This window comes from Somniosus microcephalus, chromosome 20 (assembly GCF_052327205.1).
Source record: "Somniosus microcephalus isolate GS21.2 chromosome 20, FLI_Smic_1.0, whole genome shotgun sequence".
NCBI classification, from domain to species: Eukaryota; Metazoa; Chordata; class Chondrichthyes; order Squaliformes; family Somniosidae; genus Somniosus; species Somniosus microcephalus.
The window spans coordinates 22253858-22398036 of record NC_141006.1 but is presented as its reverse complement, the minus strand read 5'-3'; the positions used below and the strand labels follow the sequence as shown (position 1 = coordinate 22398036).

General features: G+C 48.1%; 1 protein-coding gene across 6 annotated transcripts; it reads left to right on the top strand.

The window, feature by feature from the left end:
* The first annotated feature begins 44638 nt into the window (after positions 1-44638).
* Positions 44639-143534, top strand: eva1ba (eva-1 homolog Ba (C. elegans)). Of its 6 annotated transcripts, XM_085962390.1 has the most exons (5): positions 44647-44907; positions 72010-72136; positions 127076-127262; positions 134766-134898; positions 139515-143534. In XM_085962390.1, exons 4-5 carry the CDS (start codon positions 134832-134834, stop codon positions 139970-139972), a joined length of 525 nt encoding a protein of 174 aa, XP_085818516.1. In that variant the 5' UTR covers positions 44647-44907; positions 72010-72136; positions 127076-127262; positions 134766-134831; the 3' UTR covers positions 139973-143534. The 6 variants fall into 6 exon arrangements, with proteins under 6 accessions (XP_085818514.1, XP_085818516.1, XP_085818515.1 ...); XM_085962392.1 differs by lacking the exons at positions 44647-44907; positions 72010-72136 and adding an exon at positions 72212-72510; XM_085962391.1 differs by lacking the exons at positions 44647-44907; positions 72010-72136 and adding an exon at positions 72212-72514.
* Positions 143535-144179: the final 645 nt, after the last annotated feature.

Genomic DNA, 144179 nt, shown 5'->3' with positions numbered 1-144179 from the left:
GTGAGCTCAGTATTGGTGAGCTCAGTATTGGTGAGCTCAGTATTGGTGAGCTCAGTAATGGAGTTCAGTAATGGTGAGCTCAGTAATGGTGAGCTCGGTATTGGTGAGCTCAGTAATGGTGAGCTCAGTAATGGTGAGATCAATATTGGTGAGCTCAGTATTGGTGAGCTCAGTCATGGTGAGGTCAGTATTGGTGAGTTCAGTATTGGTGAGTTCAGTAATGGTGAGCTCAGTAATGGTGAGCTCAGTATTGGTGAGTTCAGTATTGGTGAGCTCAGTAATGGTGAGTTCAGTATTGGTGAGCTCAGTAACGGTGAGCTCAGTAATGGTGAGCTCAGTATTGGTGAGTTCAGTAATGGTGAGCTCAGTAATGGTGAGCTCAGTAATGGTGAGCTCAGTATTGGTGAGTTCAGTATTGGTGAGCTCAGTATTGGTGAGCTCAGTATTGGTGAGCTCAGTAATGGAGTTCAGTAATGGTGAGCTCAGTAATGGTGAGCTCGGTATTGGTGAGCTCAGTAATGGTGAGCTCAGTAATGGTGAGTTCAGTATTGGTGAGTTCAGTATTGGTGAGCTCAGTAATGGTGAGTTCAGTATTGGTGAGCTCAGTAATGGTGAGCTCAGTAATGGTGAGCTCAGTATTGGTGAGCTCAGTAATGGTGAGTTCAATATTGGTGAGTTCAGTATTGGTGAGCTCGGTAATGGTGAGTTCAGTATTGGTGAGCTCAGTAATGGTGAGCTCAGTAATGGTGAGCTCAGTATTGGTGAGCTCAGTAATGGTGAGTTCAATATTGGTGAGCTCAGTATTGGTGAGTTCAGTATTGGTGAGCTCGGTAATGGTGAGTTCAGTATTGGTGAGCTCGGTAATGGTGAGTTCAGTAATGGTGAGCTCAGTAATGGTGAGTTCTATTTTGGTGAGCTCAGTAATGGTGAGTTCAGTAATGGTGAGCTCAGTAATGGTGAGCTCAGTATTGGTGAGTTCAGTATTGGTGAGCTCAGTAATGGTGAGCTCAATAATGGTGAGTTCAGTAATGGTGAGCTCAGTATTGGTGAGCTCAGTATTGGTGAGCTCAGTAATGGTGAGTTCAATATTGGTGAGCTCAGTAATGGTGAGTTCAGTAATGGTGAGTTCAGTAATGGTGAGCACAGTATTGGTGAGCTCAGTATTGGTGAGCTCAGGAATGGTGAGCTCAGTATTGGTGAGATCAGTAATGGTGAGTTCAGTAATGGTGAGCTCAGTAATGGTGAGTTCTATTTTGGTGAGCTCAGTAATGGTGAGCTCAGTATTGATGAGCTCAGTAATGGTGAGTTCAGTATTGGTGAGCTCAGTAATGGTGAGCTCAGTAATGGTGAGTTCAGTATTTGTGAGCTCAGTAATGGTGAGCTCAGCATTGGTAGTGTTAGGCTCGGTAATGGTAAACACAGTCAGGGCGGGATTACTAATTGTGAGCTCAATAATAGTGGACAGTAATTATGGCCGGTATCAAAAATGGATTAAAAATAGTTTGCAGCTCTGAATATGATGTCTGGTTCTGACATGTCTTTCCTCAACTTGCCTTTTCTCATTTTCCTTTCCCTGCTGAAGACGGTCACACTTCCAGGGATGTAGTTCCATGGGAATTGACAGCTCTTCCTGTCCCTTGCCCAAGTAACCATTCTTTGTAGGCCTTTGCAAGTAGTACCAACAAGCCTGAGCCAGCACACTGCCTCTTAGCCTCCCCAGTGGCTTTTTAAAACTCCACCTGTTAAACTCCAACACGGCCAAGTTACTGGGCTTCCTCCTTGTAGAAGCTCAATGAGGTAGTGGTGGTGGAGGGGGTGGTGGGTGAAGAGGGGGACCCCACCTAGCCACTGGGGAGTGCCAGGGGAAATAGCTCAGTCCAGGAAAATCATAACTCGCTCAAGTTATGTCTCTGATGAGCCCCAAATATTCTCTCCTACACATTCTCCCAGCATCATCATTGTGTTGAGACCAAGGAACCTCCTTGCCCTCCACCCATAGTCTTCCCTTCCTTTCACAAGCAACAGGCCTTTAGAACCCAAGCTTGACATCACCTTATCACTAATTCTTCATTCATCTCATTGTATCTCATAGGCTTTCCAACCTTGCTGCTGACATGCACTATGAACCTTGACCTTTCACCCAGGTATCCAAATTTTAAAAAGAAATGAATCAGGAGATATTGCTCAAGACCTGGTTTCCGTTTCTGTTCCTGTCACATTGCCCACAGGTGGACATATCTCCCATATATGTATAAAGGAAGGCACATAGCAGCTGGCCTTACTGAATGGAATCATTTACGAGATCAGCAAAAAGAGATAGCCAATCCACACAGTAATGTTCATCAACATTTTCCCTCCCCCAGCGCTGATACACGCTACCTGGACCATCAATAAACCACCCATGAACCTGTCTCTCAGACTTGTCTCCGAGTGTAGAGGCCATAAGCTGCATCAAGTGACACTTACAAATGAGTTAATTGGTGCTCCAGTTTTCAGCCCCAGTGTTAGGGTCTGTGGCCCATGTTCTCTCAGAAGGCTAGCAGAGAGTGAAGGTGAGGAGCTTCACATAGAGAGTGGAGGTGAGGAGCTTCACAACAAGGAACTAGGGACAATTGTCGACAGCGAGTCACGTCAGGACCACTCTCAGAGGCACGACAACAACACATGCACACACCTTTTTCTGGAAATGTTTTAGGTAAAATAATTTACCCGGTCCAGCAACGGCTCAATTTAAAAATTCTCATCCTTGTTTTCAAATCACTCCATGGCCTCAACCCCCACCCCTATCTTTGTAATCTCCTACAACCCTCCGAGATATCTATGCTCCTCCAATTCTAGCCTCTTGAGCATCCTCCATTGGCGGCCATGCCTTCAGCTGTCCAGGCCCTAAGCTCTGGAATTCCCTCCCTAAACCTCTTCGCCTCTCTACTTCTCTCTCCTCCTTTAAGACGCTCCTAAAAATCTGCCTCTTTGGCCAAGCTTTTGGTCACCTGTCCTAATATCTCCTTATGTGGCTCGATGTCAAATCTGGTCTGATTACGTTCCTGTGATGTACCTTGGGATGTTTTATTACATTAAAGGTGCTAGATAAATGCAAGTTGTTGTTGTTGCTGTACTGATTTTCATTCTGTCTGTAAAGTGTTTTTAACAGGAAGACCAGGAAAGAATAGAAGGATATGCTGATAGGGTGAGATGAAGAGGGTTGGAGGAGGCTCGTGTGGAGCATAAACACCGGCACAGACCAGTTGGGCCAAATGGCCCATTTCTGCGTTGAAGCGTCTACGTAATTCTAAAGTTGTAAAAACACATACAAGTAAAGGTTGCTCCCTAATCCAAGAGATTAACTGAAAGCAAAGGACTCAGACGGTTAAAGTGTTAAAGATGGGATTGCTCAGTACTGTACTGTATTATCTGAATGTTTATACTGTACAGATCCTGAAACCTAGACTGACTCAATGGTAATTAGGATAAGTGCCAACCTGGCTTCATGCCTGATCTTATCTGTAACAGGGTGGATCCACAGACTGGAGGCAAAACAGAGCTGTGTTTGGTGCCAGGCTCGTGTACACTCTAATTCATCAGACTAATTGTGGCAAGTCTGAAATTGTACTGGTCTGAGAGTGCCACGTCTATTGTGTAACTGATTTCTAATAAATATGTAACTGCTTCAAGGATAGTATCCCATTGGAGGAGACTCCTTCCCATTCACTCACAATATATAGTGTTTCAATGGCTAGTTCCCTTTCCATTGTACAGCATTTCCTATTCACCTCCATCCTGTAGAATTCGTGCTTTGAGAAAAGCATTTTAAGGGGTTCGCGCCTCTTGGGTGTAGGAAATACTTGCCTGAGCTGTGCCCTGGTTACTTATTTCTACAAATATCCAAATATTCAATCGTAACTTTCAAAAGGGAATTGGATATATCATTGAAAAGGAGAATTCTGCAGGGCTGTGGGGAGAGAGCAGGGAGAGTTGGACTAATTGGTTGGCACTATCAAAGAGCTGGCACAGACATGATAGGCTGAATGGCCTTCTTCTGTGCTGTAATGATTCTATGAAATATCCATTGTTACCAAAGAAGGTCTACCAAGAGGCACATGATGATGCCCTTTGGTATTCTGTATGGAGTGCAACGTGCTGTACACAAGAACAGTCAGAGATGAGAAAAAGCCCTTCAGCCCATTGACACCCAGCCCTGTACATCAACAACAACTTGTATTTATATAGCGCCTTTAATGTAGCAAAACGTCCCAAGGCGCTTCACAGGAGCGTTATCAAACAAAATTTGACACTGAGCCGCTTAAAAAGATATTGGCCCAGTAATTCCTTTCCAAACGCGTGAGTACGGTCGGGGTACTCACGCGTCTGGCTGGAGGAAATGCCGGTTTTCAGCATGCACAGCGCATGCGGGGAAAACCGGCGTTTCCTGGCCTCTGAACGAAGGGGTTCAGAGGCAGAACGCGCACGACTGCACAGGCAGCGCGTGCGCAGTAAAATTCCTTTTTTTTTCAGAGTTGCGCGCGTGTAAAGGCCTCCGGTCTTTACGCGTGGAAAAACAAGACGTAAGTATTTAGTTTTTCAGGTACGTGGGCTTTTAGTACAATGTAGAATTTTTTTTCCACAGGTTTGTTATTTTTAAAGAATTTACAGGATGGTAAGTTTAGTTTTAGACCCTATTTTTTTAAAATTTATTTTTTTCAAAAAATTGATTAATTGTTTAAAACATTTTTTAAAACGTATTTATAGTTATTATAATCAGTGGGATGTTTTTTTAAATTTTATTTAAAGTTTAACTAGTGTTTTGGGCCCCCGTAGTTTTCATGAGTTTGACAGTCTTTACTATCAAACTCATGAATGAGTTTCCCCTCCCCTGATTGGCTGCAGAGTGCTCACCTGATCCCAGCCGGCACATCGCACTAAGTACGCCGCTGGATCAGGTAAGCACTGTGCGCCGACATCTGAACCGGGCCAGTGACAGGAAATCCACTGCGGGCCAGGTTTCAGATGTCGGCGCGCCGGGTAAGTGCACATCGGGGGCTTGCACGCGCGGCAAGCCCCCGACACCAAGTTCTGGGCCATTAGGTCAGATGACCAAAAGCTTGGTCAAAGAGGTAGGTTTTAAGGAGCACCTTAAAGGAGGAAAGAGAGGTAGAGGGGCGGAGAGGTTTAGGCAGGGAATTCCAGAGCTTAGGGCCTAGGCAACAGAAGGCACGGCCATCAATGGTGGAGCGATTATAATCGGGGATGCCCAAGAGGCCAAAATTGCAGGAGTGCAGATATCTCGGAGGGTTGTAGGGCTGGAGGAGTTTACAGAGCTAGGGAGGGACGAGGCCATGGAGGGATTTGAAAACAAGGACGTAGGACATTAAATCTGCCATCAAGGCAGCTGGTTTTACTTGGAACAATTCCAATATTTTTGCCTCTATTATCACAGTAGCTGGACCATTCCAAACATTTCTCACTCTTCGAATGTAGAGGTTCTTCCTGATAGCTGCCCTAAGTTTACTTTTCACTAATTTCTGCTTATGTCCCCCAGTCTTATTCCCTTGGCTTATGTTGAAGTAATAATCGAGGTTGTAATATTTTATATATAGAAGTGACTGTCCTGGGATGTTCCTTACTCATGGTTAAGTTGGGTGATATGCTGTTTTATAACAATGGGAGTCTTAGACCTTGTAACCCACAGCGTATTATTCTGCTGCTACTAAGAAGAACGTTGTGGAGGCAGGATTACTCCAGCATTCAAAGCAATTGTCAAACTCCTCTATTTAGACTACAGGCCTATAGCTTTAATAGATGACTATCACTGCTGCTAATGAAGCTGTACTAACATAGCCTCCATAGGATTCTCCTGTTGCCTCTCACCCTCCGTTGAGACATGGCAAGAGAGTGTTCCGCAGCCAGACTGACTACGAAGAGAGAAAGGGAAATAACGGGAAAAGAAGAAGCAGGTCAAGGAAGAAGGGAGATGGAAGAAAACAGTGATCCACTCAGCCGGCTATGCCCTGTAGTCCAAATGACAAAAGCCTGCCTGGCATTTTTTAATCAGGTTGTTCTTTATAAAATGAGTGGACATTCCCTGCTGACATATTGCGTGTACTGCCCAAGATCAGCTTCCAAGAATGGATGTATTCAGTCCGTGGGCTTACTGTCAGGATGCCCCAGGGTCCTCCTGGCGACCTAATGCTGTTATTTTGCAGTTTGTGTGATCTTGATAAATAAATATCAGATTCTTGTTTCAGCTTGTGTCCGTCCTCCACAGTTATTGCACCCAGTGTGTCAGCACCAGGGCCACCTCCTAATCACTTGGTCTAATCTGAGAGCCACATCTCGGCTTTATTTCTCTGTGCAGCCTCAACTACATTCTTTGACTTACCACTTGAAGTGAATAGAGTGCTTAACCTTGTGACTCCGAGGAATTTCAGGAATTCCCATTACTTTTAATTGGAATTGTTTGCCTGGCTAGCTCCGGCTTGACCCACAAGGCCAGGCGGGGAGGCTCACAAAACCCGATGCATTCCTCCATCGACAGCGAAGCTGGAATTCCTGGGCCATACTGGGATTTCTGAGTATGTATCCGTTTATCATTCCTTTTGGGATATTTTTCTTAGGATTCTTGCAGAATGGTTTTGTTTGTGGGATATGGCGGATCAGGAAACAATTTTGAGCAATTTCATTAATTATTGGTTTGGTTACTGTGACAAGGTTCCCAGAACCAGATGGCACTATATTTCAGTTCTAAAAATGCTTTGAATGAATTAAAGAAAATGTCTCCAAAACATTTGTTTTGAGTTGAGGAGAAGTGACACAGGGAGATCAAGTTACATAAAGTACTGTTGCTATGGCATCTCACTAGGCCACAACAAATGACAATGAATTGAATGGATGATGCCGAGGGAATATGGGGCTCTTTTTAAAACCACTTCTAATCAAGGTTCATCTCATCGTTTCTATCCGAATGTATTTTTTCTCAGAACCTCACAACTGGAACTCCTTATCTCCCTCAGTCTTTTCTACAATCTTAAAGCTTTGAAAAGCCGAGCTCGGCGTGACCTAATCACTACTCCCTGATTTACCTCACCTTCCCTTTTATTCTTTTCATCCCTGGAGGAGGCCTGCATGTGGGCCTTAACCCTCCATCGGAACATAGGAAGAACGTAGGAAAATAGGAACAGGATTAGGCCATTCAGCCCCTTGAGCCTGTTACATAGGAACAGGATTAGGCCATTCAGCCCCTCAAGCCTGTTACATAGGACCAGGAGTAAGCCATTCAGCCCCCTTGAGCCTGTTACACAGGAACAGGAGTAGGCCATTCAGCCCCTTGAGCCTGCTACATAGGAACAGGAGAAGGCCATTCAGCCCCTTGAGCCTGCTACATAGGACCAGGAGTAGGCCATTCAGCCCCTTGAGCCTGCTACATAGGACCAGGGGTAGGCCATTCAGCCCCTTGAGCCTGCTACATAGGACCAGGAGTAGGCCATTCAGCCCCTCAAGCCTGTTACATAGGACCAGGAGTAGGCCATTCAGCCCCTTGAGCCTGCTACATAGCAACAGGAGTAGGCCATTCAGCCCCTTGAGCCTGTTACACAGGAACAGGAGTAGGCCATTCAGCCCCTTGGGCCTGCTACATAGGAACAGGATTAGGCCATTCAGCACCTCGGGCCTGCTACATATAAACAGGATTGGGCTATTCAGCCCCTTGAGCCTGCTACATAGGAACAGGAGTAGGCCATTCAGCCCCTCAGGCCTTTTACATAGAAACATAGAAGATAGGAGCAGGAGTAGGTCATTCGGCCCCTCGAGCCTCATCCGCCATTCAATGCGATCATGGCTGATCATCCAAATTCAGTACCCAGTCCCTGCTTTCTCCCCATACCCCTTGATCCCTTTAGCCTTAAGAAATATATCCAACTCCTTCTTGAATATATTTAATGAATTGGCCTCTACTGCCTTCTGTGGTAGAGAATTCCACGGGTTCACCACTCTCTGGGTGAAGAAATTCCTCCTCATTTCTGCCCTAAATGGCCTACCCCTTATCCTTAGACTGTGACCCCTGGTTCTGGACTCCCCGACCATCGGGAACATCCTCCCTGCATCTAGTTTGTCCAATCCTGTCAGAATTTTATAAGTTTCAATGAGATCCCCTCTCATTCTTCTAAACTCCAGCGAGTACAAGCCCAATCGACCCAATCTCTCCTCATACGTCATTCCTGCCATCCCAGGTATCAGCCTGGTGAATCTTCGCTGAACTCCTTCCATGGCAAAAACAGCCTTCCTCAGATAAGGCGGCCAAAACTGCACACAATACTCAAGATGTGGTCTCACCAAGACCCTGTACAACTGGAGCAAGACATCCTTGTTCCTGTACTCAAACCCTCTCGCTACGAAGGCCAACATACCATTTGCCTTCTTAACCGCCTGCTGCACCTGCATGCATACCTTCAGCGACTGGTGCAAAAGGACACCCAGGTCTCGTTGCACTTCCCCTTCTCCCAATCTATTGCCATTCAGATAATAATCTGCCTTCCTGTTTTTGCCACCAAAGTGGATAACCTCACAGTTATCCACGTTATATTGCATCTGCCATGCTTCTGCCCAATCACCCAACCTGTCCAAATCATCCTGGAGTTTCTCGGCATCCTCCTCACAGCTTTGTGTCGTCTGCAAATTTGGAGATATTACATCTAGTTCCCTTGTCTAGATCATTAATATATATTGTGAATAGCTGGGGTCCAAGGACTGATCCCTGCAGTACCCCACTAGTCACTGCCTGCCACTTGGAAAAAGTCCCGTTTATTCCAACTCTTTGCTTTCTGTCTGCCAACCAGTTCTCTATCCAAGTCAATACCTTGCCCCCAATCCCACGTGCCTTAACTTTACATGCTACTCTCTTATGCGGGACCTTATCGAAAGCCTTCTGAAATCCAAATACACCACATCCACTGGTTCTCCCTTATCTATTTTACCAGTTACATCCTCAAAAAATTCCAGTAGATTAGTCAAACACGATTTACCTTTTGTAAATCCATGTTGACTTTGTCCGATCCTGTCACTGTTTTCCAAGTGCTCTGCTATTACATCTTTCATAATGGACTCTAGCATTTTCCCCACTACCGATGTCAGGCTTACCGGTCTGTAATTCCCCGTTTTCTCTCTACCACCTTTTTTGAATAGTGGGGTAACATTAGCTACCCTCTAATCCATGGGTGCTGTTCCAGATTCCATCGAATGTTGGAAGATGATCAGCAATGCATCTACTATTTCTAGGGCCACTTCCTTAAGTACCCTAGGATGTAGATTATCAGGCCCTGGGGATTTATCGGCCTTCAATCCCATCAATTTCCCTAACGCCATTTCCCTACAAATACTGATTTCTTTCAGTTCCTCCCTTTCATCAGACCCTATGTTCCCCAGCATCTCTGGGAGGTTATTTGTGTGCTCCTTTGTGAAGACAGAACCAAAATATGTATTTAATTGGTTTGGCATTTCTTTGTTCCCCATTATAAATTCCCCTGATTCTGACTGCAAGGGACCTACGCTTGACTTCACCAATCTTTTTCTCTTCACATATATATAAAAGCTTTTACAGTCAGTTTTTATGTTCCCTGCAAGCTTACTCTCATATTCTATTTTCCCCTTCTTAATTAATCCCTTTGTCCTCCTTTGTTGAATCCTAAACTGCTCCCAATCCTCAGGTTTACTGCTTTTTCTGGCCAATTTATATGTCCTCTCCTTGGATCTTATGCTATCCCTAATTTCCCTTGTTAGCCATGGTTGAGTCACCTTTTTTGTTTTATTTTTATGCCAAACTGGGATGAACAAATTCTGTAGTTCATCCATGCGGTCTTTGAATGTTTGCCATTGCCTATCCACCGTCAACCCTTTGAGTGACATTCCCCAATCTATCCTACCCAACTCGTGCCTCAGGCCATCGTAGTTTCCTTTATTTAAATTCAGGACCCTAGTCTCTGAGTCAAATACTTCATTCTCCATCTTAATGAAGAATTCGATCATATTATGATCGCTCCGACCCAAGGGGCCTTGTACAACAAGATTGCTAATTAATCCTTTCTCGTTTCATAATACGCAGTCTAAGATGGCCTGATCTCTGGTTGGTTCCTCGACATATTGGTCCAGGAAACCATCCCGTAAACACTCCAGGAATTCCTCCTCCACAGTATTGTTACTAATTTGGTTAGCCCAATCTATATGTAGATTAAAGTCACCCATGATGACTGCTGTGCCCTTATTGCACGCTTCTCTAATTTCCCTTTTAATGTAATCCCCAACCTCCGCATTACTGTTTGGAGGTCTATATACCACTCCCACTAATGTTTTCTGCCCCTTGGTATTTCTCAGTTCTACCCATACAGATTCCACATCATCAGAGCTAATATCCTTCTTTACAATTGTGTTAATCCCTTCTTTAACCAGTAATGCTACCCACCTCCCTTTCCTTTTTGCTATCTTTCCTAAATATTGAATACCCCTGGATGTTGAATTCCCAGCCTTGGCCACCCTGGAGCCATGTTTCCGTAATCCCAATCAAATCATATTCGTTTACCTCTATTTGCGCAGCTAATTCATCCACCTTATTACGAATGCTCCTCGCATTAAGACACAAAGCCTTCAGGCTTGTTTTTTTAACGCTCTTAGACCTATTAGAATTATTATTTACTGTGGCCATGTTTGATTTAAACTGTTGATTTCTCTGACTGCCACTTTTGTTTTTCTCCTTCCTATCTTTTGCTTTTATCCTTCTTTCCCTTTCCTCTGTCCCCCTGCTCAGGTTCCCAACCCCCTGCCATTTTAGTTTAAACCCTCCTGTTACACAGGACCAGGAGTAAGCCATTAAGCCCTCAAGACTGCTACATAGGAACAGGAGTAGGCCATTCAACCCCTTGAGCCTGCTACATACGAACAGGAGTAGGCCATTCAGCCCCTCAAGCCTGCTACACAGGAACAGGAGTAGGCCATTCAACCCCTTGGGCCTGTTACACAGGAACAAGAGTAGGCCATTCAGCCCCTTGAGCCTGCTACATAGGAACAGGAGTAGGCCATTCAGCCCCTTGAGCCTGCTACATAGGAACGGGAGTAGGCCATTCAGCCCCTCAAGCCTGCTACATAGGAATAGGAGTAGGCTATTCAGCCCCTTGAGCCTGCTACATAGGAACAGGAGTAGGCCATTCAGCCCCCCAAGCCTGTAACACAGGAACAGGAGTAGGCCATTCAACCCCTCGGGCCTGCTACATAGGAACAGGAGTAGGCCATTCAGCCCCTCAAGCCTGTTACACAGGAACAGGAGTAGGCCATTCAGCCCCTCGGGCCTGCTACATAGGAACAGGAGTAGGCCATTCAGCCCCTTGAGCCTGTTACACAGGAACAGGAGTAGGCCATTCAGCCCCTCGAGCCTGCTACATAGGAACAAGATTAGGCCATTCAGCCCCTCAAGCCTGCTACACAGGAACAGGAGTAGGCCATTCAGCCCCTCGGGCCTGCTACATAGGAACAGGAGTAGGCCATTCAGCCCCTTGAGCCTGTTACACAGGAACAGGAGTAGGCCATTCAGCCCCTCAGGCCTGTTACACAGGAACAGGAGTAGGCCATTCAGCCCCTCGGGCCTGCTACACAGGAACAGGAGTAGGCCATTCAGCCCCTCGGGCCTGTTACACAGGAACAGGAGTAGGCCATTCAGCCCCTCGGACCTGCTACATAGGAACAGGAATAGGCCATTCAGCCCCTCGGGCCTGTTACACAGGAACAGGAGTAGGCCATTCAGCCCCTCGGGCCTGCTACATAGGAACAGGAGTAGGCCATTCAGCCCCTCGGGCCTGTTACACAGGAACAGCAGTAGGCCATTCAGCCCCTCGGGCCTGTTACACAGGATCAGGAGCAGGCCATTCAGCCCCTCGGGCCTGCTACACAGGAGCAGGAGTAGGCCATTTGGCCCCTCGGGCCTGTTACACAGGAGCAGGAGTAGGCCATTCAGCCCCTCGGGCCTGCTACACAGGAGCATGAGTAGGCCATTCAGCCCCTCGGGCCTGCATGACCATTCTATTAGATCATGGCTGATCTGTATCTCAGCTCCATTTTTCTGCCTTTGCTCCATATTCCTTGATACCCTTACCCAACAGAAATCTATTGATCTCAATCATAACAATTGCAAGTGATCCAGCAGCCACAGCCTTTAGGGGGGGAGAGTTCCAGGTTTCCACTACCCGTGTGTGATAAGTGCTTCCTGGTTTCACTCCTGAACAGTCTAGCTCTAATTTTAAATTATGCCCCCTTATTCTGGATTCGCCCACCGGAGAAAATAGACTCTCTTTATCTACACTATCGAATCCCTTTATCATTTTAAGCACATCAGTTAGATCAGCCCCCAACCTTCTAAACTCAAAGGAATTACAAGCCAAGTTTATGCAACCTGTCCTCAGAATTTAACCCTTTAAGCTCTGGTATCATTCTGGTGATTTTTCGTTGTATCCCCTCCTTCACCTTGGTTTCTCAATTTAAAAAAAACCCTGTAGTATAGACACCAGTTAGTCATAATCAGGCTGACCAATGCTGAAACAAAGTTTTTCCATTGTAGTCACTCTTGGGCAATTCTACCATCTCATTTTTATCTTTCACATGGGCCCAGAAATTCGGGTCCCCACGGGTGAGTACGCGCTGGGTACTTACACGTAGGCCCAACGAAAGTGCTGGTTTTGTGCGTGCACTGTGCATGCGTGGGAAACTGGAACTTCCGTTCCCTTAAAGAAAGGGGTTCACAGGTGGAACGCGTGCGCCGGAGAGGCAGCGCGTGCACCTGGAATTTTAAGCACATCAGTTAGATCAGCCCCCAACCTTCTAAACTCAAAGGAATTACAAGCCAAGTTTATGCAACCTGTCCTCAGAATTTAACCCTTTAAGCTCTGGTATCATTCTGGTGATTTTTCGTTGTATCCCCTCCTTCACCTTGGTTTCTCAATTTAAAAAAAACCCTGTAGTATAGACACCAGTTAGTCATAATCAGGCTGACCAATGCTGAAACAAAGTTTTTCCATTGTAGTCACTCTTGGGCAATTCTACCATCTCATTTTTATCTTTCACATGGGCCCAGAAATTCGGGTCCCCACGGGTGAGTACGCGCTGGGTACTTACACGTAGGCCCAACGAAAGTGCTGGTTTTGTGCGTGCACTGTGCATGCGTGGGAAACTGGAACTTCCGTTCCCTTAAAGAAAGGGGTTCACAGGTGGAACGCGTGCGCCGGAGAGGCAGCGCGTGCACCTGGAACTTACGTTTTTTTTTGCCGGTTTCTCCGGAAGGGTAAGTCTCCAGGAGTTACACTTTTAAAAAGCAGGTGCAAGGCCTGCTTTTAACAAGGTAAGTGGTGAATTAAGTAAAATTAAAACATTTTTTCCACAGGTTTATTATTTTTAAGTACTTTAGTGGTTAGCACTGTTGCCTCACAGCGCCAGAGACCCGGGTTCGAATCCGGCCTCGGGTGACTGTCTGTGTGGAGTTTGCACATTCTCCCCGTGTTTGCGTGGGTTTTCTCCGGGTGCTCCGGTTTCCTCCCACAGTCCAAAGATGTGCGGGTTAGGTTGATTGGCTATGATAAATTGACCCTTAGTGTTAGGGGGATTAAATACGTGGGGTTACGGGGATAGGGTGGGATATGTGTTGGTGTAGGGGTTACGGGGATCGGGTGGGATATGTGTCGGTGCAGGCTCGATGGGCCGAAATGGCCTCTATCTGCACTGTGGGGATTCTGTGATTCTGTGAAAGGTAAGCTTATTTTTAGCCCCGTTAGAAACTGTAATTAATTTTTTCAAAAATTTAAATTATTGTTTAAAAGTTATTTTATGTAATTTATAGTTATTTTAAAAATGTGATGTTTTTAAAAAAATGTATTTGAAGTTTTAGTTATGTTTTGGGCTTATAGTATTTATAGTTTTGACAGCTCTTCCTGTCAATTTTATGAATGAAGCATTCCCTGCTACCATTGGCTCTCCATGGCCCACGTGATCCCAGGGGACGCATCGAACTAACTGCGCCCCTGGGATACGCAAGCACTGCGCGCCGGCAGTTGGAGGAGGCCCAGGATCGGAATCCCACGCAGGCCCACAGCTCAACGGCCGGCGCGCTAGGTAAGTGCAGGTCGGAGGCTTGCACCGGCGGGAAGCCTCCGACCCGAATTTCTGGGCCATAGTCTTTTTCCCATTGTAATCTCCATGGAGATAGTACCAGTCTATAACCAATTAGCACACATGCCCTGTCATTTGCAATCTTCTCACTATATTGCAGACAATCAGTAAAGGCAAGGGGTATCAAAGGGCGAGTAGTTATTCCGCTCACAATAATTAGAGAAATCGCCCAATATACCATGTTCCCTCACTATAACGCCTGGTATTGTGAGATGTGTGTTATGTTAAGGTCTGATAATGCACAGCTAGAATGCACATTGCTTATAAATATCTATCTAACATAGAAACCATGTAAAGCAGCTACTCCATAACAGAGCCAACTATGCAACACTGTCTGTGGAATCTAAGCAGTTTCATTACAAAAGTAACAGATGTTGTAAAGATGATGAAGGGTCTCTTCCAGTGCAATAAAGAGACAGCCTCAGGACATCCCAAAGCACTTTACAGCCAATGAAGTACTTTTGAAGTGTAGGAAATGCAGCAGCGAATTTGCGCACAGCAAGGTCCCACAAACAGTAATGAGATAAATGACCAGATGATGTTTTTTAGTGATGTTGGTTGAGTGCAAAACATTGGTCAAGATACTGGGGAGAACACATAGAATCCTAGAACTTTACAGCACAGAAGGAGGCCATTCAGCCCATCGTGTCTGTGCTGACTGAAGAAGAGCTATCCAGCCTAGTCCCACTTTCCAGCTCTTGGTCCGTAGCCTTGTAGGTTTCGGCATTTCAAGTGCATATCCAAGTACCTTTTAAATGTGATGAGCATTTCTGCCTCTACCAGCCTTTCAGGCAGTGAGTCCCAGACCCCCACCACCCTCTGGGTGAAAAAAGTTCTCCTCAACTCCCCTCCAATTTCAACCAATTACTTTAATCTGTGCCCCCTGGTTGTTGACCTCCCTGCTGAAATCCTTCCTATCCACTTTATCTAGGCCCCTCATAATTTTATACACCTCAATCAAGTCTCCCCTCAGCCTCCTCCGTTCCAATGAAAACAACCCCAGCCGATCCTGTTGTGTATGTACCTTTAAGAGAATAACTGGTCTCAGACTGCAGTACCGGCAGTGACCACCCCTGTATAAAAGGCACTAGTGAGCCTCTGTTGTTCCAGTTTCACTATTGACTTCCATCAGTAAAGACTTGTTTTGTTCAACTCCTGCTGTCCGTGTCTCAATCATTCACGGACGTAATACTGGCGACGAGCAGATACGAACCTACCGACAGTCTGCACCACCTCCTGGGATCCATTCCTACAGCGAAGTGAGCAGAGGTCGAGGCCAGAAAGAAAAGAAAGTAAGAGGCAGTAGAAACGGGCGTCGACCGTGGGCATCCGCCCTGTGTTGTGGAGTTGAAGATTGCTGGAGAAGCTGTCGGAAGCGGGGCCTGGTTCCTGTCGACGGTGCTTCAGCTAATCGGGCTGGTGGCAGGTAGTGCACTGATCCTTCCTGGGCTGCGGTGGTCGCGAACTCGAGCGGGTGGTTTGCAATGGGGCCGAGCAGCGTTGTCGGGAAGAAGAGAGAGAGAGGGTGGAGCACACAGGGCGCGGCCGGTGCTACGAAGCCGGGCTGCGTATAGACCCGAGAAGAGGGAGGCAAGAGTCCCACAGGGTTGTTCCACGACGGGAAAATAATAAAAAAAGAAATATTAAACGCGCAAGAAACCGCGAGGAGCTGCAGGTTGCAACGGGAACCGCGGAAAGCAGCGCTAGCAACAGCGGGGAAGAAGGCAAAGCGCGGGAGGCGCCATCTTAATCAGCGGGGAAGAAGGCAAAGCACGGGAGGCGCCATTTTGTTAAATCGGGGAAGAAGGCAAAGTGCGGGAGGCGCCATTTTAGATTTGCAAGATGCCGAAGACTGGCTGTATCACTGCTTTTGATAATACAATAGAGGACTGGACCACGTATGTGGAAAGAGTCGAGGTATATTTCGAGGTATACGAAATAGCTGAGGAGAAAAAGGCATCGATATTGCTAAACTTAATGGGCGCTAGAACGTACAGCCTATTGCGGGACCTGATTACTCCTGCCAAACCGAAGGCGAAGAGTTTTAACGAAATTGTTGCTGTCCTACAGGAACACCTAAACCCTGCACCGCTGTTGATAGCAGAAAGATTTAAATTCCACAGGAGAACTCAGCATAAAGATGAGAGCAATGCTGAGTACCTTATGGAACTACGAAAGCTATCAAAGCACTGCCAGTTCGGAGCAGGACTGGCAGATACCCTACGGGACAAATTTGTCTGTGGACTCCTGAGTGAAGGAACACACAAGAAGTTACTCTCAGAGAAAGAGCTGACGCTAGATAAGGCTTTCAGCGTGGCAGTATCGTATGAAGCAGCAGCCAGGGGAGCTGCAGAAATTCAACAAAAACCACAGGAATACGGCACCCACGAAATGACACGGGGATTTGCAAAATGTTATCGCTGCGGCAGAACTAACCATGACCAGAAGGGCTGCTGGTCCAAAGACAAAATATGCAGGCAATGCGGGAAGATGGGACACATTGCACGAGTTTGCAGGTCTGGGAAGAAGACCAGCGACAACAAAAAGGCTACGAAGGAACCGTACAAGAAAGTACAAAAGATGACGGACAGTAGTTCCGAAGACCAGATGAGCGATAGTGAATCCGGGAACAGGAGACTAAGCTGTCTCAAACTTCACAATGTAATCGCAAAAGAGGATCACCGAACCATTTGGGTCACCCTCACGATAGCAGGGTCCCAAGTTAAAATGGAATTGGATACAGGATCAGCGCTAACCGTCATGAATCAACGAGACTACGAGCGGCTATTTTCACACATACCCTTGAGAGAGACATCCATCATCTTGACGATGTATACGAGGCAAAAAGTATACCCCAGAGGAAAAATAAGGGTGCCTGTCGAATACAACGGCAAGAAAATACGGAAATTGTATCTCTACATACTGCCAAATGGTGGACCACCGTTATTGGGACGGGAATGGATCAGGAAGATAAACTTAGATTGGCACTCCATTCATGCAATGACGATGGACGGTAAAAAAGATGAAGACGTCACTCCTGGACGATTGTCAACAATCTTAGCTAACGCCAAAGAGGCATTTCAACAAGAACTGGGCACGCTTAAAGGCGTAACTGCCTCGATAAAAATAGAAGAGAATGCAATTCCCAAGTTTTTCAAAGCAAGACCGGTACCATATGCAATTCGCCCAGCCGTCGAGGCAGAGCTGGAGAATCTGGAGAAGGCAGGCGTGTTGTCTAAGGTTGACTGGAGCGAGTGGGCGACACCCATCGTTCCTGTCATGAAGAAAACGTTAACCAATAAGTCTGAGGAGCCAAGGAAGGTTCGCATCTGTGGGGATTTCAAGGTGACGGTGAACCCAGTCCTTCACACAGTACAATATCCTCTTCCAAGGATAGAAGACATCTTCGCCTCGCTGTCTGGAGGGAAGCGTTTTACAAAAATTGACCGAGCACAAGCATATTTGCAGATGGAGGTTGAAGAGTCCTCTAGGAAGTATCTCACGATAAACACTCACAAAGGTCTTTACCAGTATCATCGATTGGTATTCGGAGTAGCATCGGCTCCGGCGATATGGCAAAGAGCGATGGAACAAGTCCTGCAAGGGATTCCGGGGACTCAGTGTTACTTGGACGACATCCTTGTAACAGGTGAAGATGACAGTGAACACCTTAACAACCTAGAGCAGGTGCTCACTAGACTACGGAAACATGGGCTGCGAGCCAACCGCCCCAAGTGCGAGTTTTTTAAGAAACAGCTATCATATTGTGGCCACGTGATTGATGAAGAGGTGCTACATAAGTCCCCTGACAAAATTGAAGCGGTTGTTAAGGCCCCAGCGCCTGAAAATGTGTCGCAACTGAGGTCATTCCTCGGATTGGTGAAATACTACCATAAGTTTTTGCCGAATTTGTCGACAATTCTGCACCCACTGAACGCCCTGCTACGAACGGGAGTAGCATGGGAATGGAGCAATGATTGTAAGCGGGCTTTTCAGAAGAGTACGGACTTAATCACTTCAAGGGAAGTATTGGCTCACTACAACCCAGCACTGCCGATCAGACTGGCGTGTGATGCATCTCCCTACGGCATTGGGGCGGTACTGTCACATAAATTCCTTGATGGTTTAGAGAGGCCGATAGCTTTTGCGTCACGCTCGTTAACTTCAGCCGAGCGTAACTACGCCCAGAGTGACAGAGAGGCCCTCAGCCTAGTGTGGGGGGTGAAGAAGTTCAATCACTACCTGCACGGTCAAAAATTTACTCTACTAACCGATCATCAACCTCTTGTCTCCATTTTCAACCCTCAGAAGGGCGTACCGATAATGACAGCACAACGGCTGCAGAGGTGGTCCCTTTTCCTAGAGGCACACCAATATGACATTGAGTACAAAGGAACTAAACAGCATAGGAATGCTGATGGATTGTCACGCCTACCATTGCCGACGGTGGAAGAAGAAGACCTTGCAGTGGATCCAATGGAGTTATTCCACTCGACCATAGTCGAATGTCTCCCTGTGACGAATGCAAACATAGAAAAGGAAACACGTAATGGCCCGACACTATCACGGGTCTATGATTTAACGGTGAAGGGATGGCCAGCACATGGCGAACCACTGCTGCCAGCATTCTCGCCGAGAAGAGAACAGCTGTCAGTGTGCAGAGGAACCTTGATGTGTGGATCCAGAGTAGTAATTCCACCTAAGTTGACGGATAGAGTAATCAGTGAGCTTCATGAGGGTCATCTGGGTGGGGTAAAAATGAAGAACTTAGCCAGAGCGTTTGTGTGGTGGCTGGGAATCGATAGAGAAATCAAAGAGATGACCAAGAGCTGTGCAGGATGCCAGAAGGTCCAAAACGCCCCACCACAAGCTCCTCTGCATCCATGGGAGTGGCCCTCATCTCCATGGCAAAGGGTGCACATTGATTTTGCTGGTCCCTTCATGGACTCGATGTTTTTAATTGCGGTGGATGCACATTCAAAGTGGCCAGAGGTAATAAAAATGTCCTCAACCACCACGGAAAAAACTATCACAGTTTTACGAACCATATTCGCCAGGAATGGGCTGCCTGAACAGATTTGCTCTGACAATGGACCACAGTTTGTGTCTGAAGAGTTCCGGAGGTTCTTAAAAAACAATGGTGTTAAGCATTACACATCTGCCCCATATCATCCAGCCACTAATGGATTGGCTGAGAGGTTTGTCCAAACATGCAAGAAGGCTATCAAGGCAATGTGTAATGAAGATATACCCCTACAACACAAGGTGGACAACTTCTTGTTTGCCTACCGGAATGCGACACATGCGGTTACCAACCAAACTCCAGCCATGATGTTCTTCAATCGAAGACTACGATGCCGCTTGGATTTGGTTAAGCCAAACGTCCGAAGAGATGTGGAGAACAGGCAGTTTCAGAATATGAATGAAAGGCCGACCAGGAGTTTCAAGATAGGTCAACCAGTTTTGGCCCGGGACTACCGCACTGAGAAATGGCAGCCAGGAACGATTTGTACGCGGCAAGGACCTCTCATGTATACCGTGGACGTTGGAGAGAGCATTGTAAGATGCCATGCTGACCAGATTCTAGAGTCACTGGAAAACGTCAACTCCACACCACGATCTGATACACCTGGTAATGAAATCGACGTACCAATTGCAGCTACCGCAGAACCGGTAATATTGGAAGCAGATGAACCAAACAACGACATTGATCCCGACTCAACATTGCCAGAAGAACCTGATACCCCAAAGAGGCGTTATCCAGACAGAATCACAGAATCACAGAAACCCCACAGTGCAGATAGAGGCCATTTCGGCCCATCGAGCCTGCACCGACACATATCCCACCCGATCCCCGTAACCCCTGCACCAACACATATCCCACCCTATCCCCGTAACCCCACGTATTTAATCCCCCTAACACTAAGGGTCAATTTATCATAGCCAATCAACCTAACCTGCACATCTTTGGACTGTGGGAGGAAACCGGAGCACCCGGAGAAAACCCACGCAAACACAGGGAGAATGTGCAAACTCCACACAGACAGTCACCCGAGGCCGGATTCGAACCCGGGTCCCGGGCGCTGTGAGGCAACAGTGCTAACCACTATGCCACCGTGCCGCCCAATCAGGAAGCCTCCTCAAAGACTGAACTTATAATTGCTTAAACTTAACCAATGTATCTAGCAACCGTAATTGTGATTGTAATTCGTTATCATTTAGTTGTTAAATGAATGTTATGTACTGTTTATCTAAAAGGGGAGGAATTGTTGTGTATGTACCTTTAAGAGAATAACTGGTCTCAGACTGCAGTACCGGCAGTGACCACCCCTGTATAAAAGGCGCTAGTGAGCCTCTGTTGTACCAGTTTCACTATTGACTTTCATCAGTAAAGACTTGTTTTGTTCAACTCCTGCTGTCCGTGTCTCAATCATTCACGGACGTAATAGATCCAATCTTTCCTCATAGCTAAAATTCTTCAGTCCTGGCAACATCCTCGTAAATCTCCTCTGTACCCTCTCTAATGCAATCACATCTTTCCTGTAATGTGGTGACGAGAAATGTACACAGTACTCTAGCTGTGGCCTAACTAGTGTTTTATACAGTTCAAGTATAACCTCCCTGCTCTTATATTCTGTGCCTCAGCTAATAAAGGAAAGTATCCGATATGCCTTCTTAACCATCTTATCTACCTCTCCTGCTACATTCAGGGATCTGTGGACATACACTCCAATGTCCCTCTGTTCCTCTACACTTCTCAGTATTCTACCATTTATTGTGTATTCCCTTGCTTTGTTAGCCCTCCCCAAATGCATTACCTCACACTTCGCCAGATTGAATTCCATTTGCCACTTTTCTGCCCACCTGACCAGTCCATTGATATCTTCCTGCAGTCTGCAGCTTTCTTCCTCACTATCAACCACACGGTCAATTTTTGTATCATCTGCAAACTTCTTAATCATGCCCCCTACATTAAAATCTAAATCATTGATGTATACCACAAAAAGCAAGGGACCTAGAACAGAGCCCTGCGGAACCCCACTGGAAACAGCTTTCCAGTCACAAAAACACCCATCGACCATTGTCCTTTGCTTCCTGCCACTGAGCCAATTTTGGATCCAACTTATCACTTTCCCTTGGATCCCATGGGCTTTTACTTTTCTGACCAGTCTGCCATAAAATTCTAACAGGACTAGACAGACTAGATGCAGGAAGGATGTTCCCGATGGTCGGGGAGTCCAGAACCAGGGGTCACAGTCTAAGGATAAGGACAGAGATGAGGAGGAATTTCTTCACCCAGAGAGTGGTGAACCTGTGGAATTCTCTATCACAGAAGGCGGTAGAGGCCAATTCATTAAATATATTCAAGAAGGAGTTAGATATATTTCTTAAGGCTAAAGGGATCAAGGGATATGGAGAGAAGGCAGGAACAGGGTACTGAATTTGGATGATCAGCCATGATCGCATTGAATGGCGGAGCAGGCTCGAGGCGTCGAATGGCCTACTCCTGCTCGTATCTTCTATGTTTCTATGTTTCTATGCCATGTGGGACCTTGTCAAAAGCCTTGCTAAATCCATGTAGGCTACATCAAATGCACTACCCTCGTCAACCCTCCTTGTTACCTCCTCAAAAAATTCAATCAAGTTAGTCAAACACGACTTTCCCTTAACAAATCCATGCTGACTGTCCTTGATTAATCCGTGTCTTTCTAAATGACGATTAATACTGTCCCTCACCGAGGTTAGGCTGACTGGCCTGTAATTGCTCGGTCTATCCCTTTCTCCCTTTTTAAACAACAGTACAACGTTAGCAGTCCTCCAGTCCTCCGGCACCACACCTGTAGCTGGAGAAGTTTGAAAAACTATGGTCAGAGCCTCCGCTATTGCCTCCCTTGCTTCTCTTAACAGCCTGGGATACACTTACATAGAAACATAGAAGATAGGAGTAGGAGTAGGCCATTCGGCCCTTCGAGCCTGCTCCGCCATTCAATGAGATCATGGCTGATCATCCAAATTCAGTACCCAGTCCCTGCCTTCTCCCCATATCCCTTGATCCCTTTAGCCTTAAGAAATATATCCAACTCTTTCTTGAATATATTTAATGAACTGGCCTCCACCGCCCTCTGTGGCAGAGAATTCCACAGGTTCACCACTCTCTGGGTGAAGAAATTCCTCCTCATTTCAGTCCTAAATGGCTTACCCCTAATCCTTAGACTATGACCCCTGGTTCTGGACTCCCCGGCCATCAGAAACATCCTTCCTGCATCTAGTCTGTCCAGGCCTGACAGAATTTTATAGGTTTCGATGAGATCCCCTCTCAATCTTCTAAACTCCAGTGAGTATAAGCCCAATCGACACAATCTCTCCTCATACGTCATTCCTGCCATCCCAGGTATCAGCCTGGTGAATCTTCGCTGCACTCCTTCCATTGCAAGAACGTCCTTCCTCAGGTAAGGCAACCAAAACTGCACACAATACTCAAGGTGCGGTCTCACCAAGGCCCTGTACAACTGTAGCAAGACATCCTTTTTCCTGTACTCGAACCCTCTTGCTACGAAGGCCAACATACCATTTGCCTTCTTAACCGCCTGCTGCACCTCCATGCTTACCTTCAGCGAATGCTGCACAAGAACACCCAGGTCTCTTTGCACTTCCCCTTCTCCCAATCTATTGCCATTCAAATAATAATCTGCCTTCCTGTTTTTGCCACCAAAGTGGATAATCTCACATTTATCCACATTATAGTGCATTTGCCATGCTTCTGCCCAATCACCCAACCTGTCCAAATCGTACTGGAGTTTCACGACATCCTCCTCACAGCATACCCTCCCACCCAGCTTTGTGTCATCTGCAAATTTGGAGATATTACATCCAATTCCCTCGTCCAGATCATTAATATATATTGTGAACAGCTGGGGTCCTAGGACCGATCCTTGCGGGAGCCCACTAGTCACTGCCTGCCACTCGGAAAACCTGCCACTCGGAAAACGACCCGTTTATTCCAACTCTTTGCTTTCTGTCTGCCAACCAGTTCTCTATCCAAGTCAATACCTTGCCCCCAATCCCATGTGCCTTAATTTTGCACACTAATCTCTTATGCAGGACCTTATCAAAAGCCTTTTGAAAGTCCAAATACACCACATCCACTGGTTCTCCCTTATCTATTTTACCAGTTACATCCTCAAAAAATTCCAGTAGATTAGTCAAGCATGATTTACCTTTTGTAAATCCATGTTGACTTTGTCCGATCCTGTCACTGCTTTCCAAGTGCTCTGCTATTACATCTTTTATAATAGACTCTAGCATTTTCCCCACTACCGATGTCAGGCTTACCGGACTATAATTCCCTGCTTTTTCTCTACCACCTTTTTTGAATAGTGGGGTAACATTACCTACCCTCCAATCCATGGGTACTGTTCCAGAGTCTATCCACTTCCTTAAGTACCCTGGGATGTAGATTATCAGGCCCTGGGGATTTATCGGCCTTCAGTCCCATCAATTTTCCGAACACCATTTCCCTACAAATACTGAAGATAAACCCCTTAATACTTCCTCTCTCACTATGTTTATTTCATCTAATATTTCACACAACTTCTCCTTAACTACAATATCTGCATGTCCCTCTCTTTTGTGAAGACAGACGCAAAGTATTCATTAAGAACTATACCCACATCTTCCGCCTGCACACACAAGCTTCTTTTTTGGTCTCTAATAGGCATTACTCTTTCTTTAGTTATCCTCTTACTCTTTCTGTATTTATAAAACATCTTTGCGTTTTCCTTGATTTTACTTGCCAATATTTTTTCATGCCCTCTCTTTGCTTTCCTAATTTCCTTTTTAATTTCACCCCTGCACTTTCTATACTCTTCTAAGCTTTCTGCAGTATTTAGCTCTCGGTATCTGACATAAGCTTCCCTTTTTTGCCTTATCCTACCCTGTATGCCCCTTGACATCCAGGAGGCTCTTGATTTGGGAGTCCCACCTTTTTTCTTTGTGGGAATATATTTGCTCTGAACCCTCACTATCTCCTCCTTGAATGCCTCCCACTGCTCTGACACTGATTTACCTTCAAGTAGCTGTTTCCAGTCTACTTTTGCTAAATCACATCTCAGTTTAGTAAAATTGGCCTTTCCCCAATCGAGAACTTTTACTCCTAATCTAACTTTGTCCTTTTCCATAACTACACTAAATCTAACTGAATTATGATCACTACCACCAAAATTCTCTCCCACTGATACCCCTTCCACCTGCCCAGCTTCATTCCCTAAAACTAAGTCCAGAACCACCCCCTCTCTTGTTGGGCTGGTTACGTACTGGCTAAAAAGGTTCTCCTGAATGCATTTTAAGAATTCTGTGCCCTCTATACCTTTAAGACTGATTCTATCCCAGTTAATTTTAGGGTAGCTGAAATCCCCTACTATTACTGCCCTATTGTTTTTGCACTTCTCAGAAATCTGCATACATATTTGCTCTTCTATCTCCCTCTGACTATTTGGGGGTCTACAGTACACTCCCAGCATGTTGTGATTGCCCCTTTTTTGTTCTTCAGTTCAACCCATATGGCCTCATTTGATGTTCCATCCAACATATCATCCCTCCTCGCAGCTGTAATTGTTGCTTTAACCAATATTACGACCTCCCTCCTTTTTTATCCTCTTCTCTATCTCATCTGAAAACCCTGTAACCAGGAATGTTGAGGTGCCATTGCTGCCCTTCTTTGAGCCATGTTTCAGTAATAGCTATAATATCATACTTCCACTTACCTATCTGTGCCCTCAGCTCATCTGCCTTATTCACTAGACTTCTTGCATTGAAGTATATACCATTAAGCACTGCCAAACCCCTTTGTTGTCTATATTCTAGCCTTTGTTTCTGCTGCGTTCCAAACTCATTTGCTAATTTACTGCCTTCCTTTTCCAGCTTTGCTTCTCTCCCTTCTGAATCCACTCTCAGGTTCCCATCCTCCTGCCAAGCTAATTTAAACCCTCCCCAACAACACTAGCAAACCTCCCTGTGAGGATATTGGTCCCACCCCTGTTGAGGTTCAACCCATCTGGCTTGTACAGGTCCCACCTCCCCTAGAATCGGTTCCAATGCCTCAGGAATCTAAAGCCCTTCCTCCTGCATGCATCTGCTCTATCCTCCTATTTCTCTACTCACTCGCGCGTGGCACCGGGAGTAATCCTTTGAGGTCCTGCTTATTAATCTCTTTCCTAGTTCCCTAAAATCTGCCTGCAGGACCTCATCCCTCTTTCTGCCTATGTCATTGATCCCGATATGGACCACGACCTCTGGCTGTTCACCTTCCCCCCCTCAGAATGTCCTGCAGACGTTCAGTGACATCCTTGACCCTGGCACAAGGGGGACGCCCTCCGCCACTTTAACAGTTTCCAGTTTCCTGGCCCCAACCATCTCCTTTTCTCTATGGCCATACAATCCCTCTACACCTCCATCCCCCACCAGGATGGCCTGAGGGCATTCCTCTTCTTCCTTGAGCAGAGCCCCAAACAATCCCCATCCTCCTCCGCCTGGCTGAACTTGTTCTCGCATTGAACAACTTCTCCTTTGACTCCGTTCACTTCCTCCAAATTAAAGGTGTTGCTATGGGAACCTGCATGGGTCCCAACTATGCCTGCCTTTTCGTGGGATATGTGGAACATTCTTTGTTCCAGTCCTACTCAGGTCCCCTCCCTCACCTCTTTTTCCGGTACATTGATGACTGTATTGGTGACATTTCCTGCTCTCGCCCTGAACTAGAAAAATTTATTCACTTTGCTTCCAATTTCCACCCTTCCCTCACCTTCACATGGTCCATCTCCGACTCTTCCCTTCCCTTCCTCGACTTCTCTGTCTCCATCTCTGGGGATAGGCTCTTGACAAACATTCACTATAAGCCCACTAACTCCCACGGTTACCTGGACTACGCTTCCTCCCACCCTGCTTCCTGCAAGGACTCTATTCCATTCTCCCATTTTCTCCGTCTCCGCTGCATCTGCTCTGATGATGCCACCTTTCATACTAGTGCTTCCGACATGTCTTCCTTTTTCCTCAACCGAGGATTCCCCTCTACCATGGTTGACATGGTCCTTGACTGTGTCCATTCTATTTCCCGCACTTCAGCTCTCACCCCTTCCCCTCCCTCCCGGAACCATGATAGGGTTCCCCTTGACCTCGCCTTACACCCCATCAGCCTCTACATTCAATGGATCATCCTCAGCCATTTCCGCCACTTCCAGCGCGATCCCACCACCAAACACATCTTCCCCTCATCTCCCCTTTCAGCATTCCGAAGGGACCGCTCCCTCAGCGACACCCTGGTCCACTCCTCTATCACCCCCAATACCTGTTCCCCTTCGCCCAGCACCTTCCCGTGCAAGTGCAGGAGATGCAACACCTGCCCTTTTACCTCCTCCCTCCCCACTGTCTAGGGCCCCAAACACCCCTTCCAGGTGAAACAGCGATTTACTTGTACTTCTTGCAATTTAGTATACTGTATTCGCTGCTCACGATGTGGTCTCCTCTACATTGGGGAAACCAAACGCAGATTGGGTGACCGCTTTGCGGAACACCTCCATTCAGTCCGTAAGGGGGACCCCGAGCTTCTGGTCGCCTATCACTTTAATTCTCCGCTCCACTCCCATTCTGACCTCTCTGTCCTCGGCCTCTTACGCTGTTCCAATGAAGCTCAATGTGAGCTCGAGGAACAGCACCTCATCTTTCGATGAGGCACTTTACAGCCTTCTGGACTCAACATCGAGTTCAACAATTTCAGACCATAACCTCTGACCTCTGCCCCTATCATTTTTTTCTCTCTCTCACATGGCAGCTGTCGATCATTCTGCCATTGCCATTTACACTTCATCTAGACTCATCTTTTGTTTCTTAACTTGTCCCATTACCACCTCCTTTTGCCTCATCTCTTTTGTCTCTTAATCTCTCCTGCCTTCCATCCTATCACAGACCTTCCCTTTTGTTCTTTCCTCCCCTCCCCCCTTTCCCTGCCCCTACACTTGCTTAAAAATCTGTTACATCTCCAACTTTTTCCAGTTCTGACGAAGGGTCATCGACCTGAAACTTTAATTCTGTTTCTCTCTCTACAGATGCTGCCTGACCTGCTGAGTATTTCCAGCATTTTCTGTTTTTATTAGGCAACATACCATCATGGAGTCACATTTGCGGCCGCAGAAACGCCTGTCTGTTCCCATAACTACTGAATCCCCAGTCACGATTGTTTTCTGAAATTCTTCTTCCACCCCCCCCCCCGCACCCCCCTCCTGTACAGCTGAGCCACCCGTGGTGCTGTGGACTTGGCTCAGACTGTACTCCCCAGAGGAACCATCGCCCTCACCAGTATTCAAAACAGAATCCAGGTTGGAGAGCGAGATGCACTCAGGAGACTCCTGCACTACCTGCCTGGTTCTCCTTGTCTGCCTGGCAGTCGCCCATTCCCTCTCTGCCTGCAAACTCTTAAGCTGCGGGGTGACCACCTCCTGAAACGTGCTACCCACGAAGCTCTCGGCCTCGCGGATCTACTGCAGTGACACTCGCCGCTGCTCAAGCTCCGAAACCCGGAATGTGAGCTCCTCCAGCTGACTTCCCAGATGGCACAGGATGTGCATTCGACTGGACTGAGGTGCCCGCCCCTCCTTTTTCCTCAAAATAGTGCCATAGAATCTTTTACGTCCACCTGAGAGGGCAGACAGGGCCTCAGTTTAACATCTCAACCGAAAGGCAGCACCTCCGACAGTGCCGCACTCCCTCAGTATTGCACTGAAATGTCAGCGTAGATTATGTGTTCAACTCTCTGAAGTGGACTCTGAACCTACAACCTTCCAACTGAGAGGTGAGAGCGTTACCACTGAGCCAAGACTAACACACAAATTGGCAGTGCGATTGGTCTCAGCACCTCTAGGCTAGGGAGGGCAGAAATCAGACAGAATTCACACTTCTGACGACTGTCTGGTGACCCTGGAAAGTGTGTGTGTGTCTGTGAGTGTGAATGTGCACACACTGCAGCCACGGTGTACCGGTGGTGGAGGGAGTGAATGTTTAAGGTGGTGGACGGGGTGCCAATCAAGCGAGCTGCTTTGTCCTGGATGGTGTTGAGCTTCTTGAGTGTTTTTGGAGCTGCACTCATCCAGGCAAGTGGAGAGTATTCCATCACACTCCTTACTTGTGCCTTGTAGATGGCGGAAAGTATTTGAGGAGTCAGGAGGTGAGACACTTGCCGCAGAATACCCAGCCTCTGACCTGCTCTTGTAACCACAGTATTTATGTGGCTGATCCAGTTAAGTTTCTGGTCAGTGGTAACCCCCAGGATGTTAATGGTGGGGGATTCGGTGATGGTAATGCCATTGAATGTCAAGGGGCGGTGGTTAGACTCTCGCTTGTTGGAGATAGTCATTGCCTGGCACTTGTGTGGCGCAAATGTTACCTGCCACTTATCAGCCCAAGTCTGAATGTCGTCCAGGTCTTGCTGTATTCGGGCATGGACTGCTTCATTATCTGAGGAGTTGCGAATGGAACTGAACACTGTGCGGTCATCAGCGAACAGCCCCACTTCTGACCTTATGTTGGAGGGAAGTTCATTGATGAAGCAGCTGAAGATGGTTGGGCCCAGGACACTGCCCTGAGGAACTCCTGCAGCGATGTCCTGGGGCTGTAATGATTGACCTGCAACCACCACAACCACCTTCCTTTGTGCTAGGTATGACTCCAGCCAATGGAGCGTTTTCCCCCTGATTCCCATTGACTTCAGTTTTACTAGGGCTCCTTGATGCCACACTCGGTGCAATGCTGCCTTGATGTCAAGGGCAGTCACTCTCACCTCACCTTTGGAATTCAGCTCCTTTGTCCATGTTTGGACCAAGGCTGTAATGAGGTCTGGAGCCGAGTGGTACTAGCGGAACCCAAACTGAGCATCGGTGAGCAGGTTATTGGTGAGTGAGTGCCGCTTGATAGCACTGTCGACGACACCTTCCATCACTTTGCTGATGATTGAGAGTAGACTGATGGGACCGTAATTGGCCGATTGGATTTGTCCTGCTTTTTGTGGACAGGACATACCTGGGCAGTTTTCCACATTGTCGGGTAGATGCCAGTGTTGTAGCTGTACTGGAACAACTTTGCTAGAGGGGCGGCTAGTTCTGGAGCACAAGTCTTCAGCATGACAGCTGGGATGTTGTCGGGGCCCATAGCCTTTGCTGCATCGAGTGAGCTCAGCCGTTTCTTGATATCACGTGGAGTGAATCGAATTGGCTGAAGACTGGCTTCTGTAATGGTAGGGACCTCAGGAGGAGGCCGATATGGATCATCCGCTCGGCACTTCTGGCTGAAGATGGTTGCAAACGCTTCAGCTTTGTCTTTTGCACTCTCGTGCTGGGCTCCACCATCATTGAGGATGGGGATATTCATGGAGCCTCCTCCTCCCATTAGTTGTTTAATTGTCCACCCCCATTCACGACTGGATGTGGCAGGACTGCAGAGTGTGAGTGGGTCTGTGAGTGTGAGTGTGTGTGTGTGCGCACACACGTGTGGCTGTTAAGTGAAGACAGGTTCATGCCTGGGTTTGTCTGTGACTACTCCAATGATTGAACAGACTGTCAATACTCACACATGAAGGTTGGTCGCTTGGGTAAGGATGCCCGTTGTTGTCTGTGGAACTGAATAAGGAGCAACACATTTGGAGAAGAGGGCAGAACAAGTAATAAAAATAGAAAATGAAAAAAATCAGGTAATACAGAGACACTCTGTAAAAGATATTAACCCTCAAATGATTGAACATTAACAGGGTTTATAAAGAGGCCTCCTGTCTTGACTTTTTAATGAATTCGTTAGGGCTCTATAGTTAAATATGAACCAGTAAGGAATTTTGATGTAAAATACATGCAGAACTGGAACATAAACCTTGCAGTCCCTTAACTCTATGTGAAAGCTACTTATTAGTAGTGAAAGAGTTTCTACGGCAGTAGTCAAATCAAATGTTGGTAGACAATCAGATAATGATTATGTTACAGACTATCTGATAAACCACTGATTCCTGTGAATGGATGTTTTGAGAATGATCAGTTGTGATTCGCCAGGTATTCCAGCTCTGAGATAGATAGATATTCAGCAGACAGGACGGTGTTCAGTTCTGTGTCATTCACTGGACACAGTCATTTTGTGTTTTGCCGGGTTGGGCGTCTTGGTATATAGGGGGGTCATTTTGCATGGCAAGGTTCTCATTGTCGCTCTGAATTTCCAACCCGTGCTTGCCACTAGCGAGCCTGCACGTCAGGAGCAGAGCTTGTTAAATGACCACCCCCCGTATTGTGCATGTGTGAAGACCAATTCTTCGGGTCGATTCTAACTTGCCAGCCTTAAGGGGGCAGGAGTGCTCCTCCGGACACCACCAAATGCAATCTGGCCACTACCACCCTGGAATCTCTCCCCCACCGTGATCGCGACACTCCTTCCTCACATCCCCCCCACCCCCCAGACTTACCTTGCTATCGGCTGGGCAATTTTGCGCTGGCCAGAATTAGGCGCATTCGGCTCCCACAGCTCGCCGGCTCCAATTAAATAAGGCCCAGGCCTCCAAATGGCACTGGCACTTTCCCTGCCAGAATGGGCATGCTGCTGCCAGTTGCCCGCTAAAACATTAAAGTTGACTCACTTGTCTTTACTTGAGAACTCACGGTGAAGGGCTGGGACTCATTGGGCAGGATACCACCAAGGCTAAAAAGAGTTGGCGTGAAAACAATATGAGGTCCTTGCCATTGACGAGGTGCCTTCTCCACCACCAGAGCTGACAGAAAACTGTGGCAATGTTGCCTGCCGTTCTCCGCCAGGAAATCCCAGGCAGCGCACCTACAGTTCACTTGCTTGCAATGGTGACAGCTGTGGCTCAGTCGGCAGCACACTTGCCTCTGAGTCAGAAGGTTGTAGGTTCATAGTCCCCCTTGAAGAGACTTGAGCACATAATCTCAGCTGACACTTCAGTGGAGTACTACATTGTCAGAGATGCAATATTTCAGATGAAATGTTAAACCGAGACCCCGTCTGCCCTCTCAGGTGGGTGTAAAAGATCCCATGGCACTATTTGAAGACGAGAAGGGGAGTTCTCCTTGGTATCCTGGCCGACATTTATCCCTCAACCATCATCACTAAAACAGGTTATCTGGTCGTTTGTTTAATTGCTGTTTGTGGGAGCTTGCTGTGCGCAAATTGGCTGCTGCATTTCCTACATTACAACAGTGAATGCACTTCATTGGCTGTAAAGCACTTTGGGACATCCTGAGGTTGTGAAAGGGGCTATATAAATGCAAGTTCTTTCTTTATTGTAGAAGGATGGGAAGATCAAGGGAGGGAGGGATTTTTTGAAGTTCTGCAAAATGTTGAATCAGAGTGGCAGACACTTCTGATTTCAACGGAACGAGGATCTAAGGAGGAGGAAGAGTGCATAGGACAGTATATTTGGAGCTTAGGATGGACAAAAGAGAAATGTAGCTCCCTGCTGTATGTACCGTGCTGGGAGTGCTGTTGACTCAGTCACAACATCAGGTAAGCCAATCGCCCACTTTAATGCCAGCTACCAATGTTTGGAGGACATGTGTGTCTGTGATTGTGAATGAAAATCACGGTGGATCGAGTCCCTCATCCCTTTCAGTGCTTCCCCTACCCGAGTCCTGCTGCTGCTGTAAGTGATTCCAGCCACTTCCAGCACACTGTTGGCATGTATCCTTCGGAGACTAGGAGCTCCCGCCTGTAGAGTATGCAGTGGTTGGAACCGCTTAAAGGAGCGGGGGGACTCTGGTGGGAACAATGCTGGGGTAGAGGGGAAGGTACGAGGGCAAGAAGCCAGGAATGTCACTCTGAGGTGTGGGGAATGTTGCCACCACCGGGAGATTACAAGGCTGCTGGTGGGTGGGTCTTATATCCTAGTTACAACATGGCTGAATGGGACAGACTCGATGGTATTTTTCTGTCGGCCTTTTTCGTATGGTTGTAAGAGGGTGGAAGGCGGGCGTGGCACTTTCGGGGGTGGGGTGGGGCGAAGTGGGTAATGGCAATTTGGTGGAAGGAGCCGGCGATGATATTTAGGGGACTGAAGGAAGAGGAGACACTGGGAGTTGAACTTTGGAGGAATATGGGGAGAGCGGGGATGCTGGGAACGGTTCTTTGGGTGGAGGTGGAAAGTGAGTGCCATTGTTACATAGAATAACATCGAATTTACAGCACAGAAACAGGCCATTCGGCCCAACTGTTCTATGCCAGTGTTTATTCTCCACACGAGCCTCCTCCCAGCCTCCTTCATCTAACCCTATCAGCATATCCTTCTATTCCTTTCTCCCTCATGTACTTATCTAGCCTCCCCTGGAATGCATCTATGCTATTCACCTCAATGACTCCTTGTGGTAGCAAGTTCCACATTCTCACCACTCTCTGGGTAAAGAAGTTTCTCCTGAATTCCTTATTGGATTTATTAATGACTTTCTTATATTGATGACCCCTAGTTTTGGACTACCCCACAGGTGGAAACTCTTCTCTACGTCTACCCTATCAAACCTTTCCCAGCTGGGTAGAGAAATGAAATGATACAGACCCAGAACAGCTTTAGAAATTGTGCTAAAATAGTCACAAAACAGGCTCCCTGACGGCTCAATAGGCATCTGGACTGCCCAATGTGAAACTGAGCCTTTCAGATTCAAGAAGGTCCCAGGATCAATTCCCAGTCTGTACTGAGTTCGCTGATTTCAGCCTGAGCAGCAACAGCGCTACATTTGAACTTTGTACCCCTGGGTTAGGGAATGAGAAGAAAAATCAGCCCAGGGGTGTAGTGATCAATAACATGTCATTCTATAGTGGACACTAGGTGGAGCCGTAGAGCTGTATATAGCTGTATGTATATAAGACTACACTACCCAGCTGTATAGATATTAAGACTACATTACCCACGAGGCACTAGGCTACGCACAAGGCAACAGTCAAGATGGCAGCCTGCACACAGGAGCACACATGCTGCATCTCTACAGATACTGTACCTAGAGAACGTGTACTGAATAAATGACTAGCTAGAAGCTAGCTGTGTTCATAATAAGAATGTCTAGTTATTAATGAACATAACATGGTACCAGGGTGGTGAAGATCTGCTGAAAATTGTGAAAAGCGACATGGAGAATTTGAAGCCACCAGAGCGTTTGAATCTCGAGGGAAATGTCGACTACAATTGGCGGATTTTTAAACAACAATTCAAACTCTACATTGCAGCCATCGGATTCGGTACGAAGCCAGACGCAAGGAAGATAGCGTTGCTGCTTATGGTTGCAGGCCCACAGGTGATAGAGGTATTTAATACATTTGTATTTAATCCAGCGGAGAACAGAGAAAAATTAGAAGATGCGCTAAAAAAATTTGATGCACATTGCTCTCCCAAAAAGAATGAGACGTATGAAAGATACATCTTCCGTTCTCGGACACAGCAACAAAATGAGAAAATAGATAGCTTAGGTGTATGCAGACTTAAAGTGACAGTCAAAGACAAAGTGCATCACCTCATGTTTCTGTTGTGGCTGAAAGACTTGATTCACTGCTAGGTGACAAAGCTTGTGAAGACTTAGAACTGGTCAAGAGAGTCTACCGTATAAACTGTGCCATAAGCAGACCAGATGACTCAGGTGATGAAGCAGAGAGCCCATCAAGGATGAAAAGGCCAAAGGGTATCCATGTCTTCAAAAAGCCTAGTTTCTCCAAGAAGAAAGAAAAAGACTTTAAGCACAAAGAGAAAAAACACAAGGAGAAAAAGTCCAAAGATATAACCGCAGCAGATGTTGTTAAGCAGTGGAAAGAGAAAAAGAAAAAGAAGAAGCCTGCACCAGAGCAGAAAGCAGTTCCGGTGGATACTCCTTCTTCCCTCAGGCCAATCTTTGGTGTTCCATTAGCCGAGGCTGCTGAGAGGACTGTGCTGTATGATGGGATCCAGCTGCCAGCAGTTTTTCGAGAGTGCATTGACCACATTGAGAGTTATGGCATGAAGAGTGAAGGAAACACTGAAACCCTCTCCAAGCAAAGATCGCAAGGAGACCTCGATCTATACAAGAGCAGATTGATGACAATGCCGCAACTGCATCTTGTCATTCACCGTCAGAACAATCTCATGAAGACACATCAGACTTACCCGTGTTGAGAAGATCCACACGTGAAGTAAAAAAGCCCGATAGACTTAATCTTTGAGTACAATGTAAAGCTTTGAAAATGTGTTGACTGTTTTGAAAATGTTTATGTTTATAGAGCACTAACAAAAGTGTTACTGATATTATCTTTATTGTTTTCTTGAAAGTTGATTGATATTGATTTTGTTAAACCTCAAAGAAAGGGGGATGTAGTGATCAATAGCATGTCATTCTATAGTGGACACTAGGTGGAGCCGTAGAGCTGTACATAGCTGTATGTATATAAGACTACACTACCCAGCTGTATAGATATTAAGACTACATTACCCACGAGGCACTAGGCTACCCACAAGGCAACAGTCAAGATGGCAGCCTGCACACAGGAGCACACATGCGGCATCTCTACAGATACTGTACCTAGAGAACGTGTACTGAATAAATGACTAGCTAGAAGCTAGCTGTGTTCATAATAAGAATGTCTAGTTATTAATGAACATAACAAGGGGTAGTACTCCTGATTATTATCCCCTGATCCTTGCTGGAATGTTCGTCTGCGTTTCCTAGCTAGCATGGTCAGGGGAACACCAGAATCAAAAACATTTACTGTGTACAATTCTGGTCACCATCTTATAAAAAGGATATAGAGGCACTAGAGAGGGTGCAAAAAAGATTTACAAGGTTGATACCAGAAATGCGAGGTTATACCTATCAGGAAAGAATGAACAGGCTGCGTGTCTTCTCTTGAAAAAAGAAGACAGAGGGGTGGCCTAATAGAGGTCTTTAAAATATGAAAGGTTTTGATAGAGTGGATACAGAGAGTGTTTCCACTTGTGGGGAAGAGCAAAACTAGAGACAATCAATATAGGATAGTCATCAAGAAATCAAATAGGGAATTCAGAAGAAACTTCTTTACCCAAAGAGTGGTGAGAATGTGGAACTCGCTACCACAGGGAGTGGTTGAAGCGAATAGTATAGATGCATTTAAGGGGAGGCTGGACAAGTATATGAGGGAGAAGGGAATAGAGGGTTATGCTGATAGTTAGATGAGGAAAGACGGGAGGAGGCTCGAGTGGAGCATAAACGCCGGCATGGACTGGTTGGGCCGAATGGCCTGTTTCTGTGCCGTGTATCCGATGTAATCCTACGTAACATCATGAAGGAATGGTTAGATCAAGAAGTCGCTATTCTAACATTTGCAAATCACTCGGATCCTTGAAATACTAATTCTTCATATCCACAAATTGCGGGAGCTTTTGTGGATATGGTAGTCAGGTTGTTCTGTTGAAAATCCAAATGTCACACTATTTTTCCTCTCTTTTTTTCAGATTAAAAACTTATTAACTGTGAACTATTAATGTGCTTAAAAAATAACCAGAGTTTTCCTGTAAAAATCCAAGAAAGCATGTCCTTAAACCCACCTCGAACTACACAGGATTCAAATCATCTGTTTAATATTAGATTTTTTTTTTAAAAAGAGAAACATTTTTTCTCACAGTAATAAATTACCTGCTGCTGGGAGAACATAAGAACATAAGAAATAAGAGCAGGAGTCAGCCATATGGCCCCTCGAGCCTGCTCCACCATTCAATGAGATCATGTCTGATCATCGACCTCAACTCCACTTTCCCGCCTGATCTCCATATCCCTTGATTCCTCTAGAGTCCAAAAATCTATCTATCTCAGCCTTGAATATACTCAAAGGGCTGGATTTTGTCAATGGGGACGTGATTGTTGTGTATGTACCTTTAAGAGAAGAACTGATTCTATACTGCAGTACCGGCAGTGACCACCCCTGTATATAAAGCCATAGCAGGCTTCTGTATTTCAGTCTTGAATTAGTCTCTGTTCAGTAAATACCTGTTTTATTGTTCTCCTGCAGTCCGAGTATTATTGATCCTCGGACACTACACTGGCGACGGGCAGGTTTGAACTCACCTGCAGAACTGCATCACCTCACGGGGATCTTTTCCCTGAAGAGAAGCTTCTTGGAGGTCGAAGTCAGAATGGCGGGCGTCGACCGCGGGCAACCGCCCAGGGATCCATCGGAGAGTTGCAGGGGAGGCTGTGGAGAGCTGGGCCTGGCTGCCCAGTCGAGGTGTTCCAGCAAGTTGTGCTGGTAGCAGGTAGTGCGCTGACCCTTCCGGACGGCGGCGGGCTCGGGCTCGATCGAGCAGCTCTGCAAAGGGGCCGTGCAGCAGCGTCGGAAGGAAGAGAGAGAGAGAGGGTGGAGCGCACAGGGCGCGGTCGGTGCTCAAGAACAGGGCAGCGTGGAGAGGATAGAACGCGGGGAAGGAAAGGTGAGACGCGCCGAAGCCGCGGGTCGCCGCCATTACCCTGTAGAACGCTAGGAGCAGCGTGGCAGCAAGGGGAAGGAAAAGCGCGGGAGGCGCCATTTTATTCCATTGGGGAAGAAGGAAAAGCGCGGGAGGCACCATTTTATTAGATTGGGGAAGAAGAAAAAGCGCGGGAGGCGCCATTTTAAATCACCCACGATGCCGAAGAGTGGCAGTATCACTGCTTTCGACAACGAGGTAGAAGACTGGACCACGTATGTGGAAAGAATTGAAGTGTACTGCAATGCCAATGAGGTGGCCAATGGAAAGAAGGCGTCGGTATTAAATTTAATTACCCCAGCTAAACCAATGGAGAAAAGCTTTGAAGAGATTGTTAATATCTTACAGGAACACCTAAACCCTACACCGCTGCTGATAGCAGAAAGATTCAAGTTCCATAAAAGAAACCAGCACAAAGATGAGAACAATGCTGACTATCTTACGGAACTATGCAAGTTATCGAAGCACTGCCAGTTCGGAGCAGGACTGGCAGACACCTTACGGGATAAGTTTGTCTGCGGGCTCCAGAGTGAAGGAACCCAGAAACGACTACTTTCGGAAAAGGACCTGACACTAGAACAGGCTTTCAGCGTGGCAGTATCCTACGAAGCAGCAGCACGGGGCGCTGCGGAGATACAACAGAAACCATAAGAATACAGCGCTAACGAAATGGCGTATGGAGCAGAAAAGTGCTATCGCTGCGGCAGAACAACCCATGATCAGAAGGACTGCTGGTTTAAGGACAAAGTATGCAGGCAATGCGGGAAAATGGGACATATAGCAAGAGTCTGCAGGTCGGGAAAGAAAACCATCACTACAAGAACTACTAAGGAAAAGTACAAGAAAGTAAAAAAAATGACAGACAGTAGTTCGGAAGATCAGGAGAGTGATAACGACTCCGGGAGCAGGAGACTAAGTTGTCTAAAGTTACACAACGTGATCGCAAAGGAGGATCACCGAACCATTTGGGTCACCCTCATGATAGCAGGGTCCCAAGTAAAGATGGAATTGGATACAGGATCAGCCCTAACTGTCATGAATTGACGAGACTATGAGCGGCTATTCCCACACATACCCTTGAACGATACGTCCATTGTATTGAAGACATACACGGGGCAAAAAGTCTACCCCAGAGGAAAAATAAGGGTGCCAGTTGAATACAACGGCAAGGAAACACAGAAACTGTATCTATATATACTACCAGATGGAGGACCACCATTATTGGGACGTGAATGGATCCGAAAAATACAATTGGATTGGCATTCCATTCAGGCGCTAACTGTGACTGATAAAAAGGATGATGACGTCACACCTGGTCGACTGTCAAAGATTCTAACTGATGCGACAGAGGTGTTCCAACAAGGACTTGGGACTCTAAAAGGAGTAACGGCAACGATAAAAATCGAAGATAACGCAAACCCAAATTTTTTTAAGGACCTTACGCGGTCCGCCCAGCCGTTGAAGCAGAGCTGGAGAGTCTGGAGCATTCGGGTGTGCTGTCCAAGGTGGACTGGAGCGAGTGGGCCACACCCATCATTCCTGTAATGAAGAAATCATTGAGCAGCATGCCTGGGGAACCGAAGAAGGTTCGCATCTGTGGGGACTTCAAGGTAACTGTGAACCCAGTCCTGCACACAGTACAATATCCACTTCCATGGATAGAAGATATTTTCGCCTCACTATCTGGAGGGAAACGCTTTACAAAGATTGATCTGGCCCAAGCGTATCTACAAATGGAGGTGGAAGAAGCATCTTGGAAATACCTCACGATAAACACTCACAAAGGCCTTTACCAGTGCAATCGACTGGTATTCGGGGTAGCATCAGCCTCGGCTATTTGGCAGAGGGCGATGGAACAAGTCCTGCAAGGGATCCCGGGGACCCAGTGTTATTTGGACGACATCCTGGTTACGGGCGAAAATGACAGTGAACACCTTGCCAAACTGGAGCAGGTGCGCACGAGATTACAAGAATATGGGCTACGAGCCAACCGCCCCAAATGCGAGTTCTTCAGGAGACAAATCTCGTATTGTGGCCACATGATTGATGAGGAAGGGTTGCATAAGTTGCCGGACAAGATTGAGGCTGTAGTCAAGGCTCCAGCACCGGAAAATGTGTCGCAACTGAGGTCGTTCCTCGGGTTGGTGAACTACTACCATAAGTTCTTGCCGAATTTATCTACAATTCTGCACCCACTGAATGCCCTGCTGCAAACTGGAGTAACATGGAAATGGAGTGATGAGTGTAAGCGTGCCTTTCAGAAATGTAAATGCCTAATCACTTCAAAAGAAGTATTGGCCCACTACAATCCAACACTACCGATTCAGTTAGCATGTGATGCGTCTCCCTATGGCATTAGAGCGGTGCTGTCACACAAATTCCATGACGGTTCAGAGAGGCCAATAGCCTTTGCGTCGCGCTCGTTAACCTCAGCCGAGCGTAACTATGCCCAGATTGACAGGGAGGCCCTCAGCCTGGTGTGGGGGGTGAAGAAGTTCAATCACTATCTGCACGGGCAGAAATTCACCCTACTGACTGATCATCAGCCCCTGGTCTCCATTCTTCACCCAAAGAAGGGCGTTCCGGTGATGACGGCGCAACGGCTGCAAAGTTGGTCACTTTTTCTAGGGGCACATCAGTACGACATAGAGTACAAGGGTACAAAACAGCATGGAAACGCTGATGGGCTGTCGCGCCTACCGTTGCCTACGGTAGAGGAAGCACCTGCAGTGGACCCTGTTGAGATATTCCATGCGACCATAGTCGAATGTCTACCTGTTACAAACTCAAGTATAGAGAAGGAAACCCGAAATGACCCGACACTCTCTCGGGTCTATGATTTGACGGTGAAGGGATGGCCAGCACATGGCGACTCACTGTTGCCAGCATTCTCGCCAAGGAGAGAACAGCTGTCAGTGTGCCGGGGGACCTTGATGTGTGGATCCCGAGTGGTAATTCCACCCAAGTTGAGAGATAGAGTGCTCAATGAGCTTCATGAGGGTCATCTGGGAGGGGTAAAAATGAAGAGCCTAGCCAGGGCGTTTGTGTGGTGGCCGGGAATCGATAAAGAAATCGAGGATATGACCAAGAGATACACAGGATGCCAGAAGGTCCAAAACGCTCCACCACAGGCCCCGCTACATCCATGGGAGTGGCCCTCATCTCCATGGCAACGGGTACACATTGATTTTGCTGGTCCATTTATGGACTCAATGTTCCTAATCGCTGTGGACGTCCATTCGAAATGGCCAGAGGTCATCAAAATGTCCTCCACCACCACGGAGAAAACTATTGCAGTCCTACGGACCATCTTCGCCAGGAATGGCTTGCCAGAACAGATTTGCTCCGACAATGGGCCACAGTTTGTGTCAGAGGATTTCCGGAGGTTTCTGAGGAATAATGGGGTGAAGCATTACACATCTGCCCCATATCATCCAGCCACAAATGGATTGGCTGAGAGGTTTGTTCAGGCCTTTAAAAAGGCAATAAAGGCAATGCATAATGACGACATACCACTACAACACAAGCTGGATAATTTCTTGTTTGCTTACCGGAATGCGACACATGCAGTCACCAACCAAGCTCCAGCCATAATGTTCTTCAACCGAAGGCTAAGATGTCGCCTGGATTTGCTCAAACCAAACATAAGATGAGATGTTGAGGATAAGCAATTCCAGCACATAAATGAGAAGGCAACCAGGAGCTTCAAGATAGGGCAACCAGTCTTGGCCCGCGACTACCGAACAGAAAAATGGCAGCCAGGAATGATATGCACACAGCAGGGACCACTAATGTACACAGTGGACGTTGGAGAGAGCATCGTGAGACGCCATGCTGACCAGATTCTAGAGTCATAGGAACAAGCCAAACCCATACCACGAGCATGTGCACCTGGTAGTCAACCCGAAGTACAGATTGCGTCTACCTCAGAAGCAGTGGTATTGGAAGCTGATGAACCAACCAATGACAATGAGCCAGAATCAACTCCGCCGCAAGAACAGGATACTCGAGAAAGGCGCTATCCAATCAGGATCAGGAAGCCTCCTCAAAGACTGAACTTATAAATGATTATTTCAGTTGATGTATATAGTACAGAGAAAATTGTAATTGTAATTAGTTATTATTTAGTTGTTAAATGAATGTTATGTACTGTTTATCTAAAAGGGGAGGAATTGTTGCGTATGTACCTTTAAGAGAAGAACTGATTCTATACTGCAGTACCGGCAGTGACCACCCCTGTATATAAAGTCATAGCAGCCTTCTGTATTTCAGTCTTGAATTACTCTCTGTTCAGTAAATACCTGTTTTATTGTTCTCCTGCAGTCTGAGTATTATTGATCCTCGGACACTACAGTGATGGAGGCGGGACTCCCACTTTTTGGGTTATAGCCCCGCCTCCATTGACTTGTGGCCAACCCACACGCTATTTTCCCTTGATTGACCTTGTTAAGCCCGCCCAGCGGGCTCAGCAGGCCAATTAAGGGACACCTGGTTACTGGTGACATCAGTGATTGACATTTTATCTGTCAAGAGCTTTTGACAGATGAAAAATCAACTTCAGGGCTAAAAATAGGGATTAGGCAAAAAACTGCCTGTTGGCAGTTAATTGGCACTAATCCACTTCCTGTCTCGGGGAGGCGGCTCCCAGCACAGGTCTGATACCCGCCTCCTGGGACATTGGCACGGAGGTGGGTTGGGGGCGGGATGGGTTCCTGCCCCCCCGATTCTGCAATTTTCCCACCACTCCCGCCTCCAAACCCGCCTCCACGGGGCTTGGAAATTCGAGCCCAAAGGCTCAGCATTCACAGCCCTCTGGGGTAGAGAGTTCCAAAGATTCACAACCCTCTGAGTGAAGAAATTCCTCCTCATCTCGGTCTTAAATGACCGACCCCTTATCCTGAGACTATGTCCCCTAGTTCTAGACACTCCAGCCAGGGGAAACAACCTCTCAGCATCTACCCTGTCAATCCCTTTCAGAATCATCACCTCTCATTCTTCTAAACTCCAGAAAGTATAGGCTCATTCTACACAATCTCTCATCCTAGGACAGCCCTCTGATCCCAGGAATCAATCTAGTGAACCTTCATTGCACCGCCTCCAAGGCAAGTATATCCTTCCTTAGATAACGAGACCAAAACTGCGCATACTACTCCAGGTGTGGTCTCGCCAAGGCCCTGTACAATTGTAGCAAGATTTCCTTACTCTTATACTCCAACCCCCTTGCAATAAAGAAGGAGAAAGAAGTTTAAAGATATAAAGAAAATTAATTAATTCCCGAATGGCAAATAGGGAATAACTTTGTTGAAAATTGAGCAAACATCCCTTTTTAGTTGAAAACAGCACATCCATTTTGATTGTGGATTCTAAAAAAATGGAAAATGCACCAAATAAAATATCAAAAATCAAAATCTTCTGAAACCGACCTAGAAAATAAACTTTGCGTCCCCAATATTTGATCCCTTCCTTCAGGCTTTCATGCACTTCTGTTTTCTTCCTCTCCAATACTAGTGAAGGAATGTTGGCTATACCGACAGCATAAAATACAAGGTCACGTCCCGCTGCACTTTTGGTGTAATTACTTGTATTCATATGTCATAGGTTTATATTTAGAGCCGGTTTTGATTGGTCAGCTTATTCAAAGCTGTTGGTCAGCTTTTGTGAGTGGTCAATCTATGGAACAGGCTCCCTGGGGAGATGCTGGAAGCAGTTAGTATTGATTCATTCAAATAAAATTAGATAGATTTCTTTCAGAAAATAATGCTTTGGAATACAGTATATGAGTAATTTGAGACGTGGCATGTGGTGAGTGTAGCGTGCTCGGGAGGAACAGGTGATTTTGAACCTATGGTTCCCAAAGCTCTCCACCACTGTGGGTTTCCTCACCTCGCGTCTGGGTCTGTTGTAGACAAATTGATGGAGATTAATTTTTTTTTTAAATTTTTATTCATTGATGGGATGTGGGCATCACTGGCTAGGCCTGCATTTAGTGCCCATCCCTAATTGCCCTTGAGAAGATGGTGGTGAGCCGCCTTCTTGAACCGCTGCAGTCCATATGGTGTAGGTACACCCACAATGCTGTTAGGAAGGGAGTTCCAGGATTTTGGCCCAGCGACAGTGAAGGATCGGCGATACAGGTCCAAGTCAGGATGGTGTGTGGCTTGGAGGGGAACTTGTAGGTGGTGATGTTCCCATACGTCTGCTGCCCTTGTCCTTCTAAGTGGTAGGGGTTGCAGGTTTGGAAGGTGCTGTTGAAGGAGCTTTGGCGAGTTGCTGCAGTGCATCTTGTAGATGGTACACACTGCAGCCACAGTGTGCTGGTGGTGGAGGGAGTGAATGTTGAAGGTGGTGGATGGAGTGCCAATCAAGCGGGCTGCTTTATCCTGAATGGTGTCGAGCTTCTTGAGTGTTGTTGGAGCTGCACTCATCCAGGCAAGTGGAGAGTATTCCATCACACTCCTGCTATTGCTATGATTAGTTAATAACTCCAATATCGTTGTATCATGTGACTACCAGGATGGCAGAGGTCGAACTAGATGGACCTTGGTCTTTTATTGTCTAGAAATTCCTATGTTCCTATGTTTCTATGTTGCTATGCTAGTTTCTAGCATGGCATGTACTCTGCATATACACCCATATACTAAGGGACGGGCATCCCAAGTTGCAGTGCTTGAAAAAGACAAGATGGCTCTCTCTTACTGAGTCTCACAGTTGGGTTATTCACTAATGTAAGACGACTGTTTTATAATCTTTTTGATAAACTCAGATAATAAACCATGAGAGTGAAGATTCAGCAGTTTTTAAACTATGCCTTTAATCATGTCAGCCTTGTCTCAGTGGTAGCACTCTCGCCTCTGGGTCAGTAGCTTCCAGAGACTTGAGCACATAATCTAGGCTGCCAGTCCCAGTGCAGTACTGAGGGAGTGCTGCTCTGTCGGAGGTGTTGTCTTTCAGGTGAGATGTTAAATCGAGGTCCTGTCTGCCCTCTCAGATAGATATAAAAGATCCCGTGGCACTATTCGAAGAAGAGCAGGGGAGTTCGGCCCCAGTGTCCTGGCCAATATTTATCCCTCAACCAACAGATTATTGGGCCATTATCACATTGCTTGATAATGAAGCACCTTGGGATGTTTTACTACGTTGAAGGCGCTATATAAATGCAAGTTGTTCTTATTGCTGTTTGTAGGAGCTTGCTGTGCGCAAGTTGGCTGCCGTGTTTCCTACATTACAACAGTGACTGTACTTCATTGGCTGTAAAGCGCTTTGGGACATCCTGAGGTTGTAAAAGGCGCTATATAAATGCAAGTCTTTTTTCTTATGGTTTGATTCTTGCGATCAGAATTCAGCCTTGACATCACTCTTAGACTGGCCGGCCCCACCAACATATGATTATATCCCCGGTATAGTGCATCACATGACCGGGCCTGCAGAATCAGCAGATTATTGTTTAGAGTACAGAACGGAACGGTCCCTGTGCGGTATAGACACTGTAATACTGTTTGAACTTGTAACACCTCTAAAGAGGGAATAACTTCATGAACAAGTGTGTACTCTTTACTTAGAAACACATTTGGACGTAAATTACATAATTGGATCATCACTAGCACTTGATGTTTTCATGATGTATCACTCCTACTCTCATTCCTTTCCTAAAAGTGTTTGGAAAACCTTTCCTAAATCAGGATGAGCTGGTCCCTTTAACTAGAACTTGGAGTGGGTTGACTTGCGTAACTTGGCGGAGTATTTTTGCAATGATTCTTTGAGTCAAGTTATTGAAGTCAGTCCTTTACAATAGCGTTCCCTTCCCCCATTTACACAAACTGGTACAACCTGGCCAGGCCTGCGTTCTGTCGATAAGGATTCCGCTGTGTTATTTTCTCATATTGAAAACACAGGGCAGTGAACTTGTGATGTGGAACCCGATGCTGTGACTTCGATTAATCATTTACTAGAAATTCTCGGGTGGATAGGATGCTGACGACGTTGTCAAAGCCTTAGACTGCAGGCTCAGCCAAATGTTGACTGCTCTCGGTGAGGCCAGGGTCCCGGCTGGTACCCTGAGCGAGGCAACAGCTGGTACTCCTTGCGGCTCCTGAAGGGGAGGGGGGGGCCACTGAGAAGCCTCAGGTGCAATCGTTAAAACTGTCAGTGTTCAGGGCCGGCTGCCTCGCAAAGCTGAGAATCCAGTGCAAGTTCCTGCAAGACACAACGTGAAGGGAGCAAGAAACACTCAGGTGAGCACTTCAGGCAAGGGAAGGGAAGAGAAGACAGGACAGTGCCAGAGTGCGATTGATTCACTGACTGAACGGCTGGGCCAGGTAATTACATTTGACAGAAATAACAACAGAATTTTTCATTTCCTGTGCTTTTTCAGTCTTGACAAAGGGTTTTTACCTGAAACGTTGACTCTATTTTCTCTCCACGGATGTTGCCTGGCCTGCTGAGTTTTTCCAGCATTTTCTGTTGTTATTTCGGATTTCCAGCATCTGCAGCATTTTGCTGTCGTACATTTGACAGAAGGTTGTTTCCTTTGGCTGGAGTGTCTAGAACTCGGGGTCATAGTCTCAGGGTAAGGGGTCGGCCATTTAAGACCGAGATGAGGAGGAATTTCTTCACTCAGAGGGTTGTGAATCTTTGGAATTCTCTGCTCCAGGGGGCTGTGAATGCTGAGTCTTTGAGTATATTCAAGACTGAGATCGATAGGTTTTTGGACTCTAGGGGAAATCAAGGAATATGGGGATAGTGCAGGAAAGTGGAGTTGAGGTTGAAGATCAGCCATGATCTTATTGAATGGCGGAGCAGGCTCGAGGGGCCGTATGACCTACTCTCTGCTCCTAATTCTTATGTTCTTAAAGGGAAAAGGAGAGGTGGGAGAGAGAGAGAGTAGAAGGGGGAGAGTGGAGAGAGGTAGTAAAGTGGGAAAGGACAGAGAGAGGGGAGAGTGAAAGTGGGGAGACAGGAGAGTGTGCTGGCAGTGAAGAGTCTGTGCGCTGGTTGGGAAACCTGTTAACTAGGTTTATAAAATAACCTCAGCGATAATAGATTCTGTGTTTCCAGCTGTATTAATGAGCTACAGGATGTGATTTTAGTTTCACGTTGCAATCCCAGTCAGCATTCTGTGCTTTTAACCCGTGGGAATGTTTAAAGCAAAATTCCTTTTGCTTTTTTTCCCCCAAAAATTGATTATAAAATATAAATAAAGGAAACGTTCTGTTCTCCTAATTGCTGTCAGCTGCAGGTTTGTCACTGCTGATGGCATGTGCTGTGGAGACGTATCCTGCGCGGTGAAGGAAGTTGAGCTGTTTGTGTTTTTATTTATCGGGATCAGACCGACAGCAGTTCCCTTTGCTGCCTGTTTTCTTTCCTACTCTGAATGTGCCGCTTCTCGCCGGGCATGGGGTTCAGAGTGGCGCCCAACCCTCGGCTACTTTGCCCAAGTTGACATTCTTTGGATGTGAGACCGAGCAGGCTGTTCGACTGTGGAAGCATCGCGGCTTCTCCTCAGCTGACCTCCACGCCGTCTGGCGGGGCGGCCACCAGGAGCTGGAGCCCTGCCCTATTTTGTTCCCTTCCCTGGCACGGTGGGCACTGAGGCTAATTGCAGCGGTGGCCTGACTAGGAGCTGTTACCTCGGCAAAGGTCGGGGCAGGGGGGGATGGGGGTGCGGTCGAACCCTGTCCGATTGGCTCAGCACCACACCACACCGCACAGTGATCGGAGCAGTTGGGGAGGTGGGGGGGCTGCCAGGAGATGACTTAACAGCTTTTATTTGTTCTTCTGAGAATAACCACGTTCATTTAAAAAAAAAATTCAGGATGGAAATGTGAAAGAGCGATCCTTGTGTCAACTTGTTAGATTGTAATATTGAATCTGACTCACTAGCTCTATTTACCCTGGGTGGGGGTGGGGGGGGGGGGTGGCGATGATGTTTATTTTTTGCCGGCTGGCTTAAACATGGATAATGAAAGTGAGATGGATGCCCTCCTGGTTCCCATAGAGTTGGCCTTTTGTTCGTGAGATTCGTGTTGACGAACCCTGGGAATGTCAGCGGGTTTTCTGTCCTCGAACGTACAGATGTCAGTAAATTCCAGCCCTAACATGACCGAACATGGGTCAGAGGTCAGTCAGTTTAGTGACTCGGGGCTGAAATTTAACCCAAATTCTCCTTAGCTCCAGGAACAGGAGTTCATGAAATAATCCCTACAAACTCTCTTGTCCGTAGTGACAGCCAGCTTTGATTTTGGTTGTTGCGGCTGAGCGGATGCAGCATTCAAGTTCCCTCCCTCCTTACATAGAATCATGCAGTACAGAAGGAGGCCATTCGGCCCATTGTCCCTAAGCTGGCTCTTTGAAAGAGCTGTCCAATTAGTCCCACTCCCCCTGCTCTTTCGCTATAGCCCTGCAATTTCTTTCCTTTTGAAATATATATCCAGAGTTTATATGGTCCAGCATTTCCTGGAGAACCATAAATTTTGCAGCCTAACTGTCAATCTCGCCTCTGCTAACTCGCTCTAAAATGTCCTGGTTTGCAAAAAGAAGAAAGACTTGAATTTATATAGCACCTTTCATGACCTCAGGTCGTCTCAAAGCGCTTTACAGCCAATAAAGTACTAGCCAATAAAGTACTTTTGAAGTGTTGTAATGAAGGAAATGCAGCACCCAATTTGCGCACAGCAAGCTCTCACAAACAGCAATGTGATAATGACCAGATAACCTGTTTTAGTGATGTTGGGTGAGGGATAAACATTGGCCAGGATAAGAGGGAGAGGGCTGATGGGGCCTCGGTTTAACGTCTCATCCGAAATTAGAATATGCAGCAGCGAATCAGCAGCAGCCCGGCCAAGGGTTAAGGTTTATCAGCCTTCAGTACTTCAAGGTAAGGAATGCAGATGGGTCAATCAGATCCGCCATCGCTGAACGAAACTAAAGGAAACTCGGGGGGGGGGGGGGTCTTGCGCGTTGATTTGGAACCCTGGCGTTATCCCCCCAGTGCCGCTGCGCCTGAAATACTCGACTGCCAAAACCTTCCATAGCCGTGGGCAACGGCAGAAGGTGAGCAGAGTGAGAAACGGGCTACAACCTGATTTACTGCGAGTGTGGGAAAACATACCAACGTAAGTTACAGTTAGACAAATATGTCGATGTACGGGTAGGACCTGAACCAAGAGACTTGTGATTGTTATATTAAATCCGTGCACAGAGTGGACGTTTGATTTGAATGGAGAGTTCTGTGCTGATACTGGGGCCCTGACACTGCACGGTAATCATTAAGTAATCTTTCACACAGAAATCCCCTGTTTGCGCTTCCTTATATTTTACTTTCTCTGTATATAAGTGTTCAATTTTTTGTCTGATAATGCTCCTGTGAAGCGTCTTGAGACATTTTACTATGTTAAAGACACTGTATAAATCATAGAATGGTTACAGCACAGAAGGCCATTCGGCCCGTCGAGTCCGTGTCAACTCTTGGCTAGTCCCACTCCACTGCCCTTTCCTCGTAGCCCAGCAATTTCTTTTCCTTCAGATACTTATCCAACTCCCTTTTGAAAGATAAGATTGAGTCTGCCTGCACCACCCTTTCAGGCAGTGCATTCCAGATTTTAACCATTCGCTGTGTTTAAAAAAAATAATTCTTGCGTCTCCTTTGGTTCTTTTGCCAATCACCTTAAATCTGTGTCCTCTGGTTCTCGACCCTTCTGCCAATGGGAACAGTTTCTCTCTATCTACTCAGTCAAGACCCCTCATGATTTTGAACACCTCTATCAAATCTCCTCTCAATCTTCTCTGCTCTAAGGAGAACAACCCCAGCTTCTCCAGTCTATCAAAGTAACTGAAGTCCCTCATTCCTGGAATCATTCTTGTAAATCCTTTCCGCACCCTCTCTAAGGCCTTCACATCCTTGCTAAAGTGCGCTGCCCAGAATTGGACACAGTACTCCAGTTGGGGCTGAACCAGTGTTTTATAAAGGTTCATCATAACTTCCACACAAGTTGCTGTTGATACCTGATGCACCGATCTCTCAATCATCCTCCTGGTATAGCTACCACTGTATTCTGGACAACACAATGCTTCTATTGGGGAGGCAGGTTGATAAAGTTGCGTATGGTCGGTACGATATGGTACAGGCTTGACTGATGCTGCTTCCGTGACCTAAATCAAGTGGACGCTCTGTGGGAGATGGGTAGGCTCATCTCCCTGTTTAAAGTGAAGATCCTATGGCAATGAAGATCCCCAGGATGATTCTGTCCCGATCGTCAGCTCACTTGCAGGACCCAGGTTTAGAGAAGGGACAAAGTTGACGGTGTAGTCCAGCAAATGGCAAAAAAAAACCCACAATCAGCTCAGCTGCATTTTTCAAAACTCCCCCTGACCGAATCAAGAATCACATCACTTCAGTCATTTTCCCCTGATGTAAGTAAATTATTCCTTTCATTAATTTTTGTTATTGTCTTGTTAGTTGAGAGTTGCACCCATATGGAGTTTCCGTACACTCCCAACACTGGCCAGTTCCAAAGTCTTTAGGAATCAGAGGATGTGCGTGTCTGATTATTTTTAACACAAAATTAAACTGCTGATGGATCCTTCACGCTGCTGCCAGCTCGCCAAAGGTCCCACCAGCGTCGTTCTTTAACGGTCTAAGTGGCAGCGGTGGTCAAAGTAGCTTTCATTCAGGAAATTCGTGATCGTCATTGATTTTAAAGGGGTTGGAATTCAGATAAGCAACTTCTCACTGTGTTGGCGTAAAAGTCCCGGGAAATTATGGCGCGGCATAAGTAGCGGCGTACGTGAGTTATGCCTTGATTCCCTGGGACTTCAGTGTTGTAAAGTGGGCCCTACACCGTAGATGCGCAAGTCTCCAGGAAATTCTGGGCTGATATTTGTAAAAAGGGGTGGAATTGTGGGGGAAAATGCAAGCGGTTTTTCATTCATGTTGGGTATTTGTCTAATGATTCCTACCCTGTCGGAAAAAAGGCAATGAACCATAATGAAATGATGTAAGAAAAGCATTTATGTCTTTGTTAATACCTTGTTAAAGGCCAATTGGGAGAAACGGGAGCAATTTCGCACAGCTGAGAATACTGTTCCAAAAGTGAGTCTTTAACCCCAAGTCAGACCTGTCATTAGCTTAACAAATTGAAGATTCGTATCAGCTCAACAGTGACAGAAGCGAATACTAAAGAAGACCCTACGGTAGCCTACACTAGCTATTGGCGAGCTTTTCTCGGTGAGAATTGGAAGAGTTGCTTAGGAGCGAAACAGGCATAAGACACACATTAGGGACTACCCCCAGGCAGTAGGTCTATCGCAATAGATGCAGCTCTCTGAGCTACCTAGTAAGAGACTTAGCTCTGTAGAATAACTGTGTCTGAGCTGAGGCAATTGGCCAAGAAGACTTATACAGACAGTAACATATACTATGACAACAACTTTACACCGAGCCAAAGAAGGATGTCCTAAAGCGCTTTTCAGCCAATTAAGTACTTTTTGAAATAACAACTGAAAAAGCTGGAAAAACTCAGCAGGCCAGGCAACATCTGTGGAGAGAGAAACAGAGCTAAAGTTTCAGGTCGAAACCCTTCATCAGAACTGAGAAAAAAAAAGCAGGAAATGAAACAGATTAAAAAGCAAGTTTGGGGCTGGGAAATGGGGGAGGGGATGAAAGAACAAAAGGGAAGGTTTGTGAGAAGTAAAGAGACATTAAGAGATATTCAAGGGGAGACGAGATGGTAATAGGGCAGATTAAGAAACAGACAATGGCTCTAGATGAAGTGTGAAATGCGCTGGCAGAGTGAGAGACAGCTGCCATGTGGGAGAGAGAAAAAAGGAGAAAAGGCACAAACCAAAAGTGTGGATAAAAAATATAATAGGGGCCGAGGTTATGATCTGAAATTGTTGAACTCGATAGAGTCCGGAAGGCTGTAAAGTGCCTAAATGGAAGATGAGGTGCTGTTCCTCGAGCTTACGCTGAGCTTCCGTGGAACAATACAAGAGGCCGAGGACGGTGAGATCTGAGTGGGAATGGAGCGGTGAATTAAAATGACAGTCGACTGGAAGCTCGGGGTCACCCTTACAGACTGAACGGAGGTGTTCCGCAAAGCGGTCACCCAATCTGCGTTTGGTCTCCCCAATGTAGAGGAGACCACATCATGAGCAGTGAATACAGTATACTAGATTGCAAGAAGTACAAGTAAATCACTGTTTCACCTGGAAGGGGTGTTTGGGGCCCTGGACAGTGGGAAGGGGGGAGGTATAAGGGCATGTGTTGCATCTCCTGCGCTTGCGCAGGAAGGTGCCGGACGAAGGGGAAGGGGTGCTGGGGGTGATAGAGGCGTGGACTAGGGTGTCTCGGAGGGAGCGGTCCCTACGGAATGGTGAAAGGGGAGGTGAGGGGACGATGCGTTTGGTGGTGGAAATGGCGGAGGATGATGCGTTGAATGTGGAGGCTGGTGGGGTGAAAGGTGAGGACAAGGGGAACTCTATCGTGGTTCCGGGAGGGAGGGGCAGGGGTGAGGGCAGAAGTGCGGGAGATAGAACGGACCCGGTCGAGGGCCGTGTCAACCACGGTAGAGGGAATCCTCGGTTGAGGAAAAAGGAAGACATGTCGGAAGCATTGGTATGGAAGGTGCCATCGTCGGAGCAGATGCGGCAGAGATGGAGAAACTGGGAGAATGGAATAGAGTCCTTACAGGAGGCGGGGTGGGAGGAAGGGTAGTCCAGGTAGCTGTGGGAGTCAGTGGGCTTGTAGTGAATGTTGGTCAATAACCTAATCCCAGAGATGGAGACGGAGAAGTCGAGGAAGGGCAGGGAAGAGTCGGAGATGGACCATGTGAAGGTGAGGGAAGGGTGGAAATCCAGTGCTTCCGACATGTCTTCCTTTTTCCTGTTTTAGTGATGTGTTGATTGAGGGTTAAATATTGGCCATGACACCGGGGAGAACTCCCCTGCTCTTCGATATAGTGCCATGGGATCTTTTACGTCCACCTGAGAGGGCAGACGGGGCCTCGGTTTAACGTCTCATCCGAAAGGCGGCACCTCCGACAGTGCAGCACTCCCTCAGCACTGCACTGGGAGTGCCAGCCTAGATTTTTGTGCTCAAGCCGATGCCTCTACATTCTTCTGCACCACTGCTCCATAAATCCCTCCAGGTGTTTCTTGTCTTTCCTATACAATGTTCCAGTTGCAGTTGACAACTTTGGATATTCCCAAAGAAAGAAAGTTCTGAATCGTTTCCGTGGATACAGTAGAGCAAAACACTGCTAGTGGAAATACTGAGAGTCAAACAGAAGGTGGCTCCAAATAGGTTCAGTGTGCCAGTGATACCAAAACACAACATTTCTAACAAACTTTTTAAAAATTTGTTTATGGGATGTGGGCGTCGCTGGCAAGGCCAGCATTTATTGCCCATCCCTAATTGCCCTTGAGAAGGTGGTGATGAGCCGCCTTCTTGAACCGCTGCAGTCCGTGTGGTGAAGGTACTCCCACAGTGCTGTTAGGGAGGGAGTTCCAGGATTTTGACCCAGCGACGATGAAGGAACGGCGATATACTTCCAAGTCAGGATGGTGTGTGACTTGGAGGGGATCTTGCAGGTGGTGGTGTTCCCATGCGCCTGCTGCCCTTGTCCTTCTAGATGGTAGAGGTCACGGGTTTGGGAGGTGCTGCCGAAGAAGCCTTGGCGAGCTGCTGCAGTGCATCTTGTAGATGGTACACACTGCAGCCATGGTGCGCCGGTGGTGGAGGGAGTGAATGTTTACGGTGGTGGATGGGGTGCCAATCAAGCGGGCTGCTTTGCCCTGGATGATGTCGAACTTCTTGAGTGTTGTTGGAGCTGCACTCATCCAGGCAAGTGGAGAGTATTCCATCACATTCCTTACTTGTGCCTTGTAGATGTTAGATGCTCTGCAGTGTTCATGAGATTTTGGGATTGCAAGGTGAGGCTTTTGACAGTAAATTTGCAGCAGATCAAATCAGTAATTAACTCTGCTCCAGAGAACCCTGACAATTCCCTCTTCCCCCGATTGGTATCAGAGGGTGAATTTACACACCAGATTACATGCAGGTTCATATCTGTATGATAGTGCTATCTGTGCTGTGTAAACAGTCCCCTTGATAGGACATCACGGCAAGTCTTTGATCTTCAGTATGTCTCTAGGCAGTGACGGATAACACTTAGGTTTGATGTCTTTACTTAGATGCACTTGATCCATGCCTCTCCGGTGTGTGTTTTATATATTGAGGTGCATTCAACAGATAGCAGAGCCTAGATCTTCCAATTGGTATTATTTTAGTGTCGATGGTAACCCATGTAAAACCATCAGTATTAAAATAATACCGATTGGGCATCTAGGCCACAGAAACAGAGGGGGGAACTTTAACAACAACAACGTGTATTTATATAGCATCTTTAATGTAGTAAAACATCCCAAGACGCTGCACAGGAGTACTTTAATACAAAAAATTTGACACCAATCCACATAAGGAGAAATTAGGGCAGGTAACCAAAAGTTTGGTCAAAGAGGTAGGTTTTAAGGAGCGTCTTAAAGGAGGAAAGAGAGGTAGCGAGGCGGAGAGGTTTAGGCAGGGAATTCCAGAGCTTAGGGCCCTGGCAACAGAAGGCACGGTCACCAATGGTTGAGTGATTATAATCAGGGATGCTCAAGAGGGCATCAAACCCCCAAAAAAGGGTGGTTTGGGGTCGTGTGGGAGGTTAAAGAGTTAGAAAACTGAATCCCGCCTCCAACCCGTCCACTTCCAGTTTTAACGGAGGCGGGATGGGGGGCGGGCAGCCAATCCGCTCCCAGGAGATGGGTCGCCCATTTAAATACAATGAGGCTCCGTTTCAAATTTAACTCTGGCTGGGCGGGTTTTCCAGGCCTCGGGGGGAACCCACCAGCTAAATGGAGGCGAGGACTGCTGGATCCAGGTGGTAAGTGCCTTTATACTTAGCTCCTGGATCCAGCGTCCCTGCCTCACCTGCCCCCCCCACCCCCCTGCGATTGGACACCACCCCCCAACCCCAAGGCCTTTAATCTCCTCACCCAGGCCTCTGATCCCCCCACCCCACCAACGAGGCCTACTGAATTATTGAATCTGCTTCCACCACCCTTTCAGGCAGTGCATTCCAGATCACAACCACTCACTGCCTAAAAAACAAAATTCTCCTCATCTCCCTGTAACATTTGCATATTGAATTATCATTGGCCCGCAGGCATCTGTAAGGAATACCTATTATATTCACATGTGTTCACATGCTGAGTTGTCATTGGCCTGCAGGCATCTGTATGGACTACTATTGTTTAGAAGACCCAGGCTAGGGGTCCTAATGCCATGTTTTTCCCCCTGGAGCTGTATGAGTAAGATCAGACCTAATGCTTATTAAAAGAGTTAAACTGTAATACTCCGTTGTCCTGCAATTTATTATTTTTATACAAAGTGTGCAAAACAAGACATGGTGTCAGAACAGGGATTTGAAATGGACATCGTTGGAGCTCCCTTCCCTCGAATGGGTTGGGGATCTTTGAACTTACCTGTAGAATGGCGCAAGTTCAAACAACATGTGGAGTTGATTTTCTCGGGTCCGCTGAAAAGCAAAGGGGAGGAAGAAAGATACAGCTACCTACTCCTGTGGATCGAGGAAAAAGGGAGAGACATTTTTAACACATGGTCTCTCACCGCGGATGAAGCAAAGGTACTGAAAAGTTATTTTGACCGTTTTGAATCATATGTGATGCCCAAGACAAATACGATATTCGCTAGGTACAAGTTTCAGGAGAAAGTACAATGAGCTAGTGAGTCGTTTGAACAGTTCGTGACTGAGTTAAAACTGCTGGTAAAAGACTGTGACTATGCAGATAAAGATGAGATGGTCAGAGACCGCATCGTGTTTGGAATACATTCAGCTAAAGTGAGAGAGAAACTTTTGAATGTTGGGTCCGGGCTAACGCTGGACAAAGCTATGGACATAGCTAGATCGCACGAGATAGCCCAAGCACAGTTGAAAACCATAACCGGCACCACGAGCAGCTCGCGTAAACAGACAGTGCATGCAGTTAATAGACACACACCAAAGAACACCGCCCAGAGAGCGTGTTTCAGAACAGAAAGAACAGAGAGAGTTCTAAAAATGAGTGACACAGACATAAAACGCTTCAAAAACTGTGGATACTATGGAAACAAGATGCATGGAGAAAAGGAGCACTGCCCTGCCAAAGGAAGGCAATGTGCTAAATGTAGTAAATGGAACCACTTTGCTAAAGTTTTCAGGACTGTTTTTGGAAAGGCAGTACACACAGTGAGTGACAGCCAAATGCCAGATAGAGCGTCAAATGCAGAGGAACTGTTTATTGATTCTGTGTCACAGAAAAAACAGATTTCAGAGACTGAGCAAGCCTTTGCAGATATTGAGATAGGAAAAAAGGGCACAGAGCTTAAGTTTAAACTAGACACTGGAGCTCAGGTTAATGTAATTCCTCTGAGTGAGTATCACAGCTTGAAGGATGAGTGTGAGCTACAGCCCACCTCATGCAGACTGACCGGCTATGGGGGTGAGCAGCTCATTGTAAAAGGCACAAGCGTGATGAAATGCAAGTACAAAGAAAGTGAGATGATGTTGGACTTTTACATTGTTGACAATCGAGCACCTCCAGTGCTAGGTCTAAAGGGATGTTTAGACATGGACCTCGTCAAGCTAGTGCTATCATTGACAGCACCAGTTGATAAGCAGACAGTCATGGAGGAGTTTGCTGACGTTTTCAAAGGAATCGGACCATTCCCAGGTGAATGCACTATTCACCTTGACCCAGCAGCAACCCCTGTGGTTTGCCCACCGAGAAGGATACCCCTTGCTTTACGTAGTCACCTGAAGGAGGAGCTGCAGAGCATGAAGAATACAGAAATCATCGTCCGGGAAACAGAACCGACAGAGTGGGTCAACGCATTAGTAGTGGTTGAGAAACCACGTACAGGCAAGCTCAGAGTCTGTCTCGACCCCAGAGATTTGAACAAGGCTATCAAACGCCCTCATTACCCTCTGCCAACGCTAGATGACATCACACCCAAGCTAGTGGGAGCACGTTACTTCAGTGTAATGGACGCACGATCAGGATACATAGAAACATAGAAGATAGGAGCAGGAGTAGGCCATTCGGCCCTTCACGCCTGCTCCGCCATTCAACGAGGTCATGGCTGATCATCCAAACCCTAGCACCCGGTCCCTACACCGACAACCATCCCACCCAAGCCCTATACCCATAACCCCACGTATTTAATCCCCCCTAACACTAAGGGCCAATTTTTATCATGGCCAATCAACCTAACCCGCACATCTTTGGACTGTGGGAGGAAACCGGAGCACCCGGAGAAAACCCACGCAAACACAGGGAGAATGTGCAAACTCCACACAGACAGTCACCCGAGGCCAGATTTGAACCCGGGTCCCTGGCGCTGTGAGGCAACAGTGCTAACCACTATGCCACTGTGCTGGACTATCAAGCTCACGGAAGAGTCATCTAAGCTAACAACGTTCAACACACCATTTGGACGCTACCGATTTCTGCGTTTACCATTTGGTCTTATCTCAGCTCAGGATGAATTCCAGCGGAAGATCGATGAAACCTATGAAGGCCTCGACGGAGTAGTCGCAATCGTAGACGACATCCTCATCTATGGCAGGAATAGAGAGAAACATGACAGGAACCTCCGTGCGATGCTATAAAGATCACGGGAGAAAGGTATCCGGCTCAACCCCGAGAAAAGCATAATCGGATCCACCGAGATCAGTTATTTCGGGCATCGCCTCTCAACTGATGGCATTAAGCTGGATCCAGAGAAAATCTCTGCCATCAAGAAGTTGGAGCCGCCAAAGAACCGTGCAGAGCTAGAGACAGTACTAGGCATGGTTAGCTACTTAGCCAAGTTTGCCCCGAGCCTCTCCGAAATCAACGCACCCATGCATCAGTTGCTCAAACAATCCAATGAGTTCCTGTGGGACAAACAACATGGCACAGCATTTCAGAAAATGAAAGACCTAATCACCAGAGAACCAGGACCAGTTCTTGCCTACTTCGACCCCAACAAAGAGCTCAGACTACAAGTGGATGCATCAAAGTACGGACTAGGCGCAGTATTACTGCAAGAAGGAAAGCCCATCGGCTACGCTTCCAGATCTCTCAGAGACAGTGAAATCAACTATGCTCAAATCGAGAAAGAGCTATATGCAATTCTGTTTGGATGTAAGTGTTTCCACCAGTACGCCTATGGCCGACAAGTCATTGTGGAATGCGACCACAAGCCCCTCGAGTCAATCATGAGGAAACCACTAGCTGCAGCCCCACCAAGGCTACAAAAATGATCCTTCAGCTACAGTAGTACGACTTCACAATCATTCACCGTCCAGGCAAAGACATTCCTGTCGCAGACACGCTCTCCAGAAAGTCTCTTAGCTACCAGGACAGCAGCCTCAGTGAAGGCATGGATGTGCAGGTGCACATGGTGTACAACAGCTTACCCGTGAGTGACTCAAAACTGAAGGAGATCTGAGCAGCAACAGAGAAAGATGCACAACTCACACTGCTGAGCAAAGTCATACATGAAGGATAGCCTGAGGAAAGGAGGAAATGCCCTTAGAGCATATCTGAATTCTGGAACCACAGAGACGAACTGTCACAAATCAACAGAATCGTCTTCAAAGGGGAGAAAATCATAATTCCTACCAGTCTCAGAGAAGAGATGTTGACAAAAATTCATGCTGGACATATGGGCATGGAAAAATGCAAACAAAGAGCACGTGGCATTATGTTTTGGCCCGGAGTGTGCAAACACATTGAGGACATTGTCGGAAAATGTTCCATTTGTCTAGAACGTCGCCCATCAAATGTCAAAGAGCCCATGATACCTCACCGTATCCCAGACAGGCCCTGGCAGGTCGTGGCAACGGATCTGTTCACATGGAACAACGAGGACTACATAGTGACTGTTGATTACTACAGCAGATTTTTTGAACTGGACAAGCTTCACAGCACTACATCTGCAGCTGTGATCCACAAGCTAAAGACAGCCTTTGCCAGGCATGGCATTGTAGAGACTTTAGTCTCAGACAATGGCCCCTAATACAAATCAAAAGAGTTTGGGTCGTTTGCCAAGGCATGGGATTTCACACATGTCACATCAAGCCCACATTACCCTCAAAGTAATGGCCTTGCTGAAAAAACTGTCCAGATTGCAAAAACACTCATGGACAAAACCAAAGCGGCCAAAAGAGAGTACCGCAACACTCCGGTTGACAACTTCACGTCACCAGCACAGCTGTTGATGAGCCACAGACTTCGCTCAATCCTTCCAAGCACTAACCAGCAGCTGCAGCCAGAGGTCATCAGCTGTAAGCAAGTGCATGCAAAACGTGTACAGAGACAGCAACACCAAAAGAGATACTATGACAGGTCAGCTAGACTACTGCCGCCGTTGCACAATGGAGAATCCATCAGAATCCAGGAGCAAGACTACTGGAAGCGATCGTATCACCTCCGCACCCCAGAAGGACAGGTGTACCGCCGCAATCGCAGGCACCTCCTGAACACCAAGGAACAACACCGTCATTCCGACGAGAGGATCAGTTCAACAGAGTGTGATGAACAGAGCAATACACAAAACACATCATACTTACCTGAACCTGAATTGTTGACCGATTCAGGAGCATGCTCAGCTCCATACCACACAAGGTCAGGACGAGAGGTCAAGCCTAGAGTTATCCTTGACTTGTGAACTGTCAAAGTGTGTAGGCGGATCACTGCCCTAAAAAAAACTGTACATCGTTATTGAAACTTTGAGATGTTTTCAGTGCTAGTTAAATGCTGAGTTTACTGATATGTTTATGCTACTGAGAACATTATGTAGAAGAAAGGTTTAAAAGTAATGCATAACATTTTTCTTTTAAAAGAAAGGGGATGTAACATTTGCATATTGAATTATCATTGGCCCGCAGCCATCTGTAAGGAATACCTATTATATTCACATGTGATCACATGCTGAGTTGTCATTGGCCTGCAGGCATCTGTAAGGACTACTATTGCTTAGAAGACCCAGGCTAGGGGTCCTAACGCCATGTTTTTCCCCCTGGAGCTGTATGAGTAAGATCAGACCTAATGTTTATTAAAAGAGTTAAACTGTAATACTCCGTTGTCCTGCAATTTATTATTTTTATACAAAGTGTGCAAAACAAGACACTCCCCTCTGGTTCTTTTGCGAATTATTTTAAATATGTGGCCTTTGGTTACCAACTGTCGCACCGGTGGAAACAATTTCTCCTTATTTACTCTACCAAAACCATTTTTGAATTTGAACATGATTTTGAACACCTCTATTAAATCTCTTGTTAACCTTCTCTGCTCGAAGGAGAACAACCCTCAGCTTCTCCAGTCTCTCCACATAACTGAACTCCCTCATCCCTGGTGTCATCCTGGTAAATCTCCTTTACCTTATCCAAGGTCTTGACATCCTCCCTAAAGTGTGGTGCCCAGAATTGGACACAATACTCCAGCTGAGGCCTAACCAGTGCTTTATAAAGGTTTAGCACAACTTCCTTGCTTTTGTACTCTATTAATAAAACCAAGGATCCCATATGCTTCTTTTAACAGCCTTCTCAACTTGTCCTGCCACCTCCAAATTAAATAGTAGGACACTGAGTAGTGTAGAGGAACAAAGGGACCTTGGAGTGCATGTCCACAGATCCCTGAAGGTAAAAGGCCAAGTAGATAAGGTGGTTAAGAAGGCATACGGAATGCTTGCCTTTATTAGCCGTGGCATGGAATACAAGAGCAGGGGGGGTTATGCTTCAACTGTATAAAACACTAGTTAGGCCTCAGTTGGAGTACTGCATGCAGTTCTGGTCACCACATTACAGGAAAGATGTGATTGCACTGGAGAGGGTTCAGAGGAGATTTATAAGGATGTTGCTGGGAGTAGAGAATCTTAGTTACGAGTAAAGACTGGATAGGCTGGGTCTGTTTTCCTTGGAACAGAGGATGCTGAGGGGAGACCTTTATTGAGGTGTATAAAATTATGAGAGGCAAAGATAAAGTGGATAGAAAGGACATATTTCCGTTAGCAGAGGGGTCAACAACCAGGGGGCACAGATTTAAAGTAATGGGGGAAGGTTTAGAGGGGACTTGAGGGGAAATTTCTTCACCCAGAGGGTTGTGGGGGTCTGGAACTCACTGCCTGAAAGCACAGGCGTCGACCACGGGCAACCGCCCAGTCATCCAGCGGAGATTTGAGCATCGCAGGGGAAGCTGTCGAGAGCCAGGCTTGGCTTTCCAGTCATGGTGGTCCAGCAAAACGGGCTGGCAACAGGTACTGCGCAGACCCTTCCCGGACAGCGACGGGCTAGAGCCCGACCGAGGGGCACAGAAAAAGGCCGAGCAGCATCGACGGGGGAGAGAGAGAGGGCAGAGCGCACAGGGCGCAGCCAGTGTTCAGGACCGAGCGGCGTCAATGGGGGAGAGAGGCGAGAGAGAGCAGAGCGCAGCCGGTGTTCAAGGGCCGAGCAGCGTCAACAGGGGAGAGAGGCGCGCAGGAAAACGCGCAGAGCGCAGCTGGTGTTCAAGGGCCGAGCAGCGTCAACGGAGGAGAGAGGCGCGCAGGAAAACGCGAGGCGCTGCCATTGCCACAAGGACCGCAGAGAGCGGCGTTGGCAGCAGCACAGGAGCAGCGCACGAAACCCACAGGGTGTCGCCATTTGCCACGACGACCGCCGAGAGCGCCGAGACGCCATTTTAAGCCGCAGCGGGGAAGAAAGGAAAGCGCGGGAGACGCCATTTTAAGCCGCAGCGGGGAAGAAAGGAAAGCGCGGGAGACACCATTTTAAGCCAGTCTAACCACACCCAAAAATGCCGAAGAGTGGCAGTATCACAGCGTTTGACAATAAAGTCGAAGATTGGACGACATATGTCGAACGCATAGATGTATACTGCAAGGCGAATGAAGTGCCAGATGACAAGAAAGCACTGGTATTGTTGAATTCAATGGGTGCAAAAACGTATGGCTTACTTGCAGTCTTGTTGTCTGATTATTGAAGGACACAACATTAAGATACACGGACATAACAGGAACCCTAACCACATTTAAAAAGTACCTGGATGTGCACTTGGGGTGCTCTAACCTGCAGGGCTACGGACCAAGTGCAGGGAAGTGGGATTAGGCTGGATAGCTCTTTGTTGGCCGGCGCGGACACGATGGGCCGAAATGGCCTCCTTCCGTGCTGTAACTTTCTATGATTTCTTTGAAAGATTTATGTACCTACATCCCCAGGTATCCCTGTTCCTGCACCCCTTTTAAAATTGTACCACTTCTATCCACTTAGGGATTATTTTGCATTAAAGGCGTGATATAAAATGCACGTTGTTGTGAGAGTGCAGTCCTGGCTGGGTCTGATTGTTCTCTTTTTTGTGGTGTTTGGAGCTTACTTGGCACCACCTGTTCAAGAGCTTGATAACTCATGGGGAGAGAAACCCTTATGAACAGAAACTCTACTTAATCACAACTTACAGCTACAGAGCGAAAGTGTTTAAGCATGTGACCTGTTGGCATCTTAAATCAGGACTGTCAGAAGTAGCCTTGTGTTTGCATGCCTATTGATGGTCCACATTCCGTGTATGTGCTTGTTCCTCGTTGATTTATTTGACTCCTCAAAGAGCCTGTGGTGCGTGTGTCGGGATGGTGCACCTCTTCTCTGGGGAATTCAATAGCTGAGCTTCAAACTGAAAATCACAAGCTCGCCTGCGTCCAGTGTTTGTCTCCTCTGTTAAAGGCTCCAGTCATGTTTGGTTTCTCATTCCAATGTGTTCCAGTATTATGCAAGGAAGAAAATATATTTCCCCTCAATGCACATCACAGACCGCAGGGTAAGTGTGTTGCTGTGAGAGGCGAATTTGAGAGAGGAAGAAATAGCTCTGCTCCAAGACCTCCAGAGACCTGAGCATAAAATCAAGACTGACACTCCAATGCAGTACTGAGGGAGTGCTGCACTGTTGGAGCTGCCGTCTTTCAGGTGGAAAGTTAAATTGAGGCCCCATCTTCCCTCGTAAAGGATCCCGTTGCATTATAACAACAACAACTTGTATTTATATAGCGCCTTTATCATAGTAAAACGTCCCAAGGCGCTTCACAGGAGTATTATAAGACAAAAAATTTGACACTGAGCCACATAAGGAGAAATTAGGGCAGGTGACCAAATGCTTGGTCAAAGAGGTAGGTTTTAAGGAGCGTCTTAAAGGAGGAAAGAGAGGAAGCGAGGCGGAGAGGTTTAGGCAGGGAATTCCAGAGCTTAGGGCCTAGGCAACAGAAGGCATGGCCACCAAAAGCTGAGCGATATATAATCAGGGATGCTCAAGAGGGCAGAATTAGAGGAGTGTAGATATCTCGGGGGTGGGGAGTTGTGGGGCTGAAGGAGATTAGAGATAGGGATTATTTCAAAAAGAGAAGGGGCAATCTCCTTGGCGTCCTGGCCAATATTTATTCCTCAACCAACACCTAAAAACACAGATTATCCAGCCATTATCACATTGCTGTTTTTTGTTAAAGTTCCTGGTTTTTCTTTGGGGGCCCAGGCCATGATCCTGGTGGTCCTGACAGCTGCCATTTGACGGCATTGTAGTGTCCGCGTATAAATAACACACGGACTGCAGGAGAACGGTAATAACAGGTGTTTACTGAACAGAGGGTATGCTGGAAATAACTGTACAAATTACTACACGGTGTTATATACAGGTGTGGTCACTACTGGTACTGCAGTATACAGAGGCTGTAAAAGATAGTTCCTCTCTTAAAGGTACATACATTACAATTCCTCCCCTTTTAGATAAACAGTACATAACATTCATTTAACAATTAAATAATAATTAATTACAATTACAATTTTCTTTGTACTATATACATCAGCTGAAAGTAATCATTTATAAATTCAGTCTTTGAGGAGGCTTCCTGATCCTGTCTGGATAGCGCCTTTCTCGAGTATCCTGTTCTTGCGGCGGAGTCGATTCTGGCTCATTGCCATTGGTTGGTTCGTCAGCTTCCAATACCACTGATTCTGAGGTAGACGCAATCTGTACTTCGGGTTCATCACCAGGTGCGTATGATCGTGCCATGGGTTTGACTTGTTCCTGTGACTCTAGAATCTGGTCAGCATGGCGTCTCACAATGCTCTCTCCAACGTCCACTGTGTACATTAGTGGTCCCTGCCGTGTGCATATCGTTCCTGGCTGCCATTTTTCTGTTCGGTAGTCGCGGGCCAAGACTGGTTGCCCTATCTTGAAGCTCCTGGTTGGCTTCTCATTGATCTGCTGGAATTGCTTATTCTCAACATCTCATCTTATGTTTGGTTTGAGCAAATCCAGGCGACATCTTAACCTTCGGTTAAAGAACATCATGGCTGGAGCTTGGTTGGTGACTGCATGTGTCGCATTCCGGTAAGCAAACAAGAAATTATCCACCTTGTGTTGCAGTGGTATGTTGTCGTTATACATCGCCTTTATTGCTTTTTTAAAGGTTTGAACAAACCTCTCAGCCAATCCATTTGTGGCTGGATGATATGGGGCGGATGTGTAATGCTTTACCCCATTATTCCTCAAAAACTTCCGGAAATCCTCAGACACAAACTGTGGTCCATTGTCGGAGCAAATCTGTTCTGGCAAGCCATTCCTGGTGAAGATGGTCCGTAGGACTGCAATAGTTTTCTCCGTGGTGGTGGAGGACATTTTGATGACCTCTGGCCATTTCGAATGTGCATCCATGGCGATTAAAAACATTGAGTCCATAAATGGACCAGCAAAATCAATGTGTACGCGTTGCCATGGAAATGAGGGCCACTCCCATGGGTGTAGCGGGGCCTGTGGTGGAGCGTTTTGGACTTTCTGGCATCCTGTGCAGCTCTTGGTCATTTCCTCAATTTCTTTATCGTTTCCCGGCCACCACACAAACGCCCTGGCTAGGCTCTTCATTTTTACCCATCCCAGATGACCCTCATGAAGCTCATTGAGCACTCTATCTCTCAACTTGGGTGGAATTACCACTCGGGATCCACACATCAAGGTCCCCCGGCACACTGACAGCTGTTCTCTCCTTGACGAGAATGCTGGCAACAGTGAGTCGCCATGTGCTGGCCATCCCTTCACCGTCAAATCATAGACCCGAGAGAGTGTCGGGTCATTTCGGGTTTCCTTCTCTATACTTGAGCTTGTAACAGGTAGACATTCGACTATGGTCGCATGGAATATCTCAACAGGGTCCACTGCAGGTGCTTCCTCCACCGTAGGCAGCAGCAGGCGCGACAGCCCATCAGCGTTTCCATGCTGTTTCGTGCCCTTATACTCTATTTCGTATTGATGTGCCCCTAGAAAAAGGGACCATCTTTGCAGCCGTTACGCCGTCATCACCGGAACGCCCTTCTTTGGGTTAAAAATGGAGACAAGAGGCTGGTGATCAGTCAGTAAGGTGAATTTCTGCCCGTGCAGATAGTGATTGAACTTCTTCACCCCCCACACCAGGCTGAGGACCTCCCTGTCAATCTGGGCGTAGTTACGCTCGGCTGAGGTTAACGAGCGTGATGCAAAGGCTATTGGCCTCTCTGAACCGTCAAGGAATTTGTGCGACAGCACCGCTCCACTGCCATAGGGAGACGCAACACATGCCAACCGAATCGGTAGTGTTGGATTGTAGTGGGCCAATACTTCTTTTGAAGTGATTAGGCATTTACATTTCTGAAAGGCACTCCATTTCCATGCTACTCCAGTTTGCAGCAGGGCGTTCAGTGGGTGCAGAATTGTAGACAAATTTGGCAAGAACTTATGGTAGTAGTTCAGCAACCCGAGGAACGACCTCAGTTGCGACACATTTTCCGGTGCTGGAGCCTTGACTACTGCCTCAATCTTGTCTGGGGACTTATGTAACCCCTCTTCATCAATCACGTGGCCACAATACGAGATTTGTTTCCTGAAAAACTCGCATTTGGGGTGGTTGGCTCGTAGCCCATATTCTTGTAATCTAGTGAGCACCTGCTCCAGGTTGGCAAGGTGTTCACTGTCATTTTCGCCCGTAACCAGGATGTCGTCCAAATAACACTGGGTCCCCGGGATCCCTTGCAGGACTTGTTCCATCACCCTCTGCCAAATAGCCGGAGCTGATGCTACCCCGAATACCAGTCGGTTGTACTGGTAAAGACCTTTGTGAGTGTTTATCATGAGGTATTTTCTAGATGCTTCTTCTACCTCCATTTGTAGATACGCTTGGGCCAGATCAATCTTCGTAAAACGTTTCCCTCCAGATAGTGAGGCGAAAATATCTTCTATCCGCGGAAGTGGATATTGTACTGTGTGAAGGACTGGGTTCACAGTTACCTTAAAGTCCCCACAGTTGCGAACATTCTTCGGCTCCCCAGGCGTGCTGCTCAATGATTTCTTCATTACAGGAACGATGGGTGTGGCCCACTTGCTCCAGTCCACCTTGGACAGCACACCCGAATGCTCCAGACTCTCCAGCTCTGCTTCGACGGCTGGGCGGATCGCATACGGTACCGGTCTGGCCTTAAAAAATTTGGGGTTTGCGTTATCTTCAATTTTTATCATTGCCGTTACGCCTTTTAGAGTCCCAAGTCCTTGCTGGAGCACTTCTTTCGCTTCAGTTAGAATTTTTGACAGTCATCCAGGTGTGACCTCATCATCCTTTTTGTCAGCCACAGTTAGCGCCTGAATGGAATGCCAATCCAATTGTATTTTTCGGATCCATTCATGTCCCAATAATGGTGGTCCTCCATCTTGTAGTATATATAGATACAGTTTCTGTGTTTCCTTGCCGTTGTATTTAATGGGCACCCTTATTTTTCCTCTGGGGTAGACTTTTTGCCCCGTATATGTCTTCAAGACAATAGACGTGTCCTTCAAGGGTATGTGTGAGAATAGCCGCTCGTAGTCTCATCGATTCATGACTGTTAGGGCTGATCCTGTGTCCAATTCCATCTTTACTTGGGACCCTGCTATCATGAGGGTGACCCAAATGGTTCGGTGATCCTCCTTTGCGATCACGTTGTGTAACTTTAGACAACTTAGTCTCCTGCTCCCGGAGTCATTATCACTCTTCTGATCTTCTGAACTACTGTCCATCATCTTTTGTACTTTCTTGTACTTTTCCTTAGTAGCTCTTTTAGTGTTGGTTTTCTTTCCTGACCTGCAGACTCGTGCTATGTGTCCCACTTTTCCACATTGCCTGCATACTTTGTCCTTAAATCAGCAATCCTTCTGATCATGGGTTGTTCTGCCACAGCGATAGCACTTTTCTGCTCATATGCCATTTCATTGGTGCTATATTCTTGCGCTTTCTGTTGTATTTCTGCAGCTCCCCGTGCTGCTGCTTCGTAGGATACTGCAACGCTGAAAGCCTTTTCTATCGTAAGGTCCTTTTCCGAAAGTAGTCGTTTCTGGGTTCCTTCACTCTGGAGCCCGCAGACAAACTTATCCCTTAAGGTATCTGCCAGTCCTGCTCCGAACTGGCAGTGTTTCGATAACTTGCGTAGTTCCGTAAGATAGTCAGCATTACTTTCGTCTTTGTGCTGGTTTCTTTTATGGAACTTGAATCTTTCTGCTATCAGCAGCAGTGTAGGGTTTAGATGTTCCTGTAAGATATTGACAATCTCTTCAAAGCTTTTCTCCATTGGTTTAGCTGGGGTAATTAAATTCCGCAATAGGCCCTACGTTTTCGCGTCCATCAAATTCAATAATACCGACGCCTTCTTTTCATCGGCCACCTCATTTGCCTTGCAGTACACTTCAATTCTTTCCACATACGTGGTCCAGTCTTCTATTTTGTTGTCGAAAGCAGTGATGCTGCCGCTCTTTGGCATCTTGGGTGGTTTAAAATGGCGCCTCCCGCGCTTTTCCTTCTTCTCCAATGGATTAAAATGGCACCTCCCGCGCTTTTCCTTCTTCCCCCGCTGCTGCCAACGCTGCTCCTAGCGTTCTAAATAGTAATGGCGGCGCCTCGCGGCTTTCTGCGCGTCTCTCTTTTGTTAATTAATTTTCTTAGTTTTATTCTTCTTCGACGCTGTCCACTGCGCATCTCTTTTCCTTCCCCCTTTTTTATTTTCTTTAACGCTGCCCGGCTCTTGAGCACCGGCCGCGCCCTGTGCGCTCCATCCTCTCTCTTTTTCTTCCCGACAACGCCGCTCGATCGAGCTCTAGCCCGCCGCAGTCCGGGAAGGGTCAGCGCACTACCTGCTACCAGCCCGATTTGCTGGAACACCTTGACTGGAGAACCAAGCCCAGCTCTCCACAGCCTCCCCTGCGATTCTCTGAACTCCGATGGATCACTGGGCGGTTGCCCGCGGTCGACGCCCGTTGCTCTGGCTTCGACCTCCAAGAAGCTTCTTTTCAGGGATGGACCCCCGTGAGGTGATGCAGTACTGCAGGTGAGTTCGAACCTGCTCGTCGCCACTGTAGTGTCCGCGTATAAATAACACACGGACTGCAGGAGAACGGTAATAACAGGTGTTTACTGAACAGAGGGTATGCTGGAACTAACTGTACAAATTACTACACGGTGTTATATACAGGTGTGGTCACTACTGGTACTGCAGTATACAGGGGCTGTAAAAGATAGTTCCTCTCTTAAAGGTACATACATTACAGGCATGGTATTCTGGGACTGACCAGGTGTGCCACCACTGACCTTACGCTGGGGGTCTCACTGAGGACTAGGAAAGCTGGAACGCCCGACATGGGTAGTCCCCAGCCGTGTCCCTGGCCACACCACATCTTACGCCGATGTCCATGCTGGGGTAAGGCAGAAGCTCCACTCTCAACAGGCCAATCGGTAACTCTGACTGAAGGTCAGGACCCAGAGTATCAGGGCTGTGGCCTAACTCGTGACCCTTCTGGTGGCCTCCCGCCACAGTCATGCTGGAGTGTGCCAGGAGGGTACCTAGGCTGTGATGGCCCACTTGGTCAAATATCCATCAGCTTTCGTCAAGGCACAGGTATGAAGAATGGCCACTTTTTTTTATTCGTTCATGGGATGTGGGCATCGCTGGCAAGGCCAGCATTTACTGCCTATCCCTAATTGCCCTTGAGAAGGTGGTGGTGAGCCGCCTTCTTGAATCGCTGCAGTCCGTGTGGTGAAGTTACTCCCACAGTGCTGTTAGGGAGGGAGTTCCAGATTTTGACCCAGTGACGATGAAGGAACGGCGATATACTTCCAAGTCAGGATGGGGTGTGACTTGGAGGGGAACTTGGAGGTGGTGGTGTTCCCATGCGCCTGCTGCCCTTGTCCTTCTAGGTGGAAGAGGTCGCGGGTTTGGGAGGTGCTGCCAAAGAAACCTTGGCGAGTTGTTGCAGTGCATCTTGTAGATGGTACACACTGCAGCCACGGATTTCTAAGACATTAGTTGTCTCTGAAAACCTAGAAAACCAGATACCAGCAGAAGCAAAAAAGAGAAAAAATAAGAAAATTGTACAGCTATTTACAATTCAATAATAAATTGTGATTAGTGTAAAACTTATCTCGGGTGCAAGACACTCTCCTGTTCAATAAAAATGCTTTGAAACCACTCCAAACCTTTTTGTTTCTGTTTTTATCAAGACCATTTGGAAGCTTCGTGTCGTGGAGTAATGTTCAAAAACTCCTGTCACTGAATCTTTAGCCTGCAGTAGTGACTTTCTAAAGCTGGAGTTAGCTCTCTACATTGCAGCTCTTTGATCTCCCGATAAAGTGTGTCTATGCCCCATGATGTGGTGGTGTACAATCTCCTATGGGAAGAACCAAACTGAGTGAAGCCAATTCTTGTCAAATTGTGCTGTGACGTTCAGGGTGAATTCCACACAGGAATACTGAGGGGAGTGGTGTTGGAACGCGCCCAAGAAGAACGGATTTGGAAATGACCTTTCACCAAATTATTTTTGGCGGCTTTCCGGCATGATGCGGAGACAATGAGGTGGAAGTGTACGAAAGATCCAAATCAGGATCTAACTGTAACAGCCAAATGGAGAAGGAAGGCTGGTCTGAGATAATCCAGAGGTCAAAGAGTGGAACTGTAGAGAGCTAACTCCAGCTTTAGAAAGTCACTACTACAGGCTGGTGATTCAGTGGCAGGAGTTACTGGCCATTGCTGTATGACACAAAACTTCCAAATGGTCGTGACAAAAACAGAAACAAAAGGGTTTGGAGATAGGTTTTAAACACGGTTAAATCATCCCTCACAGTCTATGATCTTTTCTCAACCTGGCAATGTATTGTTGCCCTTTGGTTAACATCTAGACTACTAAGTGCCAATCACTATATGCCTGGATATCCTATTCAGAATGTACGGTGTCCGATAGCGTGTACGGCATCCGATACCTCTCATTCTGCACCTGATCACTTTCTATCGCAGTCTTCTTCATGTGGGTATGTTTTCTCTCTTTCCCTCCGATCCTTCTTATAAGCTGTTCATCGGTAATGGGCAAGAGCTTGCTGCAGCAGGACGCCGTTAGTTAGACTTGCCCCTGCATCCTTCAGCTCAAAAAAAATGTTGTCCACAAAGTTGCTGAAAGTGCGAGCTGATAACGGCACAGCGAGGGTAACAGGGCATCTGGGACCTGAGTGAGCAGGGAAGACCAAATGCAGATTGGGTGACCGCTTTGCGGAACACCTCCGTTTAGTCCGTAAGGGTGACCCCGAGCTTCCGGTCGCCTGTCATTTTAATTCACTGCCCCTTTCCCACTCGGACCTCACCGTCCTTGGCCTCTTGTATTGTTCCACGGAAGCTCAACGTAAACTCGAGGACAGCACCTCATCTTCCGATTAGGCACTCTGCAGCCTTCCGGACTCAATATCGAGTTCAACAATTTCAGATCATAACCTCGGCCCCTATTTCATTTTTTCTTGTAATTTTTCCACTCCTTTTCCCCCCCCTTTCCTTTTGTTTCTCTCTCACACCTGGCAGCTATCTCTTGCCCAGCCAGTACACTTTACACCTAATCTCAGCCTATTACCATCTCGTCTAGTTTCTAATCTCTTTTACTTCTTTTGTTTCTTTTATTCTTTTGTCCGATCGCAGTCTTGCCTCCGATCTATTTTCTTTTCTTTCCAGTTTTGAAGAAGGGTTCGACCCGAAACGTCAACTCAAATTTCTCTCCACGGATGTTGCCTGACCTGCTGAGTTTTTCCAGCATTTTCTGTTGTTATTTAGGGTATCTCCTTAACCAATCACATTTAAGAACTGGGAAATAAACAGCAAAAGGACTGAGAGGGAGAGTGAATTAGAGTGGGTGAATTCAATGTACAGAAAGAGAGAAAGATTGGATTAAGAGAGAGAGAAAGAGACAAAGGAAAGGTAAGAAAAAAATGTAAAAATTTTAAAATGACATTCTTATAATCTCCAACAGTTCACAACCTGAAGGAATGAGACTCCACACGTGCAATAGTTAAAATTACCAGTGCCAGAGAGACTGATTGGCAGTAATTAACACTTACCACGTTGTTAAAAGGGTACTTGCGCTTATAATGACTAGACCTAGATATCTGTGGTGAGCTTAGTTTGTATCTACTACGCAAATACAGCAACTTTACGAGATTTAATATTGGCCCAGAAATTCGGGTCGGAGGCTTCCCGCGGGTACAAGCCTCCGACTTGCACTTACCTAGCGCGCCGGCCGTTGTGCTGTGGGCCCGCATGGGATTCCAATCCTGGGCCTCCTCCAACTGCCGGCGCGCAGTGCTTGCGTATCCCAGGGGCGCCGTTAGTTCGAAGCATCCCCTGGGATCACGTGGGCCATGGAGAGCCAATGGTAGCAGGGAATCTGTATTCATAGATTTGACAGGAAGACCTGTCAAATCTTTGAACACAATCCAGCCCCAAAACATCACTAAAACTTCAAATAATTTTTTTTTTTTAAATCACATTTTTAAAATAACTATAAATTACATAAAATAACTATTTTAAACAATAATTTAAATTTTTGAAAAAATTAATTACAGTTTCTAATGGGGCTAAAAATAAACTTACCTTTCTTTAAAGTATTTAAAAATAATAAACCTGTGGAAAAAATGTTTTGATTTTACTTAATTCACCACTTACCTTGTTAAAAGCAGGCCTTGCGACTGCTTTTTAGAAGCGTAGCTCCTGGAGACTTACCCTCCCGGAGAAAGCTGCAAAAAAACGGAAGTTCCAGGCGTACGCGCTGCCTCTCCGGCGCATGCGTTCGACCCGTGAACCCCTTCCTTTAAGGGAACGGAAGTTCCGGTTTCCCGTGCATGTGCAGTGCATGCACGAAAACGGCACTTTCGTTGGGCCTACTCGCAAGTACCCGGCACGTACTCACCCGTGGGGACCCGAAGTTCTGGCCCATTAATGTATGCAAACAACGGAGCGGTGCAACTCCGACAGAGACTTTTGGATATTCGTATTTAACCGCGCATCCGCCACTCGCCTGAGATCGCTGCACCATTTCCTCATAAATGACGGCGAGCGCTGTTAGCCTCACCGTTATCTTGACAGCAAAATCTGGCCCAATATCTTCACGTTCTGATGAAGGGCTGTGCCCAAAACAGTAACATTTTCCCCTCTTTACAGACGCTGCCTGACGTGCTGAGTGTTCCCCGCGTTTTCTGGCTTTGTTTTAAACACAGCTAATGCTCCCTGTGCTCTGTCTCCACATCACCTCATCCACAAACCCCACCGTTCTGACATGATTCCATTCCCCACAGCAGCACCGGTCTCAGTGAGACAGTCAGTTAATTGCTGCCAAAATAGGGCATTTTTTTTGTGTGTGTTGTGTGTTGTGGAGCCGTGCCCACTAGGAGATGTCTTGAATCTCCCCAAACTCTCCGCATATAGCCAGAAGAAAGGAGACTTTCATCCCATCAGTCCAGGCTCAATTCAAACCCAGGTTGTAGAGGTTGAAAGGACAGTCAGATTAATAAAATTTTATAAGACAGTAATCCGCACTGATATTCAATTAAACATCACTTGGGGAAAACTGCATAAAAGTTTGGCACCTTTAGGGAAAATGTCTAGCTGAAACCCAGTATTCACACAGAGCTGCAGTTAGTAACAGTTCTACACAAAGAGAATCTCCTACTTTCCCACCTCCTCTGTGACTTCACCCCCTCCTCCTTCGTGAAACGCCAAGTAACTACAAAATGTTGCTGTGGGTTTAAATAGACGTAATTACACCCAGTGCAGTTCTTTGGCTGTGCTTGGGAGACTATTAAATAAGCCATACTGAGAGCTCAGGGGTATAACACACCAGCCCCCTTGGCAAGTATTTCCTGTTGCTGCTGCCTTAATGCTAACCAGATCGTTTCTTTTCCCACTTCCCAGCCAAAGAACTCCTGTCAACTGATTCCACCCCCACAGACCCCAGCCCTGCCCTGCCGAGGCTGTAGGCGCTGAGCAGTGAGGACAGGGTGAGGAGAGAGGAGAGGCTCCGGCGGAAGCTGCAGTCTCGGTAAGTGTTTGTGTCCTTTTTTGGGGTTTCCCCCCCCCTTCTCCTTCGAGGCTATGCTGAGTCAGCATTCCCTCCCTCCCCAGTCTCTGCAATTAGCTAATGAGCGTCTGGGAACATCTGGAAGGAAGTGGGTCGACCTTCTCTTTGCAAACCGCTTGCTGGGACAGAGACAGAGACAGAGAGAGGGGGATAGTTTCCCGCTGGCACTCTGTGAGCACAGGGGCACTTTAGATTCACTGAAAGCCTGTTCGAGAGTCACAGACTGCGGGTCTGCTCCGGGTGAGCAGAGGGTGGGTCCGTGAATTGACATGGAACTGGAAGCCCCCCTCACCCCTTTGTAGTTTCTGAGCTGCAGACGGCTGAGGATTTTTAAGGTCGGTAAGTTGAGAGATATTTTAAATTTTCCTGTTGAATTTTTTTTTAAAGAAAAATGTGACCAAGTTATTACCGCGAGTCTTTGAGACACGGGGAAACAAACTACTGTCGGAAATTTCAGTGCAACAAAGGCAAAATGAGTTGAAGGAATAAACGGTGTCTAATGATTTGAAGTCAGCGATGTGTTGCTGGCTCTGGGCTGAGGTGACTGCTCGGCCATGGACAGTAACGGCTCCTTCATGTGTTGCACTGCGAGTTAACCCTTCACTGAGCTCCAAGGGCAGTGCCTGAGCTGCCTCTACCTGTCGGCTGAGGGCCGTCACCTGAACCTGAATAGACTGGCAGAGTGAGGTGCAACTGACTCTGGATTTAAAGGGACAGGGTCTGAGAAACCGACACTGGATTTAAAGGGACAGGGTCTGAGAAACCGTCACTGGTTTTAAAGGGACAGTGTCTGAGAAACCGACACTGGATTTAAAGGGACAGGGCCTGAGAAACCGACACTGGATTTAAAGGGACGGGGTCTGAGAAACCGACACTGGTTTTAAAGGGACCGGGGCTCTGAGAAACCGACACTGGTTTTAAAGGGACAGTGTCTGAGAAACCGTCACTGGTTTTAAAGGGACAGTGTCTGAGAAACCGACACTGGATTTAAAGGGACAGTGTCTGAGAAACCGACACTGGATTTAAAGAGCCAAGGTCTGAGAAAACGAGACTGGATTTAAAAAAAAATAATTTATGGGATGTGGGCGTCGATGGCAAGGCCAGCATTTATTGCCCATCCCTAGTTGCCCTCGAGAAGGTAGATGGTGAGCCGCCTTTTTGAACCGTTGCAATCCGTGTGGTGAAGGTACTCCCACAGTGCTTAGTTCGTTCGGGAGTTCCAGGATTTTGACCCAGTGACGATTAAGGATCGGTGATATACAAGTCAGGATGGTGTGTGACTTGGAGGGGAACGTGGAGGTGGTGGTGTTCCCATGCGCCTGCTGCCCTTGTCCTTCTAGGTGGAAGAGGTCACGGGTTTGGGAGGTGCTGCCGAAGAAACCTTGGTGAGTTGCTGCAGTGCATCTTGTAGATGATACACACTGCAGCCACGGTGCGCCGGTGGTGGAGGGAGTGAATGTTTAAGGTGGTGGATGGGGTGCCAATCAAGCAGGCTATTTTGTCCTGGATGGTGTCGAGCTTCTTGAGTGTTGTTGGAGCTGCACTCATCCAGGCAAGTGGAGAGTATTCCATCACACACCTTACTTGTGCCTTATAGATGGTAGAAAGGCTTTGGGGAGTCGGGAGGTGAGACACTTGCCGCAGAATACCCAGCCTCTGACCTGCTCTTTTTGCCACAGTATTTATGTGGCTGGTCCAGTTAAGTCTTTGGTCAATGGTGACCCCCAGGATGTTGCTGGTGGGGGATTTGGCGATGGTAATGCCATTGAATGTCAAGGGGCGGTAGTTAGACTCGTGCTTGTTAGAGATAATCATTACCTGGCACTTGTGTGGCGCGAATGTTACCTGCCACTTATCAGCCCAAGCCTGAGCGTTGTCCAGGTCTTGTTGCATGTGGGCATGGACTGCTTCATTATCTGAGGAATTGTGAATGGCACTGAACACTGTGCAGTCATCAGCGAACAGCCCCATTTTTGACCTTATGTTGGAGGGAAGGCCATTGATGAAGCAGCTGAAGATGGTTGGGCCTAGGACACTGCCCTGAGGAACCAGGGTCTGAGAAACCGACACTGGATTTAAAGTGGGGGTGTTCTGAGAAACTGGATTGAAAAGGAAAGGGGTCTGAGAACCTGATACTGGATTTGAATGGACAGGGGTCTGCGAGTGTGCATATGGGATGTACAGAGAGACATAGTTCATTATTTAACTGATGCTTCTCCAGGCCTCTTCACTACCTAAACAGAGTAGGCATGCTTGTACAATCTGACTGATGGGAGAGAGAGAGAGAGAGTCCTTGTTATTGACTGGCACTGTTGCAGAATTTGGGGAAGTGCAAAAGGAAACGGGGAATATCGGCACTAAGAATATTCCATGAATTTGATGCAAAAATTAGCTTTACTGAGAGTCATGTACGGTAAAGTTATTTCCTTAAATGTTGCAAAAATGTGTTAGCAAAAACTTCCCATTTTCCAGTAACTATGTCACTTTGATCAGGACAGCTTGACATTAAGTAGCACGGTGGAGAAAAGCAGCAGAGAGGCTCCAGAGTCCCAGATTGGCAGAATCAGCTGATTGCCAGTTCTACAGAAAACCACAGTCCTGGGGCAAACACTGGGGATATAGTAAACCCCATCACCACACTGCAGAGAGAGAGACAAACCTAGAGATTGGAACTGCCGGAGCAAGTTCATCCCCCCCCCCCCCCCGAATATAGACAGGCCTCCTAATAGACGAGCTCCAATGCAGCTTGTTTGCGTGAAACGCTAATTACTCTTACTTACCGGCCTTTTAATCCTGCTTTTTGGGAGAGTGATCTCAGTTTGCTGCCCTCCCCCTCCCCTCCTTCCCCCCCCCCCAGGTGCGTCAGCCTCCCCTCCCCTTTCCCCCTTCCCCCCCCCCCCCCAGGTGCGTCAGCCTCCCCTCCCCTCCCCCTTTTGCACTGGTGTTGGACCCTTGCACAATGCGGAGCAAAAGCTGCCCTCATTTACTGCACTGAAACTGGCCGCCCGAACCAAAAGGTACATTCACAATAACAACAGAAAATGCTGGAAAAACTCAGCAGGTCAGGCAACATCCGTGGAGAGAAATTTGAGTTGACGTTTCGGGTTTGACCCTTCTTCAAAACTGGAGAGAAAAGGAACTAGATCGAAGGCAGGGCTGCGATCGGACAAAAGAATAAAAGAACCAAAAGAAGTAAAAGAGATTAGAAGCTAGACGAGATGGTAATAGGCTGGGATTAGGTGTAAAGTGTACTGGCAGGGCAAAAGATAGCGGTACATTCACAGCTCTACATATGCATGGGTCTATGATGCCATTGTTCCCCAAATACGGCAGCGTTTACGCTGTGGAGCATCAGCGACGGTGGAAGGATTGCGCATTGGTCATTAGCTGTAGTGTAAAAACACCTCTCGTTGGTGCATTTATATGAAAAGTAATAATTACTGTAGCAGAGTCAACATTTTCAGATGAATTTCTGGTAGTTCTGTTACTTAATGCGCTCACTCCATTCATTTCCACAGTGTTCTAAATATTTAAATTCTTACCTCCATAATTCATCTGCACAGGGAACCAGGACACCAGCTGAGAACAGGTTCCCAGAACTCAGCTCTGAACAATTGTCACTGCTCCAAAGATTCCCAAACAATGACCTTAAGATGTTTGACAGGGCAACTCATTTTGAGATAGTAGATCATTAATTCATCTCACACATCCTTGCATTTTCACTGCTGCCAAGAAATGCAGTTTGACTCGCTGCCTTGGATCTTCTTGAGGTTTGAGTGACCCGGAGGGGCTGCTAGACTTCATTAGAGAGCCCCAAAATAGAAACATGGTTTAGGTGTCACCCTTGGCTCAGTGGGTAGCGCTCTCGCCTCTGAGTCAGAAGGTTGTGGGTTCAGGTCCCACTCCAGAGACTTTGGCACATAATCCAAGCTGACACTTCGGCGCAGTATTGTCCGAAGTGCTGTGTTTCAGATGAGATGTTAAAGCGAGGTCCTCTCGGGTGGCCGTAAAAGATCCCATGGCGCTAGTGGAATAAGAGTAGGGGTAGTTCTCAACCAACAGAATACCTGGTCATTATTTCATTGCTCTTTCTGGGACCTTGATGTTGCGTTTCTTACATTACAACAGGGACTGAAGTTCATGGAGGAGAAATTCGGTATCACCCCATTTGGGGCGCAATTACCTGCCTGGCGCTAATTATCGCCTCCGACTGCAAACTTGGCTTCTATCGCCCCTGGAGGTGATTGGAGCACTAAACTCCTCTCTTAAGGCACAAAGGCCGAGGAGCGAAGCGCTCCCTCAGAGCGCTGGCGAAGCTCAGGTGATGTCAGTCAGCAATGGAACACAGACACACTGGCGCCGGCCAGTTCTTAAAGGGTAGGGTCGATCTTGCTCTCCAGCCACACCCTGCTCATTGCAGCCTTGAATCACGGCCTGGAGAGACCTGTACATCAATTCTGCTGGAAAGAACAATGGAGAGGCCCAGGGAAAGAGCTCAGAGTGCAGCCCCCATAGTCTCTTCTAAATCGATGCAAGGAAGGTCAAATCAAAATGAACCTGCAAAGTGCTGCTCAGTACCCAAAACTCCTTCACACAGCGCTGAATCTCTCCAGAAGTGTGTCTCAGAATGCTTGGCACAAAAATGTCGCAGACAAAAAAAAGGCAGGAAGCAGCCGCCTTTAAATCGCGCTCCCCCAGTCCCTTCCCGACTGCAAAACGTTCCCCTCAACCTGTTGCTAGCGACAGGCGGAAAGGCAGGGGGCACCACTCAATGTCCGGTCCGGGACGCTGCACGCTCGACTGACGTCACGATCTGCCGACGCAGGAGATCGCGGCAGTAGTGTTTAGCGCCGCCGCAAAATGTCTGGTCAATTTCGCGAGCAGCGCAAACATCGCCGCGCCCGGGCACTAGTTGCTTTGCGCCTCATTAGCGCTCTCTTAGGGCACTAACAGGAAACGCAAACCAACTGAATTTTTCCCCCTATATGTGCTTCATTAGCTGTAAACACTTTGGGACCTTCAGAGGTTGCAAAGGATGCTATATAAATGCATGGCCTTTCTTTCTAAACCAGCAACCTTCTGCCAATGATGCCCAGTTACTGTTTAGGTATGAGCCACAGATATGCAGCCTGATTGCTGTCTGAAAGCATTGGGTCGCCACTTGATGCAGTTCCCCTCAATCCTGATATTACTGGTGGCTTCAACTTCAGGAATTGTAGAACCAAATCCAACGCCCGCCCATTTTTGTGACCCATGGTATGGGGACTATTTAATACAGTAAATTCTTCTAAATGTTCCATAGCAGTCTCCATGGTAACCGTCAGCACACAGCTAACATGCTAGCTCTGAATGACAAAGAAATAATGAATAATTACTTTGCCTCAGTATTTACCAGGGAGACTAACGAGGTGGACACATGACATATTAGAAGAAGTGATCACAAAGGATATCAAGACTTTTTATGATAGAAAGGAGGGAGATAATAAACTAGACAAACTTAGGGCAGATAAACCCCAGGTTCGGATGGATTGAATCCGTGCATACTCGGCAAGAGATAGCAGACGCATTATTACACATCTATAAAAATTCAATAGAAAATGGACTAGTGCCAGAGAACTGGCAGACAGCTAAAGTTATTCCTATATTTAAAAAGGGAGATGGACAAATCCATGGGAACTATAGACCAGTTACGTTAATGTCAGTGGTAGGAAAAATAATGGAAACTTTATTCAAAAACCGAAAATGTAATTGAGTAGTCAGCACAGATTTCAAAAGGGAAGGTCATGCTTGACAAATCTTATTTAATTCTTTGACAAAATAACAGAAAGAGTAGACAAATTTAATGCAGTGGATGTAATATACATGGACTTTCAAAAGGCCTTCGATAAGGTACCACATAGTAGACACCTGACTAAGGTGGAGTCAAGGGACATGTAGCAGAACGGATTGCAAACTGGCTACAAAACAGAAAACAGGGAGTGCAGTTTAAAGTTAGTTATTCAGACTGGTGGGAAGTGGTGTTCCACAGGGATCGGTGCTGGGACCACTTTTGTTCATCAATGACATAAATGATTTGGACTCGGGAATCATTAAGTATAATAGGAAAATTTGCAGCGACACCAAATTGGGGGATATAGTTAATAATGAGAGACTGGCAAAATACAAGAAGATATTAATAAACTTGCAGAATGGGTGTGTAAAGGGCAAATTAACTTCAATATAAATAAGTGTGAGGTGATGCATTTTGGTAGGAGGAATAAGGAGGCCACATACCCCTTTAAACGTAAGAGTCTAAATGGGGTAGAGGCGCAAAGGTATCTAGGGGTACAGATTCACAGATCATTAAAAGTAGCAACGTAGGTTAATAAGGCCATGAAAATGCAAACAAAGCATTGGGATTCATTTCTAGAGGACTGGAATTCAAATGCAAAGAAGTTTTGTCAAACTTAATTTAGATCATTTTAGAGTATTGTGCACAGCTCTGGTCTCCATATTATAAAAAGGATATAGAAGCATTGGAGAAGGTGCAGCAAAGATTTACAAGGATAATAACAGAACTGAGTGGGTACAACTATCAGGAAAGACTGAACAGGCTGGGCCGCCTTTCTCTAGAAAAGAGAAGACTGAGGGATGACCTGATAGAGGTCTTTAAGATTATGAAAGGGCTTGACAGGGTAGACGTAGAGAAGATGTTTCCACTTGTGGGGAGACCAGAACTAGGGGCCATAAATATAAGATAGTCACTAATAAATCCAATAATTCAGGAGAAACTTCTTTACTCAAATAATGGTGAGAATGTGGAACACACTACTGTGTCACACCAAGTAGATAAGGTGGTTAAGAAGGCATACGGAATGCTTGCCTTTATTAGCCGTGGCATAGAATACAAGAGCAGGGGGGTTATGCTTCAACTGTATAAAACACTACAGGAAACTTTGTGATATCTGGCACCGACGGGACCGAGCTGTTGCCGTCCCATCAAAACTGCCGGACAAACCAGCGCTAATGTTGAAACATACCGTATCTGGCAACAAACCCTGTTGCTTAGCAACAGCTTCTAAACAGTCGGCCGTACCTTGCAAGCATCTCTGTAGCTTAGCAACAGCTTCAGCGAGACCTTGCAGAGCCAGCGAGACCTTGCAGAGCCTGACTGGTGAAAAAAAAGCAATGAGAAGAAAAAAAACCTAACGAAACGGCTCCTGATTTTTGCCGGTGGGTCGAGCATTCCGGACAGTTAACCTCCGGATAAACCAAAGTTTCCTGTAGTTAGGCCTCAGCTAGAGTACCGCGCGCAGTTCTGGTCACCACATTACAGGAAAGATGTGATTGCACTAGAGAGGGTACAGAGGAGATTTACAAGGATGTTGCCGTGAGTAGAGAATCTTAGCTATGAGGAAAGTGATATGAGGCCAGAATGAAACCTTAAGCCGTTTTATTTGGCAGGCAGCAAGTGAACATAGAGAACGATGGTTAATGATTGGACTCCAGTTAATCAATAAATAGCAGAATAATACAAAATAGTGAATGTGCTAGGCATCAGTAGGTCACTTTGCTTAACTTAAACAAAATAACTTCAAACTAACTTCCTGAATCCGAGCCTTCTGAGACTGGGTGAGCAGTCCATTTGAAAACTTAACTTTCAGTGTGTGTTTCTGCCCCTATTTTTATCTCCATGTTCACAACCAGAGGAGAGGGCCTATGCCACACAATTCCTGCTGAGTGCCCAGGACCAGAGACTTCCCAACATAATGGGTGTGAGGTGTTTATCAATTATTGCGACAGGCTAATGAACAGATAGGTTTTCTATCTTGGGGCAACAACCCCAATGGTTTGATCATTAGCATTTTAACTACCTTTTTTTTTCTTAGGTGTTTTTTTTTAAAAAGCACCATGTGAACACACATTGCTTTAAAGACCCCAATTCTTTTTAAATGTAACTCCTTTCCCAATCCTTTCTGTGGAAAAATGCTCCCAATATCCTGAAACATGACGGTGGCTTTTAAAGGAATATTCCGAGCTGTGTGGTAAGGGCTTCTTCCCAAAACTAGGAGCAAGATATTAGGGAATGCTGCAAAAGTTACCATTTTACATTTTGCCATGTGGCTTGTGGCCATTGTTACGAGGCAACCTGCCCTAAATTATTGTGCTGAAATTGCCAATGGTTAGTGTGCCTACAGTTGCTGATGGTGAATAACCTAGTGGCCCATTCCTGCAATTGTTCAGTCACATTATGGGCCTAGGCACTAATGGTATCGTCCAAAAGTACAGCTTGCAGCTACATAGGAGCATAGGAAGAGGAGGAGGCCATTCAGCCCCTTGAACCTGTTCCACAATTCAGTTAGATCATGGCTGATCTGTACCTCAACTCCATTTATCCACCTTTGATCATATCCCTTGCTACTCTTAACTTAGAAAAATCTGCTGATCTGCAAACCAAGTTTACGCAACCTGTCCTCATAACTTAACTCTTTAAGCCCGGTTATCATTCTGGTGAATCTATGCTTCATCCCCTCCAAGGCTAATATATCCTTCCTCGGGTGTGGTGCCCAGAACTGAATGCAGTGTGCCCGATGAGGTCTGAGTTCATCAGAATTCTCACTCTGTCAACTAATGAGTGTTTTTTTCTAATTTCGTAACCAAGGTCTGCTCGATGTGTAACAACATTTCTAAATTTGCAGATGACACCAAACTTAGGGGGTGTGGCAAACAGTGAGGATGATACCAATCAACTGCAACAGGACATAGAAAGGCTAGCAGAATGGGCAGACAAGTGACCGATGGAATTTAATACAGAGAAGGAACAGGGAGAGCCAATATACACTTAATGGCACAGTTTTAAAGAGTGTGCAGGGACAGAGGGACCTGGGAGTTAATGTGCATAGGTCCCTGAAAGTGACAGGATATATTGAGAGTGGTTAGCAAAGCATATGGGATCTTGGGCTTCATAAATAGAGGTATTGAGTACAAAAGTAGAGAAGTTATGCTGAACCTTTATAAAGTGCTGGTTAGGCCACAACTGGAGTATTGCATCCAGTTCTGGTCACCACACTTTAGGAAGGATGTGAAGGCCCTTGAGAGGGTGCAGAGGAGATTTACCAGAATGGTTCCAGGGATGGGGGATCTTAGCTACAAGGACAGGCTGGAGAAGCTGGATTTGTTTTCATTAGAGCAAAGGAGGTTGAGGGGTGATTTGATAGAGGTGTACAAGATTATGAGGGGTTTGGATAGGCTAGACGGGGAAAGGCTGTTCCCACTAGTTGATGGTACAAGGACTAGGGGACACAGGTTTAAGGTATTGGGCAAGAGATACAGGGGGGATGTGAGGAAAAACCTTTTTACGCAGCGAGTGGTGAGGACCTGGAACTCGCTGCCGACGGAAGTGGTGGAAGCAGAGACACTCAGTGTTTTCAAAGGGAGCCTGGATAGGCACTTGAGGGAAATAAACTTGCAGGGCTACGGAGATAGAGCGGGGGAATGGGACTGACTGGATTGCTCTACAGAGAGCCGGCACGGACTCGATGAGCCGAATGGCCTCCTTCTGTGCCGTTCTGACTCTGACAATTTTATAAGGAACACAGTTGTGATTTTATCGTGAATTGCAGACAGAACAATCCCCCGCACCTCCAAATAGTATCCTTTTAAATTATTTTATCTGCATTCTGGGCAAAGTGATCTGTGCAACATGTTGAGGGACAGTACTGCAACTTAACCGAGAAACCATAGCACAGTGAGGGCATTCCCCAGGGAGATGCATACATTTTGCATACTAATGTATTGATGTTTGAACAGATAACCGGGCTCCACGGGGTGATTTGTGCAGCTGGAGCCTGTTGGGACTGGGAGAAATAATGTTTCTTGTGCAGTGATGCCAGTTTAATCTTTCTAAAGTCAGCAAACTGAAAACCTTCCGCTACATCTTATTGATTATTTTTTGTTTCATTAATCGCACTTGACATCCTTCAACCGGATCACAAAGCGTCACTAATTTTTTATACTCACTGCCAACATCAAGCAATCCCAATCAGGTACAGCACACACCAGTTGCAGAATATAGTTCCCTCTCTGGTACTCCAACAATAGGGCGAAGGCACAACTTCAGACCAATGTCCATCACTGCACCAGTCTGGCGGTTCCAATTCCTGTACTAGCAAGTCCGTACACTTCTCTGGGTAAAAGTGCTTCCACATTGAATGAGACCCAGTGATGGTGCAGCCTGCTTCGAGACGAATGCAAAATCACTGTCGGCTGTGGCTCAGTGAGTAGCACTCTTTCCCCTGAGTCAGTAGGTTGTGGGTTCAAGTCCCACTCCAGAGATTTGAGCACAAAATCTAGGCTGACTCTCCAGTGCAGTACTCGGAGTGCTGCACTGTCGGAGATGCTGGCCTAGAAATTGGGTTCTGGTCTTGCCAGGGCTGTAGCGCCAGAAAGTTTGCGCCAGCGGTAATGCGGCAGCGCCTGACGAAAATTCGGGTGCGCTGGGCCCAGACGGCGGCGGGCGCTAAAACCCTCCTTTAGCGCCTCAAAACGGGCGTGAACTTGGGTTTCCCGGCGCTAATCCCCCGCTGCGGCACCCGATGCGGTGCGGCAGGCGGGGGAACTGCAGGCCTCCTCCTCCTGTTAAGGAGGAGCTGCCTGCAGCCGACAACTGTCCGGCGGATTGCCCCGACATCTGAGCCCGGCACCTCGGGGAAGTGCCGGGCTCGCATCAGACACTGATCAGGGCCGCGGGGGGGGAATGCAGGAGTCCGGGAAGGGAGGTGCGGGCAGGCGGCCGCCGGGAACGCGGCCGGCCGCCGCTCCACCTTTATGCGCCGGCGCACACTGGGGGAAGACTCTGTTGCCAGAGTCTTAGTTGCGCCTGCCACGGGCGAGGCGGGCGCAACTGAATTTCGGCTTGGGGCCGGGTTACCACGGCAACCGGGACGCTGCGCACACCGATGACGTCATCGGTGCCGGCGCAGCGCTACCGGTCTACCGCCGCGGAAGGGCCCCAGGCAATTTAGGAACCGGCGCCAATTGCAGCGCTAGGCCCTCTAGCGCCGCAAAATCGGCGCTAAGGGCACTGAATTTCTAGGCCCCTGTCTTTCGGATGAGATGTTAAACCGAGGCCCCACCTGCCCTCTCGGGTGGATGTAAAAGATCCCATGGCACTATCCCCGGTGTCCTGGTCAATATTTATCCCTCAACCAACAGATGATCTGGTCATTTATCTGCAGTATTTCGCACTAAAGTAAAGGCCACGTAATGGTTGGAAAGCAGCCACACTGGTGCAGTAGGGATTGGAGCTGAGGTATATTGTTGGGACTGTCTAGAGGGGGCTTTACTCTGCATCTAACCTGTGCTGTACGTGACACTGGGGGTCCTTGATGCTGACATACAATGAAAAGTGCTCCATTTCCCCCGCACAAGATCAACTAGAGCGGAGATGAGGAGAATTTTTTCACGGTGAGTTGTGATCTGGAATGCACTGCCTGAAAGGGCGGTGGAAGCAGATTCAATGGTAACTTTCAAAAGGGAATTGGATAATCACCTGGATAGGAAACATTTTCAGGGCTATAGGGAAAGAGCGGGGGAGTAGAACAAATTGGATAGCTCTTTCCAGGAGCTGCGACAGGCACGATGGGCCGAATGGCCTCCTTCTGTGCTGTATGATTGAATGAGTTTCTGAGCATGCAATGCTGCTTAAATTTGAATTTTAAAATGTTTTGTCCTGCTGATGGTGGGCAGTGGAGGCAAAAACCTTGAAATCATTTAAGAAACAGTTGGCTGTTGGGATTGGGGAAGAGTCTCGATGAATAAGCTAAGAGGAGCTTCCTTGTCCGTATCTATGTTGTGGTCATTGTGTCTTCCCTGCTGACCTCACCATTGGGGACTAGCTGCAGCTGCACGGCAGTCTCCACTCCAGACTGATGGGGATTGATGAAGACTGTAGGAGGCGTTGGATTGCCATCATTCTGCCTCTATCAATAAACGAGCAGATGGAATCAAAGTACTTGTTTTTTTTTTACGGTTTGTGGTATCTGCATGAACTTGTTCCTTCTTCCGTGAAATGAGGTGCAGCTGAAGTGCTGGAAAGCCCCTGAACTGAGAGCTCGGTGGGTAAATGAGCTGTGAGGATCAGGAATGTCTCGGCGTTAATCCACCGTCTATGTTGAGTTATCTGATCTCCAGCAGGAAGAATGCTGTCATTAGCCTCAGTGCCCCTGGTTAGGCCCTGGGAGAGTCGGACAGGGTTCCCACTCCTTGACGGCAAACCAGCACCCCGGCTGGAACGTGTACGCGCATGTGGATGTTGAGTGAGCACAGGATCGGAATCCGATGTGATTCACCCCCCACCCCCCAACCTTCCACGGTCAGGTACCCTGCTGGTGCTTTATCATCTAAAGTCACCTTTGAAGAGGTACTGGAGGACGTGCTGCATTTGTGGAATTTTACCCCAGCGTGAGCCGATGCCCGCAGGAGAGTAGGGGGAAAAGAAAGACTTGCATTTATATAGCGCCTTTCACTCAAAGCGCTTTACAGCCAATGAAGTACTTTCAGAATGTAGTCACTGTTGTAATGTGGGAAACACGGCAGCCAATTTGCACACAGCAAGCTCCCACAAACAGCAATGTGATAATGACCAGATCATTTGTTTTTGTTATGTTGGTTGAGGGATAAATATTGGCCAGGACACTGGGGATAACTCCCCTGCTGTTCTTGAAATAGTGCCACGGGATCTTTTACGTCCACCTGAGAGAGCAGACGGGGCCTCGGTTTAATGTCTCATCCGAAAGACGGCACCTCCGACAGTGCAGCACTCCCCTGGAGCGTCAGCCAAGCTTTATGTGCTCAAGTCTCTGGAGTGGGACTTGAACCCACAACCTTCTAACTCAGAGGCAAGTGTGCTAGCCACGGCTGACATGAAGGAAAGATGCACGATGGCAGCTTACCGCGGCAAACTTACAAAGACCTAGTAAGGAAAGGGAATGAAGGAGGCAAATTTCCTCGAGCCTTGTCCCGCTCCACCGCCGAAACTTCGGAGCGAGTTCGGCAGAATCCCCCTTTATGCTGGCAAACCAGGCTTCTGCCATAGTTATGGCAAAGTTATGGCAGCAGAGTGGGCGAAGCCTCGAGGAAGTTCACCCTCCCGGAGAATCGGAAACAGAAGATGCTGAAAACCCTCGGCCTCTGTGGTGCGAATGGAGGAGTTGACCTTTCAGGTGCAGACTATTGGTCAGAAATTAGTTTTGGCTCCACAAATACTCCCGGACTTTGCTGAGGGTTTCCTGTATTTTCAGTTTGTGTTTCAGATTTCCGGTGTCCGCAGTTTATATTTTGTTTTTTGGTTTAAACGGAATGTAGGCTTAAATGTAGTGGATATTCCCGAGAGGGCAGAGGCCTATGGTATGATGAGAGTTCCTGCCGGGGTTATTTTCTTTAACCAAAGTTCAATCTTGTCGAAGGTGCGGCCACTGGACCTGGAGTGGGCGTCTAAGAGGTAAACTTCTGAAAGCTTCGCCTGCTGGAATGCAAACCAGCAATTGGTCGGAGAAGCCTGCATGGCGTGTGACCAGATTCTCGACAGTCGCTCCCCAGTGGATGAGCTCCCAGTCGGGAGTGTGAAACCGGAAAATTCCTCTCCTCCCTAGAGTAATGCAGCCTAAACTCGTGAGGTCCACGATCAGTCAATGCGGTCGATGAAATCAGTGTCTGAATTTTTTTTTTGGAGTCAATGTACAGTTATCGAGGTCAATGAGATCAGTGTCGTGTGAATACAGTTGATGAAGTCAATGTCCCATTACGAGAATCATAGTGAGGTTTCCAGATGAAGTTAAGTTGCTGCCAAGGGCTGGGAAGTTGGGGAATTGAATTTGTAGGCCAGTGAGAACATGCCCCTTCCAGACATTTCTTCAACATTGCAGCATCCTGAGATCACTGCTGGCTGCTGTGAAGTACTGGTACAGGACAGCAGCCTCACATGCAGTGCCATCCCCACAGGGCTCCTTCTGGATTTGCAGAATGAAGAAAAGAAATTCAGTCTTCAGAGGAAGCAAAATCTGACAGCTTGTGCGACTAAATGGTGTAAGAAATTCCGCAGCTCAGTCTGTCCTGCACTGCGATACTGAAAAGCTCGTACACATAGAAATTACAACAGGCCATTCAGCCCAAGCAGTCTGTCAGCATTTACCCTTCACGTAGTTCTAAACCCACCCGGTTCCCATATCTCTTCAGCTTCTCTTTCTTCATCCACCTATCCAATCTATTCTTCAATGTTGACACACAAAGAAAGAACTTGCATTTATATAGCGCTTTGGACAACCTCATAACATCCCAAAGTGCTTTACAGCCAATGAAATACATTTGATGTGTAGTCACTGTTGTAATATAGGAAATGCAGCAGCCAATTTGTGCACAGCAAGGTCCCACAAACAGCAATGAAATAAATGGTCATCTGTTTTTTAGGTGTTTGGTGTCGGCAACTTCAAGAGGCAACTGGATAAGTAGTTGCCCAAGATGGGAGATCCAGTAGTGCATGGTATCCTTCCAGGTTTGGGAAATGGCAAGATGGACTGTCGGAAAATAATATTTTGGGATGGGTATATGAGTAATTTGAGACATGAGATATGGTAAGTGTAGCATACTTACCATCTAGCCACTCCAGTGCAGTGTTGAGGGAGAGCTGCACTGTCTGAGGTGCCGTCTTTCAGATGAGATGTTAAACCGAGCCCCCGTCTGCCCTGTCAGGTGGACATAAAAGATCCCTTGGCACTATTTTGAGGAACAGCAGGGGAGTTCTCCTGATGTCCTGGCCAATATTTATCCTTCAACCGACATGACTTAAACAGATTATCTGGTAATTATCACATTGCTGTTTGTGGGATCTTGCTGTGTGCAAATAGACTGCCGTGTTTCCTACATTACAACAGTGACTACACTTTAAAAGTACTTCATTGGCTGTAAATCTTTCCTTCCAGTTTTTCCTCATCATGTGTGGGTCTGTTGTAGATGAATTGATAGAGCTTGATTAGTCAACAACTCCATTAATATTTTGTCATGCGACTACCAGGATGGTAGAACACAAACTAGGTGGACCTTGGTCTTTTGCGGTCTACAAATTCCAATGACGGTCTCCTCGAGCCCTGCAGGCTCCTTTGTTCATGTGCTGGTTAACTGCATTGAGTGGAGTTTCCCCAAGAGTTGTGCTCTACCTATTGTGCTGCTGCAGAGTTGATGCTATGATGACGCCATTGGGATCGGCATTTGTCATTTGAACAGGAACTGTGAACAGGATTTCCCAGTGAAGCAGCAAGCAGTTATATGAAACTATTTACTCTGGGCTTTTTTTTTAAATATAGATTTTGGACAGGAGTCAATCATTTGGAGAGTCAGCTGACTCGCTCCATAGTGGATCTGCTGACCTCAGTCAGTCTGGCTTTGATGTTTATTAATGTCAGTGTTTTGAATTAATAATTCCAGCATTGTTTGTTTGGCTCCATGTGCCTCACTCAGCAAACTCCCCTTTAATACCCTCCCCCAGCCCTTTTCCTGCCATGAGACTCCCGTCAAATTAAAAGCTCTTTCTCAGAAGGCTTTCGGTCAAGGATCAAAGCAGCGTGAATAAGGATTTCAGAACGCTTTAGGCTGTCGAGCTTTATTTCAGCGTAGAGCTGTGCGTCACTGGCCTGGAAACCCAGTTCTCTCTCTCGGACAGCGAATGGGCCGCTCACAACTCTTGACGACTGTTTTCAGGCGGGCTCTGTTCACGGCACAATTTCTGAAATGAAACCTTTTTAGCTGTGCCCTGGGAAAAAGTGAAAGAACTTGCATTTATATAGCACCTTTCATGACCTCCGGTTAATGGGACTAAAAGTCGACAAATCCCAAGGACCGGATGACCTACGTCCTAGGGTTTTGAAAGAGGTGGCCATTGGGATAGTGGACGCATTGGTTGTCATCTTCCAAAATTCTATAGATTCTGGAACGGTCCCTGCAGATTGGAGGATAGCAAATGTAACCCCGCTATTTAAGAGAAGAGGGAGAGAAAAAACGGGGAACTATACAGACCTGTTAGTCTCACATCAGTAGTTGGGAAAATGCTGGAATTATAAAGGATGCAATAACTGGGAACTTAGAAACTAATAGTAAGATTGGGCAGAGTCAACATGGATTTATGAACGGGAAATCCTGTTTGACAAACCTATTGGAGTTCTTTGAGGATGTAACTAGTGGAGTAGACAAAGGGGAACCAGTAGATGTGGTGTATCTGGATTTTCAGAAGGCCTTTGATAAGGTCCCACAAAGAGGTTGGTGAACAAAATTAGGGCACATGGAATTGGGGGTAATATACTAGCATGGATTGAGAATTGGTTAACAGACAGAAAACAAAGAGTAGGGATAAACGGGTCTTTTTCAGGATGGCAGGCTGTGACTAGTGGGGTACTGCAAGGATCAGTGCTTGGGGCCCAGCTATTCACAATCTATATAAATGATTTGGATCAGGGGACTAAATGTAACATTTCCAAATTTGCTGATGATACAAAGCTAGGTGGCAGTTGTGAAGAAGATGTGAAGAGGCTTCAAGGTGATCTTGACAGGCTCAGTGAGTGGGCGAGAACATGGCAGATGGAATATAATGTGGATAAATGTGAAGTTATCCACTTTGGTAGAAAAAACAGAAAGGCAGAGTATTTCCTAAATGGTGAAAGATTGGGGAATGCAGATGCTCAAAGGGACCTGGGTGTTCTTGTACATGAGTCACTGAAAGTGAATGTGCAGGTGCAGCAAGCCATTAGGAAGGCAAATGGTATGCTGGCCTTCATTACAAGAGGATTTGAGTACAGGAGTAAAGAAGTCTTACTCCAATTATATAGGGCCTTGGTGAGACCACACCTGGAGTACTGTGTACAATTTTGGTCTCCTTACCTAAGGAAGGATATACTTGCCATAGAGGGAGTGCAACGAAAGGTCACGAAATTGATTCCTGGGATGGCGGGACTGTCGTATGAGAAGAGATTGAGTAAACTAGGCCTGTATTCTCTTGAATTCAGAAGAATGAGAGGGGATCTGATTGAAGCATACAAAATTATTACAGGGCTTGATAGGATGCTGGGAGAACGTTTCCCTTGGCTGGGGAGTCTAGAACCAGGGGCCACAGCCTCAGGATAAAGGGTAGGCCATTCAGGACTGAGATGAAAAGACATTTCTTCACACAGAGGGTGGTGAATCTTTGGCACTCTCTACCCCAGAGGGCTGTGGAGGCTCAGTCATTGGGTATATTCAAAACAGAAGTCGATAGATTTCTGACTAGTAAATGGTGATAGGGCCAGTGAATGGAGTTGAGGCAGAAGATCAGCCATGATCTCATTGAATGGCGGAGCAGGCTCGAGGGGCCGAATGGCCTACTCCTCCTATTTCTTATGTTCTTTATGTCCAAAATTGCTTTACAACCAATGAAATGCAGTCACTGTTGTAATGTAGGGATGGTAGCGACTGGGGCAAAATAAAGGACTTGCAATTTAAACTCTTTGCATGAGATTTTCCATTTACTGTTTAAGATAAATACTTTCTTCCCCAACCACCTTTAACTTAGCACCATGCACCAACTGAGAAGATGGCTGGACGACAGGGTGAATGGATACCACAGGGACACGATTTAATGGACGAAATAGCCTTTTCTCATTCTTTTGATAGTTTTTTTCTTTATATGGTCTCTCCCAGGCCTTTCCCAACACCACAGAGGAACGGTGGTGCAGTGGTTCTGTTACTGGACTAGTAATCCAGAGGCCTGGACTAATAATCCAGTGAATATAAATTCAAATCCCACCATGGCAGTTTGTGAATTTGAATTCAGTTTAAAAAGCTAGCTGGAAATAAAAAGCTGGCACCAATAAAATCTCAGATTATTGTAAAAACCCAACTGATTCACTTTAGGGAAGGAAACCTGCTTTCCTTACCCGGTCTGGCCTATATGTGACTCCAGTCCCACACCCACGTGGTTGGCTCTTAACTGCCCTCTGAAGTGGCCCAGCAAACCACTCAGTTTTATTAAACCTGTAGCGGTTCAAGAAGGCCCACCACCAGCTTCTCAGGGCAACTAGGGATAAGCAATAAATGCCAGTGACACCCACATCCACAACCACGAGACTGAATTAAAAAAAATCACTGTCAGATGTGTAACTGAGAGTGATCCTCCCTTTCTGTGAGGGGGGTGGGGCCTTTGGCCTCCACTCAGTGGCTCTACGCCAGTGTGACCAAGATGAGCAATTCATTGTGTTGCCAACTGGAGACACCCACAATCTACCACCAAGCAAAGAATTGTATGTAAAAAGAAAAAAAAAGCCTTTGATACAGGCGGCAAGAGTAACCCTTTATTAGAAAGGGATGCTGTAACAATAATGAATTGGCTTCCCTCGTCACCTGAAGATGAAGCTGAGGTACAGTTCAATGGGTGTTGACAGACCTCTAGCATCTCACCCAAGTGGCCATTCCTTATGCACGAGCCTACACAATAAGAGTTGACAAACTATTTGACTGGGTGGGGGGCAAGAGAGGAGAAGTATTCTTGCCCCATGTCCACTCACACGCACTTCCCAGCAGAAATGACTAATAGTCAAACAGGACTGGGAGCCCTGCCTGATTTCTCGCCCCCCCCCCAACTCCGACCTAGAAAACAGAAGCCAATTCAATCGTCTCCACTACCACTGTGCCTGAGCTGGATTAACTGAACACAGACCAGTCATTGATGTTGAGACCTTCCTGCTTAGTGCAGCTCAATACCACACCCACTGCTCAATCTTAATGCGTGGCAATGGTTTTTCCTCACTGTTCAGCTGTACATCTACCTGTCGGAACAGATCTTCATGGGATCTTTCCACACCGCCCTATTGTGTGAGTCTAGACAATAATTGTAGAGTCTGCGGCCTGCTGAGAATCTGTTGTCGGTGGTTGGAGAAGAGCTCTTGGACAAGTAGGAGCTTGAGTTTTCAAAACATTCCCTATGCCAATAACCTGAAATATAGTTCACCACAAACAGCAAACTATAGGGCAATGTTTTTGAGAAAAGAACTGGCGCAGTTCATGCCGGTCAGTTCAGTCAGTCCTTTCTCCATCAACTTCAATGGCCGGTGATGTGTTTCTGGCCAATAGCAGCACCGACCTCATAGCGGATTATTAACCAGACACGCTCTGTGTCAGTTGTCCTCCTGCAATTAGATGAGTAGGTTGCGTTCCATTGACATTAAGAAAGTCCCCTGGGCTTATGATAGGGCTGCCAACAATGTTCCCCTTTCATTTTCTTGGGTCGCGCGGCCCCTTTAACGGGCCATTCAAAATTCCGCGCATGCACCGTTCTTCTATTGGAAAGCCCGTGAGCCGGCTGCACGGTAGCTCAGACCGCTGTGCAGCCACGCAGCTTAAAGGGAACATTGGCTGCCAACCCACGAGAATTGCCCCGGAGTCTCCAGGAACTGAAGATTAATCTCCAGGACGCTGCTGCCAGCGACCCAGGAGAAAAGTCACAGGAGCGTTAAAAATAAAAAAAAGAAATACTTTTTTTTTCATTTTCTTTGAAAACAGTAATTTATTAGTTATAAATATACAGGAGTTGGGGGTAAAAGGCTGTTTGACCATTTAAGAATCATTTAATTGAGTCATGAAGAGACTTTCCAATTGGCATGGGAAGACAGTGAGCCGTGAGGATGGACATGTTGGGTAGACCAGTGGGGGCAGGGTAGCGGGGGCAGGGTGGCGGGAGCGTGGGGGCAAGATGGCGGGAGCGCGGGGGCAGGGTGGTGGGGGCAAGATGGCGGGGGCAGGGTGGTGGGAGCAGGGTGGTGGGAGCGCAGGGGTAGGATGGCGGGAGCGCGGGGGCAGGGTGGTGGGGGAAGATGGCGGGGGCAGGGTGGTGGGAGCAGGGTGGTGGGAGCGCAGGGGTAGGATGGCGGGAGCGCGGGGGCAGGGTGGTGGGGGAAGATGGCGGGGGCAGGGTGGTGGGGAAGATGGCGGGGGCAGGGTGGTGGGAGCGCGGGGGTAGGATGGCGGGAGCAGGATGTCATGTAATGAAACTTCCAGGAATCCATCCAATTAGAGTTGTCAACCTTTGCTTATGATGATAGCCCATCATAACCCTATCCTGGCAACTGATTGATTTTGGTCTAAATGGCTTCAGTAGCATTTTCTCCCAAGATCTATTATGAGTTTTTATTTATACAAAACATTAGCCTTAACTGCAAAACGATTACTGTCTGACTTTCAGCAGATGCTCTGGATGAACAAACACAATATAAAGTTAGAGTAGCATTTATTGAATCATTTGTTGAGGAACAGGAGTAGACCACTCAGTCCCTCGGGCCTGGTCCGCCATTCAATCAGATCATGACCGATCTGCACCTTAACTCCATTTTGCTGCTTTTGCTCCATATTCCTTGATACCCTTACCTAACAAAAAGGGTATTAGAGGAGCCATTAGAAAGGGACATGGGCTTGTGCCTAGTGCAGTTTTGGGGCCCTCATGATGAGTTGAATCTCAAGAGGGCTGCAGCTGTACAGGCTGATGGTGACTTGTCAGTAACCCGCTGCCCCTCCGTCAATCTACTTGCCTCTCAGCGATCCAGGGGAACGGTATTACCAGTTAGCTGCAAGCAGTTTGCCTGCCTGTTCTCTCAGGCTATGAAAACAGCTGGAAACGGGACAGAAAGGAGAATAAATTTGATCACCTGCTCCAACGGGAAAAATAGTTGTATTGGGCACAAGTTTCTAGGTGGAAGCTGTCATTGGTGTTGTGCTGCATTGATGCAAAGCAGCTGAAGTCTGACCTCTGACCTTTTCTCAGAGGAAATTGTGTGAGCCAAACCAAACAGTCCAAATACAGTAATTCATTTAAAAAATGTGCTTCTCAACATTAATTGCTAGGAGTGTCCTTCCCATTGCCTCATGAGTGGGGAGAGTTCTGTATTTAGCAGGACTTGACAGCTGGTGGCACAGAACAAACCCCTTTGACATTGGCAGTTTTCTCGGTTGAACTGATTTCCACTGGAGTTATTTTTTGCGTTCCCAGTCCACTCTCCGAGGTTGCTTGGGAATTAGTTACACATGTTCAAAAATACATAAAAACGTCACGGTAATTGCTTGAGTCAAGTAATCATAGGCACCTGATGGCATCATGATTTTCCCACAAATTTACTGCCAATGTAAATCAGCAAACAAGGGACCTTAACATGATGCGACAGCAAACGAAGCAGTTTCCCCCTGTATCCCATCTTAACAGAATGAAATCGGCACAAACCAAGCTGGTGCAAAGAAGAGAGGAAAAAAAACAGAAAGACTTGCATTTATATAGCGCCTTTCACAACCTCAGGACGTCCCAAAGCGCTTTACAGCCAATGGCGTACTTTTGAAGTGTACCCACTGATGTAATGTAGGAAACGGGGCAGCCAATTTGCACACTGCAAGATCCCACTAACAGCAACCTGATAATCTGATTTTAGTGATGTTGGTTGAGGGATAAATATTGGCCCAGGACACCGGGGAGAACTCCCCTGTACCTCTTCATAATAGTGCCATGGGATCCTTTACGTCCACCTGAGAGGGCAGATGAGGCTTCGGTTTAACGTCCCATTCGAAGGACGGCACCTCCGACACTGCAGTGCTCCTTCAGTCCTGCATTGGCGTGTCAGCCTAGATTATATACTCCAGTCTCTGGAGTGGGCCTTGATCCTACAACCTTCTGACTCCGAGGCAATAGTCACTGAGTACCACTGAGCCATGGCTGACACCTGTGGTGGTGTTTGTCCCAACCCTCTGTTAGAAGGTGTTTCAAGCCAACATAACTAATGTTCTATTTGACTTTTGAAGGTAGCCATTGCCCAATTTCTTGGCGTTAATAGGGAGATGAGGCAACTCAGCAGCTTTACTCCCTCCTGGTGCATGCCTCCCAGTACCCAAGCTACAAGAGCTACCAGTAATCTTCGGGTTTGGAGAAAGAACCATAGAATCAAGAGGAGGCCATTCGGCCCACCGTGGCTGTGCCAGCTCTTTGAAAGAGCTATCCAATTAGTTCCACTCCTCTGCTCTTTCCCCATAGCCCTGCAATTTTTTTCTTTTCAAGTATATATTCAGTTCACTGTTGAAAGTTACTACTGAATTTGCTTCCACCACCCTTTCAGGCAGAGCAATCCAGATTATCATAATTCCCCGTGTGTAAAAAAAAAATCTCCTCATCTCCCCTCTGGTTCGTTTGCCAATTATCTTAAATTTGTGTCCTCTGGTTACTGACTCTCCTGCCAGTGGAAACAGAGTGAATAACTATCAAAACCCTTCATAACATTGAATACCTCTATAAATCTTCCCTTAACCTTCTCTGCTCTAAGGAGAACAACCCCACTTTCTCTAGTCTCTTCACATAATTGAAGTTCCTCATCCCAGCTACCAAAATGGTGAGCAGTCTCTAATCTCCATGGAATCATGAGCCTGTCTTGCTGGTAGTTTTGTCTCCATGAGGTCACTGGATTAACGCAGTGAGTATGAGGCATTCCATTCAAGGTCTGCAGTTTCTCTGAACCAATAGAATGATGTTGCAAGGTCCTACTTTTCGCCAAGCTAACTGAAATCTGGTTCCATTGTCCCTCATCGACCCCCTCAAAAAATGAAGATGGGATAGAAATTTAAGTCAAGTTAATTCTATCATTAGGATGAAGTTTTAGCTGATCTGCTGCTGCAGTTGCACCATGTTATTGTTACAGTAATGTTGTGACCAAAGTAATTCCGCATTTGATACCAATAAGCTTGTTGTGGCAGAAAATTAAACTTAAGCCTCTAATCCTTTAATATTGTGTAATGTACTCCGTATGTGATGCTCTTAATCAGCTCGGATTGCTCCCACCGCTATCTCCACCGGTGTCGGAATTGTAAGCACCAGTGTTCGATAGCCCAGTCTGGTGTAGCTGATGTTCAAAACAACCCAGGTTTGAAAAGACAAAGTCCACACTCTGTACACAATTACACTTAGACAGCAAAGGTCAGCAGCGTCGACCGACCTTGACTGTTTGTCTATGTTCCAGGTGTCAGAGAGTCCCACTGGATCTTCATCAATCTGATATCTCCAGGTTAACCGAGGTCTCCTCCAATCCGCAGCGGGTCGGTGTTCCTTCCTGACCTGATTCCCAAGCTTCAGTGCCCGGTTTACAGGAACTTTGTCTCTGAGGTGGGCGAGGTGACCAGAGAATCCGGTGGGCGAGGTGATCAGAGAGAATCCAGTGGGCGATGGTGACCGGAGAGGGCCCGGTGGGCGATGGTGACCGGAGAGGGCCCGGTGGGCGATGGTGACCGGAGAGGGCCCGGTGGGCGATGGTGACCGGAGAGGGCCCGGTGGGCGATGGTGACCGGAGAGGGCCCGGTGGGCGATGGTGACCGGAGAGGGCCCGGTGGGCGTGGTGACCGGAGAGGGCCCGGTGGGCGAGGTGACCAGAGAGGGCCCGGGGTAGATGACATCGTTCACAGCCTCCACGATTTACCCATCAACTTGAATGTCTTGTGTTGAATTGAGTGCTTTTAAATTTCAAGTAGATATAGACAGAAATGCAACTCTATTGAAATTCATATGACACCACTGTACCATTAGTGGTCACACCAGTAACGTGGAAATCCCACACCTTGGTCAGGTTGAATTTGTCCTTAGGATTTTGAAACGGCAGAATTTGCTTTACTCTCCTCAATTTTTTCTGTAAGGTCATCCTGAACTTGGCAGCTTGACAACAGGGTACAGCATCTGCAGTATTTTGCTATCGTACTGAATAACCTCACTGCTCGAGAGCTAGCGGGTGTTCATGTTTGTAACTACAATGTCGGGGATTGTTTGAGTTATGTGCAGGCTGGGTTTTGGAGTTGCTGATGACCTTATGATTTGTGCTCCTCGGGATCAGCTCTCCGTCCTGGTGTCTCCCGGTGGTAACATATCAAACGTCACTACTCTTAAAAATAATTTGAGCGCAACAAAAAACAAGCTTTAGGTTCGGCCATGTTGGTGCCCACAAGGCACTGCTCCAGTTGCCTTTTATATTTGGTGGATTTGGACTATTTCTGGAGATGATGGTGTTTGCTTATCCTGAGAGAGAATATTGACTGTAAAGTTTTAGAGCGCACCTCCGCATACTAAAACATTCAGAAATTCCTGGGCCACCGACAGTAAATAAAACCACCAGGGATGGGAGGACACAAATCTGGAGCAGTGATCAGTTTTTACTGATTTTTCAGCTTCGTGATGGCTTTTGAGGCCTGAGTGTAAAGCTTGCAAGCAAAGTGCCGTTTCTACGCTGAGTCTCTGCTATGACTGTGCCCAATAATCCATCGCATTCCTCTCTTGTCTTAAAATCAAGACAGATTTAGAGATACGGAGTAGTTCCTATTTTGTATTGAATCGTGATGATTGACTTGTCAGATTACTGCCAGATGTGAGCTCCGGAACTTCCAATGGTTTGTTTGTATAGCAGCTATCCATCAAACTTCAGTTCCTGCTCCTGACGATGACGGGGCCCACCGCTAATGTGATGTGCAGTGTGCCCACTGGATATATCTCCGCCTAGGGGTTTAACTTCCTCTGTGCGCTCTTTTTACAACCATAGAATTTTATAGCACAGAAGGAGGTCACTCGCCCCCAATGTGCCAGCGATGATTGGGTAATTCCCCTGTCAATCACTGCTGTAAGTGACTGGGATTGAGTTTACATGGATAATTTGTGTTCTGTAATGATCCTCTCCGCTCACTGCGTTGTGCTGGAGAAATAACCCTGCATTTATCGGGGAGACTTTAGGTCATGAGTTCTGTTTGCTACAGTGCGTGGAGACTGTGTTTAAACAGGCTACATCTGTCGTTTGCTGAGTAAACAGACTTGGTTTGCCGTAAGTTCCGCCCACCTCCAAGAAAAAAGGTGGGACTAACAAACCTAGAGCCCCCTGGATGTCTAGAGACATACAGGGTAGGATAAAGCAAAAAAAGGGAGGCGTATGACAGATACCAAGGGCTCAATACTCCAGAATCTTTAGAGGAGTGCAGGGGTGCAATTAAAAATGGTATTAGGAAAGCAAAGAGAGAGCATGAAAAATTCTTGGCAAGTAAAATCAAGGAAAACCCAAAGATGTTTTATAAATATATTAAGAGTAAGAGGATAACTAAAGAAAGGGTAGGGCCTATTAGAGATCATGAGGGTAATCTGTGTGTGGAGGCGGGAGACGTCGGTAGGGTTCTTAATGAAAACTTTGCGTCTGTTTTCACAAAGGAGAGGGGCGAAGCAGACATTGCTATCGGGGAGGAGGAGTGTGAAATATTAGATGAAATAAACATAGTGAGAGGAAGTATTAAGGGACTTAGCAGCTTTAAAAGTGGATAAATCCCCAGGCCCAGATGAAATGTATCCCAGGCTGTTAAGCGAAGCAAAAAAGGAAATAACAGAGGCCCTGACCATCATTTTTCAATCCTCACTGGCTTCAGGTGTGGTGCCGGAGAACTGGAGGACTGCTAATGTGGTACCCTTGTTTAAAAAGGGAGAAAAGGATAGACCGAGTAATTACAGGCCAGTCAGCCTAACCTCGGTGGTGGGAAAATTATTGGAAAGAATTCTGAAGGACAGGATAAATCTTCATTTAGAAAGACACGGATTAATCAAGGATAGTCAGCACGGATTTGTTAAGGGAAGGTCGTGTCTGACAAACTTGATTGAATTTTTTGACGGTAACAAGGAGGGTAGATGAGGGTAGTGCATTTGATGTAGTGTATATGGACTTTAGCAAGGCTTTTGATAAGGTTCCACACGGCAGACTGGTCGCGAAGTTAAAAGCCCATGGGATCCAGGGCAAAGTGTCAAGTTGGATTCAAAACTGGCTCGGAGACAGGAAGCAGAGGGTAATGGTTGATGGGTGTTTTTGTGACTGGAAGGCTGTTTCCAGTGGGGTTCCGCAGGGCTCAGTACTAGGTCCCTTGCTTTTTGTGGTATATATCAACGATCTTGACTTGAATATAGGGGGTATGATTAAGAAGTTTGTAGATGATAAAATCGGCTGTGTGGTTGATACTGAAGAAGGAAGCTATAGACTGCAGGAAGATATCAATAAATTGGTCAGGTGGGCAGAACAGTGGCAAATGGAATTCAATCCGGAGAAGTGTGTGGTAATGCATTTGGGGAGGACTAAGAAGGCAAGGGAATACACATTAAATGGTAGGACACTGAGTAGTGTAGAGGAACAAAGGGACCTTGGAGTGCATATCCACAGATCCCTGAAGGTAGCAGGCCAAATAGATAAGGTGGTTAAGAAGGCACACGGAATGCTTGCCTTTATTAGCCATGGCATAGAATACAAGAGCAGGGGGGTTATGCTTCAACTGTATAAAACACTAGTTAGGCCTCAGCTAGAGGTTGAATGCAGTTCTGGTCACCACATTACAGGAAAGATGTGATTGCACTAGAGAGGGTACAGAGGAGATTTACAAGGATGTTGCTGGGAGTAGAGAATCTTAGCTATGAGGAAAGACTGGATAGGCTGGGTCTGTTTTCCTTGGAACAGAGGAGGCTGAGGGGAGACCTTATTAAGGTGTATAAAATTATGAGGGGCTTAGATAAAGTTGTTAGAAAGGATCTATTTCCCTTCGCAGAGGAGTCAAAAACCAGGGGGCACAGATTTAAAGTAATTGGGGGAAGGTTTAGAGGGGATTTGAGGGGAAATTTCTTCACCCAGAGGGTTGTGGGGGTCTGGAACTCACTGCCTGAAAGGGTGGTAGAGGCAGGAACCCTATCCACATTTACAAAGTGATATACCTATCAATTCCTCCAATAAAAGGCGAAGAGTTACGAAGGTGACTAAAGGTTTTTATTGACTAAATAACAGAGCCCACTCTCGTGGGTGATCCGATCCAAGCAGGAGGAATACCAGCCAGTCGCTCACCTTTATACCTGGCCTGGTGGGTGGAGCCAAGGCGGAGTCGGCAGTGGTCATCCCAGGTATAGCAGTGTGGCAAGAGGCGACCTCGTACCGTGATACAATAGTGGTCAGTGATACAGTTATAACGAACAGTGGTGAACAGTGCTAACTACTAACAGTGATACAATAGTGAACGTGGTTTACCACATTCACCCCTTGTTTAGAATTAAGTCCGGCGGGGTGAAGTGTACTACCAATTCTGGTAGGTCAGTCTGTCCGGAGGCTTCGTAAGCCTCTCCGATCGCCGCAGCGGTGGTGTTGCCTTATCCGGTGCTGGTGCCTTATCCGGTGTTGATGCTGGTGTTTGCGTGGTCGGCGAGGGCTCGTGGGGTTCCGGCATGCCGTCTACCTGGACTGAGGTTGGGGGGGGTGGTGGCGGTGTTTCCGGATCGGCTGAGGGTGCGAGGTCTCGTAGGGAGACAGTGTCCTCCCGCCCGTCTGGGTACGCCACGTAGGCGTACTGGGGGTTGGCGTGCAGGAGGTTCACCCTCTCGACCAGGGGGTCCGTTTTATGGGTCCTCACGTGTTTCCGCAGCCAGACCGGCCCCGGGGCGGTCAGCCAGGTTGGTAGAGTGGTTCCCGTAGTCGACTTCCTGGGGAAAACGAACATTCGTTCATGGGGGGTGGTGTTAGTGGCCGTGCAAAGTAATGACCGGATGGAGTGCAGCGCTGTCGGGAGGACTTCTTGCCAGCGGGAGGTTGGGAGGCCCTTAGACTTTAAGGCTAAGAGGACGGCCTTCCATACCGTCGCGTTCTCTCTTTCCACCTGACCGTTACCTCTGGGGTTGTAGCTGGTGGTCCTGCTTGCTGCAATACCTCTCTCTAGGAGGAATTGCCGGAGTTCCTCGCTCATGAAGGAGGAGCCCCGGTCGCTGTGTATATAGTTCGGGAACCCGAACAAGGCGAAGAGGGCATTCAGGCACTTAATGACCGTGCTACTGGTCATGTCGGGGCAGGGGAAGGCAAAGGGGAAACGGGAGTACTCATCAACGATGTTGAGGAAGTACACATTACGGTCAGAGGACGGGAGGGGCCCCTTAAAGTCGATGCTCAGGCGCTCGAAGGGGCGGGTGGCCTTGATCAGGCTTGCTCGGTCCGGCCTATAGAAGTGCGGTTTGCACTCCGCACAGGTCTGGCAGTTCCTGGTCATGGTCCTGACCTCCTCGATGGAGTAGGTCAGGTTGCGGGCCTTAATGAAATGGTAGAGTCTGGTGACTCCGGGGTGGCAGAGCTGGTCGTGGAGGGTCTGAAGCCTATCGATATGCGCGCTGGCGCATGTCATTCGTGAAAGGGCATCAGGGGATTCGTTCAGCTTGCCTGGCCGGTACAAGATCTCATAATCGTAGGTGGAGAGCTCGATTCTCCATCTCAAAATCTTGTCATTCTTGATTTTGCCCTTCAGCTTGTTATTAAACATGAAAGCCACCGAACGCTGGTCGGTGAGGAGGGTAAATCGTTTGCCTGCCAGGTAGTGCCTCCAGCGCCGTACTGCCTCCACGATCGCCTGGGCCTCTTTCTCGACCGACGAATGTCGGATCTCGGGGCCCTGTAGGGTCCTTGAGAAGAAGGCCACTGGCCTCCCCTCCTGGTTTAGGGTGGCGGCTAAGGCGAAGTCGGATGCGTCGCTCTCCACCTGAAAGGGGATGGACTCGTCCACTGCGTGCATCGTGGCCTTGGCTATGTCTCCCTTAATGAGGGAGAAGGCCGCGCACGCCTCCTCCGTGAGGGGGAAGGAAGTGGCTTTCAGGAGGGGTCTGGCTTTGTCCGCGTAATTGGGTACCCATTGGGCATAGTAGGCGAAAAGCCCCAGGGTTCTCCTAAGTGCTTTAGGGCAGTGGGGGAGGGGTAGCTCCATGAGGGGGCGCATTCTTTCTGGGTCGGGGCCGATGATTCCGTTCTCCACTACGCAGCCGAGGATGGCAAGGCGCGTGGTGTTAAACACGCATTTCTCCTTATTGTAGGTGAGGTTCAGCCGTTGGGCCGTACGGAGGAATTTCTCCAGATTCGCGTCATGTTCCTGCCGGTCGCGGCCGCAGATAGTGACGTTATCTAGGTAGGGGAATGTAGCCTGCAGTTCGTTCTGGTCAACCATCTGGTCCATCTCCCTTTGGAAGACCGAGACCCCATTAGTGACACCGAAGGGGACCCTAAGGAAGTGGTATAGGCGCCCATTCGCCTCGAAGGCGGTATACTGGCGGTCCTCAGGGTGGATAGGGAGTTGGTGGTAGGCCGACTTCAGGTCGATGGTCGAGAATACTTTATACTGTGCAATCTGATTGACCATGTCAGATATGCGGGGGAGGGGGTATGCGTCCAGCTGGGTATATCTGTTTATGGTCTGGCTGTAGTCGATGACCAGGCGGTTTTTATCGCCGGTCTTTACGACTACGACCTGGGCACGCCAGGGGCTGCTGCTCCCCTCGATAATGCCCTCTTTCAGGAGGCGCCGCACCTCAGAGCTAATGAAGGCTCTGTCCCCGGCGCTATACCGCCTGCTTTTGGTAGCGACGGGTTTGCAGTCAGGGGTAAGGTTAGCAAACAGAGAGGGTGGCGGGACCTTGAGGGTGGAGAGGCTGCAGGTGTTACGCGGTGGGCGGTTTAACGTTTGCTGGTTGTTGACTGTGAGTGGGGGGAGGGGTCCACCGTATGCTAGGGTTACGCTTTGGAGGTGGGATTGGAAGTCCAGCCCTAGTAGGACGGCAGCGCAGAGATGGGGGAGGACGAGGAGTTTAAAGTTTTTATACTCCGTGCCCTTAACCGACAGGGTCACGACACAGTAGCCGCTGATGTCCGTGGCGTGGGACCTCGATGCCATCGAGATTCGGCTGCGCGTTGGTAGGACAGAGAGGGAGTAGTGGCTCACCGTGTCTGGGTGGATGAAGCTCTCCGTGCTTCCGCTGTCGAACAGGCAGGTCGTGGCGTGGCCGTTCACTTTGATGTCCATCATTGACTTGGACAGATGGTGCGGGCGGGCTTGGTCCAGGGTGACGGAAGCTAGTGTGTAGCCGAGCGAGTCGTTGTCATCTGCGGGCGAGGCGGTCGGGCGTGGTGAGTAAAATGGCGTCTCCCACGAGGTAGGGCCCCATGAGGCACTATTGGGGTCGGTTGCCTTAATCAAAGATGGCCGCCCCCATGACTCATGTGTGGGGATGCTGGCCTCAGTTGCCCTAAACAAAGATGGCCGCCCCCATGACTCATGTGTGGGGATGCTGGCCTCAGTTGCCCTAAACGAAGATGGCCGCCCCCATAGTTCGCATGCGGCACTGCTGGCCTCTGAGGATCCGCTCCTGCAGGCCTTGGAGAAGTGGCCTTTCTTCAGGCAGGTTTTACATATGGAGTTCTTGGCTGGGCAGCGCGACCTCGGGTGCTTCTCCTGGCCACAAAAAAAACAGCCGGCGGCCCGATCGCGGATGCCCGATGTCGGGGCCGGTGCCGGGGGTGGCGGGGCCGGTCGGGTCCGGGACGCCGACGCAGAGGTAGGTCCCGGGGGCGGCGCTGGGAAGGGTGCTGTGGTAGGGGTCGGGCCCGAGTCCCAGGGTCGCGAGCAGTACCTGGTGAATGCTTCCTGATCTTGGTGGGCCACTTCCAGGGAGATAGCGAGGGCTTCAGCTTTTTCCATGCTGAGGTCTTTAGCTTCCAGCAGTCTTTGCCGTGAGTACTCGGACCGTAGGCCTTTCAGGAATGCGTCGCGGATATTATCTTCAGTATTTTCGGCTGCCGACACCGATTTAAACTCACAGTTCCTGGCGAGTGCATATAGCGCCTGTGAGAATTCGGCTACTGATTCTCCTGGCTGTTGCGGCCGTGATCTTAGGAGGTGCCTAGCGTACATGTAGTTTACCGGGGTCCGGTACTTCTGTTTCAGCAGGTTGATGGCGGTCTCGTAGGTAGTCATGTCCTCGATGAGAGTGTATACTCTCGGGCTCAGTTGTGCCTGCAGGACACTTAGTTTGGATGCCTGAGGGACGCTGGATTCTCTCAGGTATGATTCGAAGCAGACCAGCCAGTGTTTAAAGTCTGCGGCTGAGTTTGCTGCTCGTGGGTTCAGGTCCAGGTACGGCGGTCTGAGGGCTCGCAGCCAAGCTGGCTGGTGTGGCTGTGCTCCTGGGAGCTGCGCTGGTGGCTCCTCCGCCGGTTGTGACTCGTTGTTGGACATCATTAAATTTAGTCAATAAAATTGATATACCTATCAATTCCTCCAATAAAAGGCGAAGAGTTACGAAGGTGACTAAAGGTTTTTATTGACTAAATAACAGAGCCCACTCTCGTGGGTGATCCGATCCAAGCAGGAGGAATACCAGCCAGTCGCTCACCTTTATACCTGGCCTGGTGGGTGGAGCCAAGGCGGAGTCGGCAGTGGTCATCCCAGGTATAGCAGTGTGGCAAGAGGCGACCTCGTACCGTGATACAATAGTGGTCAGTGATACAGTTATAACGAACAGTGGTGAACAGTGCTAACTACTAACAGTGATACAATAGTGAACGTGGTTTACCACACAAAGTACTTGGATGTGCACTTGGGATGCTCTAACCTGCAGGGCTACGGACCAAGAGCTGGGAAGTGGGATTAGGCTGGATAGCTCTTTGTTGGCCGGCACGGACACGATGGCCCGAAATGGCCTCCTTCCGTGCTGTAACCTTCTATGATTCTATGAAATCATTGGCTGGCACATTGGGATCGCTATTAACCCCCCACGATGGGTGGCAGAGGGTCAGGTGGGGATTGAAGATTAAAAATCAGGGGGACGCGTCCCCGACCTGCCACGTATGCACCTGCCAGCATTTTTACAGTGGCGGTTTGCATGGCGTGCGTGTGTCCTGTCTTGGAGAGACGGGACACTCCATTGTGATATTTAAATCGGGCTCCCACAGTGCAGTTGGGAGTCTGATTTAAATCAAACAGCTGCGGGCCGGGTTTCCCAGGGCTCGGGAAACCCGGCAGCGAAATGGAGGCGGGAGCTGCCGGCTCCAGCAGGTTACTGCTTTTCAGAACGGGAGTGCTCCCCCCCGGCAACCTCAAACAAACCTTCGGCCTCCCTTGTGCTGTTCGCGGCCTCCCCTGCAGCTGCGAACGGCAAACTACCCCGGCTCCAAATCCCGATCTATTCCAATTGCCGGTGACCGTCCCTAAATGTTTAATTTGGCCGGCTGCCAGGTGGGAACCTGAAGAAGAAAATCATAATGATGTCCCGCCATTAAATTCGCCAATGAAGTACTTTTGAAACGTAGTCATTGTTGTAATGTAGGGAAACGCGGCAGCCAATTTGCTCACCGCAAGGTCCCACAAACAGCAATGAGATAATGACCAGATAATGGGCCAAAAATTGCGGTCGGAAGCCTACCTCCGCAGTACGCCTCCGACCTGCGACAGAATTACAAACCTGCCTGCTGGCTGCGAAAAGATGCGGTCTGGCGTTGTGAGGCAGAGGGCCACGCAATGGTCCACGGATCCCAGGGACGCAGGCGGAGTGGAAACATACCTGGGATCTCATGGGCCTGGTCCTCTAATCGCAAAGCAGAATTCCACTTTAATCATTTCCTAAGGGAACCTCATAATGAGATGCAATGGAATCTCGCAATCTAATCTAATTACAAATTACAGAATTGGAATTTTATTCCTAATTACCTTCATTCCACCAAGCTCAATAAAAATTTAATTTTTTGTTAATTTTAGACATCATTAAAACTGTAAACTGGGCCAATATTTGCAGAAACTAATTTGATAGAGAGTATGTGTATAATTTACGATCTGCAAATGTTTAATTAATGCCATGGGTATTCCCTTACGCTGATGCAAACAGGCCCTGTGCCTGTTTGCATCAACCGTAACATTTCCATGCACAATTGCTTTCCAGTCGGTGGGCAAATAGCCCAGCTCTGCACCAGCAATTGCTTTTTCATGGCCCGCGCAGATGGCCTGTCAATGTGTACGTTGACAGACCGCAAGTTCTGGAAGCGCATGCGGAAATCCCAAAGTTGCGGTAGATTTCAAAGGAGAGTACGTCGCCATACTGATCGTAAAATCCGGGCCACCCTGTTTCAGTGATGTTGGTTGAGGGATAAATATTGGCCAGGACACCGGGAAGAACTTACCTGCTCGTCTTCAAAAATAATGCCATGGGAACTTTTACGTCAACCTGACAGGGCAGAAGGGACCTTGGTTTAAAGTCTCGTCCAAAAGACAGCACTTCCGACAGTGCAGCACTCCCTTAGGGCTACATTGGGAGTGTCGGCCTAGATTTTGTGCTCAAGTCTGTGGAGTGGGCCTTGAGCCCACAAACCCACTCCGAGGCAAGAGTGCTGCCACTGGGCCAAGGCCAACACCTGGAAGTGGATCAATACCTTCTGGTGCCAGGTGCAGCCCCCTGAAGTACTCAGTCAGTTTGGCAAATGCTTCACAGTTACCCGATACATGTTTCCTTGGGGAGGGGCAATCACCTCCTCACTGCTGGGAGTGAGAATTGCGCCAGCCTATCAGTAGCAGGAATTCCCTCACCAGCCAACAAGCCCAAGCCTAACTGCCCAGTTACAGACGGCTAATGTTGCAGCTTTAACCTGTAAGAAATTTCACAGGAACGTCTAGAGTACTCTGTGGTGCGAGTTAGCTGGTTAGATATTCGGGGACGCAAATATATCAAGTTAACACTCCCCTCTTTCTCTGCCCCTTTTACTGTTTTCTGTCAAACACTGTTCCATATGAACAGGCAACAACCCAGCTCATTAATGTTCCTAAGATTCTCTTGACTGTTGATTTAGTGTAATTTATGTATTCCTATGTAAAACCTGGCATAACTGAAGTAGTATGTGTGAAGTTATTTAAAACTAAATTCCATACATTGCAGTGGTTACATTCCACAGAACTAGAAAACCACAGAGGGAATGTCAGTCTGTATTTAAAAAAAACCCCAGAAGAACCAAGTTTTCCAAAATCTTGCCCGGTTCTGGGCTCCAAGAGTTGCTTAAACCCAATCCACTTGGCATATTGTACTGCCTTGCGAATATAATTAGCGCCCCCCCTCCGCCCCCCATCCTGTCTCTCCCCGCCCCCCGTCCTGTCCCATCTCTCCCCAACCCCCCCTTCCACCCCCGTCCTGTCTCTCCCCACCCACCCCGTCCTGTCTCTCCCCACCCACCCCGTCCTGTCTCTCCCCACCCACCCCGTCCTGTCTCTCCCAACCCACCCCCGTCCTGTCTCTCCCCACCCCCCCGGTCCTGTCTCTCCCCGCCCCCCCGTCCTGTCCCATCCCTCCCCACCCACCCCCGTCCTGTCTCTCCCCACCCACCCCCGTCCTGTCTCTCCCCACCCACCCCGTCCTGTCTCTCCCCACCCACCCCGTCCTGTCTCTCCCCACCCACCCCGTCCTGTCTCTCCCAACCCACCCCCGTCCTGTCTCTCCCAACCCACCCCCGTCCTGTCTCTCCCCACCCCCCCGGTCCTGTCTCTCCCCGCCCCCCGTCCTGTCCCATCTCTCCCCACCCACCCCCGTCCTGTCTCTCCCCACCCACCCCCGTCCTGTCTCTCCCCACCCACCCCCGTCCTGTCTCTCCCCACCCACCCCCGTCCTGTCTCTCCCCACCCACCCCCGTCCTGTCTCTCCCCACCCACCCCCGTCCTGTCTCTCCCCACCCACCCCCGTCCTGTCTCTCCCCACCCACCCCCGTCCTGTCTCTCCCCACCCACCCACCCCCGTCCTGTCTCTCCCCACCCACCCCCGTCCTGTCTCTCCCCACCCACCCCCGTCCTGTCTCTCCCCACCCACCCCCGTCCTGTCTCTCCCCACCCACCCCCGTCCTGTCTCTCCCCACCCACCCCCGTCCTGTCTCTCCCCACCCACCCCCGTCCTGTCTCTCCCCACCCACCCCCGTCCTGTCTCTCCCCACCCACCCCCCCCGTCCTGTCTCTCCCCACCCACCCCCCCCGTCCTGTCTCTCCCCACCCACCCCCGTCCTGTCTCTCCCCGCCTCCCGTCCTGTCCCATCTCTCCCCAACCCCCCTTCCACCCCCGTCCTGTCTCTCCCCACCCACCCCCGTCCTGTCTCTCCCCCCCCGTCCTGTCTCTCCCCACCCCCCGTCCTGTCCCATCTCTCCCCACCTCCCTCTTCCGCCCCCTGTCCTCTCCCCACTCTGCCCCCTGTCCTCTCCCCTGTCCAGTTTTATACTGTGCCAGAGGTGACGATCCTTATTTTCGTGCTCACCCAGCTGAGGGATGTCAGTGCTGAGGAACGGAATATTTTACGCACCCGTTGTCAGCATCAAGCACTCCCAGGGCAGGAAGTGATCCCCCACTCCAGCATAAAGCTCCCTCCACACCCCCTCAAAAATGTGTCTATTGATGTGCCTCAATAATTCCGAGACTCGATGTTAGCGAAACAAAACAAGGCTTTTATTAACTTAGAAGGTAACACGCAGTGGAGAGAGGTATCTTCCATCTGGAGGTCTGCAGTACTGGATATGAGGCCAGACTGAGCTTGCTTACATAGGGGCCAGGTATGGGCGGAGCCCTACACACAATACATTACAATATACAATACAATGGTGAGGAGACGGAACTGAGGTAAGGGAACTGAAACCTGAAACCAACCACAGTCACAGGCAGTGATGAATGGAATATTTCATCACATTCACCCCTTCTATAGATTTAGTCTGCTCGGGGGTTTGATAGTCCTCTGCGACCGACGTGGCTGTTGTGGTGTCGCGGGTGTCGGCTGGGTGTCCCCGGTGGCCTCCTGGGTCTCTGCCGTGGGTGCCGCCAGGGTTGTTGAAGGGGTAGTTGGTGGGGGTGCCGTTGGTCGATGTTCTTCCGGGGGTGATGAAAGAGTAGTGGGTGGGTAAGAGTTGCTGTGATCGTTGTTGTTGCTATTGCCGTGGTTGTTGTCGTTACCGGCTGGGGCGACGTCTTTTATGGACACGGTGTCCTCCCTTCTGTCGGCGTGCCGGACATACGCGTATTGGGGGTTGGCATGGAGTAGGCGCACTGGCTCCACGAGAGGGTCCGTCTTGTGGCCCCTCACATGCCTTCGCACGATACCGGGCCTGGGGTGGAGAGCCATGACGGCATGGATACGCCTGAGGTGGATTTCCGGGGAAAGACAAACATTCGTTCATGAGGCGTGGCATTAGTGGCAGTACACAATAGCGACCGTATCGAATGGAGCACACCTGAGAGGACTTCCTGCCAGCGGGAGATAGGGAGGCCCTTGGTCCTTAGAGCTAGAGTGACTGCTTTCCATACTGTCCCGTTCTCTCGCTCCACTTGACTGTTACCCCGGGGGTTGTAGTTGGTGGTACGGCTCGTGGCGATCCCCCTGGACAGCATGTACTGGCGTAGCTCTTCACTCATGAAGGACGCCCCCCTATCCGTATGGATGTAGCTCGGCATACCGAACAGGCAGAACAGGCTGTTGAGGCATTTAATGACCGTGGCGCTGGTCATGTCTGGGCAGGGGAAGGCGAATGGGAAACGGGAGTATTCGTCCACAATGTTCAGGAAGTAAACATTGCGGTCGACTGACAGGAGGGGGCCCTTGAAATCTAAGCTGAGCCGCTCAAAGGGCCGTGTAGCTTTGATTAAGTGGGCTCTATCTGGGCGGTAGAACCGAGGCTTGCACTCAGCGCAAGTGCGGCAGTTCCTGGTCAGAGACCGAACTTCCTCAATCGAGTAGGGTAAGTTACGGGACTTTATGAAGTGGAACAGCCGCGTGACCCCTGGGTGGCAGAGGTCGTTGTGGAGGGTCTGTAGCCGATCCCCGGTGGCGCTGGCACACATCCCTCGTGAGAGGGCGTCAGGGGATTCGTTAAGGGCCCCTGGCCGGTAAATGATGTCATACTCGAAGGTGGAGAGCTCGATCCGCCACCTAAGAATCTTATCATTTTTAATCTTCCCCCTCTGTTTATTATTGAACATAAACGCTACCGACCGCTGGTCGGTAAGTAGGGTGAAGCGTTTGCCGGCTAGGTAGTGGCGCCAGTGGCGCACTGCCTCCACGATGGCTTGGGCCTCCTTTTCTATGGAGGAGTGTCTGATCTCGGGCCCTTGGAGGGTCCTCGAGAAGAAAGCTACGGGCCGCCCCGCCTGGTTGAGGGTGGCCGCCAAGGCAAAGTCAGACGCATCACTTTCCACTTGAAAGGGAGTGTTCTCGTCCACTGCCTGTAGCGTGGCCCGCTCAATATCCTGCTTAATGCTTTTGAAGGCGGCGTGGGCCTCAGCAGAGAGCGGAAAAGAGGATGCTTTCAAGAGGGGGCGGGCTTTGTCGGAGTAGTTGGGGACCCATTGGGAATAATAAGAAAATAACCCCAGGCACCTTTTCAGGGCTTTGGGAGTGTTGGGCAGGGGCAGCTCCTGAAGGGGGCGCAATCGGTCGGGGTCTGGTCCGATTTCCCCATTCTCCACCACGCTGCCTAGTATGCAGAGACGCGTGGTGTTGAAAACGCACTTGTCCTCGTTGTAGGTGAGGTTGAGTTTTTGTGCGGTTTTCAGGAACCTCTCGAGGTTCGAGTCGTGATCCTGCTGGTTGTGACCGCAGATGGTGACGTTGTCGAGGTAGGGGGAGGTTGCCTGCAAGTGGTGGTCATCGACCATGCGGTCCATCTCCCTCTGGAAGACCGAGACCCTATTCGTCACCCCAAAGGGGACTCTGAGGAATTGGTAGAGGCGTCCGTTCGCCTCGAAGGCGGTGTACGGGCGGTCCTCTGGTCTGATAGGGAGCTGGTGGTATGCTGACTTGAGGTCGATGGTGGAGAACACCTGGTATTGGGCGATTTGGTTCACCATTTCTGATATGCGGGGTAGCGGGTAGGCGTCTAGTTGGGTGTACCTGTTGATCGTTTGGCTATAGTTGATCACCATCCGTTTCTTCTCGCTACCCCTTACCACTACCACTTGGGCGCGCCACGGGCTGTTGCTGCGTTCAATAATGCGCTCTTTCAGGAGCCTGTCTACCTCGGTCGCGATAAACCGCCTGTCCTCCCAGCTGTACCTCCTGCTTTTGGTCGCTATTGGCCGGCAGTTAGGGGTAAGGTTCGCGAATAGCGAAGGCGGCTTTACCTTCAGGGTAGCCAGACTGCACACTGTGAGGGGCGGCTGGGACCCACCGTACTTGAGCGTGATGCTTTGGTGGTTGCACTGGAAATCCAGGCCCAAGATCACGCTCGCACATAGATTCTTCATGATTAATACTTTAAAATTATCGTATACAGTTCCGTTAACGGACAATTGTACCGTGCAGTAACCCAGAATGGTCGATGTCTGGGTTTTATCAGCCATAGAGATGGTACCCTGAGTAGGGACCACCTTTAGGGAGAGTTGTTGTGCCAGCTCAGGGTGGATAAAACTCTCCGTGCTTCCACTGTCAATTAAACATTTAACCCGGCACCCGTTTACCTCGATGTCCACCATTGATTTGGATAGCGGGTGCGGCCTGGTCTGGTCCACTGTGACCGATGCCACTGTCGGGCCCTGATCGAGACAAGATGGCGTCCACGCTGTCTGCTCATGAGATGGCGGACCCCACGAGGTCGGGCAAGATGGCGTCCAAGATGGCCACTCCCACGGCGCACACGCGGCGGTGGCGGGTTTTCCGGCGGGGTTCCCTCTGCACACCTTCCCGAAGTGCCCCTTCTTACCGCACTTAAAGCAGGTGGTGCCTTTCGCCGGGCACAGGTTTCTGGTGTGCTTTGGCTGCCCGCAGAAGTAGCAGTTGGGTCCCCGATGCGTCGCGGCTGTCGTAGGGCTTCTGGGGGGAGAGCGGGGCCCCGACGGTGTCGGGCTGCCGGGCGGGGAAGATGCCTTCCAAGATGGCGGCGCGGGCTGAAGAGTAGGCGTCCGAGTTTCTCTGGGCCACATCCAGGGATCGCGCGGTGTCCGCAGCCTGTTTCAGGTCCAATCCTGTTTTTTCCAGCAGTCTCTGCCGGATGTAAGTGGAGCTGAGGCCTGTGATAAAGGCATCGCGAACAAGCTCGTCAGTGTACACTGCGGCTTTTACATCTTGGCACTTGCAGTCTTTGCCAAGCATTTTCAGGGTGCCTAGGAACTCCTCCACCGATTCCCCAGGTCGCTGTGCGTGAGTAGCGAGCAGATGCCTAGCATACACCTCATTCGTAGGCTGCTGGTAATGCGCCTTTAAGATGTCGCAGGCGGCCAGGTACGTGTCGGCGTCTTGGATGAGGGGGTAAACCCGGTGGCTTACCCAATTCCGCAGAATTCCGAGTTTCATACTCGCAGCGTCCGTAGCGTCTTTGACGGCTGCGGAATTGTCCAGGAAGAATTCCATACACATAAACCAGTGTCCGAAGCGTGCCGATGCATCCGAAGCATGCTGGTCCAAATCCAAACGTTCGGGTTTTAGGAGTTGATCCATTGTGTTGAAAAATAAGTTAATAAAATTGATGTGCCTCAATAATTCCGAGACTCGATGTTAGCGAAACAAAACAAGGCTTTTATTAACTTAGAAGGTAACACGCAGTGGAGAGAGGTATCTTCCATCTGGAGGTCTGCAGTACTGGATATGAGGCCAGACTGAGCTTGCTTACATAGGGGCCAGGTATGGGCAGAGCCCTACACACAATACATTACAATATACAATACAATGGTGAGGAGACGGAACTGAGGTAAGGGAACTGAAACCTGAAACCAACCACAGTCACAGGCAGTGATGAATGGAATATTTCATCACATCTACCAGATTTCAGAAGAGCAGCTTCTACTGCATCAGTATAACATTTCCATTCTGCACATCAGCCATATTGTGGCCTTTCTGGATGAGATTGCCAATTAGTGTCGAATTAGCAATGATCATGGGGTGCAGGGTTGACTCAGTTCACACTGGACCCTTATAGTCAGAGAACAGACCTTCCATTCATTAGCACCCTGGTCTCAGAGATGACATGACAAGTGAAACCAATGTAGGATCCATGACTAATTTTTGTGGAGCACTTCACAACATACTAAAATTAACGAAAAATTCATGATTAAATCACTAACCATCAACGTTCCTTAACCAGCTCTTCCCAGCCTGTGAATTGTCCCAACAGACCGGAATTGATATGGGGAGGATGGTTCCATTTCTAAAATAGTGTGAGCTTTGATGGCCTTTTCATATGCTCACCTCTTTTATTGTTCAGGCTGATGGCTCTCAATAGGCCAACAGGCCTGCAAAATGACATTAAATTACTCCCTCATTAAAAATGTTTTTTTTTTCAAATTGAGATTGAGATGGATTCAGGACTTCCTGTGCTAACCTGGATATTCCCAGTCTGAGAGGCAACTGAGATTTCATTCGTGTCTGAGAGTATTTCGAGGACATGGCCCAGACTGGGCCAAAAGGTTCACTTGTAATAACTATTCTTTTTCCTGTTTTTTTTTTCATACAGTCACAGCTCAGATATTTAATTGGGGTTTGTGCTGATCTGAATTGCTGTACAATCTTACTAGTTATGTGTACAAGGTGCTTTGTGGGAGTCTTCTGGCTGCAAAGTTTATTCTGTACGTCAGGGGGAACCAAGATGGTGAGACTCTCCTTTTATTAACAAATGTGGATCACTAGTTCCGATAACGCAGCTAATCTCCTGGTAGGGTTCGCTGGGAGCAAGCGGAAGCCAAGCGCAAGGAGCGCACGTCAACCCAAGCACCCCACCTGTTGTGTATGTACCTTTAAGAGAATAACTGGTCTCAGACTGCAGTACCGGCAGTGACCACCCCTGTATAAAAGGCGCTAGAGAGCCTCTGTTTGTTAGTTTCACTATTGACTTCCACCAGTAAAGACTTGTTGGTTTTCACTCCTGCTGGTCCGTGTCTCAATCATTCACGGACTTAACACTGGCGATGAGTAAGAAACGAACTTACCTGCAACTCGGCAGCACCTCAGACGACGTTGTTGAAGGTCGGAGCCAGAAGAAAGGAAAAAAAAAATAGAGTCCAAAGAAACTCGAGAAACGGGCGTCGACCGTCAATCATCGGGTTGAAAACTTGCAGGAGAGACTTTCCAGAGCCAGGCTGGGTTCCTCGGTCTGTGGTTTCCCAGCTAATTGGGCTGGTGGCAGGTAGTGCTCTGATCCTTCCTGGGCTGCGGCGAGCTGAAGCTCGATCGGGTGGCTTTTCAACGGGGCCGGGCAGCGAGTCGGGAAGCAAAGAAAGAGAGAGAGGGTGGAGCACACAGGGCGCAGCCGGTGCTTCGAAGCCGGGCATCGTTCGGACCTAAGAAGAGGGAGGGAAGTGTCCCAGAGGGTCCGCTCCACGACGGGAAAATAATAAAAGAAAAAGAATCAATATTTAACGCGCAAGGAACCGTACAAGAAAGTACAAAAGATGACGGACAGTAGTTCCGAAGACCAGATGAGCGATAGTAAATCCGGAAACAGGAGACTAAGCTGTCTCAAACTTCACAATGTAATCGCAAAAGAGGATCACCGAACCATTTGGGTCACCCTCACGATAGCAGGGTCCCAAGTTGAAATGGAATTGGATACAGGATCAGCGCTAACCGTCATGAATCGACGAGACTACGAGCGGCTATTTTCACACATACCCTTGAGAGAGACATCCGTCGTCTTGACGACGTATACGGGGCAAAAAGTATACCCCAGAGGAAAAATAAGGGTGCCTGTCGAATACAATGGCACGAAAATACGGAAATTGTATCTCTACATACTGCCAAATGGTGGACCACCGTTATTGGGACGGGAATGGATCAGGAAGATAAACTTAGATTGGCATTCCATTCATGCAATGACGGTGGATGGTAAAAAAGATGAAGACGTCACTCCTGGACGATTGTCAACAATCTTAGCTAACGCCAAAGAGGTATTTCAACAAGAACTGGGCACGCTTAAAGGCGTAACCGCCTCGATAAAAATAGAAGAGAATGCAGTTCCCAAGTTTTTCAAAGCAAGACCGGTACCATATGCAATTCGCCCAGCCGTTGAGGCAGAGCTGGAGAATCTGGAGAAGGCGGGCGTGTTGTCTAAGGTCGACTGGAGCGAGTGGGCGACACCCATTGTTCCTGTCATGAAGAAAACGTTAAGCAATAAGTCCGGAGAGCCAAGGAAGATTCGCATCTGTGGGGATTTCAAGGTGACGGTGAACCCTGTCCTTCACACAGTACAATATCCTCTTCCAAGGATAGAAGACATCTTCGCCTCACTGTCTGGAGGGAAGCGTTTTACAAAAATTGACCTAGCACAAGCATATTTGCAGATGGATGTTGAAGAGTCCTCTAGGAAGTATCTCACGATAAACACTCACAAAGGTCTTTACCAGTATCATCGATTGGTATTCGGAGTAGCATCGGCTCCGGCGATATGGCAAAGAGCGATGGAACAAGTCCTGCAAGGGATTCCGGGGACTCAGTATTACTTGGACGACATCCTTGTAGCAGGTGAAGATGACAGTGAACACCTTAACAACCTAGAACAGGTGCTCACTAGACTACGGGAACATGGGCTGCGAGCCAACCGCCCCAAGTGCGAATTTTTTAAGAAACAGATATCGTATTGTGGCCACATGATTGATGAAGAGGGGTTACATAAGTCCCCTGACAAAATTGAAGCGGTAGTTAAGGCCCCAGCGCCTGAAAATGTGTTGCAACTGAGGTCATTCCTCGGGTTGGTGAATTACTATCATAAGTTTTTGCCGAATTTGTCGACAATTCTGCACCCACTGAACGCCCTGCTACGAACGGGGGTGGCATGGATATGGAACGATGATTGTAAGCGTGCTTTTCAGAAGAGTAAGGACTTAATCACTTCAAGGGAATTATTGGCTCAATACAACCCAGCACTGCCAATCAGGCTGGCGTGTGATGCGTCTCCCTACGGCATTGGGGCGGTACTGTCACATAAATTCCTTGATGGTTTAGAGAGGCCGATAGCTTTTGCGTCACGCTCGTTAACTTCTGCCGAGCGTAACTACGCCCAGATTGACAGAGAGGCCCTCAGCCTAGTGTGGGGGGTGAAGAAGTTCAATCACTATCTGCACGGTCAAAAATTTACTCTACTAACCGATCATCAACCTCTTGTTTCCATTTTCAACCCTCAGAAGGGCGTACCGATAATGACGGCACAACGGCTGCAGAGATGGTCCCTTTTCCTAGGGGCACACCAATATGACATCGAGTACAAAGGAACTAAACAGCATGGAAATGCTGATGGATTGTCACGCCTACCTTTGCCGATGGTGGAAGAAGAAGACCTTGCAGTGGATCCAATGGAGTTATTCCACTCGACCATAGTCGAATGTCTCCCTGTGACGAATGCAAACATAGAAAAGGAAACACGGACTGACCCGACACTATCACGGGTCTATGATTTAACGGTGAAGGGATGGCCAGCACATGGCGAACTACTGCTGCCAGCATTCTCGCCGAGAAGAGAACAGCTGTCAGTGTGCAGAGGAACCTTGATGTGTGGATCCAGAGTAGTAATTCCACCTAAGTTGACGGATAGAGTGCTCAATGAGCTTCATGAGGGTCATCTGGGTGGGGTAAAAATGAAGAACTTAGCCAGAGCGTTTGTGTGGTGGCCGGGAATCGATAGAGAAATCGAAGAGATGACCAAGAGCTGTGCAGGATGCCAGAAGGTCCAAAACGCCCCACCACAAGCTCCTCTGCATCCATGGGAGTGGCCCTCATCTCCATGGCAACGGGTGCACATTGATTTTGCTGGTCCCTTCATGGACTCGATGTTTTTAATTGCGGTGGATGCACATTCAAAGTGGCCAGAGGTAATAAAAATGTCCTCAACCACCACGGAAAAAACTATCACAGTTTTGCGAACCATATTCGCCAGGAATGGGCTGCCTGAACAGATTTGCTCTGACAATGGACCACAGTTTGTGTCTGAAGAGTTCCGGAGGTTCTTAAAGAACAATGGTGTTAAGCATTACACATCTGCCCCATATCATCCAGCCACTAATGGATTGGCCGAGAGGTTTGTCCAAACATTCAAGAAGGCTATCAAGGCAATGTGTAATGAAGATATACCCCTACAACACAAGGTGGACACATGCGGTTACCAACCAGACTCCAGCCATGATGTTCTTCAATCAAAGACTACGATGCCGCTTGGATTTGGTTAAGCCAAACGTCCGAAGAGATGTGGTGAACAGGCAGTTTCAGAATATGAATGAAAGGCCGACCAGGAGTTTTAAGATAGGTCAACCAGTTTTGGCCCGGGACTACCGCACTGAGAAATGGCAGCCAGGAACGATTTGTACACGACAAGGACCTCTCATGTATAACGTGGACGTTGGGGAGAGCATTGTAAGACGCCATGCTGACCAGATTCTAGAGTCACTGGAAAACGTCAACTCCACACCACGATCTGATACACCTGGTAATGAAATTGACGTTCCAATTGCAGCTACCGCAGAACCGGTAATATTGGAAGCAGATGAACCAAACAACGACATTGATCCCGACGCAACATTGCCAGAAGTACCTGATACCCCAAAGAGGCGTTATCCAGACAGAATCAGGAAGCCTCCTCAAAGACTGAACTTATAATTGCTTAAACTTAACCAATGTATCTAGCAACAGTAATTGTGATTGTAATTCGTTATCATTTAGTTGTTAAATGAATGTTATGTACTGTTTATCTAAAAGGGGAGGAATTGTTGTGTATGTACCTTTAAGAGAATAACTGGTCTCAGACTGCAGTACTGGCAGTGACCACCCCTGTATAAAAGGTGCTAGAGAGCCTCTGTTTGTTAGTTTCACTATTGACTTCCACCAGTAAAGACTTGTTGGTTTTCACTCCTGCTGGTCCGTGTCTCAATCATTCACGGACTTAACACCACCCACCCGCCCCTTCAACCACCGTCTGCCCCACCTGTGACAGAGACTGTAGGTCCCGCATTGGACTCATCAGTCACCTACGAGCTCATTTTTAATGTGGAAGCAAGTCATCCTCAGTTCCGAGGGACTGCCTAAGAAGAAGAAGGGTTGCCAACCATCCAGGGTTGTCCTGGAGCCCCTAAAGTTAATCTGTGCTGCGAGCAGCCCAGGAGAGAAATCACTGGGGTAATAGAAAAATTGTGGGGTTTTCTCGTTCATTTTCTTTGAACACATTCACTTGTTAGTTATGAAAATATTGGAGATTTGGAAAAAAGGCTGTTTGACTGACCAGAATCATCCAATCAGGTACTGACGAGTCTGTTGGCTTTCCAATTGGTGGGAGAAGCAGCGCGCCGCGATGGTGGACGTGCCGGGCGACCAATGGCGGGAGGGTGGGGGCGGGGCAGCTTGGAGACGGCAGGTCATGTGATGAAACCTCCAGCAACACATCCAACTAGAGTTGGCAGCGCTCTCTCCTGGCGTCCATTTCAAGGGGAATTTCAGCCCCCTTCAACCCCTCAATCGCTGTGTGTGAAATGAGAATGCTACTTAACGATTTGCTTGTCACATTCCACCACAATTCTCTGTCAGCCGAACAGACGGGAGCAGAAACATTAGCTTAAAGCCCGTACGCAGGGACCCCTGCTGGCTCAGATGGGATTTACACCCTCCAAAGTGACAGCAAACCGTACCGGGCACAAGGTGTCGGGTTCAATCCCTAATCAGTGCTGGGTCTACAGATCTCCAATGGTAGCTGGGGGCGGCAATTTTGAGGAAAAGCCAGGCAGGGACCCTGCTCCTGATTGTTGTCCAGTGACCCCTGATGGACCCCATAGGGAGACTGTGAGTGAGGGGAGGATTGGGCTAGATGGTGATTATCACCCCCCTCCTCCCCCCCCACCCCCCACCCCATGGTACAATAGTCCACTGACACTCACTGAGGAATGGTGATTTGGATAGGATACAGAAGATACCAGTGCCTATGGAACTGAACGTTACTCGAGGCACTTTATTCCAGTTCTTTCCCCTCCTGTGTCAGCTGTGGCTCAGTGGGTAGCACCCTCGCCTCCGAGTCAGAAGGTTCTGGGTTCAAGTCCCACTCCAGAGACTCGAGCACAGAAAGCTAGGCTGACACTCCAGTGCAGTGCTGAGGGAGTGCGGCTCTGTCGGGGATGCCATCTTTCTGCTCTCTCAGGTGGACGTAAAAGATCCCATGGCACTATTTCGTAGAAGAGCAAGGGAGTTATCCCCGGTGTCCTGGCCAATATTTATCACTCAACGAACATCACTAAAACAGATTATCTGGTCATTATCACATTGCTGTTTGTGGGAGCTTGCTGTGTGCAAATTGGCTGCCGCATTTCCCACATTACAGCAGTGTCTGCACTTCAAAAAGGCACTATATAAATGCAAGTCTTTCCTTTCTTTCCTTCCTTCCTTCCTTCCTTCCTTTCTTCCTTTCTTCCCTTTCTTTCTTTCTTTCTTTCTTTTCTTCTCCTAAAAGCAGTTTAAAAACTAATCGTTTTGGAAAGCGACACCACCAGGCATTGCACTGATGACATCTGGTAAGTGTTAATAAACATACTTACTGCACTTTGACAGTAACCCTTCCCCGAACACCATTTAAACCCTCCCCCCAGTTTCTCAGGAGACTCAGTAGCAACTGTTTGATTTCAAAATCAAATCAAATCAACTTTATTGTCATTGTTAGTGCACAAGTGCAGTACAACGAAATGTAGGCTTGCGGCTCCCAAGAGTGTACATTTGGATTAAGACATTTAAACATTCAACATACATTTGGCTTGTAGTATATTAACATAAATATGACCATAATAAAGTGTGCAGGCTTTAGAGTTTATTTGTGGAGTTCAGTAGGATGACAGCCCTGGGAAAGAAGCTGTTCCTAAATCTGGTCGTACGGGTGCGAATGCATCTGTAGCGTCTCCCAGATGGTAGGAGGGTGAACAGACTGTGGCTGGGGTGGGTAGGGTCTTTGATGATGGACCGTGACCTCTGTAGACAGCGTTTCTGGTATATGTGCTCTATCGTCGGTAGCCGGGTGCTGGTAATGCGTTGGGCAGTTTTGACGACCTGCTGCAGGGCTTTCCGGTCAAAGTAGCTACAGCTGCCATACCATACTGTGATACAGTTTGTCAGGATGCTCTCTATAGTGCAGCGGTAAAAGTTAGAGAGGATCAGGGGTGACAGATTACATCCCTTCAGCCTCCTTAAGAAATATAGGCGCTGCTGGGCCTTCTTCACCAGAGAGGAGGTGTTGAGGGACCAGGAGAGGTCTTCCGTGATGTGGACTCCGAGGAACTTAAAGCTGTCCACCCTTTCCACCACAGCCCCATTGATGTGGATGGGGGTGTGACTTCTGCCTTTGGACTTCCTGAAGTCCACAATGATTTCTTTTGTTTTCTTGGTGTTAAGGGCCAGGTTTTTTGGAAATCAATTTGGAAATTGATATACCTATCAATTCGTCCAATAAAAAGCGACGAGTTAGGAACGTAACTAAAGGTTTTTATTGACTAAATAACAGAGCCCACCCTCGTGGGTGATCGGGTCCAACAAGGAGGAATACCAGCCAGTCGACTACCTTTATACCTGGGCAGGTAGGTGGAGCCATGGGCGGAGTCGGAGGTGGTCAGCCCAGGTATAACAGCGCGACAAGAGGCGACCTCGTATCGTGATACAACAGTGATAACGGTGATAACAATACAACAGTGATAACTATAGTGTAACGATAAAAGTGGTTTACCACATTCACCCCTTGTTTAGATTTGAGTCCGGCGGGGTGAAGCGTACTACCAGTTCTGGTATGTCAGTCTGTCCGGAGGCCTCGTAAGCCTCTCCGATCGTCGCAGCGGCGGTGCTGCATTATCCGGTGTTAGTGCTGGTGTCTGCGTGGTCGGCGAAGGCTCGTGGGGTTCCGGCATGCCGTCTACCTGGGCTGGAATTGGGGGGGTGGTGGGGGGGGGTAAAGGTGGTGTCTCCGGAGTGCCCGAGGGTGCGAGGTCTCGTAAGGAGACAGTGTCCTCCCGCCCGTCTGGGTAAGCCACGTAGGCGTACTGGGGGTTGGCGTGCAGGAGGTTCACCCTTTCGACCAGGGGGTCTGTTTTATGGGCCCTCACGTGCTTTCGCAGCAAGACGGGCCCCGGAGAGGTCAGCCAGGTTGGTAGAGTGGTTCCCGTAGTCGACTTCCTGGGGAAAACAAACATTCGTTCATGGGGGGTGGCGTTAACGGCAGTGCAAAGTAGTGACCGGATGGAGTGCAGCGCTGTCGGGAGGACTTCCTGCCAGCGGGAGGTTGGGAGGCCCTTAGACTTTAAGGCTAAGAGGACGGCCTTCCATACCGTCGCGTTCTCTCTTTCCACCTGGCCGTTCCCTTGGGGGTTGTAGCTGGTGGTCCTACTTGCTGCAATACCTCTCGCTAGTAGGAACTGACGGAGTTCCTCGCTCATGAAAGAGGAGCCCCGGTCACTATGTATATAGTTTGGGAACCCGAACAAGGCGAAGAGGTCGTTCAGGCATTTAATGACCGTGGTACTGGTCATGTCTGGGCAGGGGAAGGCAAAGGGGAAACGGGAGTACTCATCAACAATGTTGAGGAAGTACACATTACGGTCAGAGGACGGGAGGGGCCCCTTAAAGTCGATGCTCAGGCGCTCGAAGGGGCGGGTGGCCTTGATCAGGCTTGCTCTGTCCGGCCTAAAGAAGTGCGGTTTGCACTCGGCGCAGGTCTGGCAGTTCCTGGTTATGGTCCTGACCTCCTCGATGGAGTAGGGCAGGTTGCGGGCCTTAATGAAGTGGTAAAGTCTGGTGACCCCGGGGTGGCAGAGGTCGTTGTGGAGGGTCTGAAGTCTATCACTTTGCGCGCTGGCGCATGTAATTCGTGACAGAGCATCGGGGGGTTCGTTCAGCTTACCTGGCCGGTACAAGATATCATAATCGTAGGTGGAGAGCTCGATTCTCCACCTCAAGATCTTGTCATTCTTGATTTTGCCCCTCAGCTTGTTATTAAACATAAAAGCGACCGAACGTTGGTCGGTAAGGAGGGTAAATCGTTTGCCTGCCAGGTAGTGCCTCCAGCGTCGTACCGCCTCCACAATCGCCTGGGCCTCCTTCTCGACCGACGAGTGTCGGATCTCAGGGCCCTGTAGGGTCCTTGAGAAGAAGGCCACCGGTCTCCCCTCCTGGTTAAGGGTGGCAGCTAGGGCGAAGTCGGATGCATCGCTCTCGACTTGGAAGGGGATGGACTCATCCACTGCGTGCATAGTGGCCTTGGCAATGTCTCCCTTAATGAGGGAGAAGGCTGCGCACGCTTCCTCCGTAAGGGGGAAGGATGTGGACTTCATGAGGGGTCTGGCTTTGTCCGCATAATTGGGCACCCATTGGGCATAGTAGGCGAAGAACCCCAGGGCTCTCTTAAGTGCCTTAGGGCAGTGGGGGAGGGGTAGCTCCATGAGGGGGCGCATTCTTTCGGGGTCGGGGCCGATGAGTCCGTTCTCTACTACACAGCCAAGGATGGCAAGGCGCGAGGTGTTAAACACACATTTCTCCTTATTGTAGGTGAGGTTCAGCCGTTGGGCTGTACGGAGGAATTTCTCCAGATTCACGTCGTGGTCCTGCCGGTCGCGGCCGCAGATGGTGACGTTATCTAGGTAGGGGAATGTGGCCTGCAGTCCGTTCTGGTCAACCATCCGGTCCATCTCCCTTTGGAAGACCGAGACCCCGTTGGTGACACCGAAGGGGACCCTAAGGAAGTGGTATAGGCGCCCATTCGCCTCGAAGGCGGTGTACTGGCGGTCCTCGGGGTGGATAGGGAGTTGGTGGTAGGCCGACTTAAGGTCGATGGTCGAGAATACGCGGTATTGTGCAATCTGATTGACCATGTCAGATATGCGGGGAAGGGGGTATGCGTCCAGCTGGGTGTATCTGTTTATGGTCTGGCTGTAGTCGATGACCAGGCGATTTTTATCGCCGGTCTTAACGACCACGACCTGGGCACGCCAGGGGCTGTTGCTCCCCTCGATGATGCCCTCCTTCAGGAGACGCTGCACCTCAGAGCTAATGAAAGCTCTGTCCCCAGCGCTGTACCGCCTGCTCTTGGTAGCGACGGGTTTGCAGTCGGGGGTGAGGTTAGCGAACAGGGAAGGTGGCGGTGCCTTGAGGGTGGATAGGCTGCAGGTGTTACGCGGTGGGCGGTTTAACCTTCGCTGGTTGTCGACAGTGAGTGGGGGGAGGGGTCCACCGTATGCTAGGGTTACACTTTGGAGGTGGGATTGGAAGTCCAGCCCTAGTAGGACGGCAGCGCAGAGCTGGGGGAGGACGAGGAGTTTAAAGTTTTTATACTCTGTACCCTTAACCGACAAGGTCACAGCACAGTAGCCGCTAATGTCCGTGGCGTGGGACCTCGATGCCATCGAGATTCGGTTGCGCGTTGGCAGGACAGGGAGGGAGTAGTGGCTCACCGTGTCTGGGTGGATGAAGCTCTCCGTGCTTCCGCTGTCGAACAGGCAGGTCGTGGCGTGGCCGTTTACTTTGATGTCCATCATCGACTTGGACAGGTGGTGTGGGCGGGCTTGATCCAGAGTGACGGAGGCTAGCGTGTAGGTAAGCGAGTCGTTGTCGTCTGCGGGCGAGGCGGTCGTCGGGTCCGGGGGCCCGGTGGCAGTCGGGCGTGGTGGGTAAAATGGCGTCTCCCACGAGGTAGGACAAAATGGCGGAGAAGATGGCTGCCCCCATAACTCACATGAGGCACTATTGGGGTCGGTTGCCTTGATCAAAGATGGCCACCCCCATGACTCACGTGTGGGGATACTGGCCTCAGTTGCCGTGAAAGAAGATGGCCGCCCCCACAGTTCGCATGAGGCACTGCTGGCCTCTGAAGATCCGCTCCTGCAGGCCTTAGAGACGTGGCCTTTCTTCCTGCAGGTTGTGCAGGTAGAGTTCCTGGCTGGGCAGCGCGACCTCGGGTGCTTCTCCTGGCCGCAAAAGAAGCAGCCGGCGGCCCGATCGCGGGTGCCCGATGTCGGAGCCGGTACCGGGGGTGGCGGGCCCGGTCGGGTCCGGGACGCCGACGCTGAGGTAGGTCCCGGGGGCGGCGCTGCGAAGGGTATTGCGGTAGGGGTCGGGCCCGAGTCCCAGGGTCGCGAGCAGTACCTGGAAAACGCCTCCTGGTCCTGATGGGCCACCTCCAGGGAGAGAGCGAGGGCTTCAGCTTTGTCCAGGTCGAGGTCTTTAGCTTCAAGCAGTCTTTGCCGTGAGTAGTCGGACCGTAGGCCTTTCACAAAGGCATCGCGGATATTATCCTCCGTATTTTCAACAGCCGTCACCGCTTTAAAGTCACAGTTCCTGCCGAGTGCTCTTAGCGCCCGTAAAAATTCAGCTACAGACTCTCCTGGCTGTTGCGGGCGGGATCTTAGGAGGTGCCTGGTGTACATGTAATTTACCGGGCTGCGGTACTGCTGTTTCAGTAGGTTGATAGCGGCCTCGTACGTAGTCGTGTCCTGTATGAGTGCGTATACTCTCGGGCTCGCTTGGGCGTTCAGAAGTCTTAGTTTGGATCTCTGCGGGGCGCCGGATTCTTCCAGGTAGGATTCGAAGCAGTCCAGCCAGTGTTTGAAGTTGAGGGCTGCGTTTGCTGCCTGTGGGTTTAGATCCAGGTACGGTGGTTTGAGGGCTTGCAGCCAAGCCGGCTGGTGTGGCTGTGCTTCTGGGAGGGCTTCTGGCTGGCCAGTAGTAGACATCTTTAAAATTTAGTCAATAAAATTGATATACCTATCAATTCGTCCAATAAAAAGCGACGAGTTAGGAACGTAACTAAAGGTTTTTATTGACTAAATAACAGAGCCCACCCTCGTGGGTGATCGGGTCCAACAAGGAGGAATACCAGCCAGTCGACTACCTTTATACCTGGGCAGGTAGGTGGAGCCATGGGCGGAGTCGGAGGTGGTCAGCCCAGGTATAACAGCGCGACAAGAGGCGACCTCGTATCGTGATACAACAGTGATAACGGTGATAACAATACAACAGTGATAACTATAGTGTAACGATAAAAGTGGTTTACCACAGAAATCAATCCCCCTGAACATTTTGATGAGAAGTTAGAGGTTAAAGACACAACGGGAAATATTTGCAACCCTTGTCTCCAGCCAAGAACTCTGCAGTTCGTCTGCCAAGCCCAGAGCTAGGGAACTGGGAATTGCATTCCACAATGACCTTTGGGCATTTATAAGGAATAGAAATAAATGGGCTGATTTAATGTAGAACAGGCCCTTTGCTGACATGTGGTGTCCTTTAGATATGTTAACATATCTCTGTTAATGCAACAGCATTTTTTCATTGTCAAACTGTTCAGCTTGGTGTAATTTGATTGTCACGTTATAAGTCCCTTTTACTGCTGGAGTTCTTTCCATTGAGTTGCACTAAGAACATAAGAAATAGGAGCAGGAGTTGGCCATTTGGCCCTTCGAGCCTGCTCTGCCATTCAATAAGATCATGGCTGATCATCTACCTCATCTCCACTTTCCTGTACTATCCCCATATCCCTTGATAGCCTTAATATCCAAAAATCTATCAATCTCTGTCTTGAATATACTCAATGACTGAGCATCCAAAGCCCTCTGGGGTAGAGAATTCCAAAGATTCACCACCCTGTGAGTGAAGAAATTTCTCCGCATCTCAGTCCTAAATGACTGACCTCTTATTCTGAGACTGTGACCCCTGGTTCTAGACTCCCCGGCCAGTGGAAACATCCTCCCTGCATCTACCCTGTAAGAATTTTGTATGTTTCAATGAGATCACCTCTCATTCTTCTAAACTCTAGAGAATATGGGGGAGAAATTGGGTGAGTAGCGCCACCTGTTAGCGCCTAAAGAGGCAGTCAGTGGCTGTAGCGCCACTGGCTGCGTCTGCGGCGATATTCAGTAGGGGCGCTAATGGTGGCGTTAGGCATTTGCGCTGCGCCGCCACCGATGACGGCATCGGTGTGCGCAGCGCCCCAATCATGCCCCATTCGCGATATTTGGTAGCGAACGCCGCAGTTGCGCTGCTCGCTACCCGCGCCCGGTTCACGGGGCCTTACTGTGCCGGCAGCGGCGCAAGTTAAGGTGGAGGTGCGGGGCGGCCGCTTTTTCGGCGGCCGCCTGCCAGCACCTCCGTCCCCGGCCTCCTAACCCCCCCCCCCCCCCCGCGGCATTGCCGGCTGTTTCCCGAGAGCCCGGCACTTCTCCTTGGTGCCAGGCTCATTTGCCGGCACTCGCGATCAGGGATCGCGCTGTTGCAGGCACCTCCCCCTTAACAGTGGGAGGAAGGCCTGCAGTACCGCAGCGTGCCGTGCCGCAGCATGTGGCGCTGCGGCACGTTGCACTGCGATAATCAGTTTCAGCGCCCTAAGAGGGACGCGGAGCGCCTCGAGCCTCGCCCCGTGTCCCTCGAGCGGCACTGAAACTGAATTTCTGGCGATTGGTATCACTCCGATCGCTGCGCTAAATCCTGCGCTCCGCCGACTTTTGCCCCACTTTGGCGCCCCAACCCAATTTCTAGGCCTATAGGCCTAGTCTACTCAATCTCTCCTCATAGGACAATCCCCTCATCCCAGGAACCAGTCTGGTGAACCTTCGTTGCCCTCCCTCTAAGGTTCACCAGATTTACATGCCTTCCTTTTACTTCATTCTCAGGATGTGGGCTTCATTGGCAAGGCTGGCATTTATTGTCCGTCCCTAAATTGATACAACTGAATGGCTTGCTAGGCCGCTTCAGAGAGCAGTTAGTCTGGGAATGGAGTCACATATAGGCCCGACCGGGTAAGGCCGGCAGGTTTCCTTCCCTAAAAGGTGCTAGTGAACCAGTTGGGTTTTTACGACGATCTGACAGCTTCGTGGTCTCTTACTGATACTAGTAGAGTACTTGGCACGTTACTAATGACCAAATGCTTGCAGGTACATACATAGTTCTCAGGCTGTGTACGTTTGAGTGGTATAACACATGGGCATGGGGTGAACTGGCCATATGGCAAATTGGGAGATATCCCCAGTGCCCCCGTGAATGGTTCCGTAGTGCTGCATTATCGGAGCCCCACCTTTTCCGTGACTATCCTGGAGAATTCCACAGCCTGTAGGGAGAGAGGACTGATGTCTCCTTCCATGGAGGCTTAAGTAGGGTCGCCAAGCCTCCCGGATTGCCCTGGAGTCTCTAGGAATTAAAGATTAATCTCCTGGACACTGCTGCAAGCAATCTATGAGAAAAATCTTAGAGTGAATAAAAAATATATCGGAGATGGAAGAATGGTTCTTTCACTGACGGTCAATGTTCATCCACTTGGGTAATGAAGGGCCTGTTCACTTTCCGATTGGCGCGGGAAGGTGGTGCGCTGCGAGTCGGGTGACCAATGGTGGGAGTGTGAGGGCGGGGCAGCTGGAGGCGAGACGTCATGTGATGAAACCTCCGGGAATACGTCCAACCAGAGTTGGGATCCCTAGGCTTAAGTCAAGCAGTGAGGGTGGGGCATGGTCTTGTCGGGCAATGAGTTTGGGCCTTTAATGGGCAGTACGCTGTGTGACCATCCCAAACATGGATTGATCTGGACTCCCTTTGACTGGAGGCTTTTGTGGGGCGGGGGAAGCGGGTGTGGTAGAATGGAGTGTGTACCTAGAGAGATTGCCTATGTCTCCTGGTGCTTTCCCAACGCCAGACTCCAAGCTGTGGGAGGAGGGAATGGGTCTTCTGGCTGCTAAGGAGAGGTGTGCACTGTTGTAAAAGCTAAGTATACATCAGTTGGGACCGGGCAATGATAAAGCCTTTAATGCTGAGTTTTAATTCCCCCTCGAGGTAATTCGCAAAAGAACCAGAGGGGAGATGAGCAGAAATTGTTTTACGCAGCGAGTTGTTGTGATCTGGAATGCACTGTCTGAAAGGGCGGTGGAAGCAGATTCAAGAGTAACTTTCAAAAGGGAATTGGATAAACACTCCAAGGTAAAAATTTGCAGGGCTACGGGGAAAGGGCAGGGGGAGTGGGACCAATTGGAGAGCTCTTTCAAAGAGCCGGCACAGGCATGATGGGCCGAATGGCCTCCTTCTGTGCTGTATGATTCTATGATTGGCTGTTTTCTTTGTTTCTCAGAACTTGAACACTGGAGGAAAGAAAGGGAAAGGTAAAAAGAAACTATTGGATGAAGCAATGTCGGCACCGCACCACATGGTTTGGAGTGTTATTTCTGTCTCTAGTTTACTGGGCAATGTGAACTGATCATCGTCAACACTCTCCTGCCTGGATTTCTCCAGCATATCTTACTGAATCCATCATTCCAGTGAGTAATCTCATCTATCCTAGACAATTTTTAAAGGGACAATGTTTATTGAAAAGGTTACATTAAGCTCCCTGGATGGCACCGTAGGTGATTGCACTATGTCAGTGGTTACTGAGTCCTACAGATTAGGAAGCTTCTTGATTCGCTCTGCGGTCTGGGCTGAGTTCATCGGGGTGATATGGCCTGCTTCAGGGACCCTCAGTTAATTTAAGGAAGATAAATCCGGCAGGGCTTCTGCCCCTGATCACTATGCTGTAAACATATTGTGTACCCCCATTCCAGATCTACCAGCTGGCCATGTCCCCACCCCCGACCAGCTGGCCACGCTCCCCCCCCAACCAGCTGGCCACGTTTCCCCCCCCTCTACCAGCTTACAGGTTTAATATTTTAAGCCTTTTAATGCCCAAGCATTATACATTGGCACACCTTGAAGTAAGTTAACTACTTCATATAACAAATTCCCAGAGGTTTAAAGTTCCGTCTGAGTAGCCTACTATTAAAAATGCAATAAATAAATAAAATAATTAATAAATAAAATCCACCATTGGACAATTTCTCCCGCACATCCTCCACAGTTTGGGAACCCCTGTTCTAGCTGATGGAGAGACTTTGAGGGGGCAAGAGGTGAGCTATTCCTAGCAGAATACTCCGCCTCTATGCTGTTCTTGTAGTTGCAGTGTTGATATTGCTGGTCCTGCTAATCTTGCTGGAAAGCAATCTGGAGCAGGAACCCTGGCTGATTTTTTTTTTCTTTCCTTACATATTCTAGGGTACAGTGAGACCAATTGTTGTGCAGCCAGCCTCCCTCCCTCCCCACCCAACTAGCTCAGCACAGACCGGGATCGAAGCTAGGACCTCGTTGGTCTATGTATGGCTCAGGACATCTCTTTTAAGACAGCCAACTTGACCTATTTTGCGTGTCGATTAATTGGACTGACTCGGATCAAGGTTCATTGTTAATGAAGGACAGAGCACTTGGCCACTCACAGAAGGGAACTAACGGTACAACTTACTGCTGGTGGGGGCGGTGAGGGGGTTGTGATTAATGAGGTTGTGGTGAAACAGTTCCAGAACCAGAAATTGTGAGCACTGTGCCTACTATTTGTGGTGCCATTGACGGGGGGTGTGTGATGTACTGGGACCGCCATGGGGGGGGGTCGAGACTAGGATGTCGGGCGCCAGAAGCTAGTAAAGGGCTGCTGATTGCCCTTAACGTGCTAAATCAGTTGAGGTACTTTTGATAGTCCTTGGAAAGATTGGCCTCTGGAGGCTCAGTACTGGGAGTTGCGATTAAGAAGGGAACACAATTGTTTTGCGTCCCCTGAAGTCTCTTGTCGCAACTGGGCGCTGAGCAACTGCAGCATTGCACAGACCTTCCAGTACATTACGGGGCTTTGGCCTGATGTGAATGATAACTGTGCACAGTTGGTGCAGTGAGTCCTCACAGGCTAGGCACTGCTCACTCATCATATTGGGTGTGGAGTGGGTCTCAAGCCTTTGCACCTAATTGTAGTGATCCTGGCATCAAATACATTACAGCACTTTGGGCACCAGCTTATTGGCCTCATAATCTACCGTTCACAAGATAATTTGAGAAGAAGGAGGCCATTCGAACCATCTTAATGCACCCATCCTGAAAGACCCTAAAGTTGTTCCATTGTAGTATAAACGATTCCAGGTTTTTTTTTCCCTCCGCTACTCTGATCGGGACTCCATTCCAAGTCTTGATCACTCTTTATATGAAGATGGACCTCTTGATATCAGTCCTAATGTTACCGTTTACCAGTTTGAACCTGGGTCCCCTTGCCCTACACTCGCAGATTAATTTAAACCAGATTAACCTTTTTCATACTTTGACCATCTTTAATTCCTCTATACAGTCACCTCTCGGGTGCCTCGCTTCCAGGTTGAAAAGCTACAAGTTTCTCCAGTCTTTCCTCCTAACACAAACCTTTGACACTAAAGATCAGCCTCATGGGTCTTCTCTGTATTCCCTCTAGGTCTTGAATGCCTCCCCTGTGTCTTGGTGACCAGAACAGGACACAGTACGCAAGGTGCAGACTGACAGTTTGATCACAAGTTTCTCTGACCTGTGTTCCACTGCTTTGACTATGTAGCTCAATGTTCTGTAGGTGTGTTGTCTGCAGCTCTGCATTGGTTGGACATTATGGGCTGGATTTTACTCACTGAGACAATTTGGGGGCGGGACTGCTGCCTTCCGGGTTCTAGTCCCACCCCCAGTGACGTCTGAAGCACAGACGCTATTTGCCCTGATTGGCCTTGTTAAGCCCGCCCTGCTGGCTTGCTGGCCACTTAAGGGAAAGCCGGTGTCAGATGACGTCAGTTGATGACGCTTCATCTGCTGGTTTTCATAAAGGCATATGCACCACACTTGCTTGACAAATGATCTGTCAGTGTTTGACAGCATTGAGGTGCTGTCAAACACTGACAATCACTGTCCAAAGGTGAGCCCTTGAACCCAGGCTCTCCAATTACTCTCTCCTTAGGATAAAACAGATGACAGCTGCAGCTGAGATTGCAGAAGCCATCTGTCACTTCTCCCGATGAGATGAGGCTACACAAACACTTCACAGCTTGTCACCTGCTGAAACATCTAACCACATTAAAAATTACTTTCACAACATCTCCTTATCTCTGATACTAACCAGTGTCCCATTGCATCCTTCACACCACTTCTGCAGCTGCCATCCAAACACCAACATAACAACAGACCCACAGCACGTCTCACTTACCCTGGTGGGGTTCCCCGATGTCGGGAAGCCCACAGCAGCTGTCAAAAAATTGGGAAAAGCCTCTTAACTGCCTGTTAACAGGCAGTTAAGTGGCTATAATTCTCTAACCGCCGCTAGGAGTCGGGTCCCTGCGCAAATCGGGGACCTGACTCCCGGGAAGATTGGTTGGAGGTGGGTTGGGAGCGAGTTTGGGACCCGCTCCCATTTTTGGGGATTTTCCCAGCAGTCCCGCCTCTAGACCCGCCTCCTCAGGGCTGATAAAATCCAGCCCCATGAGCCTACTGAGGCTCCCAAGTCTTTTGCGACTTCCTTAACTATTTCAGCACCATTTATGGAGTACGTGTGTTGCCCAGTTTCCCCTTCCTGTGTGCAGCAGTTTGCGGCCCTTATTTGCATTAAATGTCATCTGCTATTGTTCTGACTATTTACAGGTTCTCGCCGACCAATTTAGTAATTGGTGCTAACAGCCCTGTAAAGTCCCGTCTCTGAATATCGTCCAGAATTTCCCGCTGGCCGGCCCCAAGTTTTGCAGCTGTTATTTATTAATAATTCTCTGGTATCAATTCCAGAAATATACTCCAAATGGAAACACATCACAGAGGATTATTAATGATTAAAACAGACCCAGACAAATGAACCAAACCTATAGGTACCTGGGTAATTCAACACGCAGCTCTGACTGACTTCCTTTGCATCCAACTATACGCCACAGAATTTGAAACAAATATATGCGTGCACTTTCCTCCTCTCGAAGCCAGATGGAAACCATTTCTTTTTAAACGTTATTTTATTCCATCTCCAAACTGTAGGAACAAGAGAGTGTTCTGTGCTTGTAAGCCATGTGGGTTTAGTTGGTTAACCTCCAGCAGTCCCCCTACTTGCAGTTGCTAAGCCTCGGCTCTTGACAATCTGCTCCTATCCCCAGAGAGTGCACACGAGAAGAAAATTGTCCCCAAGGCTTATAACGAGACTACCAGTAATGATCCTTGCTAATCAGGCTGGTGGGCAGATAAGTGGGTAACTGTACAGCCCCCAGAAAGGACATTTACTTTATCCACTGACTGTAACGGATGGGAGGAGCCAAGGAATGCACATCGGAATTCTTATCTCCGAACCCTGTGATTAAAACAGAAGTTTTTTTTAAACTTTTGTAAAAGCTCAGCCAGAGTTCCAGGATTCTTTTAAAAAAAACAACACAAATTATAAATGGAAGTCTGAGGTTTCTCTCCATTGCCGCTGAACATCCCGTGCAAACACACACAATATTATTGGCCAATTCACAAGTGCGTAGGTGTGAATCTGTGGGCACACGGGCAAGCGATGACATCATGAGAAGGTGAAGTCAAAACATGTCAATATGCAGGCACGCACACACCCACACAGACACACGCACGCACAGACGCACACGCAGATGCACACGCAGACACAGTTGCACGCACAGATGCATGTCCAGATGCACACGCACACCCAGATGCACCCACACGCGCGCACAGATGCACACGCATGCCCAGATGCACCCGCACGCGTGCACAGATGCACACGCAGATACGTTCAGACCCAACGCCTCCCTCCTCCCAATTTAAAGGAAGTTCTGGAAGAAATCTTCCCTGCATCAATGTGGTGTTTCCATGATTGACACTGCCAATGAATGAGCAATTTTTACAGTTAACCATTTCCCACTAGGAGTTTGGTTGAGATTTCCCAAATGTCGTTCACTTGGGACCTGTACAAGGGTAGATTTTCACCAGACTCAGTTTGAAGATTGTCCGTTCAACACAAGGTCCTCGGTTCTACTGTTTGAACCAATTGTCACAAAAACCCATCTGGTTCACTGATGTCCTTTTAGGAAGGAAACTGGCCGTCCTTACTGGGTCAGGCCTATATGTGACTCCAGTCCCACAGCAACGTGGTTGACTCTTAACTGCCCTCTGAAGTGGCCCAGCAAACCACACCGTTGTTGTATCCAACCGCTACCTGCGGTTCGAGAAGAAGGCCCACCTCCACCTTCTCAGGGCAACTAGGGATGGGTAACAAATGAGGCCATGCCAGCAGCACCCACATGCCGAGAATGAAGTTTTAAGACATTGTATGTGCCATAAAGGTATTGGGGGTTATTCCATGAGACTCTGCTGCTGGCGAGTTCTCATTGGTGATGAGCGTCAATCTCAGACAGCGCTATAACAATGTAAACCAGAATCTTTGGCTAATCCTTAAATCCAGTGAGTTTCCGTACTGGCAGTGGAGCCTGATGAAAGCACCCCCATTATCTCCACTGTCTTGCACCTCGCTGCACGGGATTCCATTCCTGTCCTTTCCCAAGCCCCTGCTGATGTTGTTCTGTAATCAGCCATTAGGAGCAGTATGAGAACAACCCCAGTGATGTCCCACCCCACCAGATTGGTTTATAATGAAAACAAACTGGACTCATAAACATTCTTTGAGAACAAGAACGCACGCAATGAGCAGAGGCCACTTGACCCACCAAACCCAGTCTTCCCATTGGCCACGTGCAGTCTGGGCTATCATCAACTCTCTTGATCTCCTGAGGAAAGGTTCAGTTAAGTTTCTCGCTGTCCCACCAAAAGTAGACCAAGAAATCCTGCGGAATCCCACCCTAACCTTTCATAGTACATACTCAGCCAGTCGCTTTCCACACTTCCAAGCAACGTGGGGCTTCTAAGTTCCGCAAAGCAGTCAACCATCTCTATCCGCACCGACCCTTGTAACTAAGGCCACTGCTTTACAGCTTTTGCAAAAAAAGTGGGTGAAATCGTAAAATGCAATTCCCAAAACACCAGTAAAAATTCCCGGAATGCCATGTAATAAAAATGGATTTTAACTCCTCTAGACACCATCTACCAGTGACCCTGTTTACAGGGAACAGCAAACTCCTTTGCATTCCTCATACACAAGGTTTCTGCTTTCTGGTGTCACAGAGAAAGGGATAAAATCGCAGAATGTGATTCCCAAAACACCAGTAACAATCTTGAAATCTCATGTAATAGAATTGGATTTGTTCAGTCACTGTAAAGCAGTGATCTTGATTATAAATCTCAACACCCCCCCCCCCCCCCCCGATAGTCATTAGTTGATGGAGCATCACCCTGTTTAGCCGGGAGTCTGCTCCACTATTCAACGCGAGAGGATTACATTCCTTTTATTTGGACTTGAACATTTATCTCGTTCTTTAGTTTTCCTCTTTTCTCTGCCAGTTTTCTCCCCTGCTCCCTTTCCTCTCCTCTGCTCCTGAACTCGTTGACTCCGCACCGAGGTACCATTCCACAGACACCAAACCATCCAGAATATTGTCCGAGTGGCCATTGTCTATTACGTGAGCCTTGATGTTGGATGTCTATAGGATGTTCCACAGGCCGATCTACCTGCCTGACCAAGTGGGGGAAGGCTGCAGAGTAGAGGGCAGACGCTCCAGGAAGTGCACTTCCCCACAGAGCCAGCGGGTGCCTTGTTTTAGTATTTGTGCAGCCGTAACTCTAAGAGGCCCTTCCACGTCGAGTCTAATTGTAGCTTTTGAAAACTGCCCAGAAATATTTGGGAGCAATCCAAACAATGTGTTGTTTTATTTAAGTCGGTGGCTTTAACTCTGGGCTCATACATCAGGGGACCCAGAACACATCTACATTTTCCAAAGGGGAAAAGAAATGTTTGTTTATGCGTTTTTAATCTGTCGGGTTTTTTTTCCCCCCATCTGATCTGATGCCTCGCGTGTCATCCAACTTGTCAGTGTAAACACTTGGGGAGCATCATTGAGCAGCAGTTAGCAGTTCCTGAGGGGCTCGAACTTTGAGTGTTCTTCGCTCCAAAACTGCTTGACAGGAAATGTTCTGCCTGGACCAAGTTTTTGAATAAACTATGAATAAAATTGGCCTTGTGCAAACATTTGTTGACTTAAACTCCCTTTGCAATGCAAGCTAAACAAAAAAAAAAAAAACCCCATTACAAATGTTGAACCGATTTTGCTCACTAATGCCCGGTGCTCCAACCTCTTCGAAGACTTTGCTGTGTTTAGTGGCTCGGCACAACTGACCAGAGCGCCCCTGGTGTCTCGGTGAGCAACTGCATCCCCTGCCTCGTTGACTAGTTAAGCCCCTCATTCATGCTAGCACATCTCACCCAGAGGAGCAATGAGTTACTATAGTTGGCCTCACATGGCTGTGCCCCAGGGAAAGAGAAAAATGTCAGCTAGCATTCCAGCAACCCTGCTGGAAGGTATGATTGTGCGGACAACCTAGGAGCTGAAAATAATGCGCTGCATTGAGGCCCGTTGTCTAACCCCACACATGAATAACAACCTTTGAGCTCAATGATAGGGATGCCAACCCTTCAGGATTGCCCTGCAGCCTCCAGAGATTGAAGATTAATCTCCTCGACACTGAGCAACCCAGGAGAAAAATCTTAGAGCCATCAAAGAAAATGGTTTTTTTCATTTTCTTTGAACAGTTTTGTTTAATAGTTATAAAAATATTGGAGATGCAGTAAAAGGCTGTCTGACCGGGCGAGACGGGAGGTCATGTGATGAAAGCTCCAGGAATACATCCAATCAGAATTGGCCACCCACCCTACTCAGCACCAAGAGAATTGCCATCACCTAGGAAACCATAGCCCAGTATCGCATGCTCTTGGAATGTGAGCAGAGTGAGTGTTTCCCCCCCCCCCCCCCCCACCCCGTGTACCTGATCTGGCGGTACATCTTGACGGCCACAAGTAATGAAAGTACGTTCTATGTTTTCAGATCTTCAGACCCGAACGTGTCCTGGAGCAGACCCGTTGGTGAGTCTGCCGGCCATTGATCAACTAAATGGATATTCCAAAGGCAGAGATGACCCTCCTCACCAACAGCATCCAGGCCTACATGCACATCAAATGTAAGTACCCGGCTCCGGCACCTGCACCTGCTCTGTGCATCCAGGAGACTGCACATGAATGTCCCAAGACGCTGTTGGCCAAATCACAAGCCCGTAGGTGTGAATCTGTGGGAGAAACGGGCACCTGGGAAAGTGATGAGGAAAGTGAAGGCAAAACATGTACACAGACACACACTTACATGTACTTTCACTGCAGCTCATTGCCTTGAAGCTGGTGAAATAATCTCTCTTGATGGGTCAGTGTGCATTGTGTGTTTTGACACTAAGTTATGCCGATCAGGCAGACCCCGTGACGGGCTGAGCCAGCTGCTATGGGTCCGGGCATTCTGGTCGGCACTACGATTGACCCGAGTGTACCTGGGCTAGGAAAGGGGAAAAGAATCCGCTCCGTTTCCTATTCCACACCACGATGTGGTGACCTGCTGCACAAGTGTGTGGCGATGCTGGATAAGGCAACATCAAAAAAAGAAAAACTTGCATTTCTGTAATGCCTTTCACGACGTCCCAAAGCACTTTACAGTCAATGACGTTCTTTTTGAAGTGGAGTCACTGATGTGATGCAGGAAACACGGCAGTCAATTTGCGCACAGCAAGCTCCCACAAACAGCAATGTGATAATGACCAGATAATCTGTTTTAGTGATGTTGGTTGAGGGATAAATATTGTCCAGGACACCGGGGGGAACTCACCCTGTTCTTCTTTAAAATAGTGCCATGGGATCTTTTACATCCACCTGAGAGAGCAGACGTTTAACGTCTCATCCAAAACACAGCACCTCCAACAGTGCAGCACTGCCTCAGCACTGCACTGGAGTGTCAGCCTGGATTATGTGCCCAATTCTCTGGAGTGGGACTTGAACCCGTGACCTTCTGACTCCGAGGCAAGAGAGCTGCCACCTGAGCCACAGCTGACAACAGATCAGGAGCATCCACATAGCCAGCTCTTATCACACGGATTCCGAAAATCCGTAGGCCGTCTCCCCAGCATAGGGGCTGCGACGAGCCTGCCGAGAATCCCCGCTCCTCACCACGCCCAAGTATCTGGGCTCGGGGGAGGGAGGGGGGCGGGGTTGGGGAGGCTGCCTGACGTCCAAGCCACCGCCAGTTGCCGATGCCACCGTGGCCAACGTCTTTGGCAACCGCAAGGGCAGGGGCCGGCTGGAAACGCGGGACCGGGCAGCCACCTGTGTCTGCCGACACGACCGGCAGGAAAAGGCTTTGTAACGCGTAAGGGGGCCAATCTGCCCACTGAAATGTCAGCTTTTTTTTTTTTTGGAAAGTCCCGCATCCACCGCTGAGCTGGTCGATATACCTCACTCTCCCCCGATGTACTGGCCACTCAGTGAACCCAGGCCCAGGTCAAGGGAACTCTTGGCCTTGGGTTTCCTTTCCCCCCCCCTTCCCCAACCCCAAGGCTACTTCCCCCAGCCAACCCCACCCCTAGCATAAGGGGGTGGCATGTTTTGGATGGACAGAAGAACCCCTGGAAATTCAGCCATGAAGGCTGAGTCCGAGCCTATTTCCTGGGCCTCCCGAGGCACCTAGGAGTCTGCTGGAAAGGCCTCCAGAGCTTCGGGGTTCTTCGTTTGCTGGCACTCGCACCGTTAAATGGCGTTTGCTCCCATTTCTCCTGATTTGCCATGGATCTTTTGACCAAGTCCAAGGCAGACACGGTGGCATAGTGGTTAGCACTGTTGCCTCACAGCACCAGGGACCCGGGTTCGAATCCGGCCTCGGGCGACTGTCTGTGTGGAGTTTGCACATTCTCCCCGTGTTTGCGTGGGTTTCCTCCGGGTGCTCCGGTTTCCTCCCACAGTCCAAAGATGTGCGGGTTAGGTTGATTGGCTATGATAAATTGACCCTTAGTGTTAGGGGGATTAAATACGTGGGGTTACGGGGATAGGGTGGGATATGTGTTGGTGTGGGGGTTACGGTGATCGGGTGTGATATGTGTCGGTGCAGGCTCGATGGGCTGAAATGGCCTCTCTGCACTGTGGGGTTTCTGTGATTTCTGTGAAGTCGCCGTGGACTCTAGACAAAAAAAGGCATCAAGGGGCATTCTAGACACAAAAGGCATCAAGGGGCATTCTAGACACAAAAGGCAGTAAGGGGTATGGGGAGAGAGGGGGAATATGGTATTGAGATAGAGGATCAGCCATGATCATATTTAATGGCGGAGCAGGCTCGAAGGGCCGAATGGCCTGCTCCTGCTTCTATTTTTCTGTTTCTGTGGACAATCGGGAGAACGCCCCTCCTCCCGCCTCCGCAGAAATCCAACCCCTCACACACGGAGAACTGAGCGAGAGGTAACGGGGAACAGCTGCCTCCCTTGGTGGCCAAACCCCAGCTCCCAGAGCGGAGCGCAGGAGAGGGCTGAAAGAAAACGGGTTTGAACCGCAACGCTTGCATCTGAAATGAAACGTGTTTCAGTTGTTGCCGCTGCTGGGTTTCGAACGAGCTTCAGCCCAAACCACGCACAAGGCCCATAATTCAGCAGTAAATTGGCAGTCCCACTCGTAAAGGTCATTAAAGGCGAATAGAAATATCATTGTTACAGTTTGAGGACCTCTGGTCAAACTGCCAAAAGAATTTACTGCCCACTTAATCCAAAAGCTGCAGTTGTGAGGAACGTGTCATCCTGTATCAGTAACTCCCTTTAGTACCTAGAAACTTAATGAAGTATTCAGTTACAAGGTATCTTAAAGGGCATTTCACCCTGCATCTCATCCACATCAAACCTGGTGGCACCACTTGATGCAGAGACTAGCTGCAAAATAATTGTCATGTGACGTCTGCCCCTCCCCAGCACTCCGTTCTGATGGGAATGTACAGATCGAGGCACAGTTTAAAAACATGCCCGGTGCATTTCTCAACTTGTTCCCATAGATGAGATGAAGAGATGAAAGGCTAGTGTTCTAACCTACTGAGGCATTGAGTCCCTCGCTATGGTAGTGTAGTGGTTATGTTACTGGACTAATAAACCGAGAGGCCTGGACAAACAATCCAGAAAATGTAAGTTTAAATCCCATCATGGCAGTTTGAGAACTTGAATTCATTTTATATTTTAAAAAAAAGCTGGAAATAAAAAGCTGCTTTCAGTAAAACTGGTCATGAAGCTGTTGGATTGTCGCAAAAACCCAACTGGTTCACTGATGTCCCTCAGGGAAGGAAACCTGCTGTCCATGCCCAGCCTGTTTAAAAAAAAAAAAAAAAATTCATTCTCAGGATTTAGGCATCGCTGGCAAGGCCGGCATTTATTGCCCATCCCTAAGTCGCCCTTGAGATGGTGGTGGTGAGCCACTGCCTTGAACTGCTGCGGTCCGTGTGGTGAAAGTACTCTCACAGTGCTGTTAGATAGGGAGTTACAGGATCTTGCTCCAGCGATGAAGGAACGGCCGATATATGTCCCAAGTCAGGGTGGTGCATGACTTAGAGGAGAACTTGGAGATATGTGACTGGCCTCTATGTGACTCCAGTCCCACATCAATGTGGTTGACTTTTAACTGACCTCTGAAGAGGCCTAGCAAGCCAGCCAATCAGTTATATCAAACCACTACAAAGAAATCCCACCACCAGCAAGGGCAACTAGAAATGGGCAATAAATGCTGGCCTTGCTAGTGACGCCCAAGAATGATTTTTTTCTAAAACTGAGTGCATGTACAAAGGCCTCAACACGGGTCCTTGTGGGTGTGAGCTCAACATAAGCTCAAGGAACAGCACCTCATCTTTCGATTAGGCACTTTACAGTCTTCTGGACTCAACATCGAGTTCAACAATTTCAGACCATAACCTCTGCTATTTTATTTCTCTCTCTCACATGGCAGCTGTCGATCATTCTGCCAGTGCCATTTACACCTCATCTAGAGTCATCTTTTGTTTTTTAACTTGGCCCATCACCATCTCCTTTTGCCTCGCACCATCATCCCTTTTGTCTCTTAATCTCTCCTGCCTTCCATCCTATCACAGACCTTTCCTTTTGTTCTTTCCTCCCCTCCCCCCTTTCCCTGCCCCTACACTTGCTTAAAAACCTGTTACATCTCCAACTTTTTCCAGTTCTGACGAAGGGTCATCGACCTGAAACGTTAACTCTGTTTCTCTCTCTACAGTTGCTGCCTGACCTGCTGAGTATTTCCAGCATTGTCTCTTTTTATAGCCTATAAAATATAAGTTGATGTTGTAATTTGGCATTCGCGTGGGACTGGCTTTCAGAGAGGCGTTAGGGGCAATTGAGAAATAGAAACGTCACTCTGGTTCAGTGAGCCCTGGGCGAGAGTAGGTTGTGGTTGGGGGCCGGAGTGAAAGGGGCTTTACTCTGGACCTAGCTGTGTTACACCTGACCTTGGAATGCACGATACTGCCACTCGGGCCATTACCTTGAAGCACAAAAATGGCCTGAAATTTGGCATCGGGTTTTACCAATTTCCTGCCATGACTCCAGTGAGTGCAGCCATTTACTTGGGCGGTCCACCAGAGTTATGATGGGAGACTGATGGAGCCCCTGTGGTATTTCAAAGCCCATGCAAGCTGCAATGTAATACTGTTAAGAATTCACTTGTCCCTGATGGGAGATTGCCAGTCAAGATTGAGCCTAACTTTATGCAATGCTTGCTTCCTTAGTGAACCCAGAAAAGGCTGCCTTGTACTTCATCACGGGGGTGTGCTTTGGCCTCATCCTGACTCTCTGCCTGCTGGTAATCCGAATATCCTGCCACGCTCGCACCGAAGCCACCGCCCCCATCAAGAGGAAGGTGGAAGAAGGCAGCGAGGACGAGGAGGACGAGGAGGAAGATGAGGAGGATGAGGTGGACAGCGGGGTGCCCACGACGACGGACTTGACCCTGGCCAACCACACCCAGGCCCACACGAGCTCCAGCGTGAACGTCTTCACATCTGCCGAGGAACTGGAGCGTGCCCAACTGCTGGAGGAGCGAGAGCGCATCATCCGCGAGATCTGGCGAAGCGGGCAGCCAGACATTCTGGGCAGCGGGTGCCACCAGTTCGAAATGGAGATGTTACCCAACGGAGGTCAGAGAGAACATCGAACCTGGAGCCCAAACTCCGAGGGGAAGTATTAGGAGAAAAAAAAGACAGTAGCGTTTTTTTTTTTTTTTAAAACTCATTTTAATTAGCTGTGGACATCTGGAAAACACATAACCAAAGATGAGTAGATAAGTTGCACCAGGTGTATGGAATTACCTAAATCAAAAAAGGGATTGCAAAAGTAATTCTCATTTGGAACAGATTTGTGTGCCCAGCTGGGCTGTGTTGGAAACTGCTCTTTGCGCTCAGCTATTATGCTAAAGTCACCACCATCTGGTGCTGCATGTGGGCCAGACAACTGAGAATCATTCCACTGAGGGAGAGATGGGGAAGAAGCAATGCATTCACCAAGGAAAACCCAACCTGTTTGGAAGCTGTCCCTGCAGACATTGACAAGCCAACCTTTTCTCCGAGACAAAATGATCCAATTGCTAACTGGGGCCTCTCAATCTGGTTGGGTTTATTTGTCGCTAGGAATAGCCACTGATTCTAGGGGAAATGTTGCTCGTCTTCCTTGAACCTCCCCAATCCCACCTAGACTGAGACCAAATCAAACTTCTTATATCCAATATTTTTGTATATTCAAAAACATTATTTTCTGATGAGCTCTTGACAGCTGGATATTTTAGAACACGTAACTAGTGCAATAATCTGGATCCGTTTCCAGAGCCTCACTGTATATGGTGCTTGGTCTCGTTTAAGAAATGCACTTGTGGAAAACGGTACTGGTTTGATAGCTTTACCCACAATGGGACCAATGTGTTACATGTTGCTTACCTGTATAGTCCTACGTGTTACATGGTGACTTATCTATGTGTGTCTTGCCTGTATGGTCAGAGCATTACATGTGACTTAACTGTATGGACCAATATGTTACATGTGACTGTATAAACCAGTGCATTACATGTAACTTACCTGTAAGGATGAAGTTGCTACATGTGACCATTAGAAGTGCCTTATTATTAGTGTCTTAGTAACACACGGACCTATAATTCCAAAAATGCTTCACTTGGCGCCTTGCTTTTCTAGGTCAACGACCTAACAACAGAGTTGGAAAATGGACCAAACTCACATTCCTCGCTTTAAAATGACCCTTTGACAATTGTGTGTGATAGAGAACGATACAGAGCCGGGGGGGCCAAGTCTCATCCCCAGACTCTGCTGAGTTAGCTGATCTCGCTTGGGGGCAGCACTACAGCTGGCCTCAGAGTGTTAGGGGAAGGGAAAGCCAACCAATGCTGGCCTTGCCAGCGACGCCCACATCCCAGGAACAAATTTCTTTTTTTGTTAAATCGCTGAAGCACACCAGCAGACATTTTGTGAGTCCTTCACCTAACCCAGTGATGTTACTACTTGTGAAACCATATACTGATTACAGGTGCCTTGGGATCGGGGCATTTACAGTTCATTTTCACCTCAAACCTGGCTCAAATCCAGCTCCGACTGAAAGTCTCCTCTATCTGTTGGCTGTAAGGGTTACGGGTTCTACATGAAACTTGCCTTTATGATCAATGCACTACATGTGACTTAACTATGGTTATACATGAGAAGTGTGAAGTGATGCATTTTGGTAGAAAGAATGAGGAGAGGCAATCCAAACTAAATGGTACAATTTTAATGGAGGTGCAGGAAGAGAGAGACCTGGGGGTGTATGTACACAAATCTTTGACGTTGGCAGGACAAGCCGAGAATGCTGTTAAAAAGGCATACAGGATGCTTGGCTTTGTTATCAGAGTTATAGAGTACAAACACAAGGAAGTTATGCTAAACCTTTTATAAAACACTGGTTAAGCCTCAGCTGGAGTATTGTGTCCAATTCTGGGATGTCAAGCCCTTAGAGAAGAGATTTACCAGAATGGTACCAGGGATGAGGGACTTCAGTTACGTGGAGAGACTGGAGAAGCTGGGGTTGTTCTTAGAGCAGAGAAGGTTAAGGGGAGATTTAATAGGGGTGTTCAAAATCATGAAGGGTTTTGATGCAGTAAATAAGACGGGTCGGTAACCAGAGGACAGAGATTTAAGATAATTGGCAAAAGAACCAGAGGCGACATGCAAATCTTTTTTACGCAGCAGCTTGTTGTGATCCGTAATGCACTGCCTGAAAGGGCGGTGGAAGCAGATTCAATAATAACTTTCAAAAGGGAAATTGGATAAATACTTGAAGAGGATTTGCAGGGCTATGGGGAAACATCAGGGGAGTGTGACTAATTGGACAGTTCTTTCAAAGAGCCGACTCGGGCACGATGGGCCGAATGGCCTCCTTCTGTGCTGTATCATTCTATGATTCTATGAAATTAATCTTGAACAATCTCAATCCAGTCCACACTGGGATTCCTCACAAAACTGTCTTAATTTGGCACGAAATTGGCAATCGCACTGAGGCCACAGGGAAAGGGAAAAATGTTACATGCAGTTGGAAGTGACCCTCTGAGGTGGTAAAGTGGCATATTGATGGGCAGTGTAGAGGGAGCTTTACTCTGTATCTAATCCATGCTGTGCCTGCCCTGGGACTGTTTGATGGGCAGTGTAGAGGGAGCTTTACTCTGTATCTAATCCATGCTGTGCCTGTCCTGGGACTGTTTGATGGACAGTGTAGAGGGAGCTTTACTCTGTATCTAATCCATGCTGTGCCTGCCCTGGGACTGTTTGATGGGCAGTGTAGAGGGAGCTTTACTCTGTATCTAATCCATGCTGTGCCTGTCCTGGGACTGTTTGATGGACAGTGTAGAGGGAGCTTTATTCCATTTTGTACCTCACCTCCTTGATACTGTAGCTTCCAAAATGGAAACTGTCCAATTCCCCAGCACTGACAACTGGCCTTGAAGAGCACAAATAAAGTGTCTCTGTCTCCATTTATTTTCTCCTTTTACACATGGCATTAAAGTTGGTGGGTGACAATCAGGACCCTTCTCAGGAACAAGAAAATAAATGCGATCCCCTTAATAATATTACAACATCCCTCATCTGAGGGCCCGTTAATGAGATGCCATGTTATCCAATGAGTTGGTTGTCCGATTGCTGTTATAATTCCATTTTTAACGTAACACTGGGATGTGGCAGAGGCTCACCTAGCGAAACACCCGACTGTGATGGACAGCAGATCAAAACCTTTTCACCCCTTCCAACGACGTTTTCATTTTGTACTTTGAAATAGACTCACGCGCAAGATAACTCAATGAAGTGGAGTGGCATTAAGTCATCGTTTGACCAGATACTCGATGAGCTGACAATACTCCTCTGAATTGGGATTTGTTTCAAGTAAGACTTAGATTGAAGTTGCACTGCTTCATATTCGTATGAAATTGGTCTGTCCATTACTGTATCTTAGGTGTTAGACTATTGAGCCCTGATAATGACTGAAGGACTTTGTTAAAATGGGGGACAAAGGATTTCCATAGTAACATGTCAATAGGTTTAAGCCTCTTGTTGCTCAACACGATTTCAACCCAGGTGACCCTAGTCAGAAAGGAAAATGATCCATGGATTCACAGGGTGTGGGCTCCAAGTTGCAATCTAATAACTCTTTCATTTCAAATGTTACCATTGCTTCAGGTTATATTTTATTTTGCTTAATAAAAAATAATAGTTGAACGAGCACTCGTAATGACTCTGTGCATACGTAGAGCTGCCAGATGTGATTTTGAGCCAATCAGGTGGTGAGCTGGGCAGAATTCCTGGGGCAGCCTGAGAACCTTCAATTGATAGGGAGGCGGGAAATCGGCGAGGGTTCGGCTCAACTCCAGCGACGACATCTCCTGAAAACTGTGCATGCGAGGGTGACGTTTCCTGTGACCAAATAGTCTGCCGGCACTCTGCTGGCTCCTGTCAAGATGCACAGATGGACAAGGTAATGGAGGCTGTCTGGTAGTCCGTGGGACTATACCCCAATAAGAAGAGAGCAGAAAGGGAAGTTGGTGATTTAAAAAAAAAATGATGGCTTCTGAGTGAGAAACCATAAACAATTAGAAGTTTGGAAAATGTCATTAGGCCCAAGCAAGCCTGTCCCATTTTGACAAAACAACCGCACCTACCTGCTTTCTTACTATATCCCTCAATCCCTTCTCTCCAAAAATGCCCCCAGTTGCGTCTTGAACCCATTTGCTGTAATGGCCTCCATATTCCAAAGCTCTTATTACCCTTTCTGTAAACCACTTCCCTGGACTTTTAACTTTCTCATTTTTAACGTGTGTTCATTGCTACTTTACCCCTTGGACACAGTGAACAACTTGTTCATAATCTTCA

Coding starts and splice junctions, on each gene's coding strand:
- eva1ba (XM_085962388.1), top strand. CDS start 115,170: ATGACGGCACAACGGCTGCAGAGATGGTCCCTTTTCCTAGGGGCACAC.